Source organism: Cupressus sempervirens, chromosome 10 (assembly GCF_028749045.1).
Source record: "Cupressus sempervirens isolate cs-2001-9-10 chromosome 10, ASM2874904v1, whole genome shotgun sequence".
In the NCBI taxonomy this organism is placed as follows: Eukaryota; Viridiplantae; Streptophyta; class Pinopsida; order Cupressales; family Cupressaceae; genus Cupressus; species Cupressus sempervirens.
The window spans coordinates 86056495-86200673 of record NC_143127.1 but is presented as its reverse complement, the minus strand read 5'-3'; the positions used below and the strand labels follow the sequence as shown (position 1 = coordinate 86200673).

The following is a 144179-nucleotide window of genomic DNA, read 5'->3' as shown; positions in this document are numbered from 1 at the left end:
GGAGTTTACCTTCCCCTACTACGGATTACATGCATGTTCTTCCTTTGAAGACGCCTCTTAATGTTGACTACCTTCTTTTAAAGCATTGGTTTTTGTCTTTCTTTTACATGAGCTCTCCTCTACTTGGTGTGAGATGATTTGCTTGTAGTTGTTTTTACTCCTTTTCTCTCTAAACTCGTGGCTTCCTATTCTTTGAAAGCATGTGTGACTCCAAAATTTGGCTTGTGCTAATACTCTGCCTCTTGGACCTGCGTCAACTGCTCCTCCTTTTACTTCTTTGTTTTGCTCTTGGCATAACATTCTTGCTTTTTACAGACGGTTTCACACTAACTAGCTCTGATTCACTCCTTTTCATTACATGTTGCTCCCTTCTTCTTGTGTGGACAGATATTAACTTGCTTCGTGTCTTCACTCCTAACATGGCGTCTTTTCCTCTAATATGTGGAGTGCTCTAGCTTATTTTATTAGTTTCAGCTGGCTCCCCTTTCTGTCATACGCCAAGGTTCTTCCTCATTTCACCAGTGAACTTTATAGCATCAAATGATCCCATTGAATCATCAATACTCTCTCCATTTTTTAGAAGAACCACAACAATTTCATCCTTGCATTGTTGTGGCTGCCAGCAATGCAGCTCTAGTGAATGACCACTTGCATTCTTTATGTGAACCATGGGGAATACCATGACTAAGAAGCCATCCTCACTCTTTTGGAAACATCAATGACAACTAATGATCCTGAAGCTCTCTTTTGACTTATGTGAGATATTATGTTTGTCATTATTGTAGTGACTCCATGATCTTCCAATGATATTTGAACTGGAGTTGATGAAGCCATGCCATACAAGTGTGAATGTCATCCCTTTAAGATTTTCCAAATGTAAGACTCTTCTTGATGTTCCCATAAACAAAAGACCTTAAAAAAATTGTGCCATGAACAGGAACGTTGAAACACCACAATTTTACATTTCATAGTCCAAACTATTAAGATTATTTTGACTTCTCAAAAACAACTCAATCCCCTCCATATTATTCGGTATGCTGCCATTAGTCAGGCCCCAAGTGGGTCTGGCTATAAAAAAATTTCATTTCTGGACAACTGATTCCAAACTGATCTACTGAAATAATCAACTGGAACCCATTTTAAAATTAATCTACAAACTGTGCATTTCATGTCTGGAGGTCCATTGACTGGCCTTAAAAACTAACCCAAACCTCTGACTAGGCCTTGAAATCTAACCCACTGATTCTCTGTACCACAAACTTGCATCATGTCAAATCTCGTCTCATGACGAATTCAGGGTCAAAAGATATTGACCATCAAAGTTGACCTCTAAAAACTGCCTGCAAGAAAACATGTCAGAAAAAAATTAATTGGGTTCGGAATTGGCTTCAAAAGCTAGGTAAACTGACACTTAGGAAGACAAAAACTGGGGCATTAGTTCTCTATCATGAGGATATTATAAATATACGATTTGGGCTCATGATGAATAACTAGGTGCAAATGCCAAGCGGTCAAAGTGGGCTACTCAGAATTTGTAAACTGGAAACACTGACAGAAAATATTTTTTGCAAATGGAATTGACCTAGAAAAGTGTGCAAATGGATTGGTCATGACTTGCAAACTGGCACACTTAGAGTATTTTCAGAGAACAATGTAGTGGTACAATCCATTTTATCTAGGCAGTCACAGATTAGGAGTTATAACATCATGAACAGGGGTACTGATCAATCTACACTTTATGACACCAGTAAAAAGATAGAAATTCTGTTTGGAATCGAGTTTGAAAACTAATCAAATAGATTCATCATGAGCTGAAACTTGAAACATAACAAGTCTTTGACGTTTACAATGCAATGCAAAAGGAATTTCATCATTTGGGTCAACTGGGTCAAAATTATAACATGTCAAACAAGGCTTCCCAAAATTATGTGCAATGTGCACTAGCATGAAAACAATAAAATACCAACTTTGAGGGATTCAAAACCTAGACAAACAGACTTGAAACGACTTGCAATCTGAAACATAGGTTCCCAGGTATGGACACTAGACACTCCCAAAGTGGTGAATCATGAAACATTTTTTGTTGTGAGATATTCAGTTGCAAACATGCCTTCCTATTGCTGTTTGACACAGGTGAAAATGCAAATTTGGAATTTGCTCAAAACAGGACTTCATGAAATGACTCGGAATGTCAATTTGTCTTCATGGAACACTTAGATAGGCTGAATGGAAGGTGTTAAAAACATTGAACACCTCTTAGGCCTCAAAAGTACAGTCAGGTACAACCTCATCAAAAAGTATTTATAGGCTTGATTTTCTCAATGGTACTCAAAATTGGGAAGGCAATTTTGAGTCCCAACACAACACACAACTCTTTTAAACATTCATCCATTTCTAGGGTGCTAATATCTTGAATCGCACATTTAAAATGAGAATGGTTGTTGTTGATTAACAGTATCTTGGAAGGGATTTGCGACTAAGCTCCACTCGGGTCTAGGGTTTTAGGGATTACAGGAGTGAGCTTGAAGTCTGGTGCCTTCAATTCTACACCACGAACTAGCATGTCAGATCCTTGTTTCACTTTGCTGCTGGTAGCTACCATCTTCACTCGGTAGGGTTTGAGAGAATTCGAAAGTTTTGACAACAATTCACTCAAATCGCTTGAATGCTCTTGAAGATCGCTCTGTGCAATTTTCTCTTGAAAATTCATGGTAGAAATGACTTTGATTTCATTCCTTTTATCAAATTTTTCCATGAATGCCTAGTACAAAAGTTAGATGAATTTGATAGATTGTCATCCACTTTTCTTGCATTGATTACTCGGTGAAGTCCTTCATCATTCGGTAACCACATAAGATTTAGTTACTCTTGACCTTGCTTTGTAGAGTCTGTGACCCGAACTCGCTCGATAAGGAAGATAACTCAGTAGTGACTGGTACCTTTTACTTGATGATCCCTTTCATATCTTGAATGTTGATATGGATCTTTTGTCTTGACAGCTAGAACTTATTTAGATGTCTTCTTTGGTAGCCTAGTTCCAATTTTCCTTTGAGAAATCAAGTGGAAATAGTGGAGTCACTCAATTCTTGAGTGACTTGATCTTCTTGCATTCTCGGTAGATTTTGGAACCCATTGTTGCCTCATTTGTTTTCTAATGTTGTCATCTTTTTCCTTCTTTTCATTTTTTATTCTTCCAGTGTTCATATAGTTCTTGGCAAGATAACCAAGTTCTATACAAATGAAACATCATTTGGTAGTATCTCTCTTCCTCATGTGATGTTTTACACAATTCATACCAATGTGTCCAAATTCTCCACAGTAATGGCATCTGTACCAGGTGTTATAGTCCCAACCAAATATAGCTTTCACAATTTTTTCTGTTGGATTCAATATCTTGGTTTTGTATTCTGATGATTTGTGTCCATGCTTCTTATATTTGTGACATTTTCCTTCAAATCTTGGTTTCTCTTTGCATTCATTTGCTCTATGACCATGTTGATTACAATTGTAGCATTTTCCATTAGATTTTTCCTTCCCATTACTCCAACATTTGTTTGAAGTATGACCTATCTTATCGTAGTGATTGCAAGTAGGTTTTTGGTTCCTTTGAGCTCCTTGCTTGGATGATTCTCCTTCTTCTGTATATCCAATTCTTTCTTTTCCTTTTTGTCTGAAGTGACTTTGTTCATTTAACTAGTTCATGTCTGCTTGGAATTTCAACATTCTTTCATTGGTTTGTCTTTCAATGTTTAGATCATTCTGTAATCTTTCATTCTTTGATCTCAAATTCATGATTTCTTCATTTGCATTGGTGAGTTGATCAATGAAGTCTGCTTGCTGAAGCGATAGGTGTTGAATTTCATTGTTCTTTCCTTCTATCTCTTATCTTATCTTATTTTTCTCTTCCATGACTTCACACAATCTTATTGATTGAATTTCTTACTCTCTTCTTAGTTTTCTTACTTCTTCTTGAATAGTATTATTCTTTTCCAATAGTTCTTTAATTGCTTCATCAACTTCATTTGAATTTCTTGGAAGGATGTCTTCAATTCTTTCTTCAATGTAGAGTGAATCATTCATCTGGATCTTTTCTTCTTTTCAGGGATTGGGAGAGTTGCTCTTTCACTTTCTTGAGTTGTCCAATGGTCAATTCCAAATCTAGCTTTTCATTTAAAATAGCCTTGTCAATTATGAATACCTCCATTGTCTTTGATCTTTTATCAAGCTTGTCAAAATTTTCACTGAGAACCAAAATGCTCTGATACCAATTATTGGAAATATTATGACAAGTTTAGTTATTGAGAGGGGAGGGGTGAATCAGTAACTTCTAAAAATTTTATTCCAATTAGCAAGTAATCATTTATATGAATTTTGATCTAACTTCATATATGAGAATCTGAAAAACATGAAAGCATACATAACACTTTGACACAAGATTTAGTGACCCAGAAACCTTCCAGATAGAAAGTAAAATTGGAGTGGGGATGATACTCACAAGTTTTAGTATTGCAATATAAAGTTGGCCTATTAAGGCTTACATTGATCACTTCTAATGATTTGCCCTGTTAGGAGCAATAAGGACTGCTAAGTCCACCTTGTGAAAGAATTTATAAACATACAATAAAGTATGTACTTGGTAAAGAGATTTATATAAGACTATTAGGTCTACCTTGTTAAAAGATTTGACTAATCCACCTGTTAGGATGAAACAGTAGCTGATCTCTGATCTACAACTTAGTTTGTTGAATGAGATTCCTCTGAGTGTACAAATCACCTTGCTGTGATAGATGAATCTTTGTTGCTCCTTATATTATTGTAGCCTTTGTAATTTTCTCTTCTTCTCTTTTATGATGATTACATTTCTTCCTTGTTGATTCCATACATACATTGGATGTGATACAATACATTACATATATATCAATCCAATTACATAATTACAAAATTTGGCCACAATACAAGTTTACACAAAATATTACAAAGTCGACCAAAGTGTATAAACTCAAGCTCTAAAGACTAACTTGGTGAGGTTCTGATACTTGGCACCTACTATCAATGCTCAGCATCATCATGCACTCAGTAGATGTAGAAGCTCAGTCCATACTGATCACTTCCGAGTAGTCTTGAACTCGGTCTACACTAGTGATTTAACGAATACTATGAAACTCGGCATATAAATTGAATCACTTGGTTAACACTGCATAGCTCGATAAACACTATAACCCCAAGCTTAGTATAAACTGAGTCTCTTGGTTAACATTGAGTAGCTCAGTCAACATTGGACTCGCATCACATCAACTGCAAACTCGATAAACACTACAAAGCTCAATTTACATTGTTGAACTTCAACTCTCGGTTCAAACTAAAATCTATCCATAGGACTCGGTAGCAACTATAGGGCTTGGTAGCAACTAAAATGCTTGATTAACACTATTAACTATACAATATGCTCAATATGAACTCACAATCTGAATAAGTGTATGTCACTAATAAAAAACATGATTGGAATGTCAACAAGGAGATCTTAGGACCATAATTATTCATTGTCTACTTTCATTCTAAATTTAGGCAGATCATATCACTTACCAATAAGATTAGAGATTATAGAGGAGAGTAGGATACTAAATTGTTCCTTTAAATTTGAAAAGATATGGTTTCAAGATGAGAAGTTAATAACTTCTCTGGAACAATGGTGGAAGGAAGATTCCTTTGAATGCTCTAAGATTTTTTGTTTTGTATCAAAACTGAAATATGTTAAACAAAAGTGCTAAAATGAAGTAGAATATGCTTTAAAAGTACCTTTGAAAAGAAAGTGGAAGTGGAAAGGGATTTAGCAATATTGGAAGAAAAAATCCCTTTTTGAGCTTAATCCTGATAAAGCCCTGAGACCTGATGGTTTTCAAGTAATTTCTTTCTAGAAACATTGGCATTTCAAATATCATGAATTGTGAGATGCAATACAAAAATATAGAAGGGCAAGCCATTTTTTTGACTAAAATCAATAAACCTTTCTATCCCTGATTACACCCCCCTCCCCCCAAAGTCCAAAGAAGTCTACTTAGTAGAGAGGGAGAAAATCAAAGTTCTATCGTAAAAACACTAAAATAAGAAGCATAAAAAAAATTGTAAAGATTAAGAATACGAATGTTAGGATGATAGATGACCATGTTGAAATCATAAAAGAGTTGATAACTTTTACAGTTCCTCACAACCCAAAATAGGATTCTCAACAACATCCCCAAAATTACAATAGAAGTTGACAATAGATGACTCAATTAAAGATCAACTATAGAAGAGGTAAAAACAATCCCTTTTTGAGTTTAATCCCGATAAAGCCCTAAGGCCTGATAGTTTTCAAGAAATTTCTTTCTACAAACATTTGCATTTCCTAGATCATAAATTGTGGGAGGCAATAAACCTTTCTAGCCCTAATTACTCCCCCACCCCGAAAAAATCAAAAGATCTAGGAGATTTTAGTTCAATATCCTTGTGTAGCACAATTTATAAAGTATCATCCAAGGCATTGGCCAATAGATTGAAAACTTTGCTAGCTAAAATAATTTTAAAAGAATAGATAGGCTTAATTCCAAGAAGATCTATATTTGATGGTATAATAATACTACAAGAATTAGTACATCCAATTCAACAAACAAAAGAATCAAGCATGTTAATCAAGTTAGATATTCAAAAAGCTTATGACAAGGTAGATTGGAGATTTCTTTGCAAATGTTTAGAATTCTTTAGATTTTTGGGAAGGTGGATCAACCTAATCTTGATTGCATATCAACTCATAGGATTTTAGTCCTTATAAATGAATCCTTGGAGGGTTACTTTGATATTTCAAGAGGACTAAGACAAGGTGATCATTTATCCCCTTTCTTATTTGTCATTATGGGAGAATCATTTGGGAGAAGTGTTAAGAAGGCACACTCAGATGATCAAATTTCAGGAATTAAAGTAACTAAAGATGTAGAAAATGTCACCCATCAACAATTTGTAGATGACACAATCCTTCCAAGAAAAAATAATATATAGGAGGCCAAAAGTTATAAAGGAATCTTAGAGGGATATCAAAAAGTCAAATTAGAGAAATCAAAAATATTCGTTGTTGACACCCAAGAAAACATAGCATCTAGAATTAGTCAAGTATTAGGCTTTAGAATAGGGAATTTCTCCTATAGATATCTAGGCATACGAATTCAAAAAGGCATTAAGTTATATAAATCATGGGACCCTACCTTATGCAAAATAGATCAAAGAATGGAAAGTTGGAAAGGAAAATGGCTTACAAATGCAAGAAGAGTGACTATGATTAGATCAATCCTAACAACATTGCCAATATATCAAATGTCATGTTTACCCCTTTCCCAAGGAGAAAAACTCAAAGATTTCTTCTAATAGAGCACAATTGAAAGAAGGAAACTAGCACTAATCAATTAAAAGAAAATGTGTCAACCATGAAAGCAAGGAGGGACATGTATCAAGAACTTCCAAAATCAAAATATACCATTAGGAGGTAAACTTGTTTGGAGATTATATAAGAAATGTGATAGAAAATGGGATAGAATATTATTCAATAAGTATCTGGGGGAAGATAATAAATGAATATCTGTATGACAAGGAAACCCAAAGGGATCAAGAGTGTGAAACTTATACTTAATTGTAGATATACCATTGTGGATCACATATCCTAAGATATAGGATTAGGGGACTCAACTCTTTTTGGGAACATTCTTGGGGCAGATACCCTAGCATCGAGAAAAGTTTAATAAATAGTTGAATAGATATTTTGAAAAATCTTTGGGGAAACAAGCTTTGAGATTAGCATCAAGAAAAGTTTAATAAATAGTTGAATAGATATTTTGAAAAATCTTTGGGGAAACAAGCTTTGAGATTAGCATCAAGAAAAGTTTAATAAATAGTTGAATAGATATTTTGAAAAATCTTTGGGGAAACAAGCTTTGAGATTAGCATCAAGAAAAGTTTAATAAATTGTTGAATAGATATTTTGAAAAATCTTTGGGGAAACAAGCTTTGAGATTACATATGTTTCTCTAATGATAACACAAGCCTAGGTTGGAAATGGAAAAAATTGGATAACACCCCACTCTCTAAAATAGGAAAAATGAAGATTATTAAAATATAAAATGCTAGAGTATTAAACCCAAAAAATAAACTAGACAAGTTGATATGGAGTAAATCAAACTCTAGAGCACACGCTATTAAAGATGGTGACAACCTGATTGGTAAATCTTTAGAAATTCCCCAATTTGATTTCCCCCTATACCTTAGTTGGGATAAGAATTTCCTTTAAAAAGTAGGTATATTTTTCTAGGCAATCATGGAAGAAAGGATATTAACAACAAGTTGGTTTTAAAAAATAAGGTTTGAATAACCTTCAAGATGTCCCTTATCTTAAAAAAAAATAAGAAACAGTAGACTATCTTCTATGGGAATGTCATTTCTTTTAAGAATTTTAGCAAAGGTTGTCACAAAAATTGGGTTGGTAATCAATAAATGCTAAAAAAATTAGAAATCATCTCAAAACCTAGCTTATTTTTCACTAAAATAATACATTTTGGTTATTATGGAATATCTCCCCTTTCATAGTATCTTGGGAAATATGGAAGGAAAGAAATGGGAAAAAATTTCAAGATAAGAAAATGAATGTGAAAAATATCTTAAACAAAATAAAACTCAGTATTACTAAAGTAGCAAATAATAGGATTAGAAATAGAAACAATTATGAAGGATATTTTAGTCAATGGGCGAAAGAAGTTAGAAACAACATCAATGGTCTTATAAAACCTGACTACCATGGAAAAGGCAGTAAAGCAAGCAAGGAGGCAAGAACATAATGTATGTAAATGGACTCCTCCAAAAATAAGATGACATAAACTTTGGTGGAGCTTCTAGAGGAAATCTAAAACTACCTAAGATTGGAGGTATAGTGCATGATCACAATACCAATGTTGTTCTTCATTATGCAAAACCGATAGGAAATACTACTCATAACATAACAGAGATAGAAGCTTTATGAAAAGGCTTAAGGAGATGTTTAAGTCTTTATATTCAAAATTTAGAAATAATAAATGCCATTAGCAAAGGTCAAACACCTAAGTGGAAACTTAATTCTAAGATTGCTCCAATTTGTGATTTCTTAAATCATCTTCAAAATTACATAGTATCTCACAATTTATAAAGAATGGAATTCCTTGGCAGATTCAATAGCAAATAGGGGGCAAATTGGTTCAATATAATAGACATCTCCCCATGAAACTTTATCTTATTGTCAATAATTAGCATCAATTACCAGATCATGGTTAAATACATCCTACTTTAAAAATGTATGTTGATTATTTTAAATCTTGGCAGTACATACATGTTTTCTTTACTTCTCATGAGAAGATTAGTCTAGTTGTCATTGTACATATTGCAAATCTGAAGATAATATTTCATGCTCATTTATAGTGTCATTTTTAGTCGTTATTAAAGGTTTTTGAGAGAGTTCGATGAAATTTATAACGATGAGTCTCTTTCTTTTTGCATCTTGTTATCTTTTTGGGTTTAGTCATGGAAACCAATGTCTATGTCATCCATGTCTTCAAGCCAAGGCAAATGGGTTTTAGTGGGGGAATTATCCTAGAATGATGGAATCGTATCCTCGAACTTGTGGATGATTTGACAACAAGGATTGTTGAATTGGCTATTAGGGAGCCACATTTCAATTACAACTTCACTTGTCGCTAGAATGCTGACATAATAGGCTCTTTTGTGGTGTGTGTGATTATGAGGGATTTTAGGAAGAACATGCTAATTAGGTCATGTAGAAATATTTTAAAGGAAGACATATTTTAGGGTTTGGAGAATATTGTATTAACAGTAAGAAAGGAAATTCATATCCCAAAACTCTACATGGTAGTGAATGTGGACATGTGGAACTCTACATGGTTGTGGATGCGGGCATGTTAGAAGAATTAAAGGACATACCCAGGAATCCAACTATTACTTTCAAGGACAAGGTGGTTTTTTACATCTTCTAGAGAGAAATGAAGCAGAACATTTAGTTTTTATTAAGATGGCCAAAGATGATTCCTATCTCGGACACAATTTGGCTCTTTCTATATCTTAAGGCAAAGGGCTATGTGGTGTCAGGGGATGTCAAGAACCTAGATTTAGAGCAATACAAAGTTACCTTCCTTAGAATACTAAAGAAAATCAAAGGGAAAGCACCGATTGTGATTGAGGACTCTACATAAGAAAGTGACTTAGATGATGACCTTGTAATTATACGTCATAAAAACTCTATAGCCTTAAGTTTTGTATTAAACTTGTTTTTCTTGTATACTATCAACCATATAAGACTTTATGATACTCTATATTCAAAATTATATTATAGTTTAAATTTCCTAATGCTTTAGCTCTTACAGATGCCTCTTGTCATGTGGTTGTGTCTTTCTTTTCTTAGCTAGTTAGATCTAGAATATATATATATATATATATAAAGATACAAAAATAAAAATTACATGCAAATATATCTAATAACAAAAAATAAATAATGCACATAGAAGAGAACACAAGACAAAGATTTAATGTGGGTCATCCAATTCCTAAGCTATGTCCACCAACGACGAGTCCAATATTCTTATTATCCAATGATTACAACCTGATTACAATTTGTAATCCCTTACAACTAAATACTGTCGTAAGAAGCTACAATCTCATCATACCTAATGAAATCCCTAATCCTAAACCATTTTATACAAGCTTCTTAGTGCTTACAAATTAGGGTTAAATTATTATTTTTGGAATACAAACACCACTGAGAGGGGGGTGAATCAATGGTTTAAAATACTTTTCAAAAATTTGAAACAATTACAAATTATAAAATTTAACACATGAGAAAGATAGTTCATGAATAACAAAGTGACACAATATTTTAACATGGAAAACCCTAGGGTAAAAAACCACTTTGAATCAAAAACTTTATTAGCCTCTTGGGTAAATCTTTTAGAGCTACAACTCTGGGAAGCACCAACACCCTATTTTAGAAATACCAATTTCAAGGAACACCAATCCCGTACACCTGAAGCACCAACTTCGTGAATACAAGAAGTACCAACTTCCAAAATGAACAAATGAGATAAAAAATCAAATTAAGGATCATCTTTGTTACAACACAAATCATAAATCACTAGTTTCAACTTCTTGCTGAAAACATCATGGAGGATATACTTATATTCTCCTCAAAACATCCAATATCCAAATATGTTTTCTTTTTCCATTAAAAGATATGATCAAATATTGATATGAATGAATGAAGAATCAATATATAACCCTTTTTCTACCTCTAATAAACTTCTACAATGAAAATCAAATCACAAATAGGAAAATAGAAACATAAAGCATTACTCTCTTCTTTGTTCTTAAAAATTTGCCTGCAAATTGTTCGTTCTATAACGAACTCAACACAAATCTTGCAACTTATGTCAAAACCACATGTTGGATGTTTTCGAGGAATCTATCCTCTACTTATAAACCAAGAAAGTCAAAATTTAGGAGGTAGGTACATACCCCAAACTTCCATTAGACCACAAACTGCTCAAAACTGCCAAAACTATCATAACAATTTGGTAACATTTGTTGATAAAATAGACTTTTTCTCTTTTCATGCATGTGTTATGCAAAAATTAACATAGACCCATTTTAGCTAACTCAAAGACATTTCCAAAAAGGTATGATAGTTGGGGTCTAACTATCAAAAAAATCCTATCAATTTCTCATAGAACAAAACAATTTTTTCATAACTATTTTCTTAACCAATGTGAACATTAAGTGTCAATTGTATAACACTTAAATGTTTGTCTTGGATATGTTTTGAACAATATTGTAGGACGTCAAATAAGATAATTAAATGATGTTAAGAATACCATATGCTCATTATAATTTCATTATTGACATCAATGACAACAATCAAAGACCAAATACCAAGGGTTCAACATACTCCCCCTTTGGCGTTGATGTCAATACCAACTTCCACCTGTATATCCATGTGTACATGTATATCATGTATTTGTACCTATATATCCATGTGTACATGTATATCTTGTATTTGTACATGTACTTATATATCCATCATGTAGACATCTTCCATGTGTACATGTATATCATGTATTTGTACCTATATATCCATGTGTACATGTATATCTTGTATTTGTACATGTACTTATATATCCATCATGTAGACATCTTCATCTACAAATTTCTCTCTCTTTGACATCAATGCCAAAGGAGATATACCAACGTTTCAATGTAAAAAAAAGCAAAATATGCTCCCCCTAAAACCTATCACTCATTTATGAACTTATACAAGAGAAGAGAGGGATAAAACCCCCAATCTTGTTCTTAACACTTCAAATATGATTCTTGAGAGAGGTTTTGTAAATATGTCAGCCAACTAATCTGAAGAAGAAACAAATTCTAATTCAACATTACCATTCAAGAAATGTTCCCTTATGAAATGAAAATGAACATCAATGTACTTGGTACGTGAATGCATAACTGGATTCTTAGAAATACTGCTTGCACTCTTATTATCACACTAGATAGGAACTAGTTTGGACATTGTTACTTTCATAGCAGATAATGTTTGAACCATCCAAAGAGCCTATTGACAACAAGAACATGCAGCTATATATTCAACCTCTGTAGTAGAAAGTGTAGTAGATTCTTGCTTCTTACTATGCCAACACACTAGCTTATTACCTAAGAAAAATGTTGCTCCTAAAGTACTTTTTCTTTCATCTAGACAACCTGCCCAATCTGAGTCAATATAATCAACAAATCTGAAATCATCATGTTTAGGATACCAAATCCAATAATCCAAAGTACCTGGAATATATCTGAAAATTCTTGTAACTATCATAACATGAGATTCTTTAGGTGAAGATTGAAATCTTGCAACCAAACATACAGCATGCATGATATCAAGCCTTAAACTATGAGATATAGTAAACTACCAATCATAGATCTATAAGTAGTTTGATCAACATCGGGAGAATCATCAGTTTTAGTAAGTTTACATCCTGTTATCATTGGTGTTCCCATAGGCTTACAATCTTCCATATGAAATTTCTTTAATATTTCTTTTGCATACTTAGTTTGGGATAAGAATATACCATTTTCTAACTAAGAAATTTGCAACCCAAGAAAATAGGATAATTCCCCAAGCATGGACATTTCAAATTCAGGTTGCATAAGCATTGAAAAAACTTGACTTAAAGCATCGTCATTGGATCCAAATACTATATGATCAACATAAACAAGAATAATAAGAATATCATCACATGTACCATAGATGTACAAGTTACTATCAACACTGCCTCTTTCGAAGCCATTTTTGATAAGATACTGGTTCAACCTAGAATATCAAGCCCTCGAAGCTTGTTTCAAACCATAAAGAGCCTTTTTTTAGCCTATAAACATGATTAGGATAGTCTTTATTTATAAATCCTTCAAGTTGATCCACATAAACCTCTTCATCAAGATAACCATTAAAAAATGTTGTTTTAGCATCCATTTGGTACATTGTAAAGCCCTTGAAAGCTGAATATGCAAGAAAGATTCTAATTGCTTCAATTCTAGCAACTAGTGCAAAAGTTTCATCAAAGTCCACACCTTCTATTTGTGCATAACCCTAACAAACCAATCTAGCCTTGTTCCTTAATATCTTTCCATTTTCATCAAGTTTATTTCTAAAGACCCATTTAGCACCTACTATATTTTTATCTTCAGGTCTAGGCACTAATTCCCAAGTTTTATTCTTTTCAATTTGACTTAGTTTCTCTTTCATAGCATTAACCCAAAACTCATCCATATTAGCTTCTTTGTATGATTTAGGTTCAATTTGAGATAACAAATAAAGATTAGCATATTCACTAGATGTAGTTCTTGTTCTTGTTTGAATACGTGAATGTTTATCCCCTATAATATGTTTTTGAGGATGGTGCCTCTTCAATCTCATTCTTGGAGCCTTTAAACCTGTGGGTTCTGGTGTTTCTATTTGATCTTTTATCTCTTCTTCACCTTCATCATATTTATTATATGCTTCTTTCAAGTCTTTATCATTGTCTTCTAGGAAAGTATTATCCATTCTTATTTCCTTTTTATCCTGCACAACTTCATCCACTTTCACAAGTACACTTTCAACAAGTTTATTCAACCTTTTATTCAAACATTTGTAAGCTTTACTTTGAGAAGAATATCCTAAAAAGATTCCTTCATCACATCTAGAATCAAAGGTTCCTATTTTATCATTAGAATTCTTAATGAAACATCTATTTCCAAAAATTATAAAATACTCAATAGAAGTAGGATGTCCATACCATAACTCAAAAGGATTGTACTTAGTTTTTACCCTTATTTGTGCCCTATTTAAAATGTATACTACTATGTGAATTGCTTCTTTCCAATACCGGTTTGGTACTTTAGATTCATCTAACATAGTCCTTGACATTTCTTTCATTGTTTGGTTCTTTCTCTCAACAACTCCATTTTGTTGAGGTGTCTTGGATGTTACATAGTTTCTTTTGATGTCATGTTTTTCACAATAGTCAACAAATTCATCTGAAGTAAACTCACCACCTTTATCTGATCGTAAGAACTTAATCTTCATGTTTGACTCATTTTCAACCATTTTCCTAAAAATCTTAAACTTGTTAAATGTCATTGATTTATGCTTTAAGAAGGTTACCCATGTCATTCTTGTATAATCATCTATAAAGAGCATGAAATACTTTTCACCATTTAACGACATTGTCCTTGTAGGACCACATAAATCAATATGTACTAATTGTAATGGTTTAGAAGCAAAATATTCTTTTAATGGAAAAAATGCCTTTGTTTTTTTACCATGTTGACACCCTTTACAAATAACATTCTCTAGCTTACTTATACACGGCATGTCTTTTAATTTTCGATGCTTAGTAACTTTTACCAAATTGTCAAAATTCAGTGCCTGAGCCTTTTGTGCCATAACCAACTTTCATTCACTTGTCCCATAAGACAAACATCTTCATGATTGTTAGTATTTGTGATATCTTTTAAATTTAAATTGTATACATTCCCTTTAGATCTTTTACCTGATGCAACCAACTATCTATGTTTTAATTTGATTTGACAACCATGGTCATCAAAAATAATTTCATATCCATTATCACAAATTTGACTAATACATAAAAGATTGTACTTTAATCCATAAACATAATACACATAATGAATGGACATTTTGTCACTAAGCATCAAAGAACCCAAACCTTTAATTTGCCTTGACTAATCATCACCAAAACTAACATTGTCACCTTTGTAGGTAATCAAGTTGTCAAATTTCATTTTATCTCCAATCATATGTCTAAAACAACCACTATCAATTATCCACAAGTCCTTTTCTTCATAACGTAGAGTCATTTGAAAAAACATAAACTTATTAATCTTAGGCCTCCATATCTTAGTCACTTTAGTATCAAATTCTTTATCAACTTGTAGACTAACATAAGATTGATCATTTTGAATTGACTTAGCTTTGCAATTACTCATAACATGACCAAAGAGACTGCATTTTTAACATCTTAGACCATTCATTTTAGGAAAGGAATAACCAACATGGAACTTTGAATACGTCCTGGACATTTATCTGCAATTACTTATTCTATGTCCATATTGATGACACATGAAGCAATACCCATCAAACAAAGAAGTGAACCTATTTCAGTATCTTTTACCCATGAATGAAGTGCTTGATATAACCTGATTTTTATCATTAGAAATCTTATTAAAATATGTATTTTTACTTGCATTTGAAGTGGTAGCATTCTGATTTGCATCCTTACTTTTAGATTTAAATATCTTGAATAAAGATTTATCTTTCTTGTCACTAGAACATTCTCCAAGTTTGAAACCAATTCATGTCAGATCATCAGTTCTTCTTTGTTTCCTTAACATTTCATCCAAAGTAGTGTTCTCATATTTCTCTAACTTTCTTCTATATGATACTACTTCATTCATCAATCTTGTACATTCCTAATCTTTAGAACTTAACTCTTCCTTAGTGACAAAGACAATTCTCTTTTGTTCCTCAACTTGTAATTTCAATTCTATAAATTGTTGATTTAATTCCTTTAGTTTCTTTTTCAAAGTTCTCTTTTTCCTTTAAGAATTGATTTTTTTGAACACTTAAATTCCTTTTTAATTCCTTGATCTTTTTAAGTCCATAAGATAAGATAAGATAAGATAATTTATTAATGTTCAATAGGAGACCACAAATGGGTCTAAGCGATTGAGAGTACAAACAAGTGCTAGAAGGCAGCAAGACCACTAAACGGTGTTTGAGCACAACAAAACACAAATGGGAACAAGTAGGGAAAGAAGAGGAAAAACAACAACAAACAACAAGGGTGGTTACAAAACTACAAAAACTAATAGTTTGTAATTGTGGAAAAGTAGCTCAGAACAAAAGGATAACTAGTTGTGTGCAGAGAAATTTGAGCCTGATGCCAAAGAGAGGAGGTACATAGCTGCTGCTGGTGCAAATGGTCTCTACGTGGTATCCTCGATCTAGTGTGAGCATCTATGGACAGGCACTGAGGCTGCTCGGTTCCCCTAGGAAAGCTAATTGAAGTGAAAAAGAAGTGATAAGAGGATGAAGAGATGCAGACCTGGGGGCAGATAGCTCCTAAGGGGTGAAATACCAAAGATGAAAAGCCTCCTATAAATATAGAGCAAGGCACCATTGGTCCTCATACTTGAAAAGGAAGACAAGGACCTGCACCCTCTAAATAAATAATGGAACCTCCCTCTAATCTCATAGTATATGGAACAGTAGAATATAAAATGTATCTTGTTCTCGACCACATCCATGTCACAACACTGACAAAACCTCTCAACTCTACTTGTCTGATGATCTGTCTGATTTCAGAGCTGGTGAGAACTCACTCTGAAAGAACCCAATTGTACAGATAAGGCATGGGGACATCGTTGAGAAGAGTAGTAAGGATGAAAAATGATATCATCTTGTATGTCAATAAAGTGTTATGTGCCATAGGAGGATGGAGACCCCTTGGAGGGTCGACCCAAGTCACTTGGATATACCTCCTATAGATGTCCATCTTGATAATCTCATTCAACTCCAACTGAGATGGAAGGAGATGAGGAGGTGCGTCCAATGAATACTCAAAAGGGGGAAGGTGATCAATATCAATACCAATAATGTTGAGGAGCCTAGAAACCTGAGCATACCAACAACAAGAATGACTAGTTGTATATAAGGTAGCAATAAAAGCTGAGGAACAATGAGCCAGGTAAGAATAACAGTATCTACCATCAACAGAGTCCGAAAAACCCCTATGTCTATGAAGTAACCAAACTAGATCAAATATCGTGCAAAGTCTAAAGGGATGAGCACCGAACTTGGCTAAGATAATACTAGTAGGAGTAGTCAACTGACAACAGATGAGGCATCGCCGAAGGAGAGTCTAGACTCTCTCCACCAAACCAGTCGATGGTTAGGAGGGAGGGCCCCCAGATGGTCAAACCATAAAGGACAGTAGGTCTAACCAAGGAGTCTAAGATAGACATCTTAGACATAGTGTACTAAAAGTGGTGTCTAAAGCACTATCGCTCAAGCAAGGCCAATGAATCTAGCCCCTTATTAACTTGCAATGTCATAGCAGGTTTCAAACTGAAACTTGGTCTCAAAAAAAAAAGCCCAAGTAGGTGTAATTGGAGGTCCTCTCGATCTTGGTCCCCCTAAAGAAGAATCAATGATCGGAGGTTTTCAATCTATTGAAAATTATAACTTGGGTCTTACACAAGTTGACCACCAATTGTTGAGAATCACAAAAGGAGGCCAACCCATCCAAAAGTTTTTGTAGCCCATCAGGTGAGGAGGACAGGAGTGCCATGTCATCCGTAAAGAGAAGGATGGACACCCGAACCCAGTGAAGGTAGCACCCATCCTCTAGATGTGAAAACCCCTCAAGAAAGTCTCAAGCTCATCAATGTAGATGTTGAAAGGCGTAGGGGAAAGAGGGCAGCCCTGCTTACACTGATAGAACTCTAAATGAAGTCAGATAAGCCTTGTGGAGTCCTAAGATGTCCAACAACACTCTCATAAAGTGTCATGATGGCAAGGAGAAGAGTCTTAGAGACCCCAATATCTTTGAGTCGCTAAAATAATGCCACTCGGGGGACCAAATCAAAACCTTTGTGGAAGTCAACAAAGCAGCAGTAAACTTTTCCCAAGTGGTGTTGAGCCTCCTCAATAATGGCCCTAAGGGTGAGAATATGGTTGATAGTCTGGAAATCTACTCTGAAACCTACCTGGCCTCTAGCCCTACAACCCAAACTGTCCAGCTTTCTCGTGAGAGCGATATATAGCATTGTGGCATAGTGTTTGGCAAAGCTATGCCCAATATTAATAGTCTTGTAGTTGCTTGGATCAGATGTGGGACCAGCCTTATGGATCAGGTGGACAATATGGTGAGACCAAGAAGATGAAAAACTAGTGCAAACCACTCTGTTGAAAAGAACCAAAAGAGACGATCCAAGAACCAAGATCCTCATCTTGAATAGTTCCTCCTGAAAACCCTCCTCATTAGCAGCCTTACTACAACTCATGGTTCTAACAGCCTTGGAGATGGTAAAGATGGTAAAGATGTGGCAATGGAGGGGGGGGTGAAGCAAAGAGGGGGTTGATTAGGGATGTTGTATAGGGTGATGACGTGTGAAAGGAGGGAGCCAAAGTCAAGGTTCGCAAGAAGAGCAAGAGGGTGAGGAAAGAGCATGGGCCAAAAGCATTTCAGGGAGACTCAAAGCGAGGAGCTAAGAGACCTATATTGTTCAAGGTAGAAGAGACACTTCTCCCAACGAAGAAAGCTACGGTAAGAGAGCCTGACCAGGGGAAAGGAAGGATCTAGAGTAGTGTGTGTGGAACGGAATAGGCAGTGGAAGGCTTTGCACTCATCATCAAACCACTAATTCCGAGGACAAGAACTGGGACGGCAGGGATGAGCAGCGAGAGTGATAGAGGAGCCTAAAGAAATTCACATTTTAAATCAAACTCAACAAATTCAACATCATCATCACTATCTGATTCTTGACAAGTAGTTTCTATAGCCATGAATAGAACTTCATTTTCATCACATTCAAAACTACTAGATTCACTATCTGATACATTGGCAATCAAACTCTTCGTCTTCTTAAAGAACTTTTTGTTATAGAATTTCTTTTCACTTGATTTTTCTTTCTCATAATCTACTTCATCATACTATTATAAGGACATTTAGATGCAAAGTGTCATATTTTACCACAATTAAAGCATTTGAAAGGAAGTTTACCTTTGTATTTACCTACTCCTTTCTTTAATTTCCTTGATAAATGTGCTTCAAGAACATCAAGATCCTCTGATTTTGAAGAGACTTGCTTCACTTTCTTTTCCACCTTGAATGTTGCTTATTTGCTTTTGTATTCTTGCTTGCCAAACTTTCTCATGTCCTAAGCTACAAGTGCTCCATGAATATCTTCCATTGCATATTTGTTAATATCTCTAGTTTCTTCTATAGAACATATCTTAGAATCAAGTTTATCAAGAAGAGATCTCAAAAATTTCTTTACAACTTCAATATCATCAATTTTTTCACCATTTCATCTATCTTAAGGAGATAATCTTCTATCTTTTCATCATTTCCCATCTTAAGGTCTTCAAATCTTTGCTTTCAAATGTTGTATGTTGGCTTCTTTAACTCTATCATTACCATGATATGTTTTTTTCAATTTGTCTCATACTTCTTTAGAAGAACTGCAATGCATTACCTTAACAAAAACATCTTTAGATAAACTATTAAGTATAGAAAATTTAGCTTTCATATCAATTTCATACGTCCTCTTTTCATTAGGATCTATAGGTAAAGTATTAGGAACTTTATAACCATTAACAACTGAAGCCCAAACATCAACATTAATATATAAAAAATATGTTTGCATAATTACTTCCCAAAAAGCATAATCTAATCCATCAAAAATAGGAACCTTTGAAGAATTATCTTGAGTCATAAAAGATAAGTATTCCACTCAACCAAAATCTACCCAAAGTTGTTAAACTTGATGTAGGGAACCTTGCTCTGATGCCACTTGTTGGAATACAAACACCACTGGGGGGGTGGGGGTGAATCAGTGGTTTAAAATACTTTTCAAAAACTTGAAACAATTACAAGTTATAAAATTTAACACATGAGAAAGATAGTTAATGAATAACAAAGTGACAAAATATTTTAAAGTGGAAAAACCTTAGGTAAAAAACCACTTTGAATCTTAAACTTTATTGGCCTCTTGGGCAAATCTTTTAGAGTTACAACTCTGGGAAGCACCAACACCCTATATTAGAAACACCAATTTCAAGGAACACCAATCCCTTACACCTGAAGCACCAACTTCCAAAATGAACAAATGAGATAAAAAATCAGAGGATCATCTCTGTTACAACATAGATCATGAATCACTAGTTTTAACTTCTTGTTGAAAACATCATACATAATATACTTCTATTCTCCTCAAAACATCCAATATCCAAATACGTTTTATTTTTCAGTTAAAAAATCTGATCAAATATTGATATGAATGAATGAAGAATCAATATATAACCTTTCTTCTACCTTTGATAAACTTATACAATGAAAATTAAATCACAAATAGGAAAATAGAAACATAAAGCATTACCATCTTCTTTGTTATTAAAAATATGCCTGCAAATTGTTTGTTCTACAACGAATTCCACACAAATCCCGCAACTTCTGTCAAAACCACATGTTGGATGTTTTAGAGGAATGTATCCTCTACTTATAAACCAAGAAAGTCAAAATTTTGGAGGCATGTACATACCCCAAACTTCCATCAGACCAAAACCGCTCAAAACTGCTAAAACTATCATAACAATTCGGTAACAACTTTTGATAAACAAACTTTTTCTCTTTCCATACATCTGTTATGCAAAAACTAACAAAGACCCATTTTGGCTATCTCCAAGACTTTTGCAAAAAGATGTGATAGTTGAGGTCTAACTAATAAAAAAGTCTATCAACTTTCTCATAGAACAAAACTATTTTTCCATAATCATTTTTTTAACCAGTGTAAACTTGTAGGTGAGTTGGTTTGTGCCTTGAGGTTTACTTCCTTGAGGTCACAAGTTCAACTCCCCTTCGTACTGGAGAATGGTTGTAGGCCAGTTTTCCTTATGGGAGTTTCATGCCAAGTACCTACTCTGTTGGCTTGGGGTACAGAACTAGACTTTTCCCCTAAAGTTTTTATCTGTGAGGCCACCCTGGTTACCTTGTTTTGTCGGGTGACCTATTTCAACTAAGGTTTGTTGTTATTTTGTTCGAACTTCATTGAAAATTATTTGATCTGTAAAAGGTTTTAGGCACCCTTCAAAACCTATTTTCTTTAATCAAAAACATTAAGTGTTAATTGTATAACACTTGAGTGTTTAGCTTGAATATGTTTTGAACAATATTGAAGGACATCAAATAAGATAATTAAATGATGTTAAGCATACCATATGCTCATTATAATTTCATTATTGACATCAATGACAACAATCAAAGACCAAATGCCAAGGGTTCAACAATTTTGTACTAAAACACTTCAAGAGTCAACCACATATCAAAAGTGTACATTACTTTCCTAATCACTCACCACATATCAACAATACACTCACACAGATACACACACACACACACACACACACATGTACGCATAGATATATATGTACACACACACACACACATATATAATGTATCTCAGCTGTTGGTATTTATAGTTGTAGGCTAGAGTTATTTTTGGCATGGCCACTAATACTATTATCTCTAGTGTGTTCTACTTTGAGCTTATGTTGATATCATTGATCTCTCCACATATTAGTTGATATCGTTGATCTCTCCATATATTAGTTGAGATATTACTCATTCTTATTATTATATGTTGCATACTTGGATTATGAGGCATTTATGTTCTTTTGGGCAACTACATGTTTGTTGGCTTCTCTTTGACATTAATAATGGATTTCTTGTTATCTTTGTCATCTATGACTAAGATCCTTCATTTATGATCAAACTCTCCTCTCAAATATCTTGGTTATACATGGAAGGTACAGACTTATGATGTTGTGACTATTACAAAGTTGTCTTGTATTTACTAATCCTAACATAGATATGCTTTCTTTCTTGATAGTTGCTATCCATTAGATCTTTTCAATGGGGATGCTAGATATAATCTAAATTATCTCTTTGATTAAGGACTCTGGGGGAACTCTTGGTCATCTAGCTTTGCATGGTTGTGAGTCATTTCCACAAGCTTGTCTTTTTAAACGTAGATATTATTCTATTCAAATGGGTAATTTTGAGACATAGGGGTTGATAAATTCTACTAGGATTAAAGTTTTTCTATATTTTACTGCTAAAATAATTTGTTAGTGTTTGATGTCATTGAGAAGTTTGATTTTATTAGTTAATATGGGAGATATTCAATGTTTAGTTTATGTAATTCTTACAATAGGTATATATCATACTACACTCATGAAATAATTTTCACACAAATTAACATTTGATTCTGCGTCAAACACCGCTCTATCAAATTTAATTAGAAAAACATTAATCTTTTCGTTTTAATAGTACCAAACAAGGTGGATTCAAACTCTTTGGCAAGTGCATGATGATTTCTTGTTACTTTGACTACTTTTTTTAGGGAAAATTTTGAGATGTTTAAAGGTTAAGTTTGGGCTAAAAGGAAGGACTATGACACCTATTAAAAGGTGGATGTACAAAAGTGATGAATCAAATCCAAAATGTTTTATAAAATTTCTAGAAAGATATGCCGTTTCCAAGTCCTCCTCAATAATCCAAGGCAAGTTTAAGAGAAGGTATACCTTCTAAAAGTCCCTAATTATAAAGGACAATCTAAGATAGATCAAAATATAGAACATTTTGTTCTGAGCAGCACTAGGGGTTTCCTTCCCTACTCTTTTTCCCCCAATGTGTGCACTTTGAATGGTGAAATTTTTAACTATTTGAAAATAAATAAACTAAAATGGTGGCTTTTTCATTTATCAATAAAAAAAAAAGGATTTGGATAAGTTCAAAAGAAAATCAAAGATTAACTTGTTATTTCTAATGTCAAAGTCATTTGATATTTTCTAACAAAAAAATAGGAAGAAAATGTCTGAAGTCTTTTTTATAGCCGGAAAAGAAAATTAACAGACAAGAAAAAGTTGTTTCTGACGGCAAAGATCCCACATAAAGCCTATAGACTTAGAAATATGGTACATATCAAAAAGAAGATAATTTTGTTTGACTAACCCCATGTCCCCATGTGACCACTTAACTCCAATTTCTACTTAATTTTAAGGAACCAAAGTGTTCTCATGCATAATTTGAGTAATCAAAAAAGGATTAAATATAATGAATCTGCACCTATTTTAGAGGAGTAGCAACCGCTTAAAATATGAAAATAAGCATTGAAAAAAGGGGGGTTGGGGAACAAGCAACCACTAGTAATTGGGAAAATAATATGTGGCTCCACAATTTGTTTTCCCTCCCTTTATTGGTCTTCATATTTTTCTTCAAAACACTTTTGTTAATGATTTTATTTTAAAATAATTTTTAGGACACCTGCTAAGAAATTAGACAACTAAAATTCATAAGCATAGAGCCACCCTCTCCATAAATAACTGCTAAAAATATGGAGCAGCAGTTGCTAGACAAAATAAGCTTAGCAGTTGCATGGGGACCTACCTTAATAGGTGCGTATTACATGATGTTGACTCAAAAATGTTGAGTAGCTTTAATGTTCGATAGTAAACATAATAAGATGATGTGATGAACAGAACAAATTATGAAGTCAAGAAACTTTGACAAATTAAATAAATAGTGTGAGCATTTGATGATTGTTGCATGCAAGTCCATTCTACATTATGTTGTTTAGAAAAACTAGAACATTAGTAAACTATTTACAGCACATGCCTTGTACAAGCATCCAATCTTTACTTTTATTAATCCTCAATCATCAAATATGTATCTTCTTTGTTGAAGATTAAAGCTATAATATCTTTATCTCTAGTTTTATAAAATAGAAATATGTTTGTTATGACTGTTATGGTCATCTTCAGCTAAAAGAGACATTTGTGAGAATATTTAAGAATTATATTATGTAAAAAGATGTATCATATGTCATGAAGAGGCATGCGTATGGAAATATGAGGTGTTGAATATTTGAAAATATGAAAGGTTTTGTATTAGAAATTTGAAGAGATCTTCATGTGTAATTTGAAGAGTCTCATTTTCAATGTATTGATGTGATTGCTCAGTTTATTGTTGGCAATCAAGCAAAAGTCTTGTACATGAGCATTTTATTATCAGTAAAAGAGATATTTTGCTAGTGTGGTTGGGTTTTTCCCTTCAAGTGGAAGGGTTTTCCCAGGATAAATTTTGTGTGTCTTTTGTGCATTTTATTTACTTTGTCTTGTAATGTCCTCATCTTTTTAGCCTCTCAATGGAGTTCTTAAATTTTACATTCTCTGAAGGCTGAGTGGAGAAATACAGAGAAATTGATTAAATTAATTTCTTATAAAGTCATTAAATAAATTAAAATTAAAAAGTGATTTTATATTTTATTAATTTAATTAAAAGTGACAAAAGTTAAATAAATAAATTAAAAGAGTCTTCTAGGAGGAATTAAATATTATTTTATTTCTTCTAGAAGGAGGTCCACCTCTTGGAGGAAAAGAATAAATAGAGAGGGAAGCCTCATTGTTGGACATTGAATCTATCGTCATCTACTTCACCTAATAACTAGTGGAGCCAAGGGTTTTTGCAGTTGCTACGTTGGTCATTGGGAATGAACAATCCCATTGATTTTTATAACTGAGGTGGTGAAATATCCTCTGAAGGGTTACAACTATTGGAGAAGACAAATCAGTCTTTTCATTGTGCCAAATGTGTGGCCTAGGGTCAGATTTGTGGAGTAAGATTTAAGGAATAAATCGAATATTGCTATAGTAACCTTGCTTCAATATCATTGCCACAATAATGCTACTATAGTATCGTTGCTATAGTTATTTTCTATAGTGTCGTCGCTGCTACAGTGACTCACTATAAAATCCAAATTTCTTAAGCAATTTATAGGTTCCTATCCATTTCATTTTGCATTGCATGGAGGATAGATTTGAATATCTTAGGTCGTGTAAGAATTTAAAAATCAATTGTGAGGTATTGTAATCCGATTTATATCAAAGTTTTACATCAACATTTGTTATAAGGGATTAGGATATCATCCAAAATCGTAGGTCTTGTCGTAATGTCTTATTATTGTAGATGCATATTTTCTCATTTGTAGTCAATGCCTATATATTTCAAAAAAATACAAAAATACTTGCATCTTTATTGTTGGTTGTTTGGAGTTTCACAAATGTATCAATTCAAGTTTGGCATTTAGACAAAACTGGATTTAGATCAATGATGTATTCCTTGTGTGCAAAGTGTTTGACGAAATTCTCAGGTTAAGAAATCAAAAAATTAAAATCAAAATTGCAAGGGATATTACATTGGTATCAAAGCGAAATCATGTCATCCTGAGGGTTTAGCAATCACATGCAGACGCCTGAGGTTGGCTCTCATAGATTTTACACTCACAAACCAGCTTTGTTTGACAGGTAACAAGAATTTGACAGGCAATCAGATGCCATGGGTGCCAAGCAAAATGGTAGCCTACCTAGAGGCAATAGGAATGAGGATCAAAAAACAAGGGAATTTTTCTGAGCAATGGTTACAAGACAGGATCAGATGGATTGGGCTTTACGGGAACTCACCACCATGGTTGAGCACATGAACCCACAGGACGGACAAATGAGGAGCAAGGGGATAACAGGAGTGTAGTTTGATCATAGGACGCACTCCAGGATAGCAGACAGGCCTACTCATTCTACCTTCATGAGAGATGAGCCTGAGATAGCACCTACCAAAGAAATAGGAGAGGAGACGTCGCACATATCCTCATGGTTGTGAATGACGAATGGGATTTATTAGCTCCATAGGTGTGAGGGAGGATGACATTCAAGTGGTTTGTGAACCTGGGGAGAAAGCATTACATGGCAGTGAGACAAGATAGGAGACCTCATGGCAAGGATAATGAATTAAAGCATGCGACAAGAAAGCTTTCCTTGACTACATTTAATGGTAGTAGCAGAATGATAATGCAAGCTTCGATTCACAAACTTGATACCTTCTTAGCACTGAGACCTATGACGCAATAAAATATGTCACGTTACATTTAGAGGGAGTTACACATGATTGGTTGTACCATGGGATTGTTACCGTTCAGCATAACCATGTGACTTCATATCAGGACTTCGTGGACATGTTGGTAAAGAGGTTTAATAAGATCCAAAAGTCTACTTCGAGGAGTTGGCACAATTGAGACAGACAGGCAAATTAGAGTATTTAATTAGTGACTTCCAAAGGCTATCCATTATGGTGTTAAATATCTCAGATAGGAGATTGATTGTCTTGTTCATTGAGGGATTATCTTAACCACTAAAGGGTAAGGTAAAAGCCTTTGATCCATTCAATTTGCAAGAAGCGATTGAGAAGGCTAGAAGTATGGAACAAAGCAGCCCCAATAAATAAATTTCAATCAAAGGGTGCATCATCTAGCAGAGACAAAAAACCATTCTTCAAAAAATCTGAGACGAATGAAAAAAAGGCTGAAAATAAAGATAAATCATTTATTCCCTTGGATAGAGAGATATTGAATGTTTTTAGGAAGAAAAAACTCATATTTTATTGCAAAAGACCCTGTGATGTGAACCATGACTATCCTTTGAGGCCAAAGGGGAAAGCGAACAGGGTTATGTGGGTTTATTATGAGGATTATGATTCTGAATCTGAAAATTCGAACCAGCAATCTAAAAATGAGGAATCAATCGAAGAAAATGAAGGCACAGATGATAAAAAGTTGAACAAAATTGTTGTAGGTGATGAGAAGAATGAGGGTAGACTTAAGGAGGCATGTCTCACTAGTGTACAACAAGAAGGATCATTTAGGATGAGAGGGGTATTGGTTGGTCAACTAGTTATCACTTTGCTTGATACAGGTGCTACTCACAATTTTATTAATTTCAGGTTGATTGAGAGGCGTGGGATACATACAGAGCAGTTTGAAGGTTTGAGAGTGAGGGTAGCTAATGCTACATCCTAAAATGTGACAGGAAGATTACAAGTCTACCTCTAAAGATCAACAACTTTGATTTCAAAGCAGATTTTTATGTTGTAAACATGGGTGATACAAATTTAGTTCCTAGCATGACTTGGCTACACAATATTGGAGAGTTAACTCTCAATTTGAGAGATATGGAGATGAAGTTTCAGTCATAAGGGAAGACCCATATACTTAAGGTCATTCGTGAAAATGGATTTAGGATGATGTCTTGCAGATGCGTGGAGAGCTTGTTGAGACATGACTTGGATGAGTGGGAAGCCTGTTGCACTTTACTGCTATCACAATGGCAGCAAAAATTAGAATATCACCTAGACATACAAGAACTAAGAATCAAGTACTACAAGGTTTTTAGTGACATGCCACCATGTAGACCTCCAGATAAAGGTATTGAGCATATTATTGAGTTAGAGGAGGGTGCTAAACCCATTATGATCACACCCTACAGGCATCCAAAGAAACTGAAGGATGAGATCGAGAAAACCATCAAGGAACTACTTGCTATGGGGCACATTAGACAAAGTAAGTCTCCTTTCGCTTCTTCTGTGGTTTTGGTGAAGAAGAAAGATGACACTCTTAAGATGTGCATAGATTACAAGCCCCTGAATAGGAAGACTATCAAAAACAGGTACCCTGTCCCATAGATTGATGAGTTATTAAATGAGCTACATTGAACATGTTTCTTCTCCAAAATTGATCTGAGATCAAGCTATCATCAAATCCAAGGCAGAGAGCGGGATATAGAGAAGACAACATTCAAGTGTCATTGTGGTCATTTTGAGTTTGTAGTTATGTCATTTGGGCTAACTAATGCTCCAACTATTTTTCAATCCATGATGACTAGGGTCTTTCAACCTCAGTTGAGGAAATTTGTGTTAGTCTTCTTTGATGACATCCTAGTGTATAGTAGAACATGGGATGAGCATATGCGGCACTTAGACACTATATTAAGCATTCTAAGCAGGGAGTCCTTGTATACAAAGGAGTCCAAATGTGATTTGGGATTATCAGAGTTATTATATCTGGGTCACATTATCAATGCTCAAGGAGTATACGTGGATCCTAAAAAGATTTGTGCTATTATTAAGTGGCCTACTCCAGTGAACCTGGCACATTTGAGAGGATTTTTTGGGTTGTGTAGTCTACAGGAGGTTTATTAGTGGATATTTCGGGCATACAGCACCCTTGACAGACTTGACGAGAAAGGGGGCTTTCTTATAGACTCTTGAGGCACAATAGTGTTTTGATAAATCCAAGGAGTTGATGACTTCTTGTCCAGTGCTAACATTACCATATTTTAACAAACCTTTTGAGTTGCATTGTGATGCATCTGGAAAAGGTGTTGGAGCAGTGCTTATGCAAGACAAGCACCCAATTGCTTATTAGAGTAGGAAGCTCAAGGGACCTGAGAGGAGCTTCAGCATTTATGATAAGAAAATATTGGTCATAATGCATGCTTTGGCCAAATTCAGGCAGTATTTAATGGGTAGCAAAATCAACATAAAAATCAACCACAATAGCCTAAAACATTTCCTAGGGCAGTAAAATCTTAATGATAGGCAACAGAAATGGGTAAGTAAATTACAGACATATGACTTTGATATTACCTATTTCAAGGGGACATAGAATGTAGTTGTAGATGCCTTGTCATGAAGACCCCACTTGAGCTTGATGATAGATATATCAAAGGATTGGAGACATTTGATCCTTGTAGAGTATAGATTTGTAGATGGATCGGTCCAAAATAATGATTTCACCCTTGTGAATGAGCTCGTCATTTACAAAGGGAAAATTTATTTGGTGCCAGGGTCAGAGGTGAGGAGGATGGTGTTGAGAGTTTATCATGACTCACCTATAGTAGGACATCTAGGTTTTTACAAAACCTACCGGTAGGATTCATGAGTGTTTTTCTTGGAAAGGGCTCAAAGTTAAGGTGTTGAAGTATGTTAAAGAGTGTCCTACTTGTCAATAGAATAAACAAGAGCATTCTTACCCAACCAACTTACTTCAGCCACTTTTGATTCCTGATAGGAAGTGGGAGTGTTTTTCCATGGACTTCATCACAAGACTGTTGAGAGCCCAAGGTAGAGACTATATTTATGTTGTTGTTGATCAGATTATGAAGTTTTCCCACTTCTTCCCGATCACTACTACGTAGACTGCTACACAGGTGACAGATTTATTCTTTAGAGAGGTATTTAGGTTGCATGGCTTACCTTGGAGCATCATCAGTGACAGGGATAGGTTTATGAGTCACTTCTCGCAGGAACTGTTCAAATTGTGTGGGACAAAGCTCACTTTGAGTGCCAACTACCACCCCCAGACAAACGGTTAGACAAAGATAGTGAACAAACGAGTGGAGGGATACCTCAAGAATTACATAGCAAGGCAATACAAGGATTGGGTTAAGTGGATATATATATAAGTGTGTGTGTGTGTGTGTGTGTGTGTGTGTGTGTGTGTGTGTGTGTGTGTTGTTATAATTCCACTTATCACATTTCTATCCAGATGTCACCATTCATGGCCATTATATGGATATAAGGCACCCAGTTTCATGGATTTGTTGCTATCAAATAGTAGAGTGCCTAGAGTTGGAGACTTATCACAAGAGAGTTAGGACATTATAAAGGCTCTTGAGGAGAATATCACTAAGGCACAAAATTAGCAAAAGCAGTATGTTGATCAGAAGAGGACTAGGCAAACTTTTGAGGTAGGTGATATGTTATATATGATGTTGCAGCTTTACTGCCAATCCACTCTCAAAAAGAAAGGTGTCGAAAAACTTAAGCCACGTTATTATGGGTCTTTTAGGGTGATCAGAAGATTTGGAGAGGTGACTTATGAGTTGGATTTGCCGGCAGAGAGTAGAATCCATAATGTTTTTCATGTGACATGTCTCAAAAAGGCGTTAGGATACCACATTGTTCCTTCTACAGTGCTTCCACCCTTGGACGATGAGGGGAAATTGGTTTTAGTACCAGAGGTCATCATTGAGTTAAGGGAGAGGAATTTGCGGAGACGTACTATCAGGGAGTACTTGGTGAAGTGGAAGGACTTGCCAGTTGAGGATGCCTCTAGGGAAAGTGAAGAAATTTTGCAACATCCAGAGTTGAGATTGCTTGGGGACAAGAAATTTCAGGGGGGGCGGATTGTAATGTCCCGATCTTTTTAGCCTCTTAATGGAGTTCTTAGCCTTTACATTCTTTGAATGTTGAGTGGAGAAATAGGGAGAAATTGATTAAATTAATTTATTATAAAAGCATTAAATAAATTAAAAATTAAAAGGTGACTTTATATTCAATTAATTTAATTAAAAGTGACTAAAGCTAAATTAATCAATTTAAAGAGTCTTCTAGAAGGAGGAATTAAATATTATTTTATTTCTTCTAGGAGCTCTACTTCTCATTGTTGGACATCGAATGTGTTGCCATCTACTTTACCTAATAACTAGTGGAGCCAAGGGTTTTTGCAATTGCTACACTGGTCATTGGGAATGAACACTCCATTGATTTGCATCGCTGAGGTGATCAAAAATCCTCCAAGGGCTTTTTGCTATTGAACAAGACAAAGCAGTCTTTTCATTATGCCAAATTTGTGGCCTAGAGTCAAATTTGTGGAGTAAGATTGATGGAATAAGTTGGATATTGCTACAGTAATGTTGCTACAATGTCGTCGATGCTACAATGACTCACTACAATAAAATCCATATTTCTTAAGCGGTTTCCAGGTTCCTATCCATTTCATTTTGGATTGCATGGAGGATAGATTTGAATATCTTAGGGTATGTGTAAGAATTTAGAAATCAATTTTGAGGTATTGTAATCTGCTTTATACCAAAGTTTTACATTAGAATTTGTTGCAAGGGATTAGGATATCATTCAAAATCATAGAAGGCATTGCCCTAATGTCTTATTGTTGTAAATGCATGTTTTCTCATTTGTAGTCAATGCCTATCTATTTCAAAAAAATACAAAAATACTTGCATTTTTATTGTTGGTTGTTTGGAGTATTGCAAGCACATCAATTCAAGTTTGGCATTTAGATAAGATAAGATAAAATAATGATATTAATGTCCAACAAAAGACCAACAAAGGGTCTATGGGACTGAATAATTACAACAATGGAGCTGACAACAGCAAGAGCACACAAAGGTGTCCGAGAAAAAATACAACAAGAAGATAAAGCATCAAAGAACCAAAGATGAGGCCAAGAAAGAGACTAGGAGTCCTTTCTAAGTGAAAAGAAGTCAATCACTAAATGATATGTATGTCGATGAGTAAAGGCCCTGCCCTATATGTGACCACTAGTAGAGGAGTGTCATTGATGCAAATAGTCGATCCAAGATCTGAAGCATCTAGAATGCTTGGTAGATCTAGTAGAGCTAGAAGGCCTTTTCACCCCATACAAAGGAGATAATGTTGTGAAAAAGGTAGTAATGAGTTGGGTAGACAAGTGTCGATGTGGAAGCAATGATTGAATCATGCTATTGCGGAGCATAGTGGTCTCTCAAAGATAAAGTGTGAGACAGTGTTGATCATACTAGCTGAAAAAATCATAAAGAGAGAAGCAATCCCGAAACAAGCAGAAAAATCTCCCTCTGATCTCATAAAAAATGGGGCAACGGAAAATGAAGTGTGTCTCAATCTCCACCTCACCCGAAGTGCAAAGCCTGCAGATCCGCTCTCCACACAAAATGATGGTCAGTCTAGACCTGGAGATAGTGAGACCCAACTCTGAAAAATCCCAAAGAGACACACAGAGCATGAGACCATCTCTAGGAAAGGTAGCTAGGACGAACAATAATACCATTAGACATCTCTAAAAAGTGCTTCACGTAAAAGGACATCCATGGGCGTAATCCACCAAGAGGGTTAACCCAAGTAGTGGCAATGTACTATCTATAGATGTCAATTTTGACATGCTCATTCAACTCCTGTCGAGATGGGAGGAGATGAATCAGGGCATCCAGCGAAAACTGAAAGGAAGGGGGGGTGGTCAATATCAATCCCAATCAAACCGAGCAGAGAAGAGGCCTATGCATACCAACAACGTGCGCAAGAACTAGACTCAACACTTGCAATAGATACAAATGAACAAAAAGCTAAATAAGAGTACCAATCACAATCACCAACATGATCCGTAGGAACCAAACCAAATAAAAAATGGCCGCAAGACTGAACGAATGAGCACCAAACTCTACAAGAATGATACTATAAGGAATGAACTTGTGACATCTAATGATGCGCCTCAAAAATAAAGTTTGAACCTGCTCGATCGAGGCCCAGTTAGAACCAAGGAGAGATGGGCCCCAAACCATAGATCCATAGAGAATAGTAGGCCTCACAAGAGAGTCCAAGAGAGATAACTTGGACAAGGTATCTTAGAAATGGTGCTTGAAACATTGTTTCTCAAGCAAAGCAAGAGAACCCATACCCTGATTAACTCTAGGCTGGATAGCTAGCCTCATACTGAATCGTGGTCCTGAAAACTAAACTCTTAGATAAGTATAGGATGTAGTGATCTCTATCTCCTGACCCTGAAAGAAGAAGTGGAGATGTGAAGTCTTTAAACAATTGAAAATCATGACCCCAGTCTTACTCAAGTTAACCACAAGTTGTCGTTGATCATAGAAGGAAGCCGAGCCATCAAGAAGCCTATGTAAACTGTCTGGAGAGGAAGCAAGGAGAACCACACCATCGGCAAAAAGAAGGATGGAGATCAGAACCTAGTGAAGAAAACAGCCATCTCTAGGGAGCAAGTACCTCTGTAGAAAGTTTTCGAGCTCATCAATATATAATCCAAACAATGTAGGGGAGAGAGGACAACCTTGCCTAACCCCAATGGTGCTATGGATCATATTCGAGAAACCCTCGAGAGTTCTAAATCTGCTAACCACAATCTCATACAATCTCATATCAGCGGTACGTAGCATCACAGAAATGTCAATCTCCCTAAGCCTCTCAAGTAGAGCCATCCTGGAAACCGAATCAAAAGCTTTGCAAAAATCGACAAAGCAACAATATACCTTCTTCAATCTATGTCTAGCCTCCTCAATAATAGCTCATAGAGTGAAAATGTGGTCCATAGTCTGATAATCAGATCAGAAACCTGCCTGCCCTCTAACCCTACAGCCAATCTGGTCCAGCTCACCCGATAACATAGTATTAAGGGTTGTCACATATAGTTTGGCAAACCTATGCCTGATCATGATGGTTTTGTAGTTCCCTAGATCAGAGATCGGACCAGTCTTATGAATAGGATAAATCAGATGCCTAGACCAAGAAGCCAGAAAACCAGTGTGAATCACTCTATTAAAAAGAATAGAGATAGGGACCCAGAGCTAAGGCATCGAACTTAGAAAACTCAACCTGAAAGCCTTCCTCATCAGCAACTCTACTACACTTCATGGATCTGATGGCCTCAAAAATGTGGGAAGGGGTGAACAAGCGGTCATAAGGAGGCGGAATGGGATGGACGGAAGGCTGCCTTGGAATGTCATAAAGAGTTGTGGTGTGCGAGGTAAGGGAGCGAAAGTGGAGGGCAAAGGGAGGAGGAGAACCGTAGGGGAAAAGAGTGCGCCAAAAAGGATGGGGATTATGGATCAGCTTGAGCAAAGGGATTTGCACTTGGAAGCGGCAAAGGAACGCTTCTTACCACGAAGAAAGTGAAGGTAAGTAGAGCGAATGCAGGTAATGTTGGTGGAGCGAGCCACCAAAGTAGAATGCAGAAAACGATGGAAAGATTTGCAGTCTATATCGAACCATTGGTTCATAGGACAAGTATTACAACATTTGCTGCAAAGAGGCAAAGGAGGGCGATGAGGAATGGAAAGAATGGAAGACATCTGAATATCCGTCGCAAGTAGGTGAAACATGGAAGCGGCCTTGCACAAGGCAGAGAAGCATGAAGGGTTGAGGAGCCTAGAAAGGTGAGTGAAAAAGAGCTCACAATCACCTTCAAACAACAGTGAATGGGTGTGTGGGCAGTGGCAGAGGAAAGATGAGAGGCCGAGAGAGTGAACGAGAGACAAGGGGAGAGGCAAAGGTGAATACTGAGGAGAACATGGTCTATAAGAGGAAGGCGCAAAATGGTGACACTGTGAATGTAAGAGATGAAAGAGGGGCAAGCGAGGACATAATCAACAACACTAGCACCCCCACCATGAGGCCAACAAGTGAAGAAGTCTGAACTAGGGAAGCAAGAAAGACCATTCAAGATTACCAAACCAGAAGACTCACAAAACCACAGCAAATGTCTACCATACATAGATAACGGCCCAAGAACATCCTTAGAGTGTCGCTAAAGTCCAAGGGAAGTCGGATCAATCTCAATAGAGCTAATGGGGTCCAAGCTACGATTAAAAAGTGGAGTCTGGAGTTCCTCGGTTCTCGCATTAAAATCCTAGAGAATAATAATGTCACCAAGAGAAGCAAACTAAGAAATAGTGTCTTGAAGATCAACATACGGGTCTTCGTCCTCGGTACCATGAATAGCATAGTGGGAGGAAGCTGGCGAGAAATAGTAAGCAGCCAAAAAGAGATCTCTTTGACAGTGACACTTATGATCAATGAGGACCCACATAAATCTAGCAAACATATTCGAGTGTACAAATAGAAGTACTGTTGAAAATATCCTCCTTGATCAAACAAACCACGTACACCACCAGAAGCACGAACCTCCTCTCTACATATAGATAACCACTGATAGCCAGTAACACACAAAAGACATGAGCCTCTGTAATGACAAGAATGTCTACAGATCCCACAGCATCACATAAGAGGCCAGGCAATGACCAAAGGGACCCATTGCCATTCCAACAGTTAAGATGGCAGCTAGTGGGGGTCTCCCTCTTGTTCGACTGCTACTGAGACTGTCATTTGGCCTTGGGGGCCTGCCTCTCTACCCACCCACTGGGAGGGGAATCTCTAACAACTGCTTTCAGATTCCTGATAACTGCCCATTTACCGGCTTTCCTCGCATCTGCAACTATCCCATGAGTGAGTCTCAACTCTACAACATGAGCCTTCATGAGATCTTCATCTAAGAAAATCTTGGAAGATAGAGAAAAAAGCTTCCTCTTAGCTCGGAGAGCCTGGAGCCTATCTGCAAGTGAAAAAAATCTGATAAATAGGATGTCAACATGTCCAACCCAGCATCTATCCAACTTGATATCAATAAGACCAAGATGATCACAAAGGAAAGTACGTCCAGCTACAAGACGATCAAGAGTGGGAGGCAGTCCACAAACTCACAGGTTGAGCTCACAAACCCATCTCACCCTCTCATCTTCAATCTTACCTTGTACCATTTTATCAATACTAGCAAGAGGTGCAATGTCCGTGTTACTACAAAGGGAGGCCCATGACTTAACTTTTTGTTCTATTGTCTAGAAAAGAATAGAGAAGGGTGCCCCCTTCTTCAAAAAGCTTTGCAAAAAGAGACAAGAGCCTTCCACTAACTCTGCTACTAACCCTCACAAAATCAGCGAAACATCTAAGCTCAAATCATCAGAAACAATCCAACTTGATGTTGGATAATGGAGCTGTTCTTCCTTTAGACAAAAAACAGAATTTAGATCAGCAATATATTCCTTGTGTGCAAAGTGTGTGATGAAATTCTCAAGTTAAGAAATCAGAAAATTAAATCAGAATTGCAAGGGATATTACATGTCTTATGCTGTGTTATCTCTATTTCTGGGCTGAAAATTTAACATTCTTCTCTTCATAAATTGAATCATAAGTGTGCATGCCAAAAGTGCACATACATAAACACAAATCAAAACATCTCAAATTAGGAAGCTTTTACAAATTTTGAAAGGGCTTTTAAGGCTTTAGGCAATGGGAAGAGGACCCTGAAAAGCAAAGCAAATGATTACAATGTTTTTGATAGTGATAAAAAAGGGATTTGAAAGGACCTGAACAATGTACCATGTGATATGAGACAAACCAACAACCCATCAAATCAAGTTAAACACAACTACAGCCAAGCTGCTAAAAACCACCACCACCAAAGTGAAACAGCAGGTTTCCCCACGATCCAACCATATTTAATACTAGTGACTTAAATGCTATACCTGATCTGATTGTAATGCTTGGGAGAGAGAGTATTCATTTTAAAAGCACTTACATGTCCATTCAAATCAAATAAGGTGCTTTCTCATTCAGCTGTAAATAAAACAAGAGCATAGGCTCTAAATGCAATGGATTATCTACAAAGATCTCATCTCATCGCCAACTTTGTAGAAGGATTGATTATTTAGCATATTTTATCATGGCATTTGTAACAAGTTTTCATTTTCGCACCTACAATTTTTATCAAATTCCATGTGAAACTTAAGATGTGCCTACATGGGGCTGATAACTGGGCATAAACCAAGCATATAGTTTGAAGTTCTAACAATAAGGTAAAATGATAATAAACACACGTGGATGAAGTACATTGGAGACAATCAATCACAATTGTTAGATAAGTATCTGGGTATAATTACATGCACCTTGCATATATCACTGATTAACTTCTCATAACATCTCTGTTTTAGATAACTTACCGGGGGCTCTGTTGAAAGCACAATTTCATGAATCTGATATACCACCTTACACTAACAAAAAGAGACCATCCATACAAAATGGTTACTTCACCCCAGCAATTTAAAATATACATCTACACACAGCACCATCAAACCTAAATACCAATTTGCTATTGCACAACAAAAGCTAACAAAACAAAACAATTGTATCCAAAGTTCAAATTGATAAACTCCAGCATGAACCCTGAAAGAGCCACCAATGTATGATTCCCTAATCCTCACAACTAGCCCCTTCAACTTGCACCTCTTCTACCATCTCCTCAACCCAATTTCTGCCCCATGAGAGATTCTTCCCTATACAAACCCTGGCAGTGAGGGGAAGCAGACTCTACGATAAACTTTGCAACATTGGGCCTAATGCACAAAGCTACCACAAAATACTTGGATCATGATAATGTTGCCCACATTCCACGAGAATGAGGCATTAGCCCATCTAGAAACTTGTTCACATTGGGACAATAGGCATTGAGGCACCCCCATTTCTAACCAAAATTAATCCATCTCCTAGTCCTAACTATCATATTTTGGCTCTGATGAAAAAGTTATGCTGCACCTTCCTCAGAACCAGAAGTTAAAGATTTTGGTGCCTTTGTTTCTGCCAAGCCTGACATCCACACTGCAACTGACATTTCACACATGCTTTACACATTGCAAAGATATTCACTAGGTACCAATAAATGTTAACCACAAATCAGCTACTTACAAAATGGATTCGAGGACTGCTGACCTGCCAACTTACTTCATCTAACATTTTCGTGCAAGCTATGAAAAGCATACATTTCTATCCAGTTCAGCCCATGAACTTTGGAATTTCCTATATATGATTTTTATAGGCTATTGTGTGATGCTTTCATTAGTGAGATAAACCGCCACAAAACCTCAATGCTGCTTGCAATGATGACAGACAGAAATTTTGTCTTTAACCTTAAGGCTTCTTCTTGTCTATTAAGCATCCAAGTTGCACAAGTACTCTCTTTATTGACAAAGCTAATAACTTAATTTATCACCGTTTAGTCACCTTCAAATATCATTTTTTTCAAATTTGGAGAAAGCATTGCACCCAAACCTACAAAGAAACACTTCCCATTCCGCTTGACTGTTTGTCCTTATACACAAGAAAAGCAAGCCTCTATAGACAACATTCTTTAGAATCTCAAAGCAGAAAACTCTCCCCACTACATGTGGATTCCATCTAGAAGCTCCATATATATTTAGTTGAACATAGGTTTCCTCTGGCAACACCCATTGTTCTTCTTTTATGTTCCTCTGCTTTATCCCTTCAATTATTCTTGCTTACATTCTTTTTGTCCCTTATCCCTTAAATAGGAGCTTCTCTTAACACCTGTTACAACGTTCAAATAATAATAATAACAGTACGTGTTTTATATATATAAAGCTACGAAAGCCCTACCGGTGATTGTTTAAAATTATATTCTTTTGATAATGTATAAGATGTATCAATTTGAAATGTGCTATTTAAAAGCATTACCATCTCTTCTCTTCCTGCTACAATTCTAAGATCATCCTAAAGCGGACGAAAATCTGGGCTGGGTCAACCTGAACCATGAATTGGGAGAAAGGTGTGCTCAATTCACTAAACTTAATGATCAAAATACATTACTCGATATGCTCATCTACGCATTGGACTCGAGCTCCAAATTTTGAATTCCTTACGATATATTGGAAACTAAGCAACAAGAAAAGGAAGACAAGAAGAGAAATTGCAAAAAGAACAAAAATATTTGGCATCATAGACATCACATGTATAATATGTTTGGCATACTGTTTTGTTTTTATAAAACATACACACAAAAGACTTAAAGATTACTCAATATACAGTGTAAAGGGCCTGGATTTTAACCTATACATACCGAACACCCAAACAGGTAGATAAATACAGCTTCAAGAGAAAACTACATGTCGCATCAATACAAAAGAGTTGTAAACATTTACAAGCTGGACACCCCAAAAGCCGAATGGCACACCACACCAAAACTGTAACACAGAAACAGGAGAGACACTAAAGAGCAACTTGAAAAGAAAATAGTACCGTGGTATCAAAACACACCAGAAAGTACTATGGCATATTCTTCTCCCTGCCGGGTAATTCCTATCTCAAACTGTTTGCAGTCTTCACGTATGCACCAATAAGACTTCATTGTTCACATCCACATATATTATCCAGGATCCTTAATATATCATGTACTCAGTAGTTGGTATGTATAAAGCTGCATACACAAAAAGGCACACAACCCTCAGAATGTACAAATTGGCAAAGATTTTAGTTCTCTTATTACCAATGAGCTATACTTCTGGCTTCACAACTCTTCAAATTTATAATCTTCTACTTTTCGTTAGCTGCTCCTGTTAGACATCCACCTTGCCAGTACTAGCCATCTTCTAATGCTTCAGCCACTTCTTCTATGATTGATTGTTTAAGACTCTTACGGGATGGTCGGCGGTGTTTCTTTGGCTCTAGTCTTGGTTCTGCTTGTTTAACACCCATTTCACGTACCTTATATCTGTAATTTCATCAAGACTTTCAGGTGAATACAATTCAACGAGTTAAACTGTTAAACAAAATACAAGAAAAGAAAAGATAAAGAATAAATAACTGATGGTGCAAACTACAATTCCAAGTCAAAGAAAGGAACAGAAAATTATAATTCGAAGATCGTTGATCATTAATGGTTGTCAGATAACCGAAGGCAAAATCTATTGCCAATGTTCGTAATAGACAATTTCAAAGTTGATTCACAAGCTGGACAAAACAAAACATGTTTCCAAAGTCGGTTGATATATTCTGTGCAAAAAAGTTTGAATTAGTTCCAATGCCCTGAAGTTGACCATGTACTAGTAGACAGCTAGAATATAAAAAATATGTAACAGAAGAGATAAGTTTTGGTATGACAATGTACTTCTGGAACTTTGGTCAACCAGTTACATGTGAATATTTTTGTAGTGTTAACCTGCATGCCAGCCAGCACTTATGTCAAGAGCTTTTGTTGAATATTTTGGCCATATATGTACTGGGTGAATGTGGTCAAAGCTTTAATCTTCACTGCAAATTTATTCCAAAGAAATGCGGAATCTTATGACTCCAGATAGATCATTATGTTTCATCAGACCTAATTTGCCTCCCAATTTAATCGTTGTGTTAAGGTATGTTAAAACATTCAAAAACTATGAGAAAGCATTGAAGAAAGAATGATGACTTCTTGGCACTTCAGAAAACTGATGGATATAAATATTGTTGCCTATTTACTTTACTTCATAGTAATCTGGGGTTGTGAGGCATGGGTCCGGGGACAGGGATACCATTAGAAATCAGGCAATGAGAATTAATGAATAAGGTACCTAACTACAGTATCTATAGATATGGTCACCAAATGACATAAGTACAGGGACAAGTTCCTTGTCTCTATAGTGGAGTTTGCAGGTGACTATATGAAGTAACAGATAAGGCAATAACAATAAGTGACAACCCTACAAAAGTAAGGCCAAGAATTGGTAAAACTTCACCTATAACAAACTGGATTTGAACTGAAAGAAAGAGAAAACTTAAATGGATTTTTTTCCAATCACGTAATTTTCTAATATTGCACCATGATTGACCAACTCTGATTTGTGCTAACAGAATGGTTGTGATTTATTTTTGAACATGATCATTTCTATGAAAGAAGATGGGATTAGGTTATAATTCGCACCAAACAAACTGACTCTTCATCCCTCACCACCAGGGAGAACATTTTTACAGTTACAATCAGAACTCCTTGAAGCTATTGTTTGCATTAAAAACTACATTTAGAATGCCTTGCAGTGGACGTGATTGACAAACCTTCTGCTCATCCACCAGGAAAATTTTAGGATCTATGTGATATTTAACTGCTCAGACCCCTTTTAAGAATAATAAGTTAATAGGGAAATCTCCCTTTGCAAATTTTTTTAAAGCATTAATAGGCCTCTAATAAACTAGATGAAAATTTGCCGCAGTTGTCCTCAGATGAAATGGGTCAAGAAGAAAAGTTATCATAAGGACTTTTGCACCGTTTCCTTTCCTTCTTTAATAATTTATTAACAATAGAGAATATCAAGTTGATGACTTGCAGCTCTGATTTCTTCACTGGTGAATCAAAAAGGTAGTGGCAACGAAAATTGGAATGTGATGGAAACTAAAAGTGAAGATAATACTCATAAAGTTCATGATTGTTAGCTGTTACCTTAAATAACTCTTAACAGGGAAAAGTTCCATCCGACATAGTTCTACAGTAAAGATTCTAATTTGCCAGTCCTATGGGTTTGTGGTTCAGGCATAGGAGAATGACAAAACAATTCCCCTGTTGTGGGTGTAGTTTCATTGTGTGTATATAGCCTAAACGGCCTTCAAACCCCCACAGACCTTTATGGCCCATACTATTTTAACAGTTATTCACTCTGTTTCTGAAACAGGATGCCCTACTATTTCTAATCAAATCTTCATTCTTTGAAAAAGCAACAGTGAAGCTGAAAAATCTGACCACTCTAAATGATGAGGTCTATGTTCTTTTTAAATGAGGGTTCTCCACAACCCAGTAACATGATAAAGAATTAAAATACATATTCCTGAATACCTCATAAAATAATTGTAACATTTATAGCATATGCCAAACCTTGGGAAGGTGGCTAATCTTCAAACAATATTTTGACTAGAAGTGTTTAACCTATAAATTAATTAGCATTCATGGTAAAACTCAGCTGAAAAATAGCATTGAACCCATACCTGACATCACTTTCTCGTTTTGTACCAATCAACCTTAATTGTATCTCTTCCCGTATTTTGATCTCATCAAGCAACTGGAGATAGTAAGGATACCTTTCCCAATCAGCCTTTATTGCACAGCCTTTCTCACCAATATGTAAACAATCATTGAAGAGACATCTACCAGAATCACCAGATAACATCTGCCTGATCTGATATGCATTGAAATTTGAAAGATACTGGTTAAAAGATAATGCCAATATGCATGACTAGTACGTAGGACTTATCGTCTAAATATTATTAGCATGAGTTGAAAATGAAAAGTAAAAGCACATATTCTCAACAGAATCATAAGAGTATGCCAACTATCATGTCATAAGCTCACAAGATACATAGAAAATAAAGGAGGAACAATAAATTATATGTACCTCAGGGAACATCCAAGCTAATGAATATTTTGTAACTTTTAGGAGACTAGGCTGGTTGAATCCAGGTGTGTCAGTAAGATAACCTCCATATGGCAGTGGAAGCAATGTTACATTCCGTGTGGTGTGCTTTCCACGACCACTTTTCATAGAAATGTCTCCAATACGCAATTCTTCAAACCACTTACTACCTTGCCCCACCTGAATGATTTTTCATATAATAACAGGAATTAATAAAGTCAACTAAAGCTGCACTTAACAATAGGAAAGTTCAGCAAGAAAAAAAGCAAGACTTTGCGCAATTCTTGTAATCAGAATCCTTGTAGTATAAGTGAACTGCATTTCAAATATAATCAGAGGCCCATATAAAATGAAAAATATACATATGATAATAAAATGTACATCCATATATTAGCAAGAACAATAAACATATTGATCTGACTGTATAAAATATTTTTGATTGGTCTTACCCTGTGTTACTGGGTTCATACCCTACTGCCCTGATTCAGGTCCAGGACCGGGTGGGCTTGGATTCACATCCAGGTTCGCTGTGGGTCTAGGCAGGGTTTGGATTTCGGACTGTGGATTCGCCCGGGTCCGCATTGGAGCGAACCCAAAAGAACCCACAGAAAACCTGGGAGGACCCGGGACAGCAGGGTCCAAAATGTAAAATAAAACATCTTTAAAGAGTTTTTTTTTTTTAATTGTTTTATGTAACCTTCAAAGGAACCTAATAAAAAACATTTCACTGATTTAATCTCTCATGTTGAGGAGGAGGATGATACAGCAGTATCTGGGACTAGTGGAACCGGTTTGGGTTCCAATGACGAGGATCTAGATATAGTTACAGCCAAGGATGAAGCCATTGATCCCTCATTTTTTGATGACCCATTTGACCCTTGAAGGACATTTGATACTATGATCATTGATAAACTACTAAACACTTGTCATTTATCATTATGTTTGAAACTTTATTATTTGATGAACTAGTCCATGTTTTGCAACTTAGTAATTCAATGTATGATTTTCTTTAAAATCCTGAAGATAGATTAATGAGCAAGTATTTAATGTTTATCTTTAACATTTGGCATTGATCAATGGTCAAGCAACATATTCCTACAGTGAATGACTTAGTTTTGCAGTTATACACATTTCTCTCTCTCTCTCTCTCTCTCTCTCTCTCTCTCTCTCTCTCTCTCACACACACACACACACACTCACGAACCCACCCACAAACCAAAATGGGGGGAAAAATTTGCCTGAACCCATGAACCCGAACCCGAACTAGAATCCGTCACCAAATCCAAATCGACAATTTAGGTCTTACCCTTATGTGGGTTGTCAAGGACTTAGGGGGCTCAATCCAATAAATCAAGCAAACACTATATATCTGATATTTATACACTATAAATCAAGCAAAACACTAGAGAGAGTTTAGGGTGAATTATTGGGAAAGGTATTGTATGCTATTGAATAAAATATTTAATATTTAGTTAGGGCCCATCTCAAAGTGGAGCATCACACTTGGAGAGTAATATATTCCTTACGAGCTGTTGTAAGGAACACTGGAAATACAGTTAGGAAGCAAATTAAGAGAATATATTTAATTAGAAAAAAGTATAAGGACGAGAGACAAATGAGGTGCTTGATCTTGACAACATAGATCTGTATTCAGATTGGGTTGTTGAGGATATGGATCCCATGTTTAGTGCTCACGATACAACTCATTTGGAAAGGGAGGAAGTGGAATAATTCGAAAAAATGTTTCAACATATAAGGAAGCATAAGGCAAGGCATTCGTCAAAAATTCATCATATCCACATATGAGCATGATCATATGCCTAAGGCTCTTGTTGAGGATGACGCTAATCCTCAACAAGAAGCTGCAACACTACTATCCAAGTCATTATTCAAGGATGCCCACACAAACATTTAGGAGCTTTATTTGTAGACAGAATTCATAGATTGTGAAAGTTGAAATGATGCTTTGTAATTTGTACTTCTATTGAATTTTGAATTGTACTAATATTGAAATTTGAAGTTAATAAGTATTGAAGTCTAATTTTGATCTACATATGAAGAAAATCAGTAGTATGCTCTCTAAATTCAGTAATATGTATGTGAACTATATTTTACAAATTTATTTATTTTTTGATATTCAAAAAAATGATTGAGTTCTTATTGAATCCAAGTTTCTAAAGAGTTCAGGTTGGTTGAACTTTTGCCCAGTTTGGATTTTAAACTAATAGTTGTACTTCACTTGAAAGATGTTTCCAGTACTTCAGCTTGTTCTTTGGGAACATTGATAATATCTGAAGTTTCTTTTGGATTCGATTGTGTAGGATGTTTTTGCATCATCATTGTGGATCACACTCTATAATCCATCACTAGGATGAACATGAAAGAGAGCAAAAGGATTAATGTGAAAAGTAAATCCATCACTAGGATGAACATGAAAGAGAGCATCCATCACTAGGAGTAATTTCTCTTTCATGTTCATCCTAGTGATGGATTTACTTTTCACATTAATCCTTATGCTCTCTTTCATGTTCATCGTAGTGATGGATTACAGAGTGTGATAAACGTTGATGCAAAAACTACTTTTCACATTAATCCCTATGCTCTCTTTCATGTTCATCCTAGTGATGGATCACAGAGCATGATCTGAAATGTTGATGCAAAAACATCTACACAATCAAATCTAGAAGAAACTTCCAATGATCTTATGGATTGTGGAAATCTATTTGTTAACATTGATATTAATCATATTGATATATTTTCTTAGTTGCCAATTCAAGACCCGAATCTGATTCGGGCACGCGAATCGAATCTGTGGATTTGTGAAAATAATTCCCTATTACGATTTGTAAGGATTCGTATATATATGTACAAAAAAAAAGTGAAATATAAAATGAGAGCGAAAAAGAGAGAAAATGTGAGGTGAAATGTATTCGGATGTTGAATAAAAGGGTTGTTTTAGGCCGAGGAGGCAAGAAAAAACTTAAAAATCATATTAAACAATGTAACACCGTTACTAGGGTACGTCGGGACACCAGGACGAGTTTTCGGCACGCAAGGAAAATGGGCCTCATTTTTGGGATAGCGGGGGGATGGCTAGGGGATGGCAGCAAGGGGAGGACGTGACAAGGATGGGTGTTGTAAAGTATACATATAGAACTTGAAATGCTTCTTATTATTATGAAATGATGTTTCAGTTGAACATACCAAATTAAAATACTTGAACATAGCAAAATTGCAACATGAACTAAAACTATTTAACATTCAGCATAGGAACATATTACATACCCAATAGGAACATTCAAAAATCAAAACTAAAAATAGAAATCCAAGTCCCCATTCCAGTGGCAACATGGTTGCGGAATGCGAAGGTGGGGATACTTGGGTATATGAGTACCCGGTGCGGAGACGTCTCAAGGACGGGTACTCCAAGGTTTGGGAGGGCATGTGAATCCCCGTGTAACACTGATATTAAATAAGTTGGACCTACTTAAAACTTTGGCCTGCCCATGGATCCTTGCAGATTCGCATTGGATCCTCGAGGATTTGCGTGGACTTGCACCAAATTCATTCAGATCTGGGCAGGATCCTTGTTTTACACTGTGGGTCTTGCCCAGATCTACACAAATCTGAATCTGGATCGGACCCGGACCCAAATCCAGCCTCCTAGGCACAACCCCAATAACTAAGATAATTGCAGTTTCGGTGGTTACCAACCACCCTAGTATGTCATTGGAGAGATATTTTACTTTGTACTTCATTGTCAAATTGATGAAATCAAAGATTTTATTTGAAAACAATTATTCTAGTGGCGATGACTCGTTTATTCCTGTGTTAATGTAATGTCGTCGTTTTAGCAAGTTCCTATAGCCAGATTTGGTCAACTCATCATTGCAACCCTTATGAATTGACAGTGTGTTTTGAGGTTCTTTGAAGCAGACTTACTATTTTTAGTAAATCAATTTTGAGGGGATTGCTATTTTTAGCAGTGCAGTGGAGGCATAGGTGTGTAGTCTTCATTAGCATAGGTTTGGGCAGCTTAATGGAGTTTAATAAGTTATTAATGAGGCATTTATTATTAAGGGACTTTGTCTTCTTTCATGTTATAATTCGAAAGTGTAAATGAGAAGCCTCTTGAGTGACAAGTGTATTGGAGAAGCTAGATTGCAAATTGAATTATAAATATGACTCCATGAGAAGAACTGATTATCTCAATTGTCTATTGCTTTTGATATTTCCTTGGTGAGGGTTTGAGTTTTTTAATTGCGTGAGGACTGATTTTCTCTTGAATTGTGCATCAATTCTTATTGTAAAGCAATTGAATCTGTGTTTTGAAGCTGAATTAAACATTCCAATTCAATATTGTTATATAGTTAATTGTATTGGAGTTTTCCAATCTGATTTTAGGTGATGACATTGAGGATTATAGCTGAAAGTTGTCACAGCCTTTTGTATTGTCACAACTGTGATTGGAAGGCAAGTTAATCGCTGAAAATAGAGATGCCAATATCTATGGTATTCTTACATATTGGGTGGTACTATGTTGGGATTTGGTGTGCACATTTGGCATCCCTATCTAGCCCATGGCTTGCAGTCTTTAATGCCATTAACAGGCATCCATATTCCTCAATGTGGCCTGCAGTCTTCAATGCCATTCACAGACGTCTACACTCCAACCACACCTGTGTCACTTGGCATGAGGATTCCTGGTCCGCCACGGCTGTTTCTTATGCTTGTGATTTGTATTGGAGAGGAAGCTTGGTGTTTCTAGGCTGAGAATCATCATCTAGCATTTGCATAGTGCAAACTGCACTAAGGAGGAAAGCATGTACAGTTACTCATGGTAGTTGCTCTACTGCAAAAGAACATATCAACAGTCACACAGGGTTTTTAAATATTTGTAATTGTTCTGAGAATAGAAGAATAAATTGCAGCATTGAGTTGGATAGCAATTGTGGTCTTTGCATAGTTATTACTTCATATTTTAGTTAAGTATTCTTTCAGCATTTCATACTTTGAGAAAATCCAAAACAAAATCATATATTCAAAAGAACAAAAATAATAGAAAAAGCCAAAACTCAAAAAGATACATAAATATATATCTTTCAGCCATTGCGACTGTGAGCCAGCAGGGCTCTCTTACAGTAGTATCAAAGCAGTTTCCTACCAGCCTACAGGGAATTGGGTTTCAGCAAAGCTCAGAGGTTTATTCCAAGTAGACATTACACCTGCAAAGGTTGCACTTCTCCACCTGGTGATGGAGAACTTGAGATTTAGTTTGCTAGTATTGACGACAGGGGTGTTGGTGGATCAGGAGGGTCTGGTGGTACAGGTTACAGAGATGTTGGCGCGAGATCTAACATTGATAGAAAGGCAAGAGAGAACTTTAGAGATATTGTAATTGGTCAGCATCATGTTGTTAATGTGTGGCAACAGTTGTATGACACATTGCAGTGTATTGCACTCCCTAAAGGTCAGAATAGGGAGAGAGGTTCCAGAGGTGATTCTATCAGTTAGCACAGATCCCGGGTTGATGAAAGGTCTAGAGTTGGAGACAGGGAGAGTTGAGGTCAAGGTCAGGGTTGATCACAGGATTGACAGGACAGGTTATATTGGTGCATATGAGAGGTTGTAGCAGCCTACTTTTCTGAGACTGAAGGCTAATGCTGTAAGTACTAAGACTGAGGCCAAGCCTTTTGTGGATGATGTAGTGGCACACTTTGCAGGGTGGGATGCTCTTCTGCAAGCCATCAAGAAAAATCTTAACTTTGATAGATTCCTCACACAGAAGTGAGAGCAGACTAGGGATAGACCTACATTTGAGAGACAAAGGCCTAGACAGTTAGACTTGCGTGAGGCGACTAGCAAGATGACCTTGGCCCACTTTGATGGCAGTGAGAAGGTGACAACTCAAGCTTACATCCATAAGCTCGATATGTATTTAGCATCGCATCCCATGACTATGGAGGACACCATCAAATTTGTTGTGTTGCACTTGGATGGAGTAGCTCATGACTAGCAGTACCATGAGCTAGTATCCTTACATCATGATCAGATAGTTTCCTATCAGGAGTTCATGGATAGATTGATAAAGCGATTTGAAAGGAAGGATCCCGACGTATATTTCTAGGAGTTAGCTTAGCTGAGGTAGACAAGTAGCCTTGAGGCCTTCATCAATGAGTTCCAAGGGCTTTCCATGATGGTCTATGATATCTCTAAGTAGAGGAGAGTTATGCTTTTTATTAAGGGAGCAGTTAAGCCACTCAAAGGATGGGTCAAATCCTTGGAGCCACCTACTCTACAGGAGGCCATGAAGAAGGCTAGAAATATTGAGTCATCCACACCTCGAGGAAAGTTTATTTCGACGCCTTCTACTTCATCTTATGATAGGGAAGCCCCTAAGAAGGAAGATAAATCTAATTCTAAGCGTCCCATGGCATCCCCCTTAGATCAAGAAACTTTGAATGGTTTAATGTGGAAAAATTTGTGTTTCTATTAGAGGGGACCTTATGATGTTAATCATGATTGCCCTAAGAAGACTAAGGGCAAGAATAAGATAGAGTTGATTATGATCATGATGCACATAGAGTTGCAAGTGATGATGATGAGGTAGATGATTCTAACCTCAAGGTTGCTTACCTTTCTAGTATGAGAAAGGAAGAAGCTTTCAAGATATGGGGTGGTGTATAATTGCACTCTTTGATACAGGTGCTATGCATAACTTCATTGACTCACATTTTGTTACTAGGAGAGGGATACAAACTAAGGATTTTGAGGGACTTAGAATTCAAGTGGCAGATGATTACACCCTTACATTTAACAAGATGATTTTTGAGCTTCAAGTGAAGCTAGGTAGATTTCTATGTGGTAGATATGGGTAGCACGGATATAGTTCTCGGCATGCCTTGGTTGCATACACTTAAGGACATTTACATCAGCCCTAAAAGGACAAAGAGATTCATCAAGGATGGCAAAGCACAAGTCCTTAAGGCTATCAGGAATAGTGATTTGAAGCAGATTCCTTTCAGATGTATGCAACACTTAGTTTTTCATGATGATATGATTGATTGGGTGGCAAAGTGTCAGATGTTTCCTACACTGGATAGCACGGATAAGCCAGCCTACCACCCTAATATTCAGTAGTTGAGAACTAAACACTCCAAAGTGTTTAGTGATTTACCACCTGACAAGCCACGTGATAGAGGAATTGAGCACATCATAGAGTTGGAGGAGGGCACTAAGCCCATCATGATTATACCTTATGGGCACCCAAAGTGGCTTAACGACGAGATTGAGAAAACTATAAAGGAGCTTCTTGCTATGGGACACATCAAGTTAAGTCTCCTTTAGCTTCATCAGTTGTGTTAGTAAAGGATGGTACACTTGGGATGTGTATTAATTACCGGTGCTTAATAAGAGGACTATAAAGAACCAATATCCTATCCCTCAGATTGATGAGCTCATTGATGAGTTGCATGGGGCACAATACTTCTCCAAGATTGACTTGAAATCAAGGTACCATTAGATCCGGGTCAGAGAGCAAGATGTGGAGAAGACAACATTCAAATGTCATTGTGGCCATTTTGAGTTTCTAGTCATGCTCTTTGGCTTGACAAATGCCCCCACCACATTTCAATATACTATGAAAAAGGTTTTTTACAGTCAATTACAAAGATTTGTGTTGGTATTCTTTGATGACATCATTGTTTATAGTAAGACTTGGGATGATCATACAGCATGACAAGATACAGTGTTGGATATTCTTGACAGAGGTTCCTTGTATGCCAAGGAGTCCAAGTGCGCTTTAGGCATGACCGAGCTGCTATATCTAGGACATATCATCAGTGCAGAGGATGTTCGCATGGACCCCGATAAGGTTCATGCTATTCTAGATTGGCCTACCCCGAAGAACCTAACACAACTAAGAGGGTTCATTGGACTATGTGCATTATATTAGAGATTTGTGAGAGAATTCTCTAGACATGTAACTCCCTATTACTGATCTGACATGTAATGGTGATTTTGAGTGGACTCCTTAGGCACATGAGTGCTTTGAGAAGTTCAAGGAGATCATGATGTCATGCCCATTTCTAGCATTGTCGGATATCACGAGGCTATTTGAGTTGCACTATGACACCTCAAGTGAGGGCATTGGAGTAGTTTTATCCCAGGATTGCCATCCCATAGCATTTGAGAGCAGGAAGCTATGGGGTCGTGAGAGTTCATTCAATGTCTATGACAAGGCGATGTTGACCATCATACACGCTTTGGCCACGTTGAGGTAGTATTTGGTTGGCGGAAAAATTTGTATTTAGACAGATCACAAAAGTCTAAAGCATTTCCTAGGTTAGCGAGACCTGAATGAGAGATAGCAAAAGTGGGTTAGTAAATTGTAGTCTTGTGATTTTGACATCTCCTACATAAAGGGTACTCAAAGTGATGTAACTGATGCCATTTCGCAGAGACCCCACTTATGTTTAATTACTGAGATTGCAAAGGATTGAAGACACTTGATCATCGTTGGATATGCAAGAGATCAATGGGCAACTGACACTGTGGATGCCAGTATACAACACAGTAGTTATACCCTCACAAATGAGTTGATCATTTACAAGGGGAGGATCTATCTAGTCTCAGGATCAAGGATCAGGGAGATCATTCTTTGGGCCTTTCATGATTCACCATTGGCTAGACATCCTAGGCTTTTCAAAACATACAGACATGATTCGAGAAAGATTCACATGGAAGGGCTTGAATTCATATGTGCATCAATACGTCAGAGAGAACTTTGTTTGTAAGTAGAACAAACGAGAGCATACCTATCCTACAGGGTTGCTGCAACCACTTCTTATTCCTAAGCAGAAGTGGTAATATTTATCGATGGATTTCATTGTGGGCTTGTTGAAAGCCCAAGGTAGAGATTGTATTTACATTTTGGTGGATCGACTCACTAAATATGCTAACTTCTTTCTTATTGCCACTACTTATTCAATTGCCCAGCTTGCAGAGTTATTCTTCTGAGAGGTGTTCAGATTGCATGGTTTACCTCGGACTGTTGTGAAAGACCGTAGTAGCCAATTTACAAGTAATTTTTGTAAATTTTATTCAAGCTATGTGGGACAAAGTTGACTTCGAGTACTAGTTACCACCCTCAGACTAACAGCCAAACTGAGATTGTAAATAAGTGGGTGGAGTGCTATATGCGAAAATATGTTTCTTCACAACAGGGGGCTATAGTGAAGTAGATTCATCTATGTGAGTAATGTTATATATTCACTCACCACATGACTATACAAATGTCATCATTCAAAGATTTGTACGGATACAATCCTCCTAATTTTATGGACTCACTTTGGAGCAACAGTAGAGTGCCTAGTGCATGTGATTTGCTGCAAGATAGTCAAGGTATTATGAGGACTCTAAAGGATAATATATAGAGGGAACAAAATTGGTAGAAGCAATATGCTAATGAGGGGAGGACTGCTCACTCTTTTTAGGTGGGCGATATGGTCTATTTGATGTTGCAACTATACAGATAGTCTTCCATCAAGAAGAGTGGAGCTCAGAAGCTCAATCCCTGGTATTATGGTCCTTTCCACATAGTGAGACGCGTGGGTAAGGATGAGTTGAATCTGCCAGAGGATAGCAAGGTGCATAATGTGTTACCCGTTTCGCACCTCAAGAAGGCGTTAGGTAGACACATTGTCCTGTCTCCTATCTTACCCCCAATGGTTGCTGAGAGGAGGCTTGAGTTGATCCCTGAGGCCCTACCAAACCACACATTAGTATGCCCCTTTAATGCAATCTCCTTCTTGCAAGCAACCCCTACAAAACCACAAGTTAGGGTACAAAGCATGCAAATGAAACAAAAACCCCTGCAAAACAACTTGTTAGGAGCTGTTCGGAAACCAATAAAACTAAAATGCAAGCAAACTAAGCTAAAGGACTCAGACTACGCAAGCAATTAAATATGGGCAACACTTCACAATCTGTCAGAAAATCATACGATATGCCTCTAGAAGCTAGACTATTCCAGGTCTGGAGGACAGATTCTGTCAGAAGGAAGATGATACTTCACAAAGAACATAGACGATAGTCCAAAAACTAGTAAGGATCATCTTCTAGTTATATGAAGTGTCATCCCACTATACTATGAAATGTTGCATGATAATCTTGGCTTGCAAAATAGAGAGACAAACCTATGACAGCATAATGACAAAATGCAAAGAAATGGAGCTAAACCCTTGAGTCTAGCCCCACGGTGGGCGCTAAAAATGTATGCCAAAATTATGACACACTACTATAAACCATTATACTTGAGAGAACCCATGAAGAGGGAGTCTCAAGAGGAGGCTTATAGCTTCCTATCTATGACATGCAAGAATCTAAAAGAGTATGAATGGTGGCTCTCAAATGAACCTCAAAAGGAGACCTTTGCAAGGTATACCATAGAATGGAAGGGTCAACTATAAGAGCAAGAGTTCTAATATCCAAGAACTTCAAGTGAATGCAAATGAAAGCTAGAATAAGAGTGCCAAACTAAGCCAAGATGCAATGCAAAACAAGGAAAGTAAAGCTAATCTAACAAGATCGAGATTGTAATACCTCCTAGTTAAGCTATGTGATCTAAGCTAATTGCAATAAAAGAAATACTAATCTAAGATGAAAGCAAAGTAAACTAGTATACAAGTAAACAAAGTGCAAGTGAGTGCTCCGGAATGCAAATAATCAAAATGACAACATAATAATAGCATGAACATAAGAAGATTATAAGTGAGAGAGCATCCTTTTAAAGAGCAATTGACGGTTAGAGATTAAGAGGCAAAATCTACGGTGGAGACATATTATCTCATTGACTTTGCTACACAAGATTCTCAAGAGGCAAAATCAATGGACGTGGTTAAGAGGCAAAATATGTGTGGGGAAGAAAAAGAGGCAAAAGAGATTCCACTCACCTTAGAAAGTGTGCATTCAAGATATAGACACAGAGTCTTTTTCTTTTATTTTTAAATTAGATAATTCTTTTTTCATGTGCTCACATACGATAACGGGGATTTTATTTAATTAAAAGGGAGCATGTTCTTCTAATTAAATAAATACTTAGGATAAAGTGATCAAACCATAGGTTATAATTGAATAAATGATAAAATGATGATTTGATCAAGGATAAGTGATTGATAAATATGCAAAATTGATTAACCATAAGGTATAGTCTAGTACAAAGATTAAAAATGTTGAAAAGGGGGCTTATAGTTTTCCGCACATGTTTGCCTTAGTTGCGCCAGATCTTTGAAGTTTAGTTCAGGGTCCTTCCTGTTGAAACGATCGACGAGTCTCTCAATGAACTTGGCATAAGCGGTCACTTGGTCATGGCCGAGAGTGACCAATTTGTGCTGCCACCATTCATGAGCCACTCCTTCTAGATGGAATGTTGCAAACTTGATTGCTTCTTCAGGCATCGAGTTGAGTTGAAAATAGGTGTTCACCTTCATAACCCATGCTTGTGCGGTGATTGCTCCAAATTCATCAAATGGTATCAAGTTCACCTTCCTAATCTTTCTCTTGAGATTGCCATTGAAATTTCTACAATTTCCACAACTAGGGTACCTCGTTCTTAATTCGGCATAATCTTTGTCATTGGTAAATATTGTGTAGCCGATAGGATGTATGTCGTTGGTAAATACTGTGTAGCCAATGGCCCCTTCAGGAAGGTTCTTGTTATGTAGCCGACATGTATGTGGCCAACAGACCCCTTCGGGAAAGTTCCTCGGGATGTATATATACATCCTCTGAGTAATCATTGTAATCATCTTATCAAGCATAATGTAATGTCTTTAGCATATGCAAATAATAAAAAGGAGTTCTACTGTTATGTTCTATTGTCTGTGTGCATCAATCTAGTTACCCCGTACGGTAAACATTTGTTGTTGTTGCCCGATGGACCTCGAAAGGCAGAGGAATGAAGACTAATGCCGAATCAGCTGAATAAGAATAAGAATAAGCTGAAAGAAAAGGATGAAATACGCACAGCACAAAGAAATCTAATTTTGGCACAGCAAGCCGAACGCAGAAGGAGGTTGCAAAAGATTGTTGACCGACACAGAAGCACTGAGAAATTGTTGGAGGAGACTCAACAGTGCGTGGAATTGGTGGAAGAAGCAAGGGAGGAGTTTTTGAACTTGTATTCGCCGAGAGAAGAGAATCCAGACGGAAGGGAATCAACTCACAAGGCTTGGAGTGCCGAGGGAGCACGAGCATGGAATGAACTCGTCATCCGCAATATACTTCTGAAGCAAACAAATTCGCTTAACGGAGACCATTCTTCACCAAAAAGCACAGCTACTGGAATACAAAGCGTTGGTGTTGAGATACAAAGCGTTGGTGCCGGAGTCCACAACGTTGGCATTGGAATACAAAGCATTAGTGTTGGGATACAAAGTGTTGGGTGCTAGAATACAAAGCGTTGGTACTGGAATACAGAACGTCGGTGTTGCAGTACCAAACAGTGCCCTAAATTTGATGGTGATAGAGCAGCCAATCCAATCCGACATTGTAAAACTTGAGAAACGATTTGGAGGGCCAATGGCATAACAGCTACAAACAAATGGGTCCGACAGTTTCTGGCCACCCTAGGGGGTGTCGCAATTGACTAGTTTGCCAATACAAATCCCCAAAAGTTAACCGATTGGGACAACATTAAAAAGGAGTTTATTACGGAATTTCAACTATTGCGCGATGACAATGAAATCATAGCCAAGATATACAACACGAAACAAGGGAAAAATGAAACAGTCTGAGTCTACGCCAAGAAATTGAAAGACTTGATCAATAAAATGGAAAACAAGCCGGCTGATGGGCTACAAAAAAGATGGTTCCTTAAAGCCCTACACCCGAAGTTGTGGAAGAAGATAAGATTGTGCCGCCATCATCATACACTGAAGCATACAATCGAGCAATGTGTTAAGAAATTAACCTGGATAATCCACAGGTCTATGGGTGCACATCGTGCCTTACTCTCCTTGCTATATACTCCATTAAGAAATGGCATTTTGTAATTATTTATACTAGCCCTATGGGTGTCGGCGATCTGGGTGTAATAGCTTTTAGTTTTGTGTCTTAACTAACTTTAGTTAGAACAGACTAATAACTGTTATGTAGTCGCCAACTTAGGGTAAACTAATTACTAGTTAAGTGCTGAGGGTTATGTCCCTTAAGGGACATACCCTCTGAAATGGATATATAGGCGGGTTGTGAAAATAGTATGGAGACACACAGCACACCTATAGTCTGATCTCCAAGTCTTCATAGCCTCACAGGTTATCTGCAACATTTCAGTACTCCAGTTCATACATATCCCAGGATCTAAAGTTATCTCATCTGCATATTAAAACCTGAATATAAGTTTTATTGCCAAGGTTATTCCTGTGCCTATCTAGTCTTTGCATTTGAAGTCTAATCCTGTTATCAAAATTTGCAGAATTTTACACAATGAACCTGGAAAGTGAGCAGAAGACGAAAAAGAAGAAGAGTAGCTCGTCTGATTCAGATGATGATGCATCTTCAGAAGAAGAGAGAAGTGATCACGAAAAGAGCAGCAAGAAGGTCCGTGCCCTCCAAAAGGATATGATTCAGATGATGAAAGAATTTAAGAACATGCAGAAGGAGACCAAAGGAAATGAGCTATGGTGCACCGAGTGCAAGAAAGAAGGCCATACGAAGGGATCCTATCCAAAGGACCAATTCTGCGAGATTTGCCAGATCATGGGACATTCCACAAAGGAATGCCCTTTCAATATGAAAACAAGAGGACCTCAGCAAGTGTTCCTAACACAGGAGGCTTCCGCATCAGGAGGGAGTGGGAACACCAGTACGGAGGGTGCCACATCGGGAGGATACAAAAACAATCGACGAGGTCAAAACAACAACAATGGCAACAATAATAATGGCACCAGGAGTTGAATTCAGTACGATGCCAATGCTGAGCATGTAATTTGTGGGGCCACTTTGCCTAAGACTATACAACAACAAACACACCAAAATTATTATGCAGATGGTGCGGACCCGACGATCATGAAGATGTTAAGTGCCCAAAATCCAAAGTAAATTTGATCACCATCGGGACGAACGAAAAGGAGGTTTTGGCCATCACACGAAAACAAGCAAAACTATACCCCGACTCGACAGAAGAAAAGAAGAGACTGGAGGAAGTGCGGGCAAAAATCTAGAAAGCAACGCAGGCAGAGAAAGCACACTTGAAGGACACTACTGGTACCTCCGCACGGAACTGCGCAGAATAGAACATCGTACGGCAAATATTACAAACCGAGGTACGTATCAAAATAAATGATCTGTTGCTCACTATGCCTCAACTCCGTTCGGCACTCATGAACATTGCTCCAACTACTAAGTTACTAGCAGAATGAGGAAGAGAAAAGGAAAGTGGCACAAGTGCAAAGGATCCGATGCTACTAGCCCTCACATCCGGAGGACATCAGGCGGTCGTCGATATGGGAATTTTGGGAACGGTTCTAACAGACATGATTGTAGATGGAGGATCCGGTGTGAATATGTTACCGGAGGATACCTGGAAGAGGTTGGGGCAGCTGACGTTGTGGCCACCTACATTCCAGTTGCTAACAGCAAACCAACATGGCATTAAACCTCTCAGCGTTCTGATGGCACAACCAATGACGATTGGAACACAGCCATTCCTGCTCGACTTCATCGTCATCCCGCTAAAGAAGAGAGGATATGACGCCATTTTGGGTCGAGGATGGCTTGTACAAGAAAGGGTTAAGCATGATTGGAAGAAGAATACACTGTCAATGGAAAGCAAGGGACGCCGATTCACTATTGATTTACACACACAAATGGTGAGCGAAGAAGCCGTATCATCCAATTCCGAAGAAGAGGATGAAGCAAAGCAGTGATTGGAACCCAATAAGAAAGGAGTCCTACAATTGGAAGGTGGATCAACGGACGATGATTTGGATTCAGTGAACGGCCTTTTACACTGGCAGATGGAGAATTACGAGCTCTTTCCAAGTTGTAATATGTTAAGGGTCGACAAAGGTGAGAGAGAAGAGGGAAATGAATGTCCGAAGGAATACAGAGAAGCGGAAGAAGGAAAGGTGGTTACGGTTGAAGCTGAAGGGAAGAACATACAGTACAAACTCAAAAAAAGGAAAGATCCTACAGTACAGAACACAATGAACAAACCACGCAGCAAGAAAATGTTACGTCAAACTACAGATATAGTAGAAAGGTGCTAGTAGCAAGGAAAACACATCATACAGTCTGCACAAGAAACAAAGAGTAAGGGTTTAATAAAAGCTTCAGCAGTACGGAATGGAGGTTCTAAAATCAAGAATACAGTTATTGATGGCAAGGAGTGGCAGTCGACGGAATTCATGGTACCGAGTGTCGAGAACAAACAAGGCAATATGGAAAACCTGAGGGAGAGATCATGTAACTTAAATAAACTTGATGAGCGATGACTGCAGGCACAATGGGCCACGGAGGTGACACAGAACAAAGCATGGCATGATAAACACCTGAAACTGAACAAGTTCCAATCAAGACAACTGGTGTTGAAGTATGACAAACGGAACGAAATCAAACTAGGCAAGTTTGGAGTCAAATGGGTCAGACCGTACCAAATCCAGGAGGTAGGGGATAATGGAGCATTAAAGTTGTGGACATTAGACTAAGAAGAAATACCAAAGGCAGTGAACGGTTCGAAGCTAAAGATGTACCATGCCAGAACGATCCCCTCGTCGTTAGGGAATGACAAAACTCGAAAGGAGAATTGATTTTAAAAAAAAGAAATTTGAAAAAAAAAGGAAAAAAAAGTGAGTAGAAAAAGTATTGTACGGTGGTCAACTGCTCATGCCTTCACCAGATGGCTATTTGAGTTTTCCTTCACCGTACGAAACAGTCACCATACAGCTCCCCCTCTATCCAAATGTCATACGGCTTTTTAAAAAAACAGATCCTCATACCCGTATGGACAAGGTAGTAATTGTTGTGGTGTTTTATATGCCCTATATTATTTTTCCCCTTCACCGTATGAATTTTTAAACATAGTTTAGAAAATTGAGGTAGCATCGTACGGATTCTTATTGATGCATCTGTATAGCGATTTTAAAGCAAGGATATTTGATGTGTCCGTACGACGATGTTTTGAAGGGATAATTGATGCGATTTTATGAAGGTACCACCATACGGCTTCTTCTAATAGCATATGGACCTTGCAATCAAGATATATATCTCTGGATGTCCACGGTATGGAAGTGTGACCTCTCCTGGCAGACACAGTATGGCGATATCACCTAGCAGAGTAAGCAGAGATTGTTGTATGGCAATTACAATTTATCTACTAGACACAGTACGTACGAAGCAAACAAAGGAAGAAGTGACGACAAGGAGAAAGATAGAAACCCATATGAAAAAAGGAAAGTTGTACGTCAGAGAAGTGGTAACATCTTCAATGCAAGAAGGGAGCCATTCCAGATTGCAGTACACCGGTAGACGCAAAAGAAGGGTGACAGGAGGTTTTCTAAAATATAAAAAAACGACGACAAATTGAAACAGTGCAGAATGAGTAACACATGATGCCAAAGGGAAGGGAAAGATAGAAAAAAGTAGTGAAACATAAGCAGTTGTCAGAAAGAGTGTGGAATCGGAAGAAAATGACAAAAAAGGTGTGTTCCATGGAGTTTTGTGTGGGTTTGAGAGTGCTAATTTGGTCTTGGCGGCGAGGGCGTTACCCCTCGACCCTGCCCTGTATCACGACAGGGAGCGCGCCTAAGGCGCTGCCCCAGGACCTCGCGGGGGTGCTGCCCCTCAACCCCGCTGGGGGCGATGCCCCCCTGACCCCTAGTCGGTACGATTATCAGTCGTGGGAAGTGTGACCAGTTGATGAGACCTGGAGCTGCTGCAGGCATGGAGTGTTTGTGTACCAGAGGCACTTGGAGTAGGTGTTTGGACGTGAGGCTGTCTTGGTGGATCCATAGAGAGCTCGGGAGGAGCTGATCATCCAGTTGAAGGCAATACAACGACACTTGGCTTAGGGTACCTAGGAGTTGGAAGCAAAGAAAGCGGCACGGGTGGCTATCAAGATCAGCTAAGGAAACAGTATTGTGTTAGTAAAGGCTGCAGATGCAACGTATTTTGGAGACCAGTTTGATGCAGGCACGGGACGAATGTGAAAGTGGTGTGACAGAAACAAATTTATCTTGTTGTAGTTAGTCAGTTAATGTATTTCGTTTTCTTAATCTCTCTTGGATATTTTGTAATTGTCATCCAAAGATGACTTTTTCTTTTGGGGGGGATGATGTCATCGGTAAATATTGTGTAGCCGACAGGATGTATGTCGATAAATACTGCGTAGCCAACGGCCCCTTCGAGAAGGTTCTTGTTATGTAGCCGACATGTTGTATGTGGCCGACGAACCCCTTCGGGAAGGTTCCTCGAGATGTATATATACACCCTCCGGGTAATCATTATAATCATCTTATCAAGCATAATGTAATGTCTTTGGCATATGCAAAAAATAAAAAGTTCTGTTGTTCTGTTCTATTGTTTTTGTGCATCAATCTAGTTACCCCATACGGTAAACAATCTTTGTATGAAATTTTGCCTTCCTTTGCATTTCTACAATCTTCCCGAAGTTGTTCTTGCATTTCCTGGAAAGTAGGCTCTCATTCTTTGTGTTGTTTCCGTCCTTGGAGGAAAAATTGGTATCGAAGGTAAAGAGCAAGAGGATTGAGGGTTTGTCCTTCCCGTAACAGAGTTGTCGCTATGCCTATTTTGTTTTCTGATTGCTTTTCCCTTGGCCAATTTCTGTAAGGTTTCCTACATAAGTCATTGAGTTTTGTTGATCTGGACTTGGTTTTTGGTGAGCTTTCTTCGAAGATTCATGACTTCTATCATAGGATCTTGTGGATCCCCCATTCAACCAATAGAGTGATCCTACCTTCTCCTCTGGGTATAAACTCACATTCACTTCCACAGGCTGGCATAATCATTGGCTCTGATACCACTATAATGTACCAAACCTGCACAACGAGGCAAGCAATCCAAAACGATATACTTCGTTGCATACTAAATATGTTGTTGGGGGTAATGTACTATCCGTACTATGTGGAGGAGTGATTGTACAATGGAGATAGCTTACCACAGCATAGGGAGGAGTGACGTATGGTGAATTGGTGTGTAGTGTCTTAAATGGTCCCTAATGTACTAAGTGTTAGGCAGATGTATGGCACTTGGGTAGAGAGAGATGTACAATGGAGGGAATGGGTGGTAGTTGTATGATAGAAGGATGGAGGCATCTTAATAGGGTGACTGGAGAGGATGTTGTCGTACGTGTGTATATAGGTCGTATGGTGGCATAATGTGTTGTGTAAACTCCAAGCTCCTTCGGTACTTGCCAATATGTTCTTGAATGTGGTGATGTTAGAATTATTGCCTTAGCTCACAGCGAAATAAACATGTATATGGCTTCCCAGTTGTACGGCTCGTAGCCCGAATGGTTACAAATGAGTGAATTGCAAATGATGGAAGATGTATTTTGATGATGCCAAACCAAATGCAAATTATTGAACATTGATACAAAGTATGTTCGCCAAACAAAGGTAGATACCAAACACTAACATATGCAATTTATCGAACAAGAATTACATTTGCTGACATAGATGGTGCTCAAACTCGCCAAATCTGAGCAAATTATTTCCTACACAAAGTAGGGCAGACCCGAATCCCATTGAAACTACCTCAAGTCAAGTATGAAAGGTCTTTCACTTTCAATATGGTGATAATCAGAACTCACAAAGGAATTCACAATACCGAAATCAAATTAGACGCATACTAAAAACAACCTACCCACTGGACATAAATACCCGTCAAATAAACTCCGAAGGTGCACAAATAGAGTAGACGACAAATCCTACACCTACGACATAAAATAAAAGATGGGCCTGAGATATACATAAATTGATCGGGACCCACAAAAGAAATATTATCTATTAATTTTATTTAATAATGGGGGCATTATATGCATTATCCTAAGTAAGCTTAAGAAAAGTGTAATTAGGTAATTAGGTAATTAATTACACCAGCACATCCCTCAAAATATGTAGACCTCTATAGAACAATATATTTACGTCTTTGTGCCTAGAAAACTACTTATAACAATGCAGTATTATATCAAATTTCACCATTTTTTATGATATTTGTTGACAATTGGAAAAAGATAGTATAGTATTTCAAGTACAATGGCAATCTAATGATCAAAATCCTTCGCAAAAAAATACAGTGCTTAAAAAGTAGCCTTGATCAAGAAGATAATGTTTCTAGAAGTTTGGAGTTGCCATTAGCAAACTGAATAAATTGTACCCAAAACGTCCTCTATGGAGGGTGTGATCTGTCAAAAAAAGCCCGCCCATTAGCCTTAAACATTTCGTTTGAACACACCACAAAATCCTCAAAATGAGATTTTAAAAAACAAAAACAAAAAGTAAAATATGTTACGGAAAACCAAGGTTAAGGGGACCTATGGTTAGAGCAGCCAAGGTTGACAAGATGGGATGACAGCAAACACAACGGGCAAGGGGCTCAAAGCAGAACACACTAGCAAGGTCACCACTTTATCAAAATGAGGCCACCCTAAGCTTTCTCTTCACACTGCAAGAGATGTTAGGGTCAGTCAAGGCTGATACACTCAAGGTGAGCCAACTTAGGCCAGAATGCCAAGATTTAGGCTAGTCCATGCTGTTTTAGGGATGCCTTGTTCTAATTGGGTGCCACCAAGAAAGGAAAGGGAAAAACACATAAATTATAATAAAAAAATCGTAAAAGGATCTGAGGGAATATGAATGATGCTACTCAGACCCCTCAAACAACCCCTCACAATAATCAGGCCCCTCACTTTTCTAGTCCATCTTCCAAATTGACAAAAACTTTGTAGATTTGGTATGGCATCTCTAATCTATACTAGAGCACCTTGCAAAGAAATTGGGGGAACAAAGTTCCATAATCCATCATCCAAAGTTTAGGAGAATGTATTGTGCCTCTAACAGATTTCACTGAGCAGAATAAAAACTACAAACATCAGTTGAAACTATCCAAAAGCTCAGTAGTAATGCTGTTTTAGTTTTTCTTTTAACAACCAAACAAAATTTTGATTTTTACTGTCTGTCAGGAGAGACACAACTAACACAGGAAAAAAAAAGTTGATTATAGAGCTAGCTGTTACAGGACTGTAGCACAAGATATTGTGTTACATCCCAAAATTTTGACCTAATTAAAATTATTATAGCCATTGAGTTGAATGGATTTTTCTTTCCTATTCACGTGAAAAAGGGTAGTTATATGTAACCATTGTTTCCTATGAAATTGGTTGTTATCAATTATTATGTATAACTGTTTAATGATGATGGTCGTTAACCATTACTTGTCATATGTTGATAGTAGTTAGCAATTGCTTAGCTTTGGAATTATGGTTATTAACTAATTTCCTTACTATTATCTATGTTAATTGTTATTATGGATTTATCATGGGAATTTGTTATTATTGTGGAAAATGTTGCACGGGTGATTGCAGGAACAGACAAAGGGGAGAAGCATTGCTTAACAGGATCTACGGAATGGGGTACTACCTTAGTCCATTTTTCTAATCGATAGGTATGACCTCTAACAATCTTGGTAAGGACGTAGCAACTTGCATAACAAGGTACAATCATTGGACATGCATGAGCTATTGGACAATCATTAAAACATTAAACATTTTAACTTAATCAAAGTACATACCTTTAATGGTTTACATTGACTTTCTCATCACTTCAATTAATACGTATATATGTGTGCACATAGGTATAAAAGTATGGTGCCACCATAGTATTAACTTATTCAGGCTCATATCTATTAAAATGCGTATACCTAAATATGTGTATACCTTGAGAAGATATGATGATAGAATAATTTTCCAAGTAATACACGTATTTAGATATGCATACCTTAGTAGGTATAACCTTGGATATAATGATAATAATATAATGTCACCATTTGAAATTATATGTGTGTGTGTGTGTGTGTGTGTGCAAATATATATATATATATATAATTTAATAAATTATCCTTTTTGATTTAGTAACCTTCGAATTCTTCCTCATTTTTATTTGTCTTATAAGAGATGAGATTGTACACTTGGCATCTTTATTTATCGGTGGTTCAAGAAGTCAGTTTTCTTCTTTTTTTATAACTGCTCCAAGAGCCACGGCTTCTTCGAAGCCTTTATATTTTCTTCGAATGTATTCTTTCAAATACAAGGCAAAAGAACCAAAAAAACCCGAGTTCTGCATTTTACCTCTGCTCCCTCTTTTCTTCTTATCATTTATTCGCTGCATCTGGATTGAGGACAAATCCAAGTCATAGTTTTTATCTGATTTGAGCTCTACATTTGGAATACGTATCTCAAAAGAGCTGACTGTACAGAAATCAAGCCCAAGCTTCATACTTTCCTTGATCAAGTTATGTGGTCCGCTTTCTCAATTCATATTGCTTTATGTATGCATTTGAAAATACAGATGTAAGAATTGAGTCAATAATTTTGATGTTTTATTGTTTAACTGCAATTACAAATAGTATATTCGATGAATTCATCTCTCCCTATTAAGTCTGAATCAAATGTATTTGTTATGCCAAGACGCCTCTTGTTTTCAGTCAGATTCCATATTCAAACCGTTTCTTTGTAAATTCTTAAGAGAAGCTCTCGAGTCATAAGAACTATATTATGACAGTAATTAATTTATATTATTTCTTTACACCAACTGGGGTTCAACAAAAGAGTTGAATTACTCTGAGATTTGACACCTAGGACTCACCCGGCTAGATGGCCAAGAAAGAGGCTGAAGAGGTGAGAGAAAAATCTGCAAAAACATGAAAGCAGGATCAGAAGTGATACAATAAATTTGTTTCTTTTAAAAGAATCATTAAATAGCTCATGCATGTCCACTTAATTATCCTATTGTCAAGTCGAGCGGTGGTGATCAAGTATTAGAAACCCATCCAAAAACCTTGGCCAAGGTCATTAAAGGCATCCTTGTCTTCTAAAAATCACATGATGTCGGTAGTGCTAGTTATTCAGACATGTCCGTCTATAACTGTGCGGACATTCTAAACACCAGTATTGCTCAGATAGCTGCACTAGTAGTGCCCCCAGCCTAGCCCCGGGGTAGGGAGGGCCTTTCTTTTCAAAAGATTGTGTGGGGATGGATATGGTCCACAGTTGGGAGGCTAAGCCTAAGCTAATGCTTCTCCTCTTAACTGAAAGCTGAGGCTTGCACAACCAATTCAAGACTCTCCAATTTGCTTTCTATGTTTCTTCCTCTATCCTTAGCTATGCATTTACTTTGTTTTGTGAATATCGAATATCATAGTATGAATGGTAATGTTTTAATTTACTTCAGTAAAGATGATAGGAAACATTTATTTCAGTAGACAGTTATTTCAGTTGATAGTTATTCAATTGAATGTTATTTCAGTTATTATCCCATGAAATGGAAATAAAGATGTTTTATTTTGGTTGTATAGTTGAAGTATTACTTTTGTATTTATTTGAAATCAGATGTTAGCTCTAATCTTTTAGTCAAGAAAATTAGTTTGTTACATACTGACTGGATCATGCTAATTTATACCCTCAATCTCATGTTGCTATTCCCAAAGTAAGGCTTTCTCCATACCGCAAGACAGCAGGAACTCAACCTACTCTTCTGCCTTTGTCTCCAAAGATGATGGGCAGTAGTATTTAGCTCTTTTAAAATGATCCAAATATCAAAAGAATATCTATGCAGCCCATTTTGGCAAAAAAAATGTTCTTGCTTTTAAGATTAGTAGCAGAGCAGCCTTTATGGTATTTCAGTTTGATGACAGGCAGTCTAATACTTTAATTATGAAAGTTTAAGTAAACCTTTGCAGTTATAAATATGCCTACAGTTTAAAAACTAACATTACCCTTAAGCTGTAGAAATATAATATTTTTTGACGAAGTTAACATGCCTTCTTCGGTGACCTGGATTTTAATTGCAGCTAAATTTGTTAGTACTTTGTGCCTATCAGGAGCAGTGGCAGATGTAGTTCACTTGTATTGTTTAATAATATCTTATTCAAAAAAAATGTCTAGACCAACAGGAGAGGAGAAGCCAGCTTGATCAATGGAGCAGGCAGGAGAGGACTCCCTTCTTCCATTCAAACAATGGGAGAGCACTCAGCCTTGTTAAATGTTCTATGCACATAATTCAAGAATTCAGATCCATACAAGTTAATGTTCTCATTTCCCATGCATACCCAACAACCAAAAATGCAAAATATTGAAATCAATTATATGTATGCTTGGTGTGGTTCCTGACAGGCTAATGGTATCTGACAGTATCCATTTGTATCCATCATTCTCACAATGGGATATGTTCATCTCAGGGTTCCATACACCAAACCTCCAATAAATCCCTCCAACATTGAAGTCTAAGTGATCATAATATGCACCTTCAATTGATAAATAGATACACGTTGGACGCTGACTCATGATCAATAAGCATCTCTAGAAACTATTCCAATACCATGGACATTAAACACTGCACTCTCAACATTAAGTTTTAGAAGCTACCCTACAATGTAGCAAAAGTGGAATCAGCTGATGAAAGGATTACCACACACAATTACCTGCAACTATAATCTAATGCCCAATAGCTCTTTGCCCATCAGCACATTGTTCCTTGTTGTATCTAGGATATCTTATGCTCTTTTTGGATTTCTATTGACCTGACCACCACCATTGTGAATGTTATCACTGGCTGACTACTAGATTTTGTTATGTATATTAAGTTTATGTTGTGTTCCATTACCAATACTTAACTTTTTTTTAAACAAAGCTTACTATGCAAACTTTGAATTTAATAGCACAGTGTCTGACTTAATAGTCTTATGACTGGAAGCTTTTATATACTGCCTGTAATCATCTTTTGTGATATCCTCTGTATATGAACACAATTTATATCCTTGGTTGTAAAAAACACAATACTATTCAGACAGAAGAAGATAAGTGCACATTTCTACCATCTACCAGAATTGAAGATGGCAAGTTCAGAAAACAGATCTCACAATTAACAGTGAAAACAACTGAGTCTAAATTATTTCCTGACTACTACCAAAAAAATTGTTTCAACAAAAGAAGATATAGTTACCTGTCCAGCAAACAAATCCATCTCACTTGTAGCACATATATCTAGACCACGGCGCAAGGCATTAATCAGGCTAGACTTACCAACTCCACTGGGCCCAACTACCACAGATGTTCTCTTTTCCAAAACACTAGCAATAGCAGTCAGTCCAAGATTACTATCAGCACTGCAATATAGTGCCTCGTAACCCCAACTTTGAAGTCTGTCTTTCCATGCACGCAAAACCTGCATTACAAACAGCATCAACTACTAATTGTCAATAAGCACATGAGAACAGTTTAATCTATGAGTACAATCAAATTATATGCATACATATATAAAACACACAGATATTCATTAACACATCTATGAAAGAGTTTGGTTGCTTGTAAACTGAAGAAATCCAAAATTACAATTATATGCAGAAAAATAATATTCTAGCATTTGCATCAAAAGGAGGTGCAATGGTTACACTGATTGAGAGATATACAATTAGCATATTATTCAACCACAGAGAAACAATAAACAATCACGAATAAAAATTCATTTTTTATTTTTCATGTAAAACACATATTAACAAATAATGCAGGAGACAATTGTAAATGCACTTCCACAATCCATAGTACTAATCCTGTGCTTCTGGATTTTGATTGTGTGAATCTTTTTGAGCCAACGTTTTGGGTCACACTCTGTGAACCATCATCAGGGCAGTAGAGCAGTAAGGAGTTGAGAAGTGATTGCTTTGAATTGGCAATCTCTGATTTGTCACAAAGAATGTTGTTGCACATGGACTTCTTCATTTTTCCTTAAAATTATATACAGGTTGTTTTGCATTTTGGAGAATCTCTTAAAGGAAAACACCGCTTGCATGCAAAGATTGCTTAGTGACTTGACTCTTGACATGGATGTGAATGTCAAGCCCTGCCTCTTCATTCTGCCAATGTCAATTGTTGCTTTATGTAGTGTAGGCCCTTGGGATTTGTGTAAGGTTACAGCCCATGCCATTGCAAGCGCTATTTGTCATCGGCTACATAGAAACACATGAACAATCAACACAACTTTGGGGTCCTCTTCGTCTCATGGTGGCTCACAATAATTGTCAATTCTCATTGCAACACACATCGAACAGTCAGATAGGTTGCTACTTCGCCAAAAGCACCATTCACAAGCCCTGCTCCTGTCCATATGTTTGTTGGTAGCATGATGGATTGGTATCTGCTGAGTCAGACCTATTTCTCAAGTTGTGACTGGGCAATTCACAAATTGGAACATCCTTCTATAATGTAGCTTAACTGCATCATTGGTAACAAATAGGTGCATTGAGTTGTCAAAATCGTCCTTGACATTTGATGTTATTTGTTTATATGTGCATGTCATCAAGAGTTGTTAGTCTTCATGTCTTGGTTTCGCTTCTCGTATGTTCTCTAATATTCAACAGAATTGTGGATGTCTTAATTGGGAAAACAATTGACAGTTATGATTTGATTGACACATTTATTCTTGAGAAAATTGCCTACTTGCATCTCTGTTACCTAGTGGGTAGCCTATTTTTATGTAGTCAAATTGAAAGGATTTCAAAATATGCACACCCTAGTGTCCTTCCCTAAACTTGCATTGAATCCATAGCTTTAGGTCATGAGCTTGTGAAAATCCCATTGATCACTCCTAAGGAATGTATGGATCACTACAAAGGAAATAAATTTAAATTATAATCATTATGAACGTTTTTATGATAAAGTATGGTGTTTTCCTCCTCCTTTTTTTGTGTTAATTGGAATACAACAATGTGTGTTCATTGAGATCCTTTCCAGCTACAGTTTACATTTGAATATATTTAAAATTAATTAATAAAAAATAACTAAATTAGGAGATTAGAATATTTTATTAAAATTAATATTTATATATAATATTAATGTAGTTATAAATTCCATAAATTAAGTATTAGTGCTATTTTTATTGAATAACATATTTATAGAATTGTTATTATTATTAACAAAGTCTTACAAGTTGTCAATTAGCAAGCATTATTATTATGCTGATTGAATTTTTATTTATTTTTGAAATAAAGAATTATAAATTATAAAATAAATTTACATTTATATAAGCATTAACAATGTAAAAATGTTTTAAATTAAATAGAAGATTTTATTTTTTATAGTTTAATTTATACTTTATTTATATTTAACATTGTAAATAGTATAAAACATTTACATCTACAATATTGTAAAACATTTTAAAATTTGACTATAAATTTATAATGATTTTTTAAACTTCTGTCTTCAAACGTAAATAACAAATCTATTTTAATAAATTGCAAAGTCATTTTTATTTCAGAAAGCTTGCTAATTTAAATTATAAGTTGCATTCATTCACATTCAGTTCTTTCCCACATTTCACATTAATTGTAAATCTAAGTATGATTTTTTTTGGGTCATTTTTTGACATTTTTTGGTGTTTTTGGATAATCAAAAACTTTCAATTTTTAAGGCACTTTCAATTTTTAAGGCATGGAATAAGAAATATTATATTATTTTTAGTATTAAAATTCTCAACTTGCAAAAACTCAACTTAGCAAAAAGTCAGCACCATGGAAAGTAGTAAACTTTTGATCTCCTTTAAAAACATATTTATTGGGTAAAATTCAATTACAAAATGTAGTAAATTGTAAACCGGCATCTTTCATTTGAAGCAGTGTCCACCTGCATTGACATTTTTACCCACAAAAAACTATTTAAAAAAACAATTCATACATGTCAAAATCACAACGAATATGGTTTAAATGAGTAATGTAGAGCAAAGCAAATTTAAATATCTAGAATAAAACAAATTAGAAGATTTTTGTGTAACCTTATATCAACCTAAATCAATTAAACCAGAAAATCAGAAATGGACATTGATGAAGAAATCAATACAATAGATGCATAATAAATATTGGTCAACATAAGATTGCTAATATTATCAAGGTGTTGTCGTGTTCTCTTTACAAGGTAGTCAAATTTTGTGCAGCGACCACCATATTTTTTTAAACCTTTTGGGTCCGTTTAGATCGCGGATTTGAGAAGGAATTAGAATTTGGAATTCTCAAAAATTCCTAATCCACTGTTTGGGTCTGCAAAATGGGAATGGGAGTTTGAAAAAATAGAATTCGGTATCCTCATTTATCCCCCAAAAACAGGATTTGGTTTTCCATCTAAATAAGTGGATAACAAGCATTACAAATTAATTGAAATAAAATTGTTTTGACATCTGCCAGACCTTGTGGAGGGAGAACTTTGACCACTAACCCACAAATAAGTACCTAAACTGGCGACGCCATGTCTGTGTTCAATCGACTAACAAAGCTTTTCAACTGTGCTATTACCCATTGTTGAATTGTGGTTTCATTAGAAATTGCTAGTCTAACGAAATGCCAAAACGATATCTAGTTTTAAGGGCATTACAAAGGGTGGTCTTGTGAAATAAAGCCCGCTCCTGCAGGTTCAGAGACTTTCAACAGAGCAGAGCAAACCTTTTTGACAGTTATGTAGAGGTGACAATCTTTTACCATTTCCAAACAGGAAAATTATTGTCTAGCGGCCGTCCCCAATTCTCTCAAACAGTTTGATTTTTCCCAATGAGTGAGAATTCATCCTTAGCAGCCACTATGAAAGCGTGTGCTAGGAATACTAAAAGATCAGTGCAAGCATTTAGGGCTTCACCATCACACCAGCTGAAAATAACAAAATCTAGCAACTTCAGCCATGTTTTTCATGATTTAGCAAAATTATTTTAGGAAACTCCATGGCAATCCAGAGGCATATTCGCTTCTTTTGTTGAAAATACAGTGAGTATGCAAGAAAACAAAGTATAAGAAAAAGAAGGGGGAATGTCAATGAATAGACCTAAAATCTTCCCAATTTTTCGCTGATTGCAATAAAAAATTAAAATTGTTTCTCGAATATTGGCTAACACAATTTGTCAGTTGCAGTTTGAACCTTGACATGTTAAATAGGCAACACCTCCAAATTAGAAAATAAGCTCTATTATACAGAGTTTTGAAATTTTAAGATAGTCTACATACCAAGTGACTTTATTATTAATTTATAGACTATCTTAGCAGGAAACATCAGTCGTGCTACAAACTACATACATGCCTTATTTTATTGAAATTTGAACTAACTTCTATTTCAGAAACACAAAATACCCACTACGAAACTAATTCAAAATGAAATCATAACAATAATATCTAACATAAAAACACGACAATAATATCTAATATAATTGTTAAAGTCTTAACTTGTGGCCATCTTGATTCATTAAACAAAGGAGACTTTCTAGTACAATTAGCAACTCTATATGTTAGAAAATATCTTATGAAGAAAAAGAAATCCTAACAGTGTAAGTAAGATATGCTAATAAACGTCTACAAACAACAATACTTTTCCTAATCCATAGCTTTGGAAATCATCCATTCCAAAAGATTCTCAATCATCTACCGAAATTAAGTATTGACTAGCATGGCCGAATGATGCAGAGCTCTCCCTTATAAAGGCAACTAGGTTGTGGTATGGCCTTAGATTGCTTCAAGTACCCCAAAATGGAGTCAAGAGAGGGTTCTGCACCTTTAGAATAAAGTTGCTCACAAACATGGCCAAGGCACCCTAAAGAGTACAACTAGGTCTAAAAGCACAAAGTCACCAAATTATAGGTTTATTCTTGAAATGGGAACCTATATGCTTAAAGGGTAATGGGAAGGTTCCTAGACATTCAAAAAACTCAAAACAATGGGTTAGAATAACCTATCTTGTTCCCAAAGGTTATGAATGGCAAAACTAGCTTTAGGCCTAGGAGCCCCAATTAGCCCTATCAACGAGGAATTTAGGGTTTAGTTTGAAATTGTTCCAAAGGACCAAGAAAACAAAGTTAATATATGGATACCCTTTTGGAAAAATTCCAAATTTTCAGACTCCCAACCAATCAACTGACCCCCTTACCCAAAATGCAACAATTAGCCTTGTTTGGCCTAATTGATAGGGTTTGTGAAGGAAGTATAGGTTAAATGATTGACCAAGTTAAGCCACTCACTAGGAAACATGTAGGGATCTATAAGAGTACATATTCCACCCTCAGAGAGGTTTCATCCATTCCCCAAGTGCTTGCAGCACTTCAACACCTATTGTCCTGCACCTAACATAGAGATGTTTGGCCTAGGGCTGGCTAGTAAAATTAGATGCCTTGCTTTCCATCTCCCATCCTTCAAGAGTCCTATGGTACATCCTCCTAACTTGCATTTTACCAAGTGGCATGAAGTTCCCACGGTGGAAATGCAAGTTAGGGCATTTTTTGGCAAGACTAGTCACTAAACTGAAGGTTTTGGTGCACTCAAGAAAGAAACTTGGATATCTTTTGGTGCGGGTCACTTCAAAACCTCAAACCCATTGCATTCTTCTACTAAGACAATCAAGATTCAAAATCATACATTCATTTGCCTCTGCTAATCCGTACCAGTCCATACACTTCCATTTTGTAGCGAATTACATGGAAAAATTGGATCTTTTATTGATTCAAATTGCAAAATTACATATTTCTCTGTCTTCCACCTGCCTAAAAGAGCTATTTGAAGACCTTTCCCAACTAATCCAACCAATTTTCAAAAGTTGTGACCGTTGGGAGTGATTATGTGAAAGTTTGTTAAATGTAACGAGAAACTGTCAGCCTTTACCGAGCAATCAGTGTTAACCAAGCTCACCCGAGCATTGAAGACAGTTCCCCGTATGTGTCGAGCATTCAATGTTAACTGAGTTCAGAGATAGTGTTGACCGAGTTGGGTCGGTTAACGAAGGAATGCCAGCATAAACTCTATACTAACCAAGTTGGATCAGTTAACAAAGGGATTCCCTGTGTTAACCAAGTACACAATTTAGAAGCCTAAGAACACACCTACCCTATCCTAGGACTAAGATGTGCCTAATGACCATAGTCAAAAACCCATGGTTTATAGATCACCAAATGAGGACTAGGTCTTACAAATAAGCTTATTTCAAACAAGAAGCTACTTCTACCTATAGCAAATTGTCTCTTAGGTACAAATGCCCTTGAGAGGAACTCATTAAGAGTTTGTTATTGTGGATGCTCTAGAGAGTGGAGGAATAGGTGCTCCTGCACCATACTCCCTTGCTTGAAAAACTCAAGTCCCACTTGAGGATAGTTGCTAAACAAAAGTGCCATGCTTGGCAATGCATTCTTCACTCATCCATGTAGCATCTATGTCTGGAAGATCGTTCCATTTGACCAAGTAGTCTATGTAGGTCTTCTTTCTTGTCTTCTTGACCACCTTGGAATCCAAAATCTTCTCCAACTGAAGTGGTTGGCTAGGTGGAAAATCCTTGATCCATTTTGCTTGTTCATCAGCATCTTGCATTATATCACTAGTTCCTGCATCACCTTTGAAAGGGGTGAGATCACAAACATTAAAAATAGGATAAATTTATAGGGTTGGGGGCAATGAAATTTCATATGCATTTTCCCCAAATTTGTGCAATATCTAACAGGGTTCAATCTTCCTCATCTACAATTTTGTGTGTCCCCTTGGTAGCCTTGCTTTGTTCAAATAAGCCCATACTTGATCTCCTTCCTTAAAAGAAACATGTCTCTTTTTCTTGTCTGCCTATTGTTTGTATTTTGCAGTATTCTGATTCAGAGTGTCTCTCACCTAATCATGAATTTTTTTGATCCATGATGAGGATTCTTCACCTTGTGCACTAGTTTTGAAATCACTTGGTAAATCTCTTAGTTCCATGACTCCTCTAGGATGAATTCCATAGTTCACTTGGAATGGTGTTTTTCCTGTTGACCTGTTCACTCAATCATTGATGCAAATTCTGCTTGAGGGAGGATCACATCTCATGTCTGCTCATGTTGCTTTGTTACACACCTTAGAAGGTTTCCTAATGATCTATTGACTACTTCAGTCTGTCCATTTGTTTGTGGATGGTAGGCAAAACTAAAAGATAAATTTGTGCCCAACTTTTTCCATAAGGTCCTCCAAAAATGATCTTGGAACTTGACATCTCTATTTGAGATAATGGATGTTGGTAATCCATGAATCCTGAATGCTTCCTTGAAAAATAGGTTAGCAATGTGTGAAGCATCAGTAGAGCTCTTGCAAGGAACAAAATGAGCCATTTTACTAACTCTGTCTACAATAACAAAAAAGCTATCAAAGCCTTGTCTCGTTCTTCGAAGGCCTAAGACAAAATCCATGCTCACACTGTCCCGTGGTTTCATTGGAATAGGTAAGGGCTGATAAAGACCTTGGTTTGTCCTTACTCCCTTGGCTCTTTGACATATTGTGCAAGTTTCTACAAACTTTCTGACATCAGTGATAGTTTCTCCTTGGGAGTTCTAGAGTTTTGTCAATCCCAAAGTAACCTCCTAATGTGCCACAATGCTTCTCTTTGATCAGATTTTCCTTCATGGAGCATCTTGGAATGCAAAGTTGTCCTCCTTTGAACAAGAGACCATCCTGCAACAAATACTCAGAATATGTTGTGTTATATGCATCAAATAATGTAGAACAAACCTTATGGATTTCCCCAGAGTCTGGATCATCTTTGTATAGATGTTTAAGGGCATCAATCCCCATGCTTTGCACTTGAATTTTTTCCACCAAGGTGAATCTTGCTAAGAGCATCTGCTACCTTGTTTGGAGTGCATTTCTTGTGTTTTATTGAGAATGTGAAGGCTTGGAGTTGCTCAACCCACTTCATGTGTCTGCAACTCAATTTGTCTTGGCTATTCAGGAAGCTTAGTGCACGATTGTCTATGTAGACAATGAATCCTTTAGGAAGCAAGTAGTGCCTCCATTTCTTGAGAGCCTGAACCATAGCATATAGTTCTAGGTCATATGTACTATATTTCTTCTTGGCATCATTGAGTTTATCAAAGAAGAAAGTCACTGGTCTTCCCTCTTGACTGAGAACTGCTCCTATGGCAAGGTTGCTAGCATCAGTCTCCACTATGAACAATTTGTTGAAGGTAGGTAGTGCCAAGATTGGATATTGTGCTACTTGACCCTTCAAGTATTCAAATGCTTCATCTGCTTGAGTTATCCATTGAAACTTTTCCTTCTTACCTCCTTTGATGGTATCCAATAGAGGTGCACGTATGTGACTGAAGTTCTTGACAAATTTTCTATAGAATGTAGCCAATTCATGGAAGCTCTTGACTTCCCCTGCTGTTTTAGGTGTTGGTCAGTTAATGATAGCCTCTACCTTTCCAAGATCCATCTTCAAGATGCTCTTTGAGATGACAAAGCCCAAGAATGTCAATTCTGTCTGCATGAATGCACACTTTTCAAGGTTGATTGCTAACTTCTTTACATGTAGTCTTTGATGAACTTGTTCCAAATGTTGAATATGCTCTTCTTTGGTTTTGTTGAAGATCAATATGTCATCAAGATAGATCACTACAAACTTACCTATGAAGTCATGAAGCACTTCATTCATCAGCCTCATGAAGGTGCTAGGGGCATTGCTTAGACCAAATGGCATGACAAGCCATTCATATAACCCTTCAATGGTTTTAAATGTTGTTTTTCACTCATCTCCAAGCCCAATCCTTATCCGATGATAGCCTGATTTAAGGTCTATTTTGGAAAAGTAGCATGCTCCTCCAAGTTGGTCTAGTAGATCTTCAATCTTGGATATAAGGAACCTATACCTTATGGTTACTTTGTTGATTGCCCTAGAGTCAGTGCAAAGTCTCCATTTTCCATCCTTTTTAGGGGCCAATACACTAGGGACTGCACAAGGGTTGAGACTCTTTTGAGTGAGTCATTTAGCCAACAGATCACTGATCTGTCTAGATACCTCTACATTTTGATTAGGGGTGAGTTTATATGCAGCCTTATTGGGAAGAGAAGCACCTGGTATGAAGTCAATTTGGTGCGAGATGTCCCTCAATGGTGGGAGTTCATCTGGTGTGTCTCCTGCAAGTATCCCTTTATACTTTTGTAGTAGATTGTTTACTTCTTTAGGCACTTCTTGAATGACTACTTTCATCTTAGGTTTGAGGACTAGGGCATACCCAATTTGACATTCTTGGATGGTATTCATCATCTCTTGTTCACCTGCCATGATGACTAACTATTCTTTGGGTTTCTCTTGGTGAGGGTCAGGGTTGGGAAGAAGATTATATTTGTGACCATCTTTAGTAATTTGGTATTTGTTTGTGACACCATCATGTTTGGCCTTAAGGTCATACTGCCATGGACGACCTAGCAAAAGGTGACAAATGTTCATGTCTGTAATGTCACAAAGGACTCTATCCTTATAATCTTTTATTGAAAAATCTACCCAAGATTGTTCATTTATCAGTGTTTGCTGCCCTTTGCCAACCAAGATACATGGGAGGGATTAGGGTGGGGTATTTTCTCTAGATTCAACTTATCTACCATTTCTTTAGATACAAGATTTTCAGTAGAACCAGAATCAATAACTACCTTACATACATTTCCATGGCTTTTGCAGTTGGTCCTCAAGAAAGTCTTTCTTTGTGGAGGCTCAACTAGTATGGGTGCTTGAATCAATGTCCTCTCTATCATGAGTAGCCCCTTCTTCACCAGTACAATCTCTAACACTTCCATCATCATCATCTTCTTGAACAAGATTAGTTCTTCTCTCTCCTTCATTGTTCTGCTTCTCAGGACAATTGTTTGTATAGTGGCCCATCTGGTTACAATTGTAGGATTTGATCTGCCCATTGTTTCTTCCACCATTTCTACCTCTTCCATTACCTCTCCTTCCTCTGTATCCACCTCTTGAACTGCTTTTTCTTTGGGTATTCTCCTTGTTAGAATCTCCTTGAGGTCTATTGCCTTTTGTTCCTTTACCCCCATAGTTTCCTTTTCCTCTATCATTCTTTCCTTTATTTCTACCACTTTGTTCATTCCTTCTTTTGAACTTTTCCTCAACCTTGAGTGCCAATTGATAGCATTGGTTTACAACAATAGGACTTGTCAAACTTAGTTCATTTTGGATGGCAATCCTTAGTCCTTGCATATATCTAGCAAGTTTCACACTTTCACATTCAACAAGTTTGGATTTCATCCCCAACTTCTGAAATTCTTCAGTATAGATAGAGATGTCCATCTCTTTCTGCCTCAAACTCATTCTCCTCTTATGAAGTTGAACTTCATAATCCTCAGGGGCATAGGTCTCTCTAAGTAGAGCCACCATCTTCTTCCATGTGGTAACTGGATTCTTGTCATTCTTCACCCTGTCATCTTGAGTGAAGTTCCACCATGTGAGTGCAGAGCCCTTAAGTCTAGACTTGGCAATCTTCACCCTTTGGCTCTCACAGATGTCTTCACAATCAAAGAAACTGGTTAGGGCATCTACCCAATCCATTGCAGCCTCTAGTTCCAGCTTCCCATTGTATGTGGGCAAGTCAAGCTTAGCATCCATGGTTCTCCTCTCCATAGATTTCAGAGTCCTCACAAGCAGCCTCTCATCAGCAGGACATTCGTCTTCCTCCTACTCAAGGGGTTCTTCATCAATCCCTTATCTAACTTCTTCAAATTTTTCTCTACTTCTGTTACGAAGCTCTTCTTTAAGCTTATTCATCTCTTGCCTCATCAACTGCATATCCTTGTCTCTTTGTTCATCTTGCCTTAGTTTTTAGTCTCTCAGGTATTTCACAATCTCTACATTGGTCATCCTTGAAGATAACCCTCCATCATCTTCTCCTTCCATGGTCTTATCAAATCCTTTACCCTAAGGGATCTTAGGTTGCTTTGATACCACTTGATGCAGAGCTCTCCCTTATAAAGGCAACTAGGTTGTGGTGTGGCCTTAGATTGCTTCAAGTACCCCAAAATGGAGTCAAGAGAGGGTTCTACACCTTTAAAATAGAGTTGCTCACAAACATGGCCTAGGCACCCTAAAGAGTACAACTAGGTCTAAACGCACAAAGTCGCCAAATTCTAGGTTTATGCTTGAAATGGGAACCTATATGCTCAAAGGGGAATGGGAAGGTTCCTGGACATTCAACAAACTCAAAACAATGGGTTAGAATAACCTATCTTTTTCCCAAAGGTAATGAATGGCAAAACTGGCTTTAGGCCTAGGAGCCCCAGTTAGCCCTATCAACGAGGAATTTAGGGTTTAGTTTGAAATTGTTCCAAAGAACCAAGAAAACAAAGTTCATATATGGATACCCTTTTGGAAGAAGCTTCAAATTCCAAACTTTCAGACTCCCAACTGATCAATTGACCCCCTTACCCAAAATGCAACAATTAGCCTTGTTTGGCCTAATTGATAGGGTTTGTGAAGGAAGTACAGGTTAAATGATTGACCAAGTTAAGCCACTCATTGAGAAACATGTAGGGATTTATAAGAGTACATATTCCACCCTCAAAGAGGTTTCATCCATCCCCCAAGTGCCTGCAGCACTTCAATACCTATTATCTTGCACCTAACATAGAGATGTTTGGCCTAGGGCTGGCTAGTAAAATTAGATGCCTTGCTTTCCATCTCCCATCCTTTGAGAGTCCTATGGTACATCCCCCTAAGCATTTTACCAAGTGGCATGAAGTTCCCATTGTGGAAACACAAGTTAGGGCATTTTTTGGCAAAACTGGTCACTGAATTGAAGGTTTTGGTGCACTCGAGAAAGAAACATGTATATCTTTTGGTGCGGGTCACTTCAAAACCTCAAACCCCTTGCATTCTTCTACTAAGACAATCAAGATTCAGAATCATACATTCATTTGCCTCTGCCAATCCCTACCATTCCGTACACTTACGTTTTGTAGCAAATTACATGGAAAAATGGGATCTTTTATTGATTCAAATTGCAAAATTACATATTTCTCTGCATCTTCCACCCACCTAAAAGGGCTATTTGAAGACCTTTCCCAACTAATCCAACCAATTTTCAAAGGTTGTGACCGTTGGGAGTGATTAAGTGAAATTTTGTTAAATGTAACGAGAAACTTCAACCTTTACCAAGCAGTTAGTGTTAACCGAGCTCACTCGAGCATTGAAGACAGTTCCCCATATGTACCGAGTGTTCAGTGTTAACCGAGTTCGGAGATAGTGTTGACCGAGTTGGGTCGGTTAACGAAGGAATGCTAGCATAAACTATATACTAGCCGAGTTGGGTCAAGTAACAAAGGGGTTCCCCATGTTAACCAAGTACACAGTTTAGAAGCCTAAGAACACACCTACCCTATCCTAGGACTAAGATGTGCCTAATGACCATAGTCAAAAACCCATGGTTTATAGATCAGCAAATGGGGACTAGGTCTTACAAATAGGCTTATTTCAAACAAGAAACTACTTCTACCTATAACAAATGTCTCTTAGGTACAAATGCCCTTGAGAGGAACTCATTAAGAGTTTTTTATTATGGATGCTCTGGAAAGTGGAGGAATAGGTGCTCCTGCACCACCAAAGTTCATATATATCTAAGCTACTGCTTATATCATCTCACATAATTAAAAATGTAGTTTTTTTTTTTGATTTAGTATTTTCATAGATATCTGAGCGACCGCTTATTCTGGTTGGTATTTTGATTCCAGAAATGTGCAACCAAACAGAGGAAATGAGTATTCTCATAATGAATTCTTGGTGAACCAAATGGTCCCAAATCAGATTCCCAAGACCATAATCTAGATTTCAAGTTCCAGAATCCCAAATGCCAATTCTCAAATCATATTCCAACAACCAAACGGGCCCTTAGCGGAGGTAGTGGAATTTTGGGCTGCACCCAACACATTTAATATCGTATTGAATGGTCTCACACAAGTGGATTCTGCTTCCTAACAAGTTGTGGCTGGTTGGAAGCCAAGTTTAGCATGCAAGCCGAATTAGACCAAAACATTATGTTGAGTATTCCAAAGTCCAGAAAACTTCTGGCACTGCAGCTATTTTTCCAGATTGAGGAATTGAGCTCAGTCAAAAAGTTTTTCACATACAATAGCCTATCAGCTAAAAATTATAAATGCCCTACTCTTTGTATAAATTATAAACAGTCAAGACTTTATATCTGATTTGTTCCATAGAGGTGTGAAATCTTATATAATACACGTGCACAGAGACATAACACATCTACAGAACAACTGGGGGGCACAGTCTTGACCCTTCCTCTACAAATCATAAGAACTCTGGGAAATTTACAGTTTTTTGTGTTCATAAAATGTAACTTTGGATTTCTTCAATGTACAATGAATGAAGTGCATAGAATATCACAATGTAGCATGGAAGTCAATGGTAACTGCAATTTTCCATAACCAGAATGCAAAAAATATTGAAAATGTCAAGCAGTAAATAAGCCAAGTTATAGAGAGTTTGGTGGAATCAAATCAAAGTTCAATGCAAGTGTCACTGTGGTTCTTGACATGATTTCAAACTTTATGGGCATGGCTTTTGTAGCAGAGAAGACCAGTGGCACTGTTTTCCAATTTGTTTTGGTGTATAGCTAGTGCCAATGTTGGTCAATGCTGGAGCAATATTTATTGTTTCATCTCATTGTAGGGTCTCACAGCAAGAGATACCATTTCTCAAGATTATGATTCTTCCATATTTGACTTCAATGATTATTTATCAGCATTTAGTTGTTTTTTTTATTGTGACATATTTGATTCTTCCATATTTGACTTCAATGACAATTTATCAACATTTAGTTGCTTCTTTTTTTTGTGATGCATTTGGGTAAATAATTATTAGGGAGGTGTTCTTACAATCCTACTTTGTTGAATTTGGCACTTTGCTGTTTTTTCTCTCAAAGATATCAGTGAGATGAGCAAATTGCTTTATCAGACACTTATGCTCGTGATGACCAATTTTCTTACAAAATGTACACTCAACTGTTTCCTCCTTAGACTTGTTGTCTTTTAAGGAAGAGGATTCAGAATTTGAGACTTGTTTGTGATCCTATTTCTTCTCTTCTTGGTTCTGTTGTTTCTAATTCTATTTGACAAACCCTTAAGACAAGTCACACTCTTTCATTTGAAATATGAAGATGTAAAATCAAGCATGATCTATGAAGAAGTGGGTCCAAGAGATAAATATTAAAAATGCACCAGCACCTTTCTAATCCTTAGTGCATGTTGCAAATATGAATATTGGGTGTTCATTGATTCTACAATATTGTATCTGTTGTGTATGTATGTGTTGGCATTGATGAACGCATATTGTTGGAGATGATTAAAGAAGCTGTATTCAGATGTCTCAGGACTTACCCAGAGTTTTGGAGATGGTTTCAATTGTCTGCACATGAAAATGGCTTCTAGTGAACAATGCCTCAGACTGTGTTTTGCTTTTTGGTCTGCATGGTAGCACATTGATTCATTTCACTCTGCAGTTGGAATATGTTATTGACAAATGACAAAGGTTGATGCGTCTCAAGTTTTATAGTTCCATTCAATCGATAGAAAAATGTATAATGTTCTGAGTTTCGGAATGATGGTGGCAGTATAACAGTTTAGAGGAATGTTTGCATTCCTCTGCCTTCAAGTGTTCAGATGATGTGGCTCTCAAATATTGTTATGTTGATGTCAAGTGATGACATATTTTGCACTTGAAGTTGTTGTGGAGGTCCACATGACATCTTGTCATTGTTTGGCCGATAAGCATTAACAGAATTATCCTTTGGGGCCAACTCAAACTGTTTTGGTTCATACAGTAGCATACATGTCAATGGGGGTCGATTTAGGATCTAAAGGAGGGTGTGCCGACTTGGTCTGATGCCTCACAAGACTTATCTGCCTTCCACATGCTTTGGAGATTGAGTTTAAGGCCAACAGTCAAAGTGTTGCATGTCACATATACTTAGGCTGACCTAATTAATGTTATTTTGTGTACAGGTCAATATATAATGGTAGATATCCTTTGGAGCTCGATGAATAAGTTGTGTATGAATATGCATGATAAATTGTGAAGAGCATAGGTACAAATGGGCAAACAAGCAATGATGAAGTCAGTTACACATGTATGAACAACAAACTGTATCAACATTTCAGAGAATGTTCTTCTATCTAGTTTAATCACAACAATCATTTGTATTGTGCCTTGACCTGAAGAAAGTGCTCTTCAAATATTAGCAAGTCTTTGTATCTTGCCCTAAGGTTGTGTGCCTTAGTCTGCAAATGCACGCCAGGAATAGTGAACTCCTTGGCCTTTGGTCTAAAGCATTGTATCAGTTTTTCATATAGTGATTGTGATTCTCACCAGGTTTTTCCTGCATTGGACTGCCACGTAAAAAACCTAGTGTCATGTGTCTTATTCTTTTCTTTTACAGTTATTTAAACTTTTGCATATAAGTTGAGCTGTTAATAATTGGTTAAGTTTCAATACATGTTGGCTCAACCCCCCACCTCTCTCACAGCATATGGAATTATTCAACAAAATGGTATCGAAGTGTGGTTCTTGAAGCAATCTAATAACTAAGGAAGATCTGGAATTTGAACACTACGTTTGAAATTGAGAGACATTTGGATTCTATGGAGACACAGGGGAGAGATATTGGTACAGTAATGGACCTTGAAGGAGAATTGAAGTTTCCATGAAATGGATGAATATCAAGAAAAATGGAAGAAAAGAAAAGAATTCTCGTAAGGAGTATTTTCATTTACTTTAAATCACCTTATTCCTCCTTGGTGTCTCTTATTGGAAGAATATATAAACACAATAAAATAAATATTTCTCTACTTTAGGAATCCATTTTGGATGTCAAATGGCCCCACTTGTAAGAACAACTTCATATTACTAGGCCAAGGAGGGGTATTTTAAAACGCACTTTATAAAGACTTAATGAATTAAAAAAAGACTCTATTCTTTAATTAATAAACTTCACCAAGTCCAACTGAAAAACCACTGCATTGAACTAAGAGAGGAATTGAGGCCATGACCAACTGCTAAAAATAACATGCTGAAAATAGAAATTTTTCTGGAAATAGTGAAAATCATTGATAGGGCACACCTTAAAACACTAAGTCCCCTAATCATATCCACTGAGCCTATGGGAACCCCAAAATACGCTAATGGAAAACTCAAATTGAGCTAGGTGAAGGAAGGAGACATCTGATGCAGGAGCATCCTAGGGTAGTTGGCAATCATGTATGTTAGAGTGGCTTTTGACTTTGGAGTTGGAGAACTCGGTTGAAGGTTGGTAATGCTCAGTCGCTTAAGTGGTAGTTCTCAGTTGGAAGATGTGACTTCACCGGCGAGCTTGGTGACTAGAGGGACTCAATGATGCTAGTGGTGCTCGGTTAGTGTTCTACTTGGTGGAACTTGTACTCGGTGAATATGGAGTTCAGTGGACGTGTTTGTTTGGTATGCTCAGTGCATATTTGGTGTGTTCAGTGGTTGTCATTGTTGCTCGGTGGTTTAGTTCACCGACTGGGTGTACTTGAGAGATTTTGATCGGCCAACTTGGGTATTTAATTTGTGTTGCATGTGATCGTGATGTAGATTGATCGTGGGTTGTGTGAGAACTATTGCTAGTCTTGGTTATTTCTCCTGTGTATTTAATAATGGTTGTCAGTAGACTTGAGGCCTATTGTGTTTGTTTTGAATTCTAGAAGTTTCTATTTGCAACAAGACAATTTGTGGTCGTGCAAGTATAAAAGCAGGGTTTGAATAGTGTTGTAGGGCAGTGTGTTGGGAGTCAGCTAGAGAGGAGTAGCTGAGAAGAGCAAAGTTGGGTAGAGCTGGTAGCTAAGGTGTGGGCTTACAAAACAAGAAGATTACTCAGTGGCTTGCGAGCACAAGTTTAGATCTTTTTTGGTGTTTCTACTAGTCTGTTGTGCTCCTGCTGATCTAGGCTAGCTAGGATTGATTTGGATCTTGAGAGATCTTGCAGAACTGAAACTAAATTGCTTATGTATTTGGCCATAACCAGGAAGGTCGTACAGCTCGACACATTGCATGTAATCAATTGTTGATGAATAAAGAAGTTGGATTTTTGTCAAAGATGATTTATTGTTCAATTTTCCGCTGTGTGGTTATTTGTTGGGGGCTTGGTCACCTCCATTGGGGGTTCAAACGGCCTTGTGTTGCGTCAGGTGGTATTAGAGCGAAGGTTTGATCTAGTTGGTGATTGTCAGAGTGTGGTTGCAGAGGTTTTGTGTGATTCTTATTGCAAATGTGTGTTCCTAGACTTCTGGAACCCTTCCTAGTTGTTCATGCGAGGTGACAGGTTGCAATATGACTTGCAAACAACTCGGGTTTGTCACAAGGTGCTCGGGTGGGACTTGTTAGAGAGGGTTTTGGAAGATGCCTACGAGAAGATTGGACCCTAAGGTGATTACAAATCTCTATGATGCAATGGAGACTAAAATTTCAGAGAAGGTTAGGTCAGATTTCGGATCTGAGATGGAGTTGAAAGAATGATATGGTCGCTGAGATCATGAGAGTTATAGCTAGTATACCAAGGAACGTGGGTACGAAATATGGTCATGAGGAAGTTGTTGAAGAATTTGAGGTTTCTAGGTCTAGTGGTGAAGACAGAACCGATCGGATGGAGACATCTATGGAAGACAAAACTGGTCAGTTGGATATATCTGAAGCTCAGTTGAAACTAAAGCATAAGATGGATGTTTCTGATTTCTCAGGTACTTTGAGTCCCAAGGACCTGATTGATTGGATTGGTGAGTTGGAAGACTACTTTGAGTTAGAGGATATTAGAGATCCGCTTAGAGTGAGGTTCACACAAACTAAGTTGAAAGGACATGTTGCTTTGTGGTGGAAAGAACTATAGAGAGATAGAGAAGAAGGTGAGATGAAGATCACTCAGTGGAGATTGATGATTAAGAAATTGAAGGTTAAGTTCATTCCTGTTGATTATGAACTTGAGTTGTTTAAGAGATTGCAAAATTTGAAACAAAAGGATATGACTATGAAGGATTATACCGAGGAATTTTACAAGTTAACAATTTGGTCTGGACATAGGAAATCTTCTAAGGAAAAGGTGGCTAGGTAATTTAATGGTTTGAGTTCAATATTCAAGATGAGATTGGCATGTTGAAGATTGATTCGGTTGAAGATGCTTATCAGTATGTTCTGAAGCCAGAAGATATGTTGAAGAGGAGACATCAAGGTAATTCCTGAGGGAAGGAGATGTAGGAACACTCGGTGAAAGATAAATTGATTGGTAAAGATGAACCAAAACCTGTTGAATTGAGGAGAAGAATAGGTAGAGATAGATTTAGGGGTACTTGCTACAGATATGGTGAAGGACATAGATCATTTGAATGTCTCAATGCTAACAGGAAGGTCGATAATAGAATTGTTGTTGTGAATGAGAATGAGAACTCAGTGAATGAGCCCGAGGTGGAAGGTTATTTGCTGGTTCAGCGAGTATTGCTTGGTAAAAAGGTGTTGGAATATTGTCAGAGAAGGAATTTGTTCAAGACTCGATGCAAGTTTGGAGGTAAATGTTGGAATGTGATTGTGGATAGTGGTAGTACTGATGACCTAGTTGTTGAGGAGATGGTTTAGAAACTAAGTTTGAAGAGGGTGAGGCATCCTTGTCCTTATAAGATCAGTTGGTTGCAAGATGTACATGCTTTGGAAGTAAGGGAGCAGTGTCTTGTTAATTTTCAGATTGGGCAGTATCTGGATCAGGTGTTGTGTGATATTGTTTGTGGACATGAGCATTTGTCACATGTTACTTGGTAGACCTTGGTAGTATGATCATATGGTTGCGCATGATTGTGTCAATAATGTATTTACTGTTGAAAAAGCTGGCAGAAAGTTTTCCCTAATTCCTTTGCAAGATGTAAAGCTTGGAAGGAGGAACTTGAGTTTTGGTAGGCGAGTTGAGCTGAAGAATTCTTGAAGGGGTAGAGATCAGCATGGAAAATAGACCTATAGCACACCGAGGAAATATGTGAAGTTGTCTATTGTAGGAAAGGATTTGCAAAAGTGGAACAAAGGAAAGAGTGTACAAGTTGAGGAAATGGAAGAGATGTATGTGAAGAATCAATTCAAGGTTTATGTGTTGAATCCCAGAAGATGTTTGTCTAGCTACTAAGAACATCTTTTCACACCTGGGGTGTCTGATGTAAGAGCATCATGGGGTAGTTGGCAATCCTATATGTTGGAATGGCTTTTGACTTTGGAGTTGGAGAGCTCAATTGAAGGTTGGTGATGCTTAGTCACTTAAGTGGTACTTCTCGGTTGGAAGATGTGACTTCACCGGCAAGCTCGGTGAGTGAAGGGTCTCAGTGATGCTAGTGGTGCTCGGTTGGTGTTCTGCTAGGTGGAACTCGTCCTCGATGAATATGGAGTTCGATGGACGTGTTTGTTTGGTATGCTCAGTCCATAATTGGCAATCTTGGTGGTTGCTGCTATTGCTTGTTGGTTTGGTTCACTGACTGGGTATACTTGAGAGATTTCAGCCAACTTGGGTATTTAATTTGTGTTGCATGAGATCGTGACGTGGATCGATCGTGGGTTGTCTGAGGACCTATTTATGATCTTGGTTATTTCTCCTATATGTATTTAATGGTTGTTTTGAATTCTAGAAGATTCTATTTGCAATAGGCCAAACTATGGTTGTGCATGTATAAAAGAGGGGTTTGGGTAGTGTTGTAGGGAAGCGAGTTGGGAGTCAGCTACAGAAGAGTAGCTAAGAAGAGCAAAGTTGAATTGAGATAGTAGCTAAGTGTGAGCTTAGGAAACAGTAAGATTACTTAATGGCTTGCAAGCACAAATTTAGATCTTTCTTGGCATTTCTACCAGTTTGTAGTGGTGTTACAGATCTGGGCTAGCTAGGATTCGTTTGGATCTTGTGAGATCTTGCAGAACTATTACTGAATTGCTTATGTATTTGGTCGTAACCAAGAAGACCTTAGAGCCTGACACATTACATGTACTCAGTTGATGAATAAAGTAGTTGGATTTCTATCAAACCTATGTTATTGTTCAATTTTCCGTAGTGTGGTTATTTTTTGAGGGCTTGGTCACCTCCATTGGGGTTTCACTCGACCTTGTGTTGCATCAACATCACAATCGTTGATTTGGGCATACAATTAAGATTGTGAGTTGAAGGATGAGTTCTATATGGTCAATATTTGAACGTTGGTGTAGTCGTAGGGATGCATCAAATGCTATCTCTTTCAACTTGCTGAAAATAGAAATGAAGTTTGAATCCAAAGGACAAAATGGTAGTGCTCAAAGGACAATCAATTGCATGTCCTAAAGTTGTATTCCTCAAGAGAATGGAGTAGTGAATTAGACATAATCAAGTAAAGTGGGGAGTAAGTGTCTTATCATGCCTATAGTTACAAATCACAAGAAGAAGAACTGTATTACCATTTGGATATTCAGAAATTGCTATCATAGCATAGCATGGGATTCAGGAGTATTTGCCATCTCTTCGCCATGAAGTATATCTATGCCTTAAGAAAATCGTCTTGCCTCGAGACTTCAATATATTCTTATAAGATCATATGCTCTGCGAACAAAGACGGACTTTTTATTAACAATCACAGTGATTAAAATATGTCAAAAGACATGCTAACGCAGCCATTGAACAGCTCTAACAAAATCAATTAGGTTAACTGAAACTTGATAAAGTTGAAAATTTGTTTAATGGAAAAATTTGATTTACATTATATATGTGGTGACAATAAAAGGTGGCAATTTATATTAGGGATATTAACATTTGCAAAGGGTGCGACCTGTATGAGTTTGTAAAGGGATGCAATCAATGAGTTTGGATTATCTTTGATTAAAGAGTAAGTGATTGGAAAAGTCTTCCTCCTTGAGGAATGCATGTATGTTAAGAAATGTTGTCTCTCAGACAAAGTATTAAAAGTACTAGGGGCATTGCTTAACCCAAAGGGCATCACTAACCATTCAAACAAACTTTCAGTAGTTTTGAATGTTGTCTTCCATTCATCACCTAGTTTTATTCTGATCTGATGGTATCCAGACTTCAAGTCTATCTTGGTAAAATAACAAGCTCCTCCTAGTTGATCCAATAGATCCTCAATTCTGGGCATGGGGAATCTATACCTTATGGTAATCTTGTTGATAGCCCTGCTATCAGTACGCAAACTCCATTTTCCATCCTTTGTGAGAGCCAAGACAAATGGAACAGCACAAGGACTTAGACTTCTCTGTATTAGGCCTTTTTCCAACAAATCATTCACTTTCTTGGCAATTTCAGCATGTTGGGTTGGGGTCATCTTATAAGTTGCCTTGTTAGGTAGAGAAGAGCCAGGTATCAAGTCAATTCGATGACTGATACCTCTAATGGGAGGGAGGCTTAGGGGCAAATCAATAGCATTAACATGACTGTACTTTTGTAGCAGGTCTTGTATCTCTTGGGGAATAGGATCTTTGTCCTTAGAAGTTATGTTTTTCTTTGGCTTAGAGACCAATATAAAACCTTGGGCATCTGGTTCTTTCAAGGCTTTGACCATTTCTTTCTCCCCTATGGTTACAACAGTAGGCTCTGCTTTAGGATCAATCATGGATTTCATGGTGAAAGTTACACCATTAATAGTTATAGAATAGGTATTCTTCTTGCAATGGTGGATGGCATCAACATCATATTGCCAGGGCCTTCCTAGGAGTATATGAGATGCATCCATTTCTACAACATCACATAGTACTTTATCTTTGAAATCTGCTAAAGAAAATTCTATCCATGCTTGTTCTGTCACTAAGGTTTGTTGACCCTTTGTTAGCCAAGAAACATGATATGGAAAGGGGTGGGGTTTCTTAGGTAGTTTAAGTTTTTCTACCATTTCAAAGGAAACAAGATTTTCAATTGAGCTTGAATCAATCAACAAATTACATACCTTGCCTTGGCACTTGATCTTTGTCCTAAAGAGATTCTTTCTTGGGTGTGAGGGATCTGCGAAAATGCTTGCCTCATCATCAGACATGCTCCTTCCTCAGGTTCAAGGTCTCTACAGTCAAGTTGTTCTTCTTCCACAAGTTGTGCTCTTCTTTCCCCCTGATTGTTATTCCTCTTCTCAGGGCACTTTCCTACATGGTGTCCAACTTGATTGTAGTTGTAGCATGTAAGAGGGTCATTGCCTCTTCCTCTACCTCTAAAAGACTTTCCTCTTCTATAGTTCCCTTAAAAACTTTGTCCTCCCTGATCCTTATTCTGATCAGTAGGTTTGTTTCCACTATTCTGCCCCTTGTTCCAAGAATTGTTCTTGGGTTTGAGATTCTTGTTGTTCTCTTTGCCTTTGTTTTGATCCTACCTCCTCTTCCATTTTTCTTCCACTTTGAGGGCTGGTTGATAGCACTTATTCACTAAAGTGGGTGTGTGAAAGTTGAGTTCTTCTTGGATAGGTAACTTAAGGCCATTCATATACCTTGCTAGTTTTTCTTCCTCATCCTCTACTGTGTTAGTTTTTGTGCACAACTTCAAGAATTCCTCTGTATAGGAACTAACATCTAGATCCTTTTGTTTCAAACTTTGTTTTCTTCTATGGAGTTGTACCCCATAGTCTTCAGGCACATATGTCTCCTTGACTAGTGCCACCATTCTATCCCAAGAAGAAATCATGCTTCTTCCTTTCTTCACTTCTCAGTTTGGATGAAGTTCCACCAAGTTAGGGCTGCTCCCTTCGACTTGGACTCTTCCATCTTTATCCTTTGCTTCTCTGGTATGTCATCGCACTCAAAGAAACTAGTCAAGGCCTCTATCCAATCTAAGGCCACATCAACATTTATTTTGCAATTGAAAGTTGGCAATTCCAACTTCCCTTCCATGGTTTTGAGAGCATTCAAAAGAGGTCTTTGTTCTACAGGCGCTTCTTCCTCTTCAAGGTCTTCAACCTCAATAATCTAATCTTCTTCAAATTGTGCCCCTCTTTGTCTATCCAACTTGCCTTCAAGCTCCTTTAACCTCTTTGCTAGAGCAGCATTAGTTGCTCTTTGTTCTCTCATTATTTTTGCTAATTCAGCATTAGTTACCCTCGTGGGTATTTTTTCATCTTCTTCAATAGGAGCCATGGATCTTATACCACTTGATGCAACGGAGCCTAGTGAGATTGATCAAATGATCATCAACTGGTCCAAAAACCCTCTTAATTGAAATCCTTTCAACCAAGTGTCTTGGAAAGATGATCAAATGTGCAAGCACCAATCACAAGTGCTTCAAGGATGATATTAGGTTATCACAACCAGTCATCCAAACAAGGAAAAGCCTAATCACAAGGGAACCCTATGAACAAGACAACTTATCACAAGTTGCTCACAATGCACAATTTGACCCAATTTGGTAAAACAACCCTAAACTTCATGAAATGACCAAGGGAGACTCATGCTCAAGGAAATGGTCTATTTAGGTCAATAATAGAATGATCCAATGGTTAAAAGCCAACTATGCAACTTCTAGCATATAGTTGCTTTGTTAAGCCACTAAAAAAGGTTAGTAGCCCTTTTTGATGAAAATCTGACTTTAAAAAGAATATCTCCACACAACCCAGGGAACAAATTGCAGTTTTGGATACCCTTTTGGGACTTACAAAACATGCTAAGGCACCAAGATTTGATGATACAAACAAACAGGCTTTTTCTCAATTTCTTACCTAGGCAATTAGGGCTATCAGGCCTCCATTTACAAAGGAAGTACATGTTTATGACTCCATCCTGTAAACCAATGATGGGAACATGTGAGGGCAACCCTATACAAGCCATAAACTTGATTTCAAGCCTTGATGCCAAGTCTGGTGCAAGTTGTGGGAGATGTTGGATTCTTTTCCTAGCATGCACATGGGTCTTGCATGCCTAGGGCATCAGATAACTCATGGGTCCCTACAAGTACAAACCTAAAACCACTTGCATCTTAAAATACATTATAAACACTAGGATTTCACCAAAGGCCGTTAAATTCCATGCTGAAATCCCTGGTTATGCTTGAAAATGCTTGAAAACCCTAGGTTAGCAACTTCCTAAACCAACTTGTGCAAAAATAAGGATAACTTGAGTTAGGAGATAGATGGAGGCTTCAAACCGGATGCATTGTAAAGCTACTTCATCCAACTATCCAGAAATGTAAGTTTGAACACCAGATGAGTCCGTACAAATTCGTACAACGCAGGACAGCAGGTAGATTACACTAAAACAGGGTATGTTTATTGATTTGAAAAGTGAACGTACATCATTATTGCCTATCACCCACTTGAATGGCTTATTATAGGCCTTCCAAAAGTCATAACAACATTTTGAATTTGTTTGAGTCATTGGGGAAGTTTTTGCACTATTTTGCAAAAAGTTGCTAAAAGTTGCTTAACTACTTCTTAAGCATTTTTGCATATTTTGCAATTTTTGCAAACTTACAAGTAAAACTAATGAAACTTAGTCTAAATGACCCAAATAGGTCCTAAACATGTTAAAACATGAAATAAAGCAAAATCCTAAGATTCTAAGCCCTTTGACCATCTCTGACCATAGTTGACCAAGGGCTTATAATTGCGCCAATCTTGGAACTAGGTCTTACAATTTGGTCTAGATGCCTACTTGATTGATCTAACCTATTCTAGGTATTCTTAGGACCTTGATGATTCACCATTTATTGTGGGTGCTCCTACACCACCTAACCATGAAAAGATCTTACCTCACTAACACTCCTTGGAGTAGGTCATTTGAGGATAGTCTTCACCTTCTCTGGGTCCATTTTATTTTATCTTCTGCTGAAACTACAAATCCCAAGTATATTGACTCCTTCACGAAACTACACTTCTTCAGAGTAATCAACAATTTATCTTCCCTTAGACTCTCAAAGACCCTACGAATATGCATTATATGCTCTTCCAATGTCTTCTTGAAGATCAAAATATCATCTAGGTAAACAGTGACAAACTTACTCAAAAATTATTTCAATACCCTATTCATAAGCAGCATGAATGTGCTCAGTGTATTGGTTAGCCCAAAAGAGATGACTAACCACTTCTACAAGCCCTCCTTTGTCTTGAAGGTTGTCCTCCATTAGTCTCCTTCTTTGATCTGGATTTGGTAATATCCACTTTTCATATCTATCTTTGTGAAATACAATGACCCATTCAAACAGTCCATAATATCATTCATCCTTGGCAAGGAAAATTTGTACTTAATAGTGAGCTTGTGATGGCTCGAGAATCTGTACACATCCTCCATTCTCCATTTTCATTTGGTGCTAATACAGTCTATACAACACATGGACTCAAACTCCTACAAATCAACCCCTTCTACAACAATTCTTGTGCTTGTTTATTCAATTCTTCACTTCTATTGGAGTTATTCTATGAGTTGTCTTATTCGACAAACTGTCTCCTGAAATCAAATCCATCTGATGATTAATCTTTCCCATAGGTGGCAACCCAGCAAGCACATTATCAAATACAATATCCTTAAACTCATCCAACAAATCTACAACTTTTGTAGGTACATCTTCTGCTTTCTCTTTACCAAATTTTGGGATTAAAGAAAAACACATGTACTCATGCCTCATACCTTCTAGAAACTTTCTTTAATCAACTAAACAAATTTTGGCATTACTTAATACCTTTTCTTCTATTTCCTTCAATGACTTGAGCTTGTGTCAAACTCCATCCTTTCACAGAATAGGTATTTGTATGACCATCATGTATGGCATGCTTGTCAAACTGCCACGACTTTCCCAACAACAAATGACATGCATCCTAGGTATGATGTCACATATTACCTTATCACAGTAGCTTCCAATCTTGAACTTCACCAAGCATTGTTTGTTGACCATGACCTTGTGGTCATCTTGCACCCAGGCAATCTAGTATGGATGTGGTGTCTCACTCTTAAGCTTTAATTTTGTGACCATCTCCTTTGACACCAAATTGTTAGTGCTCTCACTATTGATAATCACATCCTCACACTTGCATTTGCAAAACAAACTCTTCCCCTAATCCAACTCCTCTTCATTTATCAATGTTCTTCTGATAATGAAGGTTTCTCTCTTCTAAGAATTACCTGAGTGCTTAGACTAGCCTTCTTCTTACGCATGTACAACTCTTGCCTAGCCTTCATCTCTCCTATATGTACTTCCTTGTCGTTGGCAAAATTCATTGGCTCGATGCCCTTCTTCACCACAATGGAAACAAGTTCCACAAAAATCTCCTCTTCCTAGTCCTTGCCCTCTTCCTCTTCCTCTCTAATCCTTATTATTTTGATCAAGGAAATGATTGAAATTATTTCCTCTTTGAATCTGACTATTGCTTGCCTCATCGTTTGTTTTTTGATCTTCATAATCGGCCACCATAAGACCGTCCACTAGATCTTCCACCACAACCTCTTCCACCTTGCTTTATTTCAAACTTCTTGTTCAATTTTTCTCCCACCCTTAAGGCAAATTAGTATGCCTCTCCAATATTAATCAATCTAATCAAACTCAAACCTTTAGAATACTAGGCTTAACCCATTAAGGTAATGGGAAATTTTCTCCTTGTCATCTTTTGCATGACTTGTCCTTATGAGAGCTCGATAAAACTCTTCTATATACCCCTGAGTTGATCTTCCCGCATGCTTCAACCCTTGCATTTTCTCTAGCAGATAGAGATCATAATCCATAGGAATGAATTGTCACTTTAATTTCTCTACCATCTAATCCCAAATTGTAATCTTATCTTTTCCTTTTCTATTTCACTCCAACTAAATCTCCCTCCACCAAATTTTCACATGCCCTTCCAACTTGGCCTTCTCAAATTTGACCCTCTTAAGATCTTTGATTTCTTCATACTCAAAATATTCTTCTAGATCATTGATCCAATCAATTAGCTCCTCCAGGTTAAGATTTTGGAGTTGGATTTCCCAAAAACATGGGGACTTCAATCTTGAGTCTTTTTCCAATCCTAGAAATGGCTTTGGAAAACCTATCCTCCTCAAGATCCCTAGCTTCTTTTGCTCCTTCCTATTCAACATGACCTTCGAATTCATCCTTGCTTTTACCTCTTACTGCAATTTTCATTCCTCTACGGATCTCTTCTTGCCATACTTGAATTTGTCTCTGGAGGGCTCTAAGACCCTCATCTGTCACACCTCTGACTCTTCCGCCACAATTCCTTCGTGGAGGCATTTTTCGCGCTTATCACTCAAACCCTCAACCACGGTCTTGTTGCAAACTACCTCATAGTCGGCGATCTATGTCTAATACCACTTGATGAAGGGTACTCCCCTTAATTACAGAAATTGAGAAATAACAAGTTGCAAGAACCAAAAATTGGCATCTTATTATCTTCAAAAGTATGGAATTACAAATTTCATAAATGAAAAATGCAAAGCCCCATGGCTGTTTTCCTTATATTTTGTAACACAAAGCCACAACCAACATCCCAAGCCTATCCTAGACAACCCTACAAGCCTTCTTTATATAGGCAATTTTCCACCATCCAAGAAGGTTCTAGTAATTTAACCCTAGACCTTGAGGCCAACCAACACTAAATTATTATTATTTTGTATATTTTAATATATTAGAGTAGGCCTCGACAACTTTCAACACTCAAGAAATTTTGAAGAAATTTCATTTTTGCCCATTTCAGGTGGTGCGACTTCCAAAGACCATAATTCATCACAAGTTCTCAAATTGACTTTATGACCCCATCTCAAAAATACCACGATTTGATCTACAACGCCTAACTCGTACAATCTCAAGTCAGTCGAGATTTAACCCCTTTTTGAGGCCTCTAAAGCCTTCAAAATTGAGTTCAAAGTCTTTACACCCTGCTACTACTACCAAAACAATTTAATAACTTCACAAATAGACTTGATATTGCAATAAAACTTTTATGGTAGGTTGATATATCTAAAATGAGCCTCCAGGGATGAAATCAGAACATTCTAACCTCAAACGACCAACTTACTAAAAATAATAAGACTCCAAGAATAGTAATTCTGCACTAAGATAGCCCTTATTGAAAGACAAATCAGAAATATTTTTGGGTGATGAAAAATTGCCCTTACACCCAAGATACTTCTACATCAAATAACTACTACACCTTACTAAGAGACATAAGGATGAGATAGACAAAATAAAGGAGTTATAGGAGATGGGGCACATTAGACCCATCAAGAGCCCATTTGGATTAAAAGCAGTTTTAGCGAAGAAAAATGATGAGACAACGTGGATGTGCATTAATTATAGGGCACTTGATAAGAAGACAATAAAGAATAGTATCTTATTCATAGGATTGATGTGTTGATTGATTAGTTGCATGGTGCTTGTTACTTTTCAAAGATTGATTTGAGATCAAGCTACCATTGAATACAGATGAGAAAAGAGGAAATGGAGAAGCCAGTGTACAAATAAAATTTTGTACATTTTGAGTTTTTAGTGATGTCATTTAGTTTGACTAATGCACCAACTACTTTCTAGAGTTGCATGAAACAACCGTTTAGGAAACACTTAAGGCAGTTTGTGTTGATACCTTGTTATGCTATCCTTTTCAAAAGGACATGATAGAGCACATGAGAAATCTCAGAAGGTTTTGAGCATAATGGGACGTAAGTCCTTGTATGCTAATGAGTCCAAATGAGATTTTAGTATTGAAAGCTTCTCTATCTTGATCACTTTATTAGCCCAAAGGGAGTGAGAATTGATTTTGAGATGTTCAAGGCTATTGTTAAGGACACCTACAAGCCTCTCTCAACTTAAGGCGTGCACTAGTCTATGTGGCTTCTACATGAGGTTTGTTAAGGATTTCTCACAACTACAACTCCACTTATAGACTTGACAAAGAAAGAATCTTTTCAATGGTTCAATTTAGCATACAAGTGTTTTGAGCACTTCCAATAGGTGATATGCCCAATTTCAGCAATACCATGATTCTCCGAACCATTTGAGTTGGAGTGTGATGCTTCAAGAGAGGGCATTGTTGTTGTTTTGATGTAGGCAAAGCACCGCACAGCCTTCAAGAGCATACAGATGCAAAGCATGGAGATGAGTTACTGTATTTATAAAAGGGAGATATTGCCTGCCATGCATGCTTGGGCCGAATTCAGACCATATCTAGTAGAAGGTAAATTTTTCATCAAAACAGATCATAAAAGCATCAAATAACTCATGAACTAGGAAGATCTCAATGATAGGTAGCAGAAGTGGGTTGGTAGACTATATGCATATGATTTGACATTGTATATGTCAAAGGAAAAAAGAATGCAGTTTGTTATACACTTTCCAAGAGACCTTATTTGTTTTTAGTGGTTGAAGCTTGAGATTACTACTAATTGAAGGGATTTGATTTCAGCACAGTATGCTAAGAATTCAAAGGCAGCAGGAATCATAGAGGGCATTATCCATGATGACAAGCACATTGTGCTCAATGAGCTTAGCATTTATAAGGAGAGAATTTATTTGGTGCCTACTTCACAACTAAAGGTGAAGATGCTAAGGGCTTTTCATGATTCACCCATGGCTGGTCAAGTCTTATGAGAAAATCCAAGAGAGATTCACATAAAAGGGGCTTAAAAATCAAGTCTTTAAGTATGTCAGAGAGTGTCTCAATAGCCAGCAAAACAAGAATGAGCACACTTATTCGACTTGTTTTCTTTAACCCTTGCACATTCCTAATCAAAAATGGAAATGTATTTCTATAAACTTCATTACTACGCTACCTAAGGTACAAGGCAAGGATTGTATGTATGTTGTAGTAGACTGATTGGCTATTTTGCAATTTTTTTGGCCATTTCTACAACATATATAGCAGCACAAGTAGTTGATTTATGTTTAAGAGAAATTTTCAATTTGCATAGGATGCCCAAAGCATAGATTGTAATAGGGACAACAAATTCCTGTCTCTTATGAAAGGAACTTTTCAAACTAAGTGGGACTGAGGTCACTCCTAGCAAGAGCTGTTGCCCACAAATAGATGGGTAGACAAAGATGATAAAGAAATGGGTGGAAGAGTATCTCAGAAACTACAATTCAAATGGCCACACATTGGGAGTATTGTTACAATTCTACATGTCACATCTATAAAAACCTCACCATTCATGGCACTGTATGGGTATCAGGCACTCAGTTTTATTAATTTTCTCTTAGGGGATCATGTTGTGAGAGAGCCAAGATACCATGAAATCTTTGAAGAACTTGCAGCAGACGCAAAATCAGCAAGAGCTATATACTGATCAACATTGGATAGAGCACAAATTTGAGGTGGGTGACATGGTTTATTTGAGACTCTAGCCATATAGACAGTCCCCTCTCAAGAAGAGTGGGTCAGAGAAATTGAAATATGGGAAGTTGGTTATGAGCTTCATTTATTGACTGTAGCAAAGTGCATAATGCATTCATGTGTCTAGACCTATGTTCCACAACATTTTGGGGATGGGGACAGGGAGACAATAGGGCATGCATTTTCAGGACATTTCCTAAAGGACCAAAAACTGGGGATAGCAGCATACAAGTTTTTAATATATATACATACACATATATATATTAAGATATTATAGAGAGAGAGAGAGAGAGAGATGCCAATAACTGATAAAAACAAGACAATTTGCAAATAAATCATGGATTCACGAGTTACAACAGTAGTATAACAACATAAGTGATAATAGCAGCAGTATAAATCAGTATAACAGCATTATAACAATAGTCTCAAACATAAAAACCATGATCTATCAATAAAAATATCCAAATCAAGCTGTCTCAGACATGTATCCAGAGTCTTGAACATCAAAATATAATAAGCTATAGGCACAACCTATGAAGCTAAAGACTCAAAATTTGTTTAATATATAAGCTACGTTACCCAGGGACGTGTTTCCACCCCTAAGCCTCAAGTTTCGGAAACGGGGATGGTTTTGGGGACGGGGGGACAATAGGAAACATTTCCAAGCTTTTTCCACCTGAATAGGAAAATAGGAAATGTGTCCCCGAAACACAAGAAACGGTCAACGAGTTTCCGAAACTTGTTGACTGTCCCGGGGACTGCATTTTTGTTTCCTAAAGGTTCCGGGGACTTCTAAAAAAGTTTCCTATTTCTATTTTTACCACAAAAATTAAATACATTATATTGACCACCTACGGACCCCGCATTTTGGGAGTGGACCTTCAAATATATTAAAAAATAAAAATTTTAATGTTTTTTTTGTATGTCTAAGCTTTTAACTTCATTTAAAACTTTAATGAGAAAATATTGTTTATTTCCCATCTTCCCCAACACGGATAAAGTTGTGCTGAAGGGTTGAAGAGCTGATGGAGGACAAAGTTGTGCCGCATTTTTTGTTTGCAGGTTGAGTTTGAACGGAGGTCACAAGTGAACGTAGGTCAAGATGAACGCAGGTCACGGGCAAGGGCAGACGTGTTGAAGACTGAAGCTGAACACAGGTCACAAACTCACACATAGGTGTTTGAAGTTAGAACTTGAATGCAGATTATAGGTGTTTGAAGGTTGCAAACAAAGTTGCAGAGCTGAGAGGAGATAATAATAAACGCATTGCAAGTAGGGTTTTTATTTCACAGGTTGCAGAGGTAAGCTTTTAATTTTCATTTTTAAATTTATTATTTTTTAAGAGTTATTGTGTAAGTTTGTAACCGTAAATACATTTACAATAAATTATTATAAGTTAAGATCTTACTCTAGCACTGTGCTTGAAAGCAGTAAAATGATTTCTAAACTGGATTGCCCTTAAAAAATAAAAAGTTAAAGCTTAGTTTTCAAATTTCAATAGTTCTAAGTTTAATATTTAATAGTTACTGTTTTAACGTTCTTGATATCTATTACAAATTTTTTAATGTATGTCATTAGAGAGAAGTCTGATTTTCATTTTTATTTTGTTAAATTTCAGATTCTTGATCTCCATTAAATTTAAATATCATTGATGGTTTTGGTAGTGATGAAGAATGGCAAGGTGAAGAAGTTGGAATTGGGGGTGCTAGTGATTCAAGAGATGTAACAAACAAATTTGAAATACCTTCAGTTGTCCTAAAAGACTTTGCACAAGGTCCTTTTAATCCTAAAAAGCCTCTCCTTTGCCTTGTTCATCCAACATATGTCAAAAAGAAAAATTCAAGTGGAAGTAGGATTTATAAATGTCGTGTGTGAAGGTGAAATTAGAGGGAGCTACACACAGGTGTGGTCTCATTTCTTGGGGTTAAGGGAAAAGGAGTTAAATACTGTAAAAAATTAGAGGAGGATGCTAAATTAGAGTGTTATAGATTGCACATGGAAGCTGAATACAAGTCTAAAGGTTTGCCCTTTGTTATGCCTCCACCTTCACAATTATCTACTCATGGTATTAACTCTATGTCATCTAGTGATAGTGTCTTTACTAGTGTTGGAACAAAAGAAAATGAAAATGGAAAGAGGAAGGCTAGTGATAGTGGGCAGTCAGGGTCAATTACAGATTTGTTCAATGCACAAGCATGAGAAATGTTAGATTGTTCAGTGGCTGATTTCTTTTATGCCCATGCCATCCCATTTCATGTGGCCTGATCACCATTCTTCACGAAAATGATAAAAGATGCAGGTTCAATAGGCCACTCTGTAGTACCCCCTGGAGATCATAAACTACGCACTAGCCTCCTAGATAAAGCATATTCCAAGGTGAGTTTGGTGATGGATGATATGAGGCGTACTTTGATGAAGACTGGTTGTTCCATTGTGATGGATGGGTGGACTGATATTAGACATCAGCCACTTATCAATGTCATTGCCACATCCGAAGCTAGCTTTTATTTTCTTAAAGCAGTTGATTGTTCAAGGAAACACAAGGATGCAGATTTTTAATTTGGCATTCTACGAGAGGCCATAGAGGAGGATAGGCCCTCAAATGTTGTTCAAGTGATTACTGATTCAGCACATGTGCAAATTGGCTGGAATGATGGTGAAGGGTGCTTACAAGCACATCTTTTGGAGTCCATGTTGCATTCATGCAGTGAACAATGCATTGAAAGACATGGGAAAATTGTCTTGGGTAAAAGAAGTGGCGACACAAGGAAGAGAGATTCAAATGTTTATTTCCAACCACCACACCTCACTTGCCCTTTTTAGGATGTTTTCAAAGAAGGAATTTCTAAAACCTGTAGAGACAACATATGCTAGCTACTACATTTTGCTAGAGAGGATGGTTGAGGTGCATGAGGCTCTACAACAAATGGTAGTGAATTCAGAGTGGAATAAATGGCCTACAGCAAACACTATTGAAGGAAAAGCCATCAAACAAAGGATTCTTGATGATGCTTGGTGGTCTACCGTGAGGTAAGACATTGTTGATTCTCATTTTCACTTGGAAATCATAAGTTTCTTAAATCCTTTCAATTTTCAGATTTCTAAAATCTGATTTAAATTTAAAAGATTCTGATTTTCAACCATTTACTTTTAAAAAAATATATAATTGACATTTTGTTCTTATTCTCATTGCAAGCTCAATCATCTCTCCTGTTGTGGATGTCATCAGATATGCTGATATAGACTCTCCTAACCTTGGGGAGATATATGAGACTATGGACAGCATGCTTCAAAAGATGAAGCAAATAATATTGACTCATGATAATGATCTGGTCTTATATGAGGAGTACATTAAGCCAATTTTCTTGCAAAGGTGGAATACTATGAATACTCCTCTTCACATGGCAATTTATGCACCAAATCCAAAATGGTATGAGCCTAGGCTTGGAAGGTATGCTCCTAGCGAGGATGATGAGGTGAGACGTGGTATTATGAAGGCCCTTCAAAAGATGTATTCGTCTTAGGAATCTAGTATACTTCGAGAGCAATGGGTTGCCTTCACAAGCCTTGATGATCCAACCTTTGGCACAACAGAGACAAAGGTGGATAGAGCAGTAATGGCATTGAAAAGCCCCGTTGGTTGGTGGCAATGGCGTGGATCAGATGCACCACAGTTAAAGATGCTTGCAATTCATCTCCTCTCACAGGTAGCTAGTTCCTCTGTTGCAGAGAGGAATTGGGTTACATACAGCTTTATCCATTGCGTGAAGAGGAATAGGCTTACCTCTAAATGAGCGGAGAAGTTAGTGGTTGTGCATAGTGCTTTGCGACTCGAGGATCGTAAGACTCCAATGTATTGACAAACTCCAACTTTACGATGGGATATTGATCCTAAAGATGCCACCCAAGTTGATGAGGACGACACACCGCCAGGATTGCTTGGCATTCCATTGGATGATGCATCTCTTGAGGCTCAGGACGATAGTGATAGTGACTTTGATATGGATGATTAGGGGCAATTATCATAGTATCTTTGCTTTCATTTTGATTTTGATGTTTTAGACTTGGAGTGTTTTCTCTTGACATTATATGATCATTGATAGTTGACACATTGATGGAATGATTATACATCAATATGATCATTGATAGACATGGTTAATAACTTGATACTTTAAAAGTTCAATTGTTTAAGTCTTAACTTTTAAATGTTTTCATTTTGTTGAAAGTTGATGTTTTTCATTCTCTCATTTGATTCATTTCATGATTTACTAATGGTATTGTAAGTACTTAGATGATGATTGAAAGTGATTATTTGAATTTTCTTAGATGATTGAAAATGATGCTATTTAGAATTTTCTATGATGATTCAATTAGATGCTGATTGCTATAACCTATGATCATTGATGAATCATTATTTATTGAATGGAATTGATAATTTAAACAACATATGGAATTGATAATTTAAACTATGTTGTTGTGATGAATGTAGAATTGATAAATATATTTGAAAATTCAGATATATATATATATATATATAGCCGTCCCCTGCCGTCCCCTGTTTTGGCAAAAAAAAAAAAACCGTCCCGAAAACATGTTTCCCCATCCTCTCGTCCCCTCATCCCAGAAACTTGGGGTAACATAGTATATAAGTTTTTTAACATAATTGATTTTTTATTTAATATGCTCAATATGTTTATTATGATGAATATTAAAAAATTTAAATCAAATATTAGATTATGATTTTAATATATTTTAATATTTATAATATATAAAAAATTATATTTATATTTTTTATTTAAATTTAAAAAATTAACATATTTAATCACAAATTTTATCGTCAAATATTTCCCATATTGAACTTCATTTGAGTTTTATAATCCACAAACACAAATTCAAACCTTGTAGGCCCATCTCTGTGTGTGTTTTAAGCATAGTAACAAGAATCGCCTAAATCGGCAATTCCGCGACCAGATTCATGCTGTGCGATGTTTTTTGCATCGTTATCGATATCGCCGATTTCTGGGCCATGAATCGCCGATTCAGGCGATTCATGGAAAAATCGCCAAAATCACCTTTAAAAATTGGGTATGAATCGCCCGTGGCATGTAAAAAGGGAAGTTGAAATTTTTTTTTAAATCACTTGTTTTTTTTACTTTGTTTTTGACCTATTCTCTTTGTTATAACCGTAAAGGGCCTTCTATTTGTTAAGCATGAGTAGAAGAGAAGAAAAGTGAGAGAGAAGAAGAGAAAAAAAAAAAGCCATAGGTTTCCAACCGGCAAGAAGGAAGAAAGAGCACAAAAAAGATCAGCAGGCCATTTGGGGAGCCCATCAATTGCTTTGGGAGCATTAAGAAGCCAATATCAACACTCTTCAACTCATTTGCAAAAGGTAAGTGCTTACTTTTTTCTTGCATGTTAGTGTATTATGCATTTTTTGTTAAATTTTTAGTGTATTATGCGTTTTTGTTAAATTTCTATAGTTTTCAAGAATTTTAGCGTAAATCTTGAATGTTCTTTATTTTTACTAAGTTGCAAGCTAGGGTTTGTTGTTTTCTAACTTTTATTAGCTTCAAACTTTGATATTTTACATAAAAAAATTATTGCAGCAGCCTTTGCTCTCATTTTTCGCAAATTCCAATGGGTAAAAAAGATGAATGTTGGAAATATAATGAAGAGTTTCCTGGAAGAACCAAATATCAAACAAAATGCATGTTTTGTAAAGAAAAAATAACTTCCGAGGGTATTCATAGATTGAAATTCCACATTGCTAATATACCTGGACATGATGTTACAGTTTGCACTCACCAAAATCCTAAGGCAAAATGCACTTGCTTAATAGCATTAGAAAAAATTGAAAAAGACAAAGCAAATAGGAAAATGCAAGTTGAAGGGTTAAGGGGTATTGGCTCCCATGTTCCCGCATCTGCAGCCGCATCCACATCTGCATCTGCATCAACTTCCGCATCCGTAGGTTGTGTTGGAGAGGGTTCTTCTAAGCCTCCTTTTTATCCTAGTTCTTCTGCTCGTGCTAGTGCTAGTGCTAGTCGGTCACATACTAAGACAGAGTCCCACACCAACCTATTGCAGCCTAGAGTGCAGAAAAACATAATGGATAGTTACTTTGTGCCCCGCACTACTCCTAGTTCCCAACACACGCTTGAGGGCATGGGTTTGAACAAGAAGATTCACGATGCTGCCAGAAAGGAGATATGCAAATTTTGGTACTTTTGCAACATTCCATTTATTGCAGCCAGGTAATTGATTCTTTTTTCTTTGTTTTCTTTAAAGTTAAAATTAAAAGTAAAAGTAAAACTTTAATTATATCTACTTGTTTTATAATTTGAGTCTTTGACATCTAAACTTTTATTTGTGACAAGGCTCCTTATTGGCAGAATATGATAGATGCGGTTGCTATTTGTGGTCCGGGGTTTAAAGCCCCAACTAAGGCTGAGTTGAGCGGATACCTCCTAGATGAGATGGTAGAGGACATGAGAGTTGACCTCGAGGAGAACCGAAAGGAATGGATTGCAAAGGGTTGCACCATCATGATTGATGGTTGGACCGATAGGAGGAATAGAACACTCCTCAATTTTCTTATATCCTGTGGAGGTGATTGATCATTCTACTTTCCTACATACATAATTGTAAATTTTGATTTGTTGAATGCTAATTTGTTAATGATCCATTTAATATTATAATTCGTTGTTTTGTTACTTGTAGGATATACCATGTTTATAAAATCCATTGATGCTTCCACACATGTGAAAAATGCCACATATTTATGCGAGGCTATTGAGGAAGTTATAGCAGAGGTGGGGGAACAAAATGTGATCCAGGTGGTGACAGATAATGCAGCAAATTATGTTGCAGCAGGTAAACTTTTAACTTTTCAAGTTTTGAAAATAAATTTATTTGAATTTTGAAATTTGAGTTTCTAATTGACTTAAAATTGTTGTAGGTAAACTTTTGATGGAGAGGCACCCCACCATATTTTGGTCCCCTTGTGCGGCATACTGCATTGACCTCATGTTGGAGGAAATTGGCAAACTTGAGTTTGTCAAGTCATGTGTGGAAAGGGCAAAAAACATATGCAAATTCATTTATAATCATGCATTTGTCCTTAGCACAATGAGGAAGTACACAAGAGGCAAGGAGTGAGCTCGCCTAGGTATCACAAGGTTTGCCTCGAATTTCATCACCTTGCAGTCCTTGTTGACATCAAGGGATGGATTGAGGAGCATGTTTGTTGGGCAGGAGTGGATTTGCTCTTCCTATGCTACGACCACTGTAGGGTTAGATGTGGCGGATTGCATATTTGATGAAGATGGTTTTTGGAAACCCGCTAGAGAAATCCTTCAGGTAAATTTATTGCAATTTAACATTTAGTATTTTGCTTTTACTTTAAGTTATATTATTTTATATTTAAGTTTTGACTCAAATTTTTCGTTTTACTTTATATGTAGGTCACTAAGCCCCTTGTAGCTTTGCTACGAACTGCTGATGGGGAGAAGCCCTCTATGGGCTACATTTATGAGGGCATGGATAGGGCCAAGGAGGCCATCAGAGCCCAATATGCAGGAGTGCAGGAGAGGTATGGCCCTATTTGGGACATCATTAATAGGAGATGGCAGAATCAACTCCATCGACCCATCCACGCAGCAGCTTACTATCTGAATCCGGCATTTCGTTTCCGTCCTGAGTTCAAGGCGGATGCGAAGGTTCTCACTAGCTTATACACAGTGATTCAGAGATTGAGTAGCGATGAAAATAGCGCTGCTGCGATTGTTGAGCTAGACCAGTTCAACAATAAGGAGGGGCCACTTTTCTCTGGCAGGTTGGCCATAAATGCTCAGACAACACTACAGCCAGGTAAAAATTAAATAATATATTCAATGTTCATGAATCTAGATTCTAAACTTAAAGTTGATTATATAATGCATTAATTTTAGAGTTGTAATTTGTAAATGAGACTAATTTTTTTGTTTTTTCCTTATTTCAGATAGATGGTGGCAAATGTTTGAGGCCACAACCCCAAACCTTCAAAAAATTGCCATCCGCATTCTGAGTCAGCCGAGCAACGCTTCTGCATGTGAGCCCAATTGGTCCATGTTCGAGCACATCCACTCGAAGAGGAGAAACAAGTTGACAGTGTAGAGGTTGAATGATCTTGTCTTTGTTCATTACAACCTTCGTCTTAGGATCAGACAGATTTTGGGCGCTGACTCCTCTCCGATCATTCTGGAGGAGATTGATCCAGAATCAGAGTGGATCGCAGAGACCGTGGCCCCAGTCTTCACTGAGGAAGACCGCGAGTGGGTTGACCAAGTGGATGTAGAGGCTGAGGCTATGGCCAGGGCAGAGGAGGCAACTAGAGCACGTTCAAGCATTGGTAGACGCACACGCGCACGCACAGACGCAAGCCCTAGCGACATTATTCGTAAGCCCATTGCCCATGCAGGGGACATGGCTCGGCAGTCCTCTAGGACCTGCCTTACACGCCTTTCTCATAGGCAAACTGGATACTCAAAGGCTGAGGTTGAGGCTGCAGCAGAGCTAGAGGATGATGATGAGGATGATGAGGCTTGAGCTAGAGCCTTGTTTTTATATTTTGTTTACACTGTATAGATATTGATAGTGATACTGAATCACTGATAGACATATGTTTCAAACTTTCATGGATCTTCATCTTAGATTTATACATACATTTATGATTTGATGTCTTATAGATCTTCATGATTTCATCTTACTGATTCTATGATTTGAATCATTATGATCATTTGATTTTCATTTACTTCAGCGAGCCTACAATTTACATTTTAGTACATAATGATAACATAGTTACGTATGTGATGGATTTTATGTTTCATGTTTATGTATGTTAGATTCTATTTGATGATGTTATAGTGTTTTTAAGTTATATTCAATAAAGGGTGCATGAAATAAGTCTTAAATTGTTAAAATCTTTACATTTAAAGGGTTTTTTCAAATTCGCCGATTCACCCCCGATTCACGATTCGATTCGGCTGTGCCGATTCCGATACGATTACGATTCACGTTACTATGGTTTTAAGACATAAACAACTCGAAATAAAACACCACACGTACTCTAACCTCTCTTGAACAAAATCCTCTAATGTGCTAAACAGATGAAATGTGTGATCACAAAGACAATTCCAACATACCAAATGCGTGTGATTTTAGTGTTTAGGATAGACTTTCATGGTAGGATGCTTTGTTGAGAACCTCTAAGGGGACTTATGTAATTGTTCAATATTTCATCCTTCAAATAATTTTGCCTTTGACCTTCTCGATTCTAGTTCAACTAAGATCTAAAAAAGAAAAGGAAAAAGATTTAAAGGGTTAAGAAAAGTTATTCTAACTCTAAACTAGACCTATGAGCACCAGGAGGGGAAGTAGAGACTATGGTGCACCTACTAAAGTGCTCATCGTACTCCGTAGGTGTACCAATTGCGAAGAAAATTGAATGCTTCTACGTCCCAACCAGCAGCTCTAGGGACACTTTCTCCCAACTCTTCTTAGCTTGTTTTTTCTTATATGTATTCAGCATTGTCCCTATTTTGTATTGTCGTCAGGAGACGACTTCCTTTTTGGTGGGGATGATGTTTTTAGGAATAATTGTAAAACTTCGAGAATAGGTATTAGTTAAGTGTGTAAGTTGTCTGGTACTGAAGGTAGTTGGAACACAATGGTTGAGTCACAACCCTTCGAGTACTATATGTACATCCGCCTGAGCGGCATTAGGAATCAATCAGGATGTACATTGTCTTATATTGTATTGACATGAACATTAATGGAAATACAGCTTTATGAAACTTAGTGTTACATTGTTTACTTTTGTTTTATGCACTAAACATGTTTACTCGTTACGGTAAACAGTACTATTATCATTTCATCGCATTTCAATATATATATCTTGGTTCAATTTTTAAAAATCTATTTGTAAATCCCAAAAGATTACAAGTTTACTTCCACGAATAGAGAGGATGGAAGTGGTGATGATGATGCAATTGCATCCTTCTAGGATAGGAGTGCAGTAATTTCAAGGGAGATGAGAGCATCAGTGTAGGACTGCACATTGATTCTTGTAGTATCAGGTTCTCTAGTAGTTAGTATGGTAAGATGGACTCTTCGAAGGTATGTGTGCCAGCTCCTGACACTATTCCCTCTCCTTCAAAGGGTCTGGATGGGGGATCACTTGATGTGGTGATGAGCTCTCGTGGAGATTGTTTCCTTCTACCGGAAGAAAATCTCTTGCTTCATACCATACAGCTGGTAGCATTGGACAATTGGTAGTGCCACGATTTCAGAGGGATCAATTGTGGAGTGCAAGGGAGCAGGTTGACACTTCCTCATATAATTTCTATTGTACAGAGTCATTCATGGAGTCTCTATTGGAGAGTTCGGATTTGCGGGAGGGACCATACAAAGCGTCTTAGGGTACTCTCATCCAAGGCTCTCACAGTATTCAGAGATTGGTGGGAAAGATTGTAGAGACCTTGGCTACAATGCTTCCCCATGGGAATTTTGTGGTTGGGTTTGCTAAGAGGGTTGCCCAGGATCCTACCCGACTAGTAGTTCGAAGTCACAGATTATGGTCATCTCCTGATTTCCAATTTGGTATGGATGAGCCTCTAATAGAGATTGGAGATTTTTACCAGCATTACACAATGAGGAGTTGATGCAAGAGCATCTTGAGGTAGTCAGCAATCCTATATGCAGGGGCAATGAGCTCAGATTTGTGGACTTATGGTTCGTGCAACTGAGGATGTCCTAAGTGTGCATAAAGATTGGAGTTATCGTCCTTGAGTTAGAGCCTTTTTGATGGTTGTTGGTCACGTGTTCCTGATTTACTAGCAAACTTTGGAGGTTGTATTCACAAGCTTTGATCCAAGGGAGTTGGCGTGTGTGCTCTTGGATTTGGGTCATTGGATGGCACATGGACTTATGTCTAAGTGTGTGTACTGTTATGTTATCATATAAGTTAGTTATGCTTTGTAAACTTGGGGCCTGTCCTATGTATTTAGTTATTTCATGTATTTAATGTTTGTTGCCAAGTCGACTCGTGGCTTGAGGGTTTATTTAATGTAACTTGCTAGGCCAACTTGTGGCTTAGTTTAATATAAGTAGAGGATCTTGTGATATCTAAAGTACAGAATTCAGCATTGAGTTCAACATGGATAGCTGATAGGAGTGAAGTTGAGCAGAGCTAGTAGCAAAATGTGGGCTATGGAAACAAGAAAGTTGCTTGGTGGCTTGCGAACACAAGTCTAGATTCTTCTTGGGGTTTTCTACTAAAGTGTGGATCTGGACTAGCTAATGGTTGGATCTTGCAAGGTCTTGCAGAACTGTTATTGTAATTGTTTATGTATTTGGCTATAACGCGAAAGGCCTTACAATTGGTCATGTTGGATGTGAATCTTATGATTTTATTATGAGAATTGGCATTGTTGTGAATCTAATATCTGTGTTATTATTATTTCGTTGTGTGATTAATTGTTGGGGGTTAGGGCATCGCCTTTGGGGATTCTCCTACCTTGCACTACGTCAAGAGTGCTCATCATTTTTCTTTTGACATATAGGCAGAGGATTTGGTTTCACGTCGGTTTGGGTTGGCTCCATTTTTATACCATCCATGTGATAGGTTAGTACCATCTTTTGCAGATGGGATCAGCGGCTGCAAGTTAGATCACTTGTAGTATCCACATGCCCAGGACAGTTTAGCAAAGGATAGAGTTGGTGGTAGTGTTTTAGGTGCCTATGGTTATTACCATCTCCGCAGTGCAGTTGGTTGTGCGTGTCGGTTATATTGGGACTCTAGTACTAACTTGTTAGTATGTTGCCATCTCCAGAGTGCAGTTAGGTGTAGGTGTCAGTTATATTGGGACTCTGGTGTTGACAGAGATGTTGCTTCAATTGGGTCAAGTTTCGATGAGTTGTTTACTTCATCAGCACCTATAGTTAGTTTCCGAATGATTCTGTTATTGATATCAATTCTTTGGGTGTTGGTCCTACAAAAGTCAGTTGTACACGACAGGGTATTACACAGTTTTACCCTTGGCATCCAGGTGTACTATGATGTCCATTGTTGCTCTAGAATTGCTTGAGGACAAGCAATCTTAGGGAGGGAGGACTGTAATGTACCCACTTTTAGCAAGTCTCTACAACTGGCTTGGTCAGTTCATCATTGCGACTCACGTGAGCTGACAATGGGATTTGAGGGTCTCAATTATGGACTTGCTGCTTTTACTAAGTCTATTTTGGGCAGTTGTCATATTTGGCAGTGCAGTTGGCGGCACCAGCAGTTGGTCATCGTCTACATTAGATGGTGTTATTTATTGATGGGTTCATATTTATTAATTAATTAATGAATTTTTATTATTATAAAGGCACTTTAGTTATTTAATGTTGTAAAGTGGAATTGTAAAGATGACGCTTCTTAAGTGAAAGGTGTAAAGAAGAAGCTAAGTGCCAATTGTGTTATAAATATGAGCCCATTTGGGAAGAGAAAAACATCCAGTTGCCTATTTTATTTTATTTTTCTTTGTGAAGGTTTCTGAGTTGGTGATTTTAATTCCCTTGCTGAGGTATAAGGGTTTGATCTGAAAGTTTGAAATTGGCGTTTCCTCATACTGTGCTTACTATGGCTTGAGGAGAGAATTTATTGGTGTTATATTCCATTTCCATTGCTAAGGTAACGTGGGATTGGTTCTGAATTATCTGAGAATTTGTGGTCTGTCATTTTTGTGGTTGTTGTAGTTTGGAAGACATTAATTTGCTGGAGAATGAATTATATTTCATTTGCAATGGTGGAGATGCAATCACTGGTTTTCCTTATCAGAATTTGGCATCAAAGTGCCTGGCTGTAACATGATTATTTTCCCTTGCAAGCGGTTACTATTTGTCTGCAAGTTCATGCACCTAGATTCCTGGACAATGGGCGTTGTGGTTGAGTGATTGGGATATTAGTTGGTAGAGGTCAAACACCAGTATCCCTGAACTGTGCGACAATCCCCAGCCTGATAACCGGATCCTTGGGACCAGGTCTACAGGCCTGTTTAATACCCAGGTGTATTTGTGCCTAGCTGCGACCCGTTTGGGAGAAGTTTAGGCCTGTGAAAGGCCCTGGTTGTGCCTACTAAGGTGCCATCTAAGCGGCCTCTTGGGTGCTGTTGTTGGATGTCATTATTGGCATCAGTCCTGACTGCTGCGGCTAACATATTTGGACTGCATTTTGGAAGACTATGAGAAAACTTGGCTTACTCCAGATACATTAATTATACCAGGTTCAGAGATCACTTTAATTATTACTTTGTATTCAGCACATGTTGCATGAGCAAGGAAAATATAAGTAAACAATTTGGTATTTGCTCCTCTCTTGTAATTCTCATTATTTTGGTATAATATCTGCAAGGATCATAGTTGAAAGAGATGGGGTACTACTATCATTTCATTGCATTTCAATAAATATAAATCTTAGTTCAATTTTTAAAAAACGATTTGTAAATCCCACAAGATTACAACATAAATCAGAGTGGTATGAGAGCTTGCTTGCCAAGTTTTTGACAAAATGTCAAACAGCTGATTAGGAAAGAAATTATTGTTTGCCAAAGTTATAACCAGTTGGGGTTATTACATGTAGAACTAGGAATTTTCTTCATGATAGGAGTGACTTCATATGAGTTTGTGGAATTTATCCGCACTTAGACAAACTTCTCATCCTTCCTTCAAGGCGGATTTCACAATGATTTAGGAGTTCTTCCATGTTGGAAAGGGCGGACTTCAAGTCTGCTCAAGGAACTTCAAACTCTTGATAATTTTCTAAGCCTTCCAAACTTGAGCAGAATTCATGTGTGTTTTTTGAATAGCCATGCCTTAAACATATTTTCTTTGTGCAAAATAGTGAGATTTCCATCTCCTAATCAAACTTCATCATTTCTCTCTTGATACTCAGCAAATTCACAATTCTTATCTAGATTCGAACTTCACTGTGGAATGTCGATTTCCTTTATGTGAGGTCAGACTTCATGGTGATTTCAGGATTTTGCCGCACCTTACACAAATTTCTCATCTTTTCAAGGTAAACTTTGTGGTGACATAAGGATTTCCAAACACTCAAAAAAAAAATTGATTGCTTCCACTAAACTTTCAAAGTCCCTGTCTTCTTGCTTTCTCTTGAATTGAGACAGACTTCAAGTAGCTATGAGAAATTTCTTCACTATATTTTCCTCATTTCTCCTGAAAAGATTAAGAAAATCAAAGTTAGAAGAGGATATGATATTTACGAATGCAAAGTACAGACTTTTAAGTCGATTTGGATTTCACTTTGCAGTTTTATTGAAATTTCACCTTCAATTCTATAAAAATTTGAGCTTTCAATCAAGAATTAGAACTGAAAGCATAAAAAAGCAAGGTGAATATGTCAAAATTCTGAAATTTTATTCTCAAATCAATAAATTTGCCCCAGCTGTGAAATTTTAAGTTTGAAATCCTGAATTTCGAACAAAAATTTCTTCAAGTCTGCATAAAATCATTAGAACCTATCAATAAGATTAGAAAACCCTTTGAAAATTCTTAGAGAATTCTGAAGATCAACTCAAATCATGAGAAAATTTAGAATTTTAAATGAAAAATCTACAACAAACATGAAATTTCCAAGCAATGATTTGAAATTGCTTCTATTCGTAAAAGAAAAAAAAAATTGAATAGAAATTCATCAGAAAACATGAAAATTCCAGGAAATGATCATCAATAATCATAGACTTCAATTTGAAAATTGCCCAAAATATCCACCGTACTCTGAAATCTGAAAAATAATGCTAACACCAGCGCTGCAATTTCTTGTTTTTGAATGACTACAATGTCAAACTCATGTATTTATAGGGAACGATGATATCAGGAAGAGATCAACCTGCTTCTTTCCCTTCTTGTTTTGAACTTGATAGATTTCTCTTAGAGAAGTTTTATTAAAAAAACTTGTTTTTTCTTTTTCTTCTAGAATCTCCCTAATGTGTCAACCTCTATCTTGCTTTCTTCTACATCTTTTCAAGTTGATCAATGTCTTGCTTTCTTTTAGAAGTTTCCTTAAGTCAATCCATTTGTGCTTTCCATTACAATAATAGATAAGCTTCTATTATTAGTTAATGGTTATCGATTTGTAATCTATTGTAAATATTAGAATGTTTCTAATATTAGTTAGTTTGTAGTTATTTGTTATCTTTCTTTAGCTTTCTTTTAGCTAGAATAGAATGTTTCTATTCTTTACGGCCGTTTCTTAAGGAAACATCGTTTTATTCTTTTGTATATATTGACTTCTTGGTCTCTGTTAATATAATGCGAGTATTTTACCAATTACATCATAATATGGTATCAGAGCCAATTCTTTGATTTTTTTCAAAAAATAATATAATTTCTTGTTCGAAATTATCAGAGCAATATTTTTCGAAATTATTTTCTGTGATATATGCTTCTTACGGCCATTTTTCTACAACTGTCGTTTGTTTTTGCTGCATATTTCCACCATTTTTTGTGATTTTTTTTACAACAGGGCCGTTTTTGTTCAAAACCCTAATTTTATGTACCGGATCCAAAAAAATCAGATTCTTGGTGAGTTTTTCGAGATCTCCATTGGCTTGTCTATTTTTTCTGGGTGCCTCAATTTTTGAGCCAATGGATCCAGAAACCAACAACATTCTTTCTGGGTTATTCAAGCTCTCTTCTGGGTACCCCTTCAAATTTTTTAAGTCTTCCATTTTTTGCCTCAAAGTACGTGCCTTTACAGATTTTCACATTTTTCATTGAAAAACGTGCTATGGCATCTTTTACTAATATTCTACTCGAGAGTAATTCAAAATTCAATGGTGGGAATTATGGCACTTGGAAGCAACAGATAATAGCAATTTTTGAATATCAGAATATTGATCAAATTGTTATGGCAGTTACACAGTGCTTGATTGCCCCTGGTACTAATCAAGATACATGGGATATGAATAATCAAGAGGCGGTGATGCTTCTCAAATTATCCGTAGCTGATGATCAGCTCTCTCATATTTCATCTGGCAAGATAGCTATCAAGATATAGGCACGTCTCAAAAATCTTCATGAGACTTCTAACAAAAGCAAAGCTTTCTTCTTGAAGAACACTCTGTTTTCTATTATCATGGATGAGCGAACATCGCTCCAGGATCACCTGAATCAGATTTAGGAAATCCGTGATCAATTGCTTGCCATTGGTCGCAAGATGGAGGAAGAGGATATTGTGGTCATCACTCTCAGGAGTTTACCAAAGTCCTGTGACCATTTTATCGAGACTCTTAACATCACTTCTTCTAGTGTTGATCTAAAATTCACAGATCTCTGCACACTCCTACTTCAACAAGATCGGTGGAAACAACAGTTTGGTAACAGTTCTAGCTCCACCTCCTCAGAGCAAGCCTTTGTTGCTAAATCCTTTCAGAAGGATAAAATAAAGTCTCAGCAATCTTCTTAGAAGAAATCCTCTGCTCCAGATTCAAAAGGCTGCCAGAAGAACATTCAATGCGACTATTGCCACAAGTTTGGTCACATGAAGGTTGAATGTTGAAAAGCTTAGTTTCCCAATCTAAGTGAACAGTGGAGAGAACATTAAGCAAACAGAATCTGCCTTTTACGCCTTCATGGCTAAAAGATCTGCAGATCATGTGAAGTCCTCTGCCTGGTACATTGATTCAAGTGCCTCTCATCATTTCACCAATTGGTGAGACTGGTTCATTGATTATGTTATTTTTGGCAGTGGAGAAGAGTACACCGTTGATGGCAAAGGCAACATTCAAATTCAATCTGCTGGGAGGAATCTCATTTTCCTCGATGTGAACTACGGTCTAGGGATAGAACTAAATCTACTCTCAGTCAATCAGTTGCTACGACATTCTCCATAGTTGGATGTCACCTTCAATTCACATCGATGTACCATCACTGATAGGGTGACTCAATCTACTATTGCAGTGGGTCTTAAGAATCATGGTCTTTTCCAACTTACTGATTCTGGTGATTCTCAGGACTTAGCCATGGTTGTTCAGCGGCTTCTACTAGCACACTTTGGCATCAACGATATGAGCACTTAAATGTGCATTATCTCTCTCAGCTTGCTCAGGAAGAGCTTGTCCTCGGTTTGCCAGAGATTCACACTCAACAGCTTGGAGTTTGTGATGCATGCCAAGTTGAAAAGCAACATCGCACACCTTTCACCAGTGGCAATTCAAGGCGAGCTTCTCAAGTACTTCAGTTTGTTCATGCTGATATCTACGACCTTATGGCCAGTCCTTCTATTCTTGGGTCCAGGTATTTTCTGTTATTCGTTGATGATTTCAGTAGAAAAATGTGGGTATATTTTCTTAAAAATAAATCAGATGCATTTCCTGCCTTTCAGAAGTTTAAACCTTTAGTTGAAAAAGAGTCTAGGAAATTTATTATTACTCTTAGGTCATACAATGGGGGGAATTTTGTTCTAATGAATTCTCCAGCTTCTTGGATACTTATGGCATCAAACGTCAGTTAACCACACCCCACACATCACAACAAAACAATGTAGTTGAACGTTGGAACAAAACAATCACCGAGATGGCTTGCTCCATGCTCGTACACAAACATGTTCCAAAGAAATTCTAGGCAGAAGTAGTTAGCACTACAGTTGAACTGGTCACCCATAGTGGCAATCAAAGGTAAGACTCTAGAAAAGGCCTGGTCGGGTTGCAAGCCCAGAATCAGTCACCTAAAAATTTTTGGCTCCCTTGCTTTTGTTTGGATCCCTGATGCATCATGCACCAAGTTGGATGCCAAGAGTCAAAAACTCATGCTTGTTGGATACAATAGTCTTCACAAAGCCTACCACTTGATCGACACTAAGACATCTCGTCTCCTGTACAGTCATGATGTAGTTTTTGATGAGCAGCGGGGAGCATTCATGCATGTTTCTCTTGATCTTGATCCAGCAAATCAGCATATGAAGGTTCATGATTAGGGAGTTAGACTTCCATTAGGTCCACCTAATGGCAGGGCTCCAGTAGCTCCTACAGCTCCAATTATACCAGTGATCCTTGTACAGACACCTCCAGCTTCTCTTATAGGATCACCCAGAGTTGTAGCTGCTTCACCTGAGTTTGATCTAGATTCTTTAGACGAGACACTTGATCATACAGCATCTCATGATACTAATGTTGCTCATTCTCCTCTCCGGCTTAAGTGGTGGGCTAAGACACTTACTGATCTTTGTGATGATGAGCTCATTAATGAGAGAATTGCTCAGAAAAAGAGCAAACCTACAAAGTCTATTAACTTTGTTGTCATGGCCAACATTCACAGTGTGTTTGAACCTCAAACATATTTCGAGGCTAAAGGAATTCCAGAGTGGGAACAGGCCATGACATCTGAACACCAGAGCTTACTGAAGAATAACACTTGGGTGCTTTCTTATCAACTAGGGAAGAAACCCATTGGCCACAAATGGGTTTACAAAATCAAATACAAATCTTATGGTACTTTGGATAAGTACAAAGCTCATTTTATTGCAAAGGGTTTTTCTCAAGCTTAGGATATTGATTATGAGGAGACCTTTGCCCCTATTGCAAAGATGAGCACAATCAAATTAGTCCTAGCCATGGTAGCACAGTTTGGTTGGAAGGTCCATCAGATGGACATCGAGAGTGCTTTCCTGAATGGTGATCTCCACGAAGAGTTCTACATGACGCAACCTCTTAGTTTCAAGGTTGTCAGTAAAGAACATCAAGTTCTCAGATTAGTGAAGCTCTCTATGGCTTGAAGCAGGCCCCTAGAGCATGGTACATGAAAATTGACAAGTGCCTCAGTGATCAAGGCTCCGAGAGGAGTGCTTCAAACTCAAATTTCTGCATCAAGACTACTGACAGTGACATCATTCCTCTGGTTATTTATGTGGATGATTTGATCATCACTAGCACTTCAGCATCTTTGATTTAGGAAATCAAACAAAATTTATGCTAGTCTTTTGATATGACTAACCTTGGGCCCATGCATTATTGCCTCGGTGTTAAGATTTGGCAACAGTCTTCTGGTATATTCATCTCTCAATCCAAATATGTCAAGGCTCTATTAGACAAATTACGTATCTAGGATTGCAAGCATGCATCTACACCCATAGAGAAAGGTGTTATCAACCAAGTTTGATTCTCCTCCTGTTGATGATAATACATGCAGGCAACTAGTAGGCAGCCTCATCTACCTCTCTAGTACTAGGCTTGATATCAACTTCGCAGTCAACTACATCTCACGTTTTATGACAGCTTCTAAGGCTGATCATTGGATGATAGCAAAGTGTGTGCTTCATTATGTGAAGGGCACAACAGATTTTGGACTTCTTTACTCTCAAAGTTCTTATCCTAGACTCAGTGGGTTCACAAATTCAGATTGGGCAGGCTATGTTGACGATAAAAAGTGAACTTCTAAATATGTGTTCAATTTGGGATCTGGTGCCATCACATGGACTAGTAAGAAGTAGCAAACAGTTTCTCTCTCCTCTACAAAGGTTGAATATAGAGCGACAGTCAAGGCAAGTTGTGAAGTTGTTTGGCTTCGTCGAATGCTTGGGGATATGCAGATGTCACCAACAGGACCGACCACTTTGTTTGTTGATAACGAAGGCGTTGTCAAATTAGCACGGAATCCAATCTTTCATTAACGAACCAAGCATGTGGATGTTCATTGTCACTATATACGACAGCTGATTGAAGACGGTACAATAGACTTGCAGCATGTTCCTACCACAATTTAGACTACAGACATTCTCACCAAGCCTTTTGGTCCTAATAAGTTTGTTAAATTCAGAGGACAATTGGGTGTTGTGGATAGATTAACCATTAAGGGAGGGTATTACAATGATAGATAAGCTTCTATTATTAGTTAATGGTTATCTATTTGTAATCTATTGTAAATATTAGAATGTTTCTAATATTTGTTAGTTTGTAGTTATCTGTTAGCTTTCTTTAGCTTTCTTTTAGCTAGAATAGAATGTTTTTATTCTTTACGATCATTTCCCAACGAAACATCATTTTATTCTTTTGTATATATTGACATCTCAATCTCTATTAATATCAAGCAAGTATTTTACCAATTACATCATAATACTTTCTTCTGGAACTTCCATGCGTGAAGGGACTTCGAGGAATTTCTCTCTTTGGGTGAGCATCTTTAATAAAATGTAATGTTTAAGTATGTGACTTATACTTTAAGTTATATTTATATAAATATTGTTAGAATGTTAGAGAGTGATTTCAAATCTCTAGGACTTATAATGGAGATTTAGGATTTTGGAAGATCCAAAAACAATTCAGGCTCAGCCAAATTTCAGTAATCAACATGCTTCCATCAATGTTCCTTTCTATAGCTTTTCTTGACTTCTCCACAATAATTTTGAAACTAGAACAAGGAATTTCCAAGAATTTTCTAAACTATGAATGCTTTTTACTTGATTTGAAATCCAAAAGTTGTCACCACTTTTCACGCTTTTTCACAAGATCATAGATGAATTTGAAGTTGGAAACAAGAATTTTATATTTGGGCAATTTCACAGATTTTGGCCTTCCCAATATAGAAACAACAAAAAAGCAAGCTCTTGAGTGGCCCCAAAAAGCCAAAAAAAGAAACTTTTAGAAAAACAAAAGGCAAAAATAGCAAATTTTCCTAAAAAGTAAGAGTTGTATGATTGACCTAAAGCAATGTTGATCTTCATCCCTTGGCCTTTCTAAACACTTTTGTGATATCAAAATTCAGTTTTGGTTATGCCTTATCTTTTTCACTTTTGATGATACTCCTAAACTTGGAATGAACTTCTAAATTTTCACTGATAAAAGATCAGAGATTGAAACAAAAACACAAAAAAAAACCTAAAAGCGAAAAATTGAGGCGTCCCCATTTGCAATGGTGTAACGTGTGATAATGTCACAACAAACCCCCACATTGCCACTTTGGCAAAAATAATTTTTAAATGCAAAAAATATTCAAATGTGTAAGGGGCACCTATATGTTTTGGGGATGGATAGGAAATGTTTCATGCGTCCCCTAGGCAATTTAGGGATGGTTAGGCATCTCCAAATGTCATAGCCGTTTTTTGTCATTTCCAGCAATTTTTTGAAATTGGGGATGACTAGGGGACATTTCCTTTTCATTCCACTGTCCCCAAAATGTTTCAGGGATGGGGATGAGCCCCTTGGAAATAGGAAATGTATGCCCATGTAACATAGGTCTAGAATCAAAAACACACTCGAGCATTATACAGTTCCCTCATTAGAGTTACCATTATTGTATGAGGAGAGGAAGTCAATTTTGGTTCCAAAGGCTATCATAGACTACAAGGAACGTACTTTATGGAAAAGGATCATAAAAGGAGTACTTAATTGAATGAAAAAACTTGTAGGTAGAGTAAATATCATGGGAAAGTGAGTAAATTTGTAGCATCAAGAGTTAATTTTGTTAAGTTTTCGTATATTTAAATTCTTACTTATGTAAATATCCTTGCAATATATATTTTCTTTATATTATACAAAGAACTTTTGGAATAATTAATAATACTTAATTCTGCTGCCACCTTAATATAGAAGACTATATTTTTGTTGTCTTTGATATTAAAGTAATCAGCAGGAACACTTATTTATAGAAGGAAAAGGGGGTTGGGGGGGGGGGGGGCGGGGGGTGTGTGTGGTAGAGAGGCAAGTTCTAGGGGACATGACCCCTACAAACAACCCTTCAATCAACAAACACATAGTTGAAGACAATGATTGGCAGATAAAACAATCCCTTATCAAAAAAGGAAAACAAGGAAACCAAGATGTCTTTTAACATTACCTGACGATGTTGCAAGATTGACGTACATGGGATCATACACAGGTAGGAGGTTTGACAAAGCTCGACATACCCTCGTGATATACACACTACCTCTGACATGAGAATCATGCATGGTCACCAAGAGACCATCGAAGGACATGACAATATATTCAAAGGTGAATATTCAAATGCTTTGAATTATAATTTATATGATTAACAAATAACAATAAATCATAATGAGAATATATATATATATATATATATACAATTAAATATATATTTAAATATTTCTAAGATATTTAATCAAGCAGATGTCCTTTTATGTTTACACTTTGTGTTTAAGCCGACTGAAGCTATAAAAACATTAACACTCCCTCTTAGCTAGGGAGGATAAACACAAAAATAAATGTTACTTCAATGTAATATTACAAATAACAATTTTAAGGATATCTCATTTGACATCATTAAAAATTCCCATCAGTTGATATCGCATTCGATCTCATGAGTACTAGTCTCCTAGAACATTGACATTCGATACTCACCAAGTACTCGAAAGGTTTGATATTAAATTTGATATCATGGGTATTGGTCTCCTAGAATATCAACATTCGATATTCCCCAAGTACTCAAAAGGTTTGATATCACATGTGATATCAAGAGTATTGGTCTCCCAAAATATCGATATTTGATATTCACCGGATACTCAAAAGGTTTGATATCACATTTGATATTGAGAGTATTAGTCTCCCAAAATATTGATATTTGATATTCACCAAGTACTCTTTGAGTAAAGGCCTCCCAAAATGTTGAGATGCAAGACATTCACCATATACTCAATTTGTTTGATCTCGTAACACAAGTTATTGTAAGATCGTCACCTTACAGTAACTTCTACAAATACAAGTGACATCATTTGGTAGTTGTCACTTCCTTATGATATACACAGTGGGTAGGCCCATTACAGTCACACACAAGGACTTTTTCAACTCCCTCTAAATATTAATCTGAAATCATCAGAGCTCCTCATTTAACTCCCTCTTCCTATAATAATATTCTCAAAACAGAAAGGTCAAGGCAATTAACTCTTATGAAAAAAAATAAACACAGATAATAAAGTTAGTATAGTAATTTGATATTCTAACCAGCTAAGTTTACTTTTGGAAGCGTTTCATATTTATTTTACACTTTAATGAATATAATAGAGAACTCCCTCTTAATCCACTATATCACACATATTATGGATTTTTGAAGTTCTTTTAGAATGGACATTTCTCTAGATCTATATCAGAATTACTGACTTTGGCAAAGGCTGCTTGATGTTTCAGTCTATCAAGGCATTAGAATGTTGAGTGACCATAGTTTTTGATTAACTGACCAATGTTGAGTGATCATAGTTGTCACATCTAAAACATTGCATTTTACAATAATCTACATGTCTTCTTTTCCATCTGAATTTAGATTTCTTCTTTTTATCAACTTGGGTTGTCAGAGCCTGAATATCACCTCGACAGAAGTATTTCCTTGAGATATTAACATGCACTCCTCTTGTATGTAGTCATCCTTTAGTCGAGCAAGTTTAGGAAGCCTGGATTGAGTACATAACCCTTGTCTAAATGTTTTCCATAATGGTGGCAGTCCCTTTAGAGCTATTATTGCTAATTCTTTCTCATCATAGATGTGACCAATCTTAGAGAGTTGGTTCCTTAGTTATGTGATATGGATTCTCCTTTGTTCATTTCAATGTTGGAGAGATTGTCTTTCAGAGTTAGAATTCTTGTGGTATTGTTTATCTAAAACATTTCTTCGAGTGCTTCGAGCATTTCATGCATTGTATCTAATTCTGAGATATGAGAAGTAGATGATCCTTAACAACATCCGCAATTAATTACATGGCTCTAGTGTTATCTTTTTCCCATTTGTTCAATTCTTCACTCCCCTTTGGTGGTTGGTCAGATTTTTCAAAGAATTGTTTTAGGTCATTCTCTTTTAAAGTTACCTTCATTCGTACTTTCCACCCTGTATAATTTGAGTCACCGTCAAGTCTATCCTCTACCTTTATACTACTCACCATTTTGATAGATAAGAAAACTGAGAATATTTTAGTGCACTGAAAAAAATAAATCTAATCGGAATCGTCTCTTTGACCTACTTTGATACCATGTTGAGTTTTCACAATTAGATTTACATTTAAATCCTTATGTAAATATCCTTGCAATATATATTATACTATACAAAGAATTTTTGAAATAACTAATAATGATTAATTCTGTCGGCACCTTAATATAGAAGACTATATATTTTTGTTCTGTTTGATATTAAAGTAACTGGTAGGAATACTTATTTATAGAAGGAAAAGGGGGGGGGGGCAAGTTCTAGGGGACGTGATCCCTACGAACATCCCTTCAATGAACTGACACATACTAAAAGACAATGACTGGTAGATAAAACAACGCCTAGTCAACGAAGGAAAACAAGGAAACCAAGATGTCTTTTAATATTACCTGACAATGTGGCTCAATTGACATACATGGAATCATACGCGGGTAGGAAGAGGTTTGACAAATCCTGACATACCCTCGTGATGTGCACATCACCTTTGACATGAGAATCATGCACGATCACCGATAGACCATGGAAGGACATGACAATATATTCGAAGGTGAATACTCAAATGCTTTGAATTATAATTTATATGATTAACAATAAATCATTATGAGAATATATATATATACACAATTATATATAAATTTGAATATTTCTAAGATATTTAATCAAGGAGATGACCTTTTATGTTTACATTTTGTGTTTAAGCTGACTGAAGCTATAAAAACATTAACAGGAATCACTTAGGGAAAAGCTATCTTGGGAAGGACTGACTATAATGCCCTTTTCCTAAGCAATTGAGCAAGGTTGTGATGTATCATGTCTAAAAGGGAATTTAGTAAATAAATAAGAATATTAAAATATTTTAAAAAAGTAAAAACAAATAATAATATATAGATCAATAATAATAAATTTAAACATAAAAATAAGTAAATAGAAATAAAATATAACATAATATAATAAATTAAAGGAGTCTATATCTCCAAATGTGATAAAATAGAAGCAATATAATGAACCGAGTATAGCTCTTTGACCAAATTCAATAATATTATTGATAGACATGTCTCACCCAAAACAAGCACTATAATCTAATATATCCCAAAGTGATTTCATATGTAGGCAATGATTAATAATACAACAATTAGTAAACTAAAATCACAATATTGATTAGCGTAGGAAGAGGCACGATTTAGTTTCAAGATTTTTAATCTTCAATGGGTATTAAATGTGGATCAACATAACTTTCAAGGGCATTAGAAGAAAAGTATGGACGGAAAAGTGATATCCATGAAAAAGAAGAATTTTACTTTCAATGTAAGCCAATTCTCCCTCTAGGAAAAAGAGTGCACGAGCTACCTATTGATGATATATAGTTCAGGAGTCTTTATAGGAATATTCATGTGAACAGGGCTATTAGCATGGCTTCAATTTTAATGATTATTGCAGACATTGGAAACTAGCATTGGCATCGAGAGTTATGAGACAAAGTCAGCAACTATATTTGATCTTTAGAGGAAATAAAAATCATTGTTTCCCTTCATGTACCTGTGCATTGAGGCAAATGGGTGCATTTCCTTATTCAACACCAAACAATATTGGCTGAGTGGCAAATAAAACACATGTATCATGACTCCCATTCAATGATTATTATGAATGCACCCTACTAAAGACAAGTAAACAATAGAATTATCGAGGAAATGAATAGAATGCAGAGGTGTTTACATAATGTAGACGATTTATATATTAAATATTAAATCAAATTTTAAGAGCTCATAAAGCTCTTTGCAACTGTGGTCTTATGGCATGGTAATCCTACATCATTGATATCTCCTGAGCATTCATAAGTCAATGCTCATTGTATTGCCTTTGAACCCGATAGATGTAGATGTGGCTCCTTCAATATGGCACAATAAAGGAAGTCACTCTATTCACAAAGGTACTCAAAATTGTAGCCAGCTCTTTGGACATAATCAGAATCCTGATGCTTTGTTCATGATAGATATCTAGATTTTGTTTGTGAAGACGATGATATAGTGAGGTATACCTTTCCACAATTTGAATTGCATCAATGTATCAACTGCTGCTGAGTCCCAGCAATACATAATGTTGAGCATTAATCCTAACGGTTAATATAAAGAGCACCGATTAAAAGGGATCAGAGATTATTGTATGAAGATTTCATACCACCAAATCAGGGAACAAGACTTCAGAATGAGAATAACAAATGGAATTGATATCAGGATTTACTCAGTCAGATACTTCTATTTAACTTATGGATGTACGTGGAAGTAGTTCACTATTAATAGGGGTAAACCAGATTGCATGAACATAGAGATTCCAATCGGGAATAGTGGCATAAGCAATAAGCATAACACCAGAGATAGAGATCAGACAACTCTCAGATTGGCCATTTTATAAACGCCACCATTTGAATCATAAATGTGACCATGGCATGCACAAACAGAAGTTGAGCAGGACTAATGATTACCATATCTTGCATATTTAAGAAATTAGGTCAAGCATTAAGATATCCCGCGAGGGGACATTACAAAGGTGGACCATTAGTCTATTTAGTGGATTCTCATAGGCTAATGAGGTAATATTAAGGAACTCTTGATGACAGTTTGATCTAGTACTTTGGCGGTGATAGGCATTTCTTTGAGCTCAGGAGGTGAGAGAAGCAGTTCTTTGAGCTCAAGAGGTTGAGGTGTGTAATACTATTTGTGGAGTGGATTTGCATGGTTTTCTCATATTTACTATTTTGCCAATTCTGGGCAATGACTGAGCCAGTTGTCAGTAATAGTAATTTTAGATTGGTCAATGGATGCAGCTAAAGATGATATCTTTAAATTTATTATAGTCCATGCTCACAAATTAAATAAGTTACACAGTTAAATTAAAAAGGTAATAAAGTAAAAGTGCAAAATTATTAAAAAGGGTCTTATGCGAATTGGCACCACTTTGGAAACATAAGGGATTTAAATTTTAATTAAATAATTGTGGCAAAGCTTTTGGCAAAGCTATAAAATCAGGTTTTGGGAGTTCATTTGACATGCTTGGAATCGATATTTCGGTATTTTCTTCGGCTGGTTGAGCTTGTTCATCATGGGGCTTTATGAGGATGAAAAACCCTTGCAAGAAACATCTTCTACATTGGTGAAAGAGCCAATCTGGAAGAATTTCAAGGTGGTTTCATATGGAAATCACCAATAAGCATCATGGTGGATGCATTCCTCATAGCAGACTTGAGAAGGGTTGATCAGAGGCAGATTGGGAAATTTCAATTGCTGTTTACTCCTTTCATTTGCTGGCCATACCAGTTGTACCAATCTTGGGGGACATGATGGTTTATGATTTCCAGTAGAGGGTTTTGCCATTGATTGTGTGGCCTGGGAAAGGTGCCTAGGGCTTCATCAGCATTGCATACTAGTTTTGTGGCCAAAGAAGACCATTTGTGGCTGTTGTGTCCATTTTTGTGAGCTTGTTGGTGCTGGTTGCAAGTACAGTTGGTTTTCGAAGTTAATCAGACATTTTGGGTATGTTGGTGATGGCATTGTATGAATATTTATGAATTGAGCTACTCTTAATTTCATGAGATATTGCAAATCCAATTGAATAAACAAATCTAAAAAATACACAGTTATGGGTTTTCCTAAATATTGTTTATAAGTGGTCTTTATCCCTACTGCTGCAAGTGTGAACATGCAAACAAAACACTGCTTGCATCTGCCATCTATTTGTATAAACAATCAATACTAAAACAAAAAACAGGGTGAATGTTGCAGTAACAGATACCACTCCTTTTGTCTTTGACAACAAAAAATAGAAAGAAAAAATCCTTATATAAGTGTGTTTTATGAACATAATTTCTTTGTGTTGATCGCCACGTAATATGCTAGTGAAGCATAGAACCTCTCCCTATGCCAAAATACTTATCAAATCAACTTGCTGGTTTCATCGTTCTTGAAACTTCTATCCTGGTTTAGAACTTTTCCCCATCATTGTCAAGTTAAAACTGCATCTAAAGATGTTCTTATATTTATTTGCCAGTCAGTCTGTCTCCAATCCAAGCCTTGGCTACCTTTTATTAGGAACTTCATCTTTAACTCAATTTATTGCAACCACAATCAATTTTCAACTCTTCATTAGTAAAATACAGGACTTTGAGACAATAAACATGCTACTTGACTGGAATTGACTATTACAAACCTAGTCTCAACACTCAAATGACCAATAAATCAACAACAAACACGAGCATCAAGTAGCATCAACATAGGGCAGGGACACTAGCTCAATTGGCTGAAAGCATCCTGTTGCATGCAAGTGGTCATGAGATCAATTTCCCCCATCCATATGATATCAGATAGCATGTCATGCCACTGTCACCAGTCACATTACAAATTTGTCCATAACACTGCAAGTTAAATTCCTGCAGTTTTGAAAAAGGTATCAACATCAAATTTCAAATGGGTACAAGAAGTGACAGCTATCTAGGGCCATGGTGTATACTTGCAGCATAGGAAATCAACGAATTCTCTGATTTTATAATAGGCCAATGTTTTATCAGTTGAGCAATACAGCCGAACTTCTTTAGATCACACCAAAATACATTGCAAAAATTGCAAATTGCAAAATTGTGTAGAGTAAGTTGGCATCTGTTTTCCAATGAACCTCCATGTCTAACTTGAAGAGTGGTTATACTGCATATAGGTTCTGTTTTACATCACACTAAAAGGTGTAAATTAAAAGTGTAAATTAAAACATTAAGAATCATAATGGCAATTAACTAAGTGCACATATCCTCAAGGGTACAGAGATTATTTCCTATTTAGGTAAATCAAATTGTAGACATTTCTAGTTCTCTTTGGTACCGACTCCCAAGTATAGCATATATTTTGATATCTTGGCATAAGCCCATCTTGGAGTTTCTCAAAGAAAATGGTGTGCCTCCAAAATCAACTTGAATTCTCATTAATATTGTACAAGTCAATTTGAAGCTTGATAGAAACTAGTCTGAAACTCCACAGAACCTAAATGATTAACTCTTCTACCAATATTGTTTTGATTGCTGGAGCTGAATCAGAATTTGCATGATTTTCAGCCAAAAATTCAAGGAACATATTATTTACCCATCTACGTTTGATTACTCATAAAACATCTACAATGCTAATAATTTGACACATACCTGGGCGATGCAGAAAAGGGAATTTCAAAAATCCTACAGAAAAATTCACGGTACCAATGGTGCCCTGTAGAAATATCATAACTCCAAAGTTTAGGAATGTCTTTCACATTGGTGCAAGATTTGATGTCTCATCTCAAATTTCAACAAAGGATTCAATACTACCAGAGTAATGCAAATGTTGGTGCAAGGGCAAAGTTGTAAAAATTGATGCCACTTATTTAATTTCACCTTACTCCGCAACTTTGGAACCAATCAAGTACTTGAATTATTTATGTGGTCTTCAGCTTGAAATTTGATGAATGGACAACTGTGAAACAGCATCCTAGAATCCCAGATAATAGATATATCTTCCAGAAAAAGATATTTTAGCCTATAATATTTAGGCTGGGATTGGACTAACAAACAATTAGATATACGGTATGACCTATAGCTCCTATACATGAGACTACTGGTATGTCTTCTATAATTCTGATCGTTTATTTCCTTTGTCTTGTTTTGCAACTCGTGCAATTCTAGAAAATTTAAAAGAGCGAGAAAAAAGGGCTACAAGAATTGACCGGTTAGGTTATATTTAGCAGTAGATAGCTACTTGAGCATTGAGTTCCTTTAAGTTCATACAAACAAACATTTTCAAAACTATTATGTTGGATAAACTTTCACCTATTATTGGCATCTTGTTTTATGCTTGTTTTATTTAAATCATAGTTCTGTTGACTAGATAGAGCTACATGAGCATTGAGTATCTTCAAGTTCGTACTAGCGAACATTTTTAAAACTATTCTGTTGGATAAACTCATTCACCTATTCTTAGCATCTTGCTATATTCAAAACTGTGTTTTATGACTATTATGAAAAAAGTGCTCAAAGAATAGACCAGTCAGGTAGATATAGCTACTTGAGCATATTGAATTTCTTTAAGTTCATACTAACAAACATTTTAGAGACTAGTCTGTTGGATAAACCCTTTCACCTATTTTTGGCATCTTGCTATATTTAAAACTGTAATTCTACTACTATAACACTAAAAGTAATCTTTATTTTAATATGTACTAGAACTCAAAACCAATAAACCAAGTCTACAAAAAAACACTGGATATATTCAATGTTTTTAGATCATTTAACCAAAGTGGCAACTGATTCTGGATGCACGACTCCAAAGTCTTACCCCTCCAGAGCAGTATAAGCATGTAACCAAGTGCAAGCCACTTTTCCTAGAGGTGAATTCGTGCTTACCAAGCAGCCACTTTTTTTATCACACTATACTTTGGGGAATTTAATATTTTATAATGAATCTTGCCATGCACGTTAAAGACAAAATTAATGGTTTTCAGAAGCGTGTCAATCCTTTGCTGCTTGGGACACGGACACAAATGCTCACGATTCTAAATTTCATGGGACATTATTTCCCACGCACACCTGGTATTCAAATGTAATATCCATTTTACAATTGCGCTTGCATACTTGCTCAAAAGTTCCCCTGTGGTAGACTGTATGGAGTGGTAGAGCAAATTGTCCCGATGCACTATGAAAATAACAATGTTGGGCATATGGAGTTGATGTTTGGGGAAGAGATTGTGATGTTCCTAAAGGCATACTTAACAAGAATGCAATTCAATAACCTTTTGTCCAAGTTTGTATGGGTCACTCATTGTTCAATAGAATGGATGTACGATAGGAGGAAGAAAAGCATGGACGTCTTGTATCTTTTGTCCGTACGGTGAAATGCAGACCGTATGTTGGGTTACTAATTTTGGCATACGGTGTACAGTGGAGGGTATGTATGCATAGAGACTGTGAGGGAGGGCATGCAGTGTTTAGCAGTACGGCATAACAGTCCACTATATGGTAGATGGTGGTTGTGCGAGATGTATGGCCGTTTTGCAAAGTTTGGGTGTACAGTATGGATGGATGATGGGGTGCAACTAGGATTAGTAGTGTGTACCAACGATATGAGAATTTGCATAGGTTGTACAAATGGGAATATTGTTCCAAGGTGTTCGCTAATACCAAAATGAAGAAGTTTGTATGCACAATCAATTATGTGAATACCAACAAATGAATACCAAATACCAATGATGACAAGAATGATATGAATGAATGCCAGAGACAATTATTGAATGTATTTGCCATAGTGCAGATTAAAGATGGCGCTCCAAATGTGCTAGATCCAAAGCAAAGTATACTAACAAGCAAAATAGGGTAGGACTAAAACACACCAAAACTACCAAAGGCCAAATAGGGAAGATCTTTCACTTCCAAAATCGTGAAGAGAGCAAAACTCCAATTGTAATTTGCAATACAATAAAATAACTCAAGTCGCATACCAAAAACATCCTACAAGTCGGCTATAAATACCCCATCAGAGGAAACTCCGAAGGTGCACAACAAGTGTCAATAAGGCAACGAACACCTACAACCAAAATATAAGATGGGCCCAAGATATACATAAACTAATCAGAACGCCAAATACAAATATTTTTATTTTATTGATTGCCCCCCCCCATATTTATTAATTAATTTATTAAATAAAGGTCGGTTTATTATATTATTTATATTTTGGGACCAATTAATTAATTAATTTAATCAAGTTATTAGATTACAAATTTGGGGACATCATAAATACTCGCCACTCAAGGATTGGTTGTCCTCAAGCAATTTGCAAACTCCAAGATCCCAAACCATGACACGATGTTCATAGCTACATTTGTTGAAAGCTCCATGTTGCTTTAGGATCACATGTTCATAATTGGATTTATTCAAGATGAGTAGACTGCCAACAAGCCTCTCTTACGCCACTCTAATATAAATATTGCTACCTCTAAGAGCACCAGGATCTAATGGGAGCCAATCATAAAATGCATCGATGCCCTAATCAAAAACCTTCTTATGCAAACAATTCTCTTTTCAAATTATATAACTCAAATAAATCTCATTGCTTCCATGAGGATGGTCTTGTATCAGCTCAGATCCAATGCCTTCAATGAAAGCATCGCACACTGTCACTATACCAATCAATACTCCCCCAATAACTGTTGTGTCAATTAGTATTGCCATTGTAACAGTCATTGCCATGATAATACTAGTTGACATTGCTATCATACTCGTACCAGTTGATACTGCCACTATGCCAAATGACATTTCCACTTTACCAGTTAGTGCTGCCATTATGTCAATCAGCACTTCCACCACACTAGTTGGCACTACCACAATATCAAGTGACACTGCCAACATACCTGTGCCAGTCATCACTGCCACCATGCCAATCGACACTGTCATAGTACCCATGCTAGTGAAAAGAAGCCCTTGATCAAACTTTTCTTGCTTTGCTCTAATATAAACTTTGTCATGTTAAGAGTTGTCAATGTCCCATCATACAACACCTCAAAGCTCTAATCCAAAATCTTCAAATGGTCATGCTCATAAAGAGGATCATTGTTAATGTCCATTTCTCCATGCAACTGATTGATCAAAACAAGCTCCATGCAAGTATTTTCTTCAACCCTGCTTTCGTCATGTAGGCTTAGGTTTTCTCCACTTGTAGGGGTAGTAGTAAATTCTTGCATATCCTTGTGAGGCTCGTCATCTTCCTCCATTAGTGCATCACTCTTGTTGTCGTCACCAATTTCCTCACACTTGTGCAAATGAGACTTTAATTTCTCTTCACAATGTTTGAATATGCCATTGACCAGTTTACATGTTGCAATAGAAGGAACACATTGTTAGCCGATTGGATGGTTCCGGCGGTATCTTGTATTTTGTAGCCGACGGTCCGGCGATGTATTCTGTAGCCGACGGTCTGACGGTGTTTCTGTAGCCGACGGTCCAGCGATGTTCTGTAGCCGACGGTCCGGCGGTGTTTCTGTAGCCGACGGTCCGGCGGTAAATAGTTTGTAACGGATAAAATAATTGTGGCCGACGGACTCCTTCGGGAAGGTTCGGCAGTAGTATTTATATCCCGTCCGGGATCATTGTAAATCATCATTCACTTACTATTGCGAATATTATGCTACTATTCTGCTGTTACTTTCTGTGTGCGTTCATTTACTTTACCTGTACGGTAAACATTTGGCGCCGTTGCCTTATGAATCTGGAAGGTGGGAGGAATGAAGATTAATGCCAAATCAGCTTAACAAGGATCGGAATAAGGTGAAGGGAAAAGATGGAATCCGTATTGCGCAAGAGAATTTAATTTTGGCACAGCAAGCCGAACGCCAACGGAGATTCCAAAAGATTGCCGACGGAAACCGAAGTGCGGAGGAATTGTTGGAGGAGACTCGGCAGCGGGTGGAATTGGTGGAAGAAGCACGGGAGGAGTTCTTGAATTTGTGTTCGCCGAGGGAAGAAAATTCAGACGGGAGAGCATCAACTCGCACGGCTCGCGGTGCCAACGGAGCACGAGCGTGGAGTGACCTCTTCGTCCAGGATAGACTTCCGCGGGAAACAATTTCGGAGGATCCTCCGTCTTCACCAAGGGTTGCAGCTGTCGACACCTCCGGTGTGGGAGTGCAGACTGCCGGTGTGGGAGTACAGATTGCCGGTGTGGGAGTGCCGACCACTGTAGGAGTGCAGACCTCTAGAGTTATGGCGGGACCCAAAGAAAAATTACCGAAATTTGAAGGCGATGGTACAGCCGACCCCCTCCGACATTGTAAGACATGTAAGACGATCTGGCGGGCAAATGGAATCACAGATGCCGATGAATGGGCCAGGCAATTTCCGGCAACCCTACGGGGTGTCGCGATTGATTGGTTTTCGGATATGGATCCGCAGAAGCTGGATACATGGGATAACATTAAAAAGGAGTTTTTGGCAGAATTTAAACTTTTGCGGGATGATAATGAAATTGTAGCAGAAATTTTCAATACCAAGCAGGGGAAGCACGAAACTGTTCGTGTATACGCCAGAAGATTGAAAGACTTAATAAACAAAATGGAAAGCAAGCCAGCGGACGGATTGCAGAAAAGGTGGTTTGTGGACGGCCTACGCTCAAAACTGCGGAGGAAAATGAAAATTGTGCCACCGTCATCATATGCCGATGCTTATAACAGAGCACGGGACCTTGAAAGTGCGCAGAAGACAAAGAAGAAGAAAACTAGCTCCTCTGATTCTGATGACGACGAGCCTGTCGGAGATGATAGCAGCGATGACGAAAGTAGTAGCAAAAAGGTTCGTGCCTTACAGAAGGATATGGTTCGAATGATGAAGGAGTTTAAAAACATGCAGAAGGAGCCAAAAGGTAGTGAACTGTGGTGCACGGAATGTAAGACCGACGGTCATACTAAGGGATCATGCCCGAAGAACCAATTCTGTGACATCTGTCAGATCATGGGCCATTCGACAAAGGACTGTCCTTTTAACATGAAGACAAGAGGATCTCCGCAGGTGCTTCTTACGCAGCAGGCTTCCCCGTCAGGCAATAACGGAAATGCAAACATTGATGGTGCCACATCCGGAGGGTATAGGAATAATAGCAGAGGACAAAATAACAACAATGCAAATAATAACAATAATAATGGAGGCCGAAGTCGAACCCAATATGATGCAAATGGACGGCCGATCGTTCAATGTCAAGTGTGTAATTTGTGGGGTCATTTTGCGCGAGATTGTACAGTAGCAAACACATCGAAATTATTATGCAGATGGTGCAGACCCGGGGATCACGAAGATTCCAAGTGTCCAAAGGCTGGAGTAAATTTGATCACTGTCGGCACGGATGTAGAGGAGATTCTGGCAATTACACGGAGGCAAGCAGAGGAAAAGAGAAAAGTGGGGGAAGCACAGGCGGACATTGCAAAGGCATTGTCGGCGGGGACATCTCAGTTGAAGGATATCACCGGCACCTTGGCAAAGAACTTTGCAGAACAAAACATTGTACGACAGATCTTACAAACGGAGATACCGGTCAAGATAAGTGACCTCCTTCTCACAATGCCCCAGATACGGACGGCCATTCTGAATCATACATCGTTTCCGAACGCAACAGAGGACATAGGAAGGGACAGTAGGGAAGCGACGGCAACAGACCCAATGCTGTTGGCACTCACCTCCGGACGGCATCCAGCGGTCGTTGAGATGGGGATTTTGGGAAATGTTTTGACAAAGACAATTGTTGACGGAGGGTCCGGCCTGAATGTCTTACCGGAGGATACTTGGAAGAAGTTGGGAAAACCGACGTTGTGGCCACCTGCATTTCAGTTGCTCACGGCAGACCAACATGGAATCAAACCGTTGGGAATTCTGAAAGCGCAACCGGTAACAATTGGTACGCAACCATTTTTATTGGATTTTGTAGTCATTCCATTAAAAAAAAAAGGCTATGATGCTATTCTGGGACGGGATTGGTTGGTGCAAGCAAAAGTAAAACATGATTGGAAACGCAATACCCTATCAATGGAGCGCGGAGGCAAAAGATTCATAATTGACCTGCACACGCAAATGGTTGGCGAGGAGGCAGCATTGTCAGATTCTGACAGTGAAGGCGAGAGTGATGATGAAGGAAAGAGGAGAATGGAACCGGATGAAGGAGGAGTATTGAGACTTGACGGAGGATCGAATGACGATGACCTGGACTCAGTGAATGGCCTTTACCACTGGCAGATAGAAGACTACGAACTCTTTCCGAGTTGCAATATGCTAAGGGTTGACGAAGATGAGAAAAAGGAGGAAAATGAATGTCCGCAGGAATGCAAGGAAGCGGAAGAAGGAAAAGCTGCTATGGCTGAAGCTGAGGGGAAGAACACACAGTTTGAACACAAAAAAACGAAAGATTCCACTGTCCGGTACATGGTGAATAGACCGCGCGGAAAGAAAAGGTCACACTGCAGCATAAAATTAGTGGAAGGGCACCGACAGCAAGGAAATAATCCAATTGTGCGACGACCGCAGGCACGACCGCAGGCACAGTGGGCGACAGAGGTGGCACAGAACAAATGTAAGGCGTACGACAGTCAAAATGAAATCAAAGTGGAAAAGTTTAAGGGCAGTTGGGTTGGACCATATCAGATTCGGAAGGTCGGCGACAATGGAGTGATCAGATTATCAACCCTGGATAGGCAGAAGGTACCTCTGACAGTCAACAGATCCAAATTCAAAATATATGGTGCTAGAAAGACTCCATCGCTGTCACAAGATGGCCAGCTGACTCCGTTGTCGTTGCAGAATGATGACGCCTGGAGGCAAAATGGAGGTACCTTTGTCATTTGATGTGTAAAATAAAATAAAATAAAATTTTGTAAAAAAAAAAAAGAGTTGAAAAAAAAAAAAAAAAAAAAAAAATTGGAAAAAAAAAAGAGCCGTGGAAAGGCCCCGCGGGCAACATCCGCCGGAGGCCCCACGGGCAACACCTGCCGGAGGCCCCGCGGGCAAGTTAGACCCCGCGGGCAACACCTGCCAGAGGTCCTACGGGCAAGTCTACCCGTGGGCAACAGTGGTTGGAGGACCCCGCGGGCGTCGAAGTTGGAGGCCCCGCGGGCAACAGCTGTCCACGGCCAGTGAAGTTGAAAGTTCCGCGGGTCCACGGGCAAGAGACCCCCGCGGAGTGTGAAGCTGCGGGCATAACATTTTAGAAAATCCTCGCCAGAAAGCCATCGGTGGAAGAATGGTCCGCGGGCACAAAATTTTTTCGCATCCTCCCCCAATGATAGCCGCGGGCTTACAATCATTTCCGCCAGAATTTTTAGCAGCCTCCGACGGTAACAGAAAAGACTGCGGGCGACGACAGGAAGGCCGCGGGTAGGAGAAGAATGGGTCGCAGGAAGAAAAAGAAAGGCCGCGGGGAGAAAAGAAAGGCCGCGGAGAGAACAGAAAGGCCGCAGGGAGAACAGGAAGGCCGCGGGTGATGCAGAGTCAGAGGTTCAGTACTTTAAAAAAAAAAAAAAAACGTCGACAGAATCAAGTTGTTCAGAATGAGTGACAGATGATGCCAAAGGGAAGGGGACGCATTCGTGGTTGCCAGAAAGAGTGCAGAATCGGCAGATAATGACAGAAATGGTGTGATCCGTGCATTCCTGTGTGGGTTGCGAAGTGTTAATTTGGTCTTGGCGGCGAGGGGCGCTGCCCCTCGACCCCGCCCTGTACTGCGACAGGGAGCGCTGCCCCAGGACCCCGCGGGGGCACTGCCCCTCAACCCTGCCGGGGGCGTTGCCCCCTGGACCCCCAGTCGTGGCGGATATCAGCCGTGGGAGTCTGACCAGTTGAGAAGAGTTGAAGTTGCTGCAGGCATGGACTTTCGGTGTACCAGAGGCAGTGGGAGCAGGTGTTGGCTGGGAGGCTGTCTAGGTGGATGCGTAGAGAGCTCAGGAGGAGCTGATCATCCGGTTGGAGGCAGTGCAGCGACACTTGGCTTAGGGTACCGAGGAATTGAAAACAGAGAAAGCAGCACAGGTGGCTATCAAGGTCAGCTTGAGGAGACAGTATTGTGTTAGTAGAGGCTACAGATGTAACGGGATGAATGTGGAAGTGATATGACAGAAGCAGATTTCTCTTGTTGTAGTCACTCTATTAATGTATTTTGTTGTTAATTTGTCTCAGATATTTTGTCAGTCGTCAGGAGACGACTTTTCTTTTTGGGGGGGATGGTGTTAGCTGACTGGATGGTTCCGGCGGTATCTTGTATTTTGTAGCCGACGGTCCGGCGATGTATTCTGTAGCCGACGGTCCGGCGGTATTTCTGTAGCCGACGGTCCAGCGATGTTCTGTAGCCGACGGTCCGGCGGTGTTTCTGTAGCTGACGGTCCGGCGGTGTTTCTGTAGCCGACGGTCCGGCGGTAAATAGTTTGTAACGGATAAAATAATTGTGGCCGACGAACTCCTTCGGGAAGGTTCGGCAGTAGTATTTATATCCCGTCCGGGATCATTGTAAATCATCATTCACTTACTATTGCGAATATTATGCTACTGTTCTGCTGTTACTTTCTGTGTGCGTTCATTTACTTTACCTGTACGGTAAACACACATTCTAGATTGCTAAGAGTCCATAGCGTAGATATGATAGGTTGGGATATATCATCCATCTCTTTAATGCACAAAATCATAAGGCTCTCCATAGCAACCAAAACATTAGTATCATGAAATTCTTTGATTGTGACCAAGAAGTGATGAAACATATCATGGATCAAATCTTGCAACTTAAGATCTAAGAGGAGGTTAATTATTTTGACATTTGCATAGTTCTCCAATATTGTAAATCTCTTGCTAAATGGATCACCATTAATGTCATCAAGACTCTGAAAACTATCAATAAACAAGGTCAATACTTCTATCAGGGTGTCATCATCATACGGTGCTCTAGGAGCTAAGATTCTCAAAATCTTACTTAGACATGCTGCAACTCCCAACTTGATTTCCTTGTCATTATGTCTAAATAACTTTGGTTAACTTAAGGCATCCTTAATCGAAGAAAGGATCCTCTACATAAATCTTAAGGGTGATTGGTCAACCTTACACAAACATACTTCTAGTATATTTAATGGAAGATCAACACCATCACTAAGGGTCCGTTTGGTTGCTGGAATATGATTTCAGAATTGGCATTCGAAAGCCTTGATTTGGGATTATGGAACTTGAAATCCAGATTACTATTTTGGGAATTTTAGTAGGGACCGTTTAGTTCACCAAGAATTCATTATGACAATACTCATTTCCTCCATTTGGTTGCAAATTTCTAAAATTGGAATACTGACATGAGTAAGGTTTTTTTTTTTAAATTTAAAGATGAATGGAATGCATCATTGTAGGGTGATCAAAAATTGATCTAGCGCAAGTGTAAATCAATTTAAAATTTGAATTTGGGGGTATTGGCCTACAATAACACTACTGAAAACCTTCCCCTATCACGATCTCCATCTCCATCTGCAGCTTCTTGTTAAAAATGTCTACTATCATTGGGAAGAAGGAGAAGAGAAGGCCAAGCAAGGCAGATGTAGAGACAGACAGAAAGTGAAAGAGAATCCTCCTCCCCTTCACACGGCAAGGAATGTTCTAATCGAGGGTCGCAGTGGCAGGGGACTAGACATGAGGAATAATAATCCCTCTGCTTATAAACATACCACCTCTGCAATGCCTTTGGAGCACACGATTAGGTCAAGGGTTCGAAATTCAGGTAGATCAAAGGAGCCTAGGCAACCAATATTACCAACGGTAAGATCAGTAACAGGTGGTCTACTTCTTCTCTACCCTCCTCCACCAATAATACCAACGGTAAGTCATCTTCCTCTATGGCATGCATAATCTCTGATTTGCAACCGCAATGACAACAAAGAGAAAGAGACCGAGAATGCAAAAGAGATGAACAGTAATGGCAGCAATGGCGATATATTTTCGAGCGTGAAACCAAATAGGGTTGTGGCAGATACCAAAAACTATTGGTTTCAATAAATTTTGAATGCTCATTTTCTTCCAAATTGGAATTAAAATGGGTATATCACCAATTCCAAGTATTTGGATGGAAGACGAAATCCTTGAAATGGAGCATAAATGAGGATACTGAATCCCATTTTTACCAAATTCTAATTCACGTTTTGCACACCCAAACAGTGGATTGGAATTTTTTTAGAATTCCAAATCCTAATTCCCACTCAAATCCATGATCCAAACAGGCCCTAAGCTCTTTGCCAATCTTTTGTAGTGCCTTCAACCACCAATGTCCATCACTGTCGGGCAACATAGTGTGATCGAAATCCCAAAATCTCTCAATCTTCCCAATAGGCTGGCAAGATCACCAACTCTGATACCATTGTGATATCCCTGTTACAATTACACTTGTAAAACTTGCTCAGAAGTTCCCCTATGGTAGACTGTACGGAGTGGTAGAGCAAATTGTGTCTACACACTTTGTAAAAATAACAACATAGTATAGTTAATGTGATCAAATTTCCACAATCCATGATAGTCATAATACTAAGTTTCTGGATTAGATTGTGTAAAGATTTTTTCATCAACGTTTCGAATCACACTACATGATCCATCATCAGGATGAGAGAGCAAGAGGTGTAAAACAATGTAAAATCTGCTACTTACATTGTTTTACACCTCTTGTTCTCTCATCCTGATGATGGATCAAGTAGTGTGATTCGAAACATTGATGAAAAAATCTTTACACAATCTAATCCAAAAACTTAGTATTATGAACACAGTATAGTGCGTATGGAGTTGATGTTTGAAGAAGAGACTGTGATATTCCTAAACGTGTACTTCACAAGAATGCACTTCTACAACCCTTCATCCAAGTTTGTATGGGCTCATCAATGAAATTTTACAAGGACTCACTATTCAATTGAACGGATGGACGACGGGGGGTGGAAAGGTGTGGTCATATGGTAACTTTTGTCGATATGATGAGATGCAAACCATACATTGGGTTACTGTTGTTAGTGTGTAGAATGGTATTTAACACAAGTTATACAGAGAAATATAGCATAGATTCAATATTACCCATAGAAAATTCATTACTCATACCAGAATACCAAATAGTGGGGAAATGTTATTTCTTATATTGGTTACCAAAAACACAAGTATATCATCAATATTCCAAAGTTCTTTGCGCAGGCATGTCCCTTTCTATCATTCATTCTTCCCTTGCCTTGTATTATAAATCTCTATCACTATTTCATCATCGTCCCGAAGGAGTCTAAATTCTTCTACAAAGGTTGTATGAAGAAAATTCCATGTGTTCTTCTTACCTACCTCCAAATTTGTATACCAGTCAATGGCTATACCTCTTAGTGTGGCTAGAAATGTTTTTAGCCATTCATTTGCATCATTCTCTTTGTTTGCTTGCCATATGGTCATGCATGTTTTACAATGACGTGCGAGGTCATCTGAGCCATCCCCCATGAATCTAGGGAGTTTTTGTTTGTCCATTGCCATTCTTCTACTATTTTTCCCTCCTCTCAGGACATTCCCTCCTGCCGAGAAGCTCCCTCCTGTTGGGATGCTCCCTCCTCATGGGAAGCTCTCTCCTAACAAGACACTCCCTCCTGCCGAGAAGCTCTCTCTTGATGGGACACTCCCTTCTGACGGGAAGCTCCCTCCTGACGAGAAGCCCCCTCCTGACTGGGTGCTCCCTCCACTCGGGCTAGATTCCTAGGTGCTTGTCCCAACAATATCTTCTTCTCCTAGGTTGGAGTTTTGTTCCCGTCGATGCTCTCTATGCACTAGGGTTTCAAGATTTGTGCACCCTGCCTTCCTTCCTAGTATCTCAGAGATAGCCAAATTGGTCATTCCTTCTATTGTATGTTCGAACAATCAACCCTTATTGGATTCAGAAGTGGTCCCCTTAGGTAACGTCTTTCCTCCTATTGTTGGAGGCATAACGTCCTCAAGGAAACTTCCTTCTCAGTTTCTTCCTCTAGCACCCACCTCGGATATTTGTTTGGAATCAGGGGCATAAATTGGTTTAGTGCCTATTTATCGTCCGTGAATTATCACGCTTCTCCAATTCTCGTTCTCGTGTCCTTTCGGCGAACTACTGGAGCACTTGTTGCCTTCTTCATTCTCCTTCTATTTCCACTCTTTCTTCCTCCACACATACCAAGTTTCTTGCCAACAGTCGAGGAATTTGTCCAAGTAGATCGCACACAGTTAGTGATACCAAAAGTTCACCCCGTATCGTGCTCTCGAGAACCGCTCTCCCACGGGCTTCCCTTTGTACGTACTGGTCAACAGAAACTTCCCAAGCCATCACCAGATCGTGTGTCAACTGATCTTCTCTAGTTATTTCCTCCTCTTCACCGTCACTACTCGTTACTTGTATACGTGGTAGGAAGGGTCTTCCCATTAATCCATCCTGCCTGGCCAATGACCTCCAGGTTCAGACTTAGGCAACGGCGCCAAAATGTAGAATGGTATTTAACACAAGTTACACAAAGAAATATAGTATTGATTCAATATTACCAATGGAAAATTCATTACTCATACCAGAGTACCAAATAGCAAGGAAATGTTATTTCTTTTATTGATTACCAAAATTATGAGTACATCATCAATATTCCAAAGTCCTTATAAAAGGGTCGGTTGGTTGGGAAAACCAACTGACGCATTCCCTCACTTCCAACTACCCAATCCGCTCAAGCTTAACAAGTGCTCAATACAATATTACTTTATTATGTACTATATGGTGGACAGTATACAATGGAGGGACTATGATGCATAGAGACTATGAGGGAGGTTGTACGGTATTTAGCCATATATATCTAATGAAGGATCAACACCCTCACTCAGCTCTTTGCCAATCTTTTGTAGTGCCTTCAACCACCAATTTCTGTCATTGTTGTGCATAATTGTTTGTCACTATTGGGCATAATAGTGTGATCCAAATCCCAAAATCTCTCCATCATCCCAACAGGCTGGCAAGATCACTAGCTCTAATACCACTATAATATCCCTGTTGCAATTGTGCTTGCAATACTTGCTTAGAAGTTCCCTTATGGTAGACTATACAAAGTGGTATAGAAAATTGTCCATACACTATGAAAATAACAGCATTCGGCATATGGAGTTGATGTTTGAGGAAGAGACCATGATGTTCCTGAAAGCATACTTGAAGAGAATGCACTTCAATAGCCTTCCGCCCAAGTTTGTATGGGTCCGTCAAAACTGTTCAATAGAATGGATGTACGACAGGGGGTGGAAAGGCATGGTCATATAGTACCTTATGTATGTACAATGAGATGCAAACCATATGTTGGGTTACTGTTGCTAGTGTGCAGTGTAAGGTGGAGGGACTATGATGCATAGAGACTGAGGGAGGGCATATAGTGTTTAGCTGTATGGCATAACAGTTTGTCATAAACTAGATTGTGTTTGTGTGAGATGTATGATTGTCTGGAAGAGTTTGGGCATACAGTATGGATGGATGAAGGCAGTTGGGATTGTTGGTGAGTGCCAACAGTGAGAGATTTTGCATAGGTTGTATGAATGACAGTAATGTTCCAAGGTGTTCGCCAATACTAAATTGAAGAAGTTCATATGCATAGTCAATTATGCGAATACCAAATATTAGTGATGTTAGGAATGATATGAATGAATGCCAAAGACAATTATTGAATGTATTTCCCATAGTGCAGATTAAAGATGGTGCTCCAATTGTACCAAATCCAAAGCAAAGTATACCAACAAGCAAAATAGGGTGGGACAAAAACCCACCGCCAAAAGCCAAATAGGGAAGATCCTTCACATTCAATAAGATAACTCAAGTCGCATACCAAAAACATCCTACACGCCGGTCATAAATACCCTATAGGAGGAAAACTCTAGAGTTGCACAACAAGTGCCAACACTGCACTGAACACCTACGACCAAATAAAAGATGGACCCAAGATATATATAAATCAATCAATACCCCAAATATAAATATTTTTATTTTCTTAATCCCCTCCATATTTATTACTTAAAGGTCCTTTTATTATTTTATTTATATTTTGGGACCAATTAATTAATTAATATAATCAAGTTATTACATTAAAAATTTAGGGACTTCACATCAAATGATTTAATACTATTGCTTTTGATGTCTATAAAATGCATTTATTTCAACAAACAAATTTAAAGTATAGCCTGCACGCTCAAATTCTGTAGTGCACACCTGGTCTTCAAATGAATTAATACTGATGCTTTTGATGTGATAATAATAAATATGCATTTATCTCAACAAATGAATTTAAAGTATAGTCTGCACGCTGAAATTCTATAGTATCCTACAAATTAGAAGCAGAGACAATGAATGATAACTATAGAGTACAAACTCATCCCCCACAAAAATGCAGCATTTTACATGCATTCAATTGTTCAATGAGTATGCACTACCACTGCTAACACATTAACGAAAATTATAAATAAAGATTTTCCAGGCATGCAAAGGATTTACAACATAATCATTAGTAGACAGAGTATGGTTACAGGAAAAGTAATATAATTTATAAATAGGGCAGGGGAGCATTTAAATAAAGGTATACCTATATTACATTAAAGTATAGTAACCAGGAGATGGAGATATGGATCTGCAAATGAGGTCCCTATCCCTGAACCTGAGATTTCTGGTGACTATGATGTACAGATCATTAAAAATTCAAGTGCATGCACGTTACAATATTGAGCACATTAGCAGTAAAAACAGTGGACGCACCTCTTCCTCTACGAGATCTGTTTTGTTCATAACCAATGTAAAAGGAATTTCCAAAGACTCTGCCTCCACCAAGAATCTAGTCATAATAAAGGGCTCCAACTTGGGTTGTTCCATGGAGAAAAGTAGAAGCATATGATCAACATTTGCAACCGGAGGATCCGATATCTCAGATTTCCTCTCAAATACATCCTCTATCATGCCTCTCTTATCTATCCAGTCAATACTCCCCACCAAGACCTTGTCACCGACCAGAACTCGCCTCTTAATTTTCTTAAGCAACGCCCTCACCACGCATAGGAGCTCTATTCCTACTCTCTTATCCAAACACCCCTTATAATTTTTACCTAAATCCTCAGCTCCTTTATGAACATCATCAGCGTCTGCACTCTCGGTTTCATGACTCACTGACCTAATATCCATGGCAGCACTGTCTTCTACTCTGCCATGTGAGTCTGAATTTCTACCCCTGTCCTCTAAAGTTCTACTTGCTTCATCCGCATTAACAGCAGAAACTAGCTCTCGACTTCTACCATGACTATTTTCATCTACATCGCTTACTTCACCACAAATTTTCAGGACACCATTTACAGTTTTCTCATTGATTTCTCTGGTCGCTTGAATATTTTTATCTGAGTCAACAGAATCGCCTGGGTTGCCATTTTCTTTTAATGAAGGTTTTATCTCTTCACCAAAATCTCCAACCCCTCCCGCTTTTTTCACAATGACTCTTATAAAATTAGCCTGAGCAGATACAGCCACACCAATAGCCTCCCTCTCTCCTAACTCTACATCTTCTTCAGAACTGAACTGCTCAGATATAATTGAAGGTTCAGCAGCTTGCTTTACAGATTGCTTGGCTTTAAGCCAGTTCTTATCAGACTGGGTTTTAAGTCTCCTCCTAGGTTTTGCGGGATTTTTAGAAGCCAAAATTCTCGTTAATACAGCATTGTGCTTATGACAAAACCCAAGAGACGTGTGTTCCTGAATTGGGTATATTACTGTTAAACCAGTACTAAATTTTCTGCTGATATTACAAAATGAGAATTTGAGAAAGTGGGGAATGGAGTGATGGATACTCATTTTAGAGCACCTGCCTGCCAAAGAAATATCGATGGGCATGGTGCAAACACACTTTAGCGGATAATAACAATTTTAAAACCTCGTGCATGCTCGAACTCAAATCTCTACCATCAACTTAAAGTTCTACCCTCACTTTGTTGTTAGAGAATGCCAGAGCAGTGTGTAGCTTGCTATTATGAAACAGTTTGCTGCTCCAGATGCTTCGTTCCAATTACAGAATGCTTCAATACAATTTGAAAATGAACTGTTGGCTCTGGCATTTTGATTAGTGGGGAACGCCCACTACGTGCGCACCCTATCTTCTCGGGTCCACGTGCCACGTGGACCTAAAAATAAGTAAGTGCTAGGCCATATATTTAGTTACTGATATGATATGATAGATTTTAGTGACATCCATGAGGCTAAAGTAGTCTATGGGACTTTCACGATCACCTCCCCAGGCAGGAGCGGAACTAATTTAGGTGCAAAGTTTTGGTTAATGTGTCTCTCCTCTGAAGTTTGATAATCAAAGTCGTTGTTCTCTTCACTTGATCTTCCTCGAATAAATAGTTGAAGTCCTTGTTCTGTAATATCTCTTTATAACCGGATTTGATGTCACTGTATGTCAGGCAATCCTTGACGAAGTGTTGCTCTATCTCTACTACTCCCATATTACAGAATAAACATGTTTTGTCTGCCCACTCTTCCTTTGAAACTTGCCATCTACCAATTTCACATCGTAGCCAGTGTGAACTAGTTATGAGTTGTGTCATCAGCATTTTTGCTTTCCAATTAATAGGTGCTCTTATATAGGCATTTTCATCATGACTAAAAGTGGGGTTAACTTCTTTAATGTAATAAAAAAAATTCTGCCCTATGTGTCTTGTCCATAAAATATTGCGAAATTTTTCCATGACAAACTTTTTTATTTATTTAATGTTATCCAGGCAAGTATGGATGTTGATATTCCATTTTCGCATCCATTTGTCATTTTGCTTCATCCATGTGCTTTTCCGCCTGACAAGTTTTTTCTCTATAACTAACTTGGGCCAACGATGTGTTTCTAGACCTTGGGCTTTCTTTAAATAGCTTAGCATCCGGACCAATGCGACGGCTTCTAACGGAAAGGAACCCAACTTTGCCAATAAGATGTCATACAACACCATGGTCTTGACTTTAAGATTGCATGTGATGGAGTGTTTTTGAATTCTTTATATCTGTCACCATTTCTGTTTGGACATACTACCACCCCACACTTCACGTCCGTATAGAATAACCAGAGTGACCAGCAAACCAAAAAGAGTTTTCATAGTCATCCAATCCCATAATTTTGTGTTCCTGCACCTATTTTGTAAAGAATATAACGCCTTCCAACCCCCTTGGATCTTTTTTGATCTACATGTATCCCAATTGAGTTTGTTATGAAAATGTATGCCCATGTATTTGTACTCCTCCACAATCTCAAGAGGGTTACCCTCAAACAAAAACTCGTCCTGTATACTCCTATTATTCTTCAACAAGAAAATCATAACTTTGGTTTTGCTAGTGTTCACTTGCATTCTCACTTTATGGCAAAAACTTTCTAGTTCTTTCAAGTGTTCTTTCAAACCTTTAGCCATTTTTAGCAAGTATTATGAGATTGTTTGCATATAAGAGCAATCTTATCACAAAGTGGACTAGCTGTACCCCCTCACCATTGGTCTTGTTTATCCATTCTTCTAACTTGTCAATATAGAACCCGAATAAATTTGGAGATAACAGACACCCTTGCTTAACCCTAATGTTGCTGCCAAAATCCTCTCATAGCCCTTCCATCATTCTGATTTTAGCTTTGACCTGCTCATACAATCTGTGAACAACAAACCTAAGTTCTTTAGGAACTTCCAACTCTTCCATTCTATCCCAAAGTTTGTTATGTGGCATTGTGTCAAATGTTTTTTTTAAGTCCACAAAACAACAAAAAGCTCTGGCCCTCTAAGTGTCCCAAACTTTCTCTATCAAATATTTGAGAGTGATGTCGTGATCTATAGTAGAGTGCTTTAGTCTAAAGCCTACTTGCCCTTTTGCTCTTTTGCCTTCTGTTTTAAGCCATTTGCTAATTTTTTGTTCTGCCATGCTGCCAAATAACTTTCTAAAGAGTGGATTGATCATGATGGTTCAGTAATTAGAAGGGTTGTTTATATCTCTGCTTTTGTGGAGTTGGATCACCACATTTGTTGTCCAATTTATAGGGAAGCCTTCTCTATTGACACTGTTGAAAATCTTAGTGATGTGTGGTGTCAGGGTTTTAGCACCCTATTTTAAGTATTCAACTTGTAGCCCATCTATATCTTGCACTCTGCCAGTAGCTAACCTCCTTATGCCTTGAATAATATCCTTCTAGCTGAATAACTCACCTGTAGTCTCGGTTACCATGGTTCTATGTTCTCCTA

At 37.5% G+C, this 144179-nt stretch overlaps 1 protein-coding gene and 1 long non-coding RNA gene across 2 annotated transcripts; both read right to left on the bottom strand.

Annotated features, from left to right (window-relative positions):
* Window positions 1–20014: 20014 nt before the first annotated feature.
* Window positions 20015–20846, bottom strand: LOC149532701 (uncharacterized). The gene is made up of 2 exons (XR_016356670.1): window positions 20767–20846; window positions 20015–20468 (listed from the first exon to the last, which is right to left on the bottom strand). It is a non-coding gene; the product is annotated as an uncharacterized LOC149532701 (long non-coding RNA).
* Window positions 20847–38732: 17886 nt separating this feature from the next.
* On the bottom strand, window positions 38733–142106 carry LOC149532700 (small ribosomal subunit biogenesis GTPase RsgA 1, mitochondrial-like). The gene is made up of 5 exons (XM_089804104.1): window positions 140689–142106; window positions 66319–66540; window positions 42065–42262; window positions 41658–41848; window positions 38733–39420 (listed from the first exon to the last, which is right to left on the bottom strand). The coding sequence occupies exons 1-5, from the start codon at window positions 141805–141807 to the stop codon at window positions 39288–39290; spliced, it is 1863 nt and encodes a 620-aa protein (XP_089660230.1). The 5' UTR covers window positions 141808–142106; the 3' UTR covers window positions 38733–39287.
* Between the last annotated feature and the right edge of the window lie 2073 nt (window positions 142107–144179).

What these genes read in the sequence shown, in the direction of transcription:
- LOC149532700 (XM_089804104.1), bottom strand. Translation starts at nt 141,807, where the DNA reads ATGCCCATCGATATTTCTTTGGCAGGCAGGTGCTCTAAAATGAGTATC. An exon ending in CAGATCTCGTAGAGGAAGAG is followed by an intron (nt 66,541 to 140,688) that starts GTGCGTCCACTG and finishes TTTGTAATGCAG; the next exon opens with GTTTTGCGTGCATGGAAAGA. An exon ending in TAGCTTGGATGTTCCCTGAG is followed by an intron (nt 41,849 to 42,064) that starts GTACATATAATT and finishes AATGCATATCAG; the next exon opens with ATCAGGCAGATGTTATCTGG.